Source organism: Schistocerca gregaria, chromosome 5 (genome assembly GCF_023897955.1).
Source record: "Schistocerca gregaria isolate iqSchGreg1 chromosome 5, iqSchGreg1.2, whole genome shotgun sequence".
Lineage (NCBI taxonomy): Eukaryota > Metazoa > Arthropoda > Insecta > Orthoptera > Acrididae > Schistocerca > Schistocerca gregaria.
The window spans coordinates 449,258,764-449,402,942 of NC_064924.1; the positions used below are offsets into that span (position 1 = coordinate 449,258,764).

General features: G+C 41.9%; 1 protein-coding gene and 1 non-coding gene across 2 annotated transcripts; both read left to right on the forward strand.

Annotated features, from left to right (window-relative positions):
* Positions 1-26,090: 26,090 nt before the first annotated feature.
* On the forward strand, positions 26,091-117,712 carry LOC126273378 (glutamate receptor ionotropic, delta-1-like). The gene is made up of 4 exons (XM_049976930.1): positions 26,091-26,129; positions 109,362-109,384; positions 111,361-111,382; positions 116,372-117,712. Exons 1-4 carry the CDS (start codon positions 26,091-26,093, stop codon positions 117,710-117,712), a joined length of 1,425 nt encoding a protein of 474 aa, XP_049832887.1.
* Positions 93,932-94,006, forward strand: Trnas-cga (transfer RNA serine (anticodon CGA)). The gene has a single exon. It is a non-coding gene; the product is annotated as a tRNA-Ser (tRNA).
* Positions 117,713-144,179: the final 26,467 nt, after the last annotated feature.

Sequence of the window (144,179 nt, forward strand, 5' to 3'; positions counted from 1 at the left end):
ACCTCCGTGACGAACGCTCCGCGGACTGTCTTCTCGGAGGCCTCGCTTTGATTACCCGAGCGGTCTTGGTCGCTGACAGTTGCCGTCGTCTGCCGTTGCTGTCACCCCATGGTGGAAGACTAGCACACATCTTCTCCATCACCGGGATCCAGATGTCATTAAATTCCACGCTCTTCTCCATGTTAAACACCCCATGAATTTCAGTAGGAAGAGGAAGGTGCAAAAATGATTCAAATGGCTCTAAGTACTATGGGACTTAACATCTGCGGTCATAAGTCCCCTAGAACTTAGAACTACTTAAACCTAACTAACCTAAGTACATCACACACATCCATGCCGAGGCAGGATTCGAAAAAAATGGTTCAAATGGCTGTGAGCACTATGGGACTTAACAGCTATGGTCATCAGTCCCCTAGAACTTAGAACTACTTAAACCTAACTAAGCTAAGGACATCACACAACACCCAGCCATCACGAGGCAGAGAAAATCCCTGATCCCGGCGGGAATCGAACTCGGGAACCCGGGCGTGGGAAGTGAGAACGCTACCGCACGACCACGAGATTCGGGCGCAGGATTCGAACTTGCGACCAGCACCAGACTGAAGCTCTTAGGACCGCTGGGCCACTTCAAATGGGAAGGGCGTGAAATTAAATGACATCTGGATTTTGGATTCCGGTGCTGAAAAAGAGGCGTACTAGTCTTCCACTGTGATAGCAACAGCGGACGGTGGCAACCGACAACGACCAATAGCGCTCTGGATTCAAACCAAGGCCCACGAGGAAAACCGGACGACGATGGTACGCCACAGCACGTAACACTGCAGGTCTTACGAGTGCCAGCAACCGTCTCCTGCGGGGAGCGAGTAACTATTTCAGACGAGTTTAATAATTCTTGACTGAGCGTTTAAATGCATGCAAGCTCTCGATAGCACACTACAAAGTTAAGGCCTTTAGTATGTACCTTTTCAGTTACGTTTTGATTTCCCGTGGGCCCTGCACAGAGCCGAGCGTTCGTGTAGTGTGGTGAACAAGCCGACCGTGTGACGTCACAAGTCCGTTGCAGGGCCCCTATTTCTCGTGGGGCTTCGATTCAAAGCATGTGACGTAGCGCCACTGCGCAGCGGCACGGGTCAACTAAATTTTGCTGCAGTCAGTACCAAGCCAGGGTGTGAATCAGACACTCACAGACGATCCCCCTAGAAAATGTCCTCCGTGGATGGGGACGAAACGTTGGGTTTTAATGTGAAATCCAAAATATTTTATTATCTGCTACGTTTCCGGCTTTGAAAGTTTAGCTTTTACAAATAAATATCCAGTAATTGTGTTAACACAATTAAACAATTTCACTCTAGTGCTACAGGACGGATGGGAGCTCACACACTTCCTTAAGATGACGACGATTTACAGAATATCGTGATCTGGTATCGTGGTCCATTTGCTTGGTTACGCAAACTACATTCTCTCTCTACAGAACATGTTTTGCAACACTATTAACTTTCTGACCTGCTTCTGTAACAACTATGCTTATATCATTCTAGAAGGATGGAAATAAGGTTAGTGTTTAGTGTCCCATCGACAGCGAGGTCATTAGAGATTGAGCGTAAGTTCGCGTTAAGGAAGGATGAGGAAGAAAATCGGCAGCGCCCTTATCAAACGAACCATCCTGGTATTTGCCTGGAGCGACTTAGAGAAATCAGGGAAAACCTAAATCTGCAAGGCCGGATGCGGATTCGCACCGTAGTCCTCCAGAATGTGAGTCCAGTTCGCCAAACACTGCGCCACCTCACTCACTCACATCATTCGAGAACAAAACAGTTTTTAAATTTTTAAATTTCAATAATAACTATATGAAAGTCTGAAACTCAACATTTTGTTACCACTGGAAGCCTTTACATAGGCAACCTGCAACCGAAACCGATTAACTTTTTTAGCCATTTAATAATATAGATTTCTCTCCTGATATACATTTAATGACTTGCCTTCAACTGTAAAGTTTTTACGGTTACCCGCTACAGTTGAAGGCAAATCATTAAATGTATATCAGGAGAGAAGTCTATACTATTAAATGGCTACAGGTTTCAGTTGCAGGTTGCCTATCTAAAGGCTTCAGTGGCAACAAAATGTTGATTTTCGGACTTTCATATGATTATGACCCAAACTTAAAAAATTAAATAGCTATCGTAATCTACTCATTAAGAGGACACATTAACGGTTTAACACAATAAGTCAAATATCAAAGTTAGAAACTGTGTAAATGTCTTCAGGCAGCGTAACTCTAAATGCGCAAATTATCCAGTATTTAAGAATGAGGGCACGTAGCGACTGCTCCAACAAACTTTACACATAATTTCAAACCATCTTGAAACTTTTGTCGCTGCACGCCCCCCCCCCCCAAAAAAAAATAACAAAATGAAATAAGTTCATCACCTTTTTACATTGTCGGCGTCCATTCAGTAAAACTCCAGCATCAAGATGGCATTTTCGCTTAATACTTCTTTACTACAACCTCTTTTAGCAACACATTTTGCAGACAGTATCGAGATACACTACTGAAAGTACCTACAGACTTTTGTCATTGTACGATACATAGTTCACGAGATATGACGTCCTAAACATTGATATGATAAAGTAACTTTTCTTAAAAAGAAGCGCATATTTTGGTTTCCACTTTTTCATTGGTCTGTAGGTGAATAATCCGCAACTAATAAGCCCAACACGATTATGGTATTTGTGTCTCGGCCATGAAGGTGAAGTACACTGACGGAAAAAAATACTAACACTGAAAAAAAATGAATATAGAGTAATGAAATTTCAGGAATACATTTGTCGAGGTATCATATTTAAGTGATTAACATTGCAAGATCATAGGTTATTGTAAGCGCGGGATAAACCATTGCAAATGTGAAACGCTAGTACATTAATAATCCGTGTAACCGCCAGCATGTTGAATGCAAGCGTGCATGCGTGCATGAATTGTGTTGTACAGCTACCGGATCTTAGTTCGTGGGATGGAGTTGCATGCCTGTTCCCTGCCTGCATAAAGTGGAGGTTAATGCTGGTTGTGGGTAATGCTGGAGTTGTCGAGCGACGATGTCTCACATCACAGATCTGATGACTGAGCAGCCCAAACCAATATGCCGACATTCTGCATACCATCCTGGGTTACAGCAGCGGTATGAGGGCGAGCGTTATCCTGTTGGAAAACTCCCCCTGGAATGCTTTTCATTACTGGCAGCCCAACGTGTCGAATCACCAGACTAATGCACAAATTTGCAGTCAGTGTGCACGGGATAGCCAAGAGAAGACTCCTGCTGTCATACGAAACCGAACCCCAGACCACAACTCTAGGCGTAGGTCCAGTGTGTCCAGGTCGCAGACAGGTCGATGCAGGTCCTCTACTGACCTCCTCCTAACCAACACAGGGCCATCACTGGCACCAAGTCAAAACCAGCTTCCATCAGAAAACACAGCAGACCTGCACCCTGCCCTTCAATGAGCTCTCGCTTGACACCACTGAAGTCGCAAATACACTCCTGGAAATGGAAAAAAGAACACATTGACACCGGTGTGTCAGACCCACCATACTTGCTCCGGACACTGCGAGAGGGCTGTACAAGCAACGATCACACGCACGGCACAGCGGACACACCAGGAACCGCGGTGTTGGCCGTCGAATGGCGCTAGCTGCGCAGCATTTGTGCACCGCCGCCGTCAGTGTCAGCCAGTTTGCCGTGGCATACGGAGCTCCATCGCAGTCTTTAACACTGGTAGCATGCCGCGACAGCGTGGACGTGAACCGTATGTGCAGTTGACGGACTTTGAGCGAGGGCGTATAGTGGGCATGCGGGAGGCCGGGTGGACGTACCGCCGAATTGCTCAACACGTGGGGCGTGAGGTCTCCACAGTACATCGATATGGTCGCCAGTGGTCGGCGGAAGGTGCACGTGCCCGTCGACCTGGGACCGGACAGCAGCGACGCACGGATACACGCCAAGACCGTAGGATCCTACGCAGTGCCGTAGGGGACCGCACCGCCACTTCCCAGCAAATTAGGGACACTGTTGCTCCTGGGGTATCGGCGAGAACCATTCGCAACCGTCTCCATGAAGCTGGGCTACGGTCCCGCACACCGTTAGGCCGTCTTCCGCTCACGCCCCAACATCGTGCAGCCCGCCTCCAGTGGTGTCGCGACAGGCGTGAATGGATGGACGAATGGAGACGTGTCGTCTTCAGCGATGAGAGTCGCTTCTGCCTTGGTGCCAATGATGGTCGTATGCGTGTTTGGCGCCGTGCAGGTGAGCGCCATAATCAGGACTGCATACGACCGAGGCACACAGGGCCAACACCCGGCATCATGGTGTGGGGAGCGATCTCCTACACTGGCCGTACACCTCTGGTGATCGTCGAGGGGACACTGAATAGTGCACGGTACATCCAAACCGTCATCGAACCCATCGTTCTACCATCCCTAGACCGGCAAGGAAACTTGCTGTTCCAACAGGACAATGCACGTCCGCATGTATCCCGTGCCACCCAACGTGCTCTAGAAGGTGTAAGTCAACTACCCTGGCCAGCAAGATCTCCGGATCTGTCCCCCATTGAGCATGTTTGGGACTGGATGAAGCGTCGTCTCACGCGGTCTGCACGTCCAGCACGAACGCTGGTCCACCTGAGGCGCCAGGTGGAAATGGCATGGCAAGCCGTTCCACAGGACTACATCCAGCATCTCTACGATCGTCTCCATGGGAGAATAGCAGCCTGCATTGCTGCGAAATTTGGATATACACTGTACTAGTGGCGACATTGTGCATGCTCTGTTGCCTGTGTCTATGTGCCTGTGGTTCTGTCAGTGTGATCATGTGATGTATCTGACCCCAGGAATGTGTCAATAAAGTTTCCCCTTCCTGGGACAATGAATTCACGGTGTTCTTATTTCAATTTCCAGGAGTGTAGTAGTGGTTTGGGCAGTGGAATGCACGCTACAGGACGTCTGGCTCTGAGCTGTTCTTAAAGTAACGGACTTGTAAGAGTAAGTATGGTCTTCTTACCACTATACATTCCCTTTATCACCGTTGCCAGCATTCAAATACCGTTGGCTACATTCTTACCAAGTCTTTCTGCAATATCGCAGAGTGAACATCGAGCTTGTGGGGTGGACCCATTACATGACCTCGTTCATATTCGGCGAGAGGGAGATAATGCCACGTTTATTGCAACCAAGGCATTCTTGACTAACGTCAACTCACCACGTCCACGTAGCTAACGCTCACAACCGTTGCAGTGTGTAGATAAAGCAAATATGATTTGCACCCTCATGCGACTGGCGCGAAATTTGAATAAACGTGACGTTTCAGATGTAGAAACATGCCTACCAACTTTCCTTTATGACGCACAACTCTTTCGTCGTGTTGCGATTTTTGTCCGTCTGTGTATTTAACACATTACCTCGTTTGTAAAGTAATCAGAGTTTGAAGCTGCTTTATACATAGTAGATCCATTCCTTAAGGAATCGCGGGTATAGATGTTATTGGTTGACACTAGTATCGATCCTGAAGGAAAACTTGCCGTCACAGTATCTATCCCAGTCATATGTTAACTCACTTCCTGGAAAACAACTTTCTACTCCCTCCTGCTTAAACAAGACTGAAAGCAGCCCTCTAATTCTTCCAATTTGTTTGGCAAAATACTGATTTCTAAAAGCACAAAGCGTCTTTTTTAATGTCTCATTAGACACTAATGGTCTTTTTCCTGTGTTCATCGATAGTACAATCAGCAAGCTGTCCATGTCCTCGTTGCGTTGTCCCACTTCAACATGTATACTGACTCCCCAAAAATACGAACTATTTTGCATCAGTTTCTTCAGTTATAAAGAGCACACCGTTATGACTACGGTCAGGCAAACATATACATATTATAATAAAACAAACTGACTGGTTTATTAGTTTCGATCCAAAAAGTGAACAACGGGTTCAAATAAACTCCTGGAAATGGAAAAAAGAACACACTGACACCGGTGTGTCAGACCCACCATACTTACTCCGGACACTGCGAGAGGGCTGTACAAGCAATGATCACACGCACGGCACAGCGGACACACCAGGAACCGCGGTGTTGGCCGTCGAATGGCGTTAGCTGCGCAGCATTTGTGCACCGCCGCCGTCAGTGTCAGCCAGTTTGCCGTGGCATACGGAGCTCCATCGCAGTCTTTAACACTGGTAGCATGCCGCGACAGCGTGGACGTGAACCGTATGTGCAGTTGACGGACTTTGAGCGAGGGCGTATAGTAGGCATGCGGGAAGCCGGGTGGACGTACCGCCGAATTGCTCAACACGTGGGGCGTGAGGTCTCCACAGTACATCGATGTTGTCGCCAGTGGTCGGCGGAAGGTGCACGTGCCCGTCGACCAGGGACCGGACCGCAGCGACGCTCGGATGCACGCCAAGACCGTAGGATCCTACGCAGTGCCGTAGGGGACCGCACCGCCACTTCCCAGCAAATTAGAGACACTATTGCTCCTGGGGTATCGGCGAGGTCCATTCGCAACCGTCTCCATGAAGCTGGGCTACGGTCCCGCACACCGTTAGGCTGTCTTCCGCTCAGGCCCCAACATCGTGCAGCCCGCCTCCAGTGGTGTCGCGACAGGCGTGAATGGACGGACGAATGGAGACGTGTCGTCTTCAGCGATGAGAGTCGCTTCTGCCTTGGTGCCAATGATGGTCGTATGCGTGTTTGGCGTCGTGCAGGTGAGCGCCACAATCAGGACTGCATACGACCGAGGCACACAGGGCCAACACCCGGCATCATGGTGTGGGGAGCGATCTCCTACACTGGCCGTACACCTCTGGTGATCGTCGAGGGGACACTGAATAGTGCACGGTACATCCAAACCGTCATCGAACCCATCGTTCTACCATTCCTAGACCGGCAAGGGAACTTGCTGTTCCAACAAGACAATGCACGTCCGCATGTATCCCGGGCCACCCAACGTGCTCTAGAAGGTGTAAGTCAACTACCCTGGCCACCAAGATCTCCGGATCTGTCCCCCATTGAGCATGTTTGGGACTGGATGAAGCGTCGTCTCACGCGGTCTGCACGTCCAGCACGAACGCTGGTCCAACTGAGGCGCCAGGTGGAAATGGCATGGCAAGCCGTTCCACAGAACTACATCCAGCATCTCTACGAGCGTCTCCATGGGAGAATAGCAGCCTGCATTTCTGCGAAAGGTGGATATACACTGTACTAGTGCCGACATTGTGCATGCTCTGTTGCCTGTGTCTATGTGCCTGTGGTTCTGTCAGTGTGATCATTTGATGTATCTGACCCCAGGAATGTGTCAATAAAGTTTCCCCTTCCTGGAACAATGAATTCACGGTGTTCTTATTTCAATTTCCAGGAGTGTACATTTCTGGTCTGCGATAGCTGACTCTTTTTGCTGTATTCACTTGTTACAAACAACAATCACGAATCTGGTATTATATTACTGAAAAATTACAAGGTCATGGACCTAGGAGTGTAAAAATTTGAAAAGGCTTCGAGCTGTGACGAAAATCATTTTAAAACACTATTATCTCTTTTAAGTCGTATTTTCAGTACCTACCAAACTTCCCTGCACGAAGGCCAAGAGCTTTGCAAGTATATTGATATATCTATATATATACTGCAATAGCCGCGCGGTCTCAGGTGCGTTGCCACGGTTTGCGCGGTTCCCCCCATCGGAGGTTCGAGTCCTCCCGCGGCATGGGTGTGTGTGGTTGTTCTTAGCGTAAGTTAGTTTAAGTTAGATTAATTAGTGAGTAAGTCTAGGGACCGATAACCTCAGCAGTTTGGTCCCATAGGAACTTACGAGCACCAGTCGATTACAGCCATGCAGAATGACAAAGATATGTCTATATTTGCAGCTGACCAGCGAATAAATCTCGAATAAATACCTTGTACATCTCAAATGTGCTTAAATCCTCTCGAATAAGAGCTGTTAGTGATGAACTGTCCATCGATAGGTGGTTCCCTGAGACAATGTCGAGAGGTCTGGAAGCTGACGCAGGACATTTTCGTTAAGTCCTCCACTTCCCAACAAAATACTGACGATGAAAATTTCTTCCCTTACCGGAATTCGGATCGGTTGCCTTGGAGTCGAGAATCACTGCCCAAAAGTGTGTTATAGGATCGGTCCCAAGCCGAATATGAATCTTTAAATAAGTGGTACTCAGTGATAAATAGACGTTCAAAATATTAGACACTGTAGTTTGCAACATACACTTCGTAAAATAAAAAGTGAAGCACCCAGAATATTAATGTAACTTCGTACACGTATACACCATCGATAGGTGTGGAAATGATTAGAGTTTAAACTTCCTGAAACGGAACGAACAGTCACAAGAGTGTATCTGTGTTGTGTCAGATGTTGAATTATCATTGTGAAAGGCACAGAGATGCCACGTACTCGTTCAAATGGTTCAAATGGCTCTGAGCACTTTGGGACTTAACATCTGAGGTCATCAGTCCCCTAGAACTTAGAACTAGTTAAACCTAACTAACCTAAGGACATCACACACATCCATGCCCGAGGCAGTATACGAACCTGCGACCGTAGCAGACGCGCCGTTGCGAACTGAAGCTCCTAGAAGCGCTCGGTCACCGCCGCCGGCCACATACTCGTGAGAGATAGCGTTATTACGTAGTGGAGTTTGTAAATGGCCTCAGTGCGGATCCTCCTGTGGCCGGGCAGTCTCATCGTCCAATATCGAGATTTGTGGGCCATTCGGATGTCATAGTGGCCTCTAAGTTGGACTACATACGAACGCGAGGATAGGCACACTCTTTGTTAAGGCTCCGGTCGTCCACATTTGACCACCACAAGGGAGAATCGCCGTACTGTTCACTAAAACAGTCGTGAACTCTTCAGTTCTGCACCTGACATCCAAGAACAAGTGAGGGACTCCTCGCAACATTCTGTGCAGTCCCACACCTTTGGCCAGAGACTAGCGGCGGCCTGACCAGGCAATTATCATCCCCTACATAGGCTGCCTTTAACACCACAACACAAATGGCCGCTTGTGGAGGGGTGCCGTCAATGGGAAGCATGGACTGCTGACGAATGGCGTCACGCTATGTTCAGCAGTGAATCGAGGTTCTCCACTCTCCTGGCTGACCATAGTTAGCGTGTATGGCGACGACCTGGGCAGAAGTTCCATTCTTCCAATGTTTTGGAGAGACACAACGGTGTTACTCCTAGCATAATGATACGGGGAGACATCGGATGTGATTTCAGATCACATCTGGTATTGATTGAGAGATCTCTGACAGCACAGCTGTACGTCATGGCTATCCTCCGATCCCACCACCTACTTGTCATGCTACAGTACGTTTGTGGCATTTTTCAACAGGACAACGCTCCTCTGCACACGGCACGTGTCTCTGTAAACTGTCTGCGTCGTGAAGAGGTACTCTCGTGGTGAGCAAGATCCACAGATCTATCACTGATGGAAAACATGTCGACCAGCTCACACGTCAACTTTGTTCCAGTGTTAGTGCACAGGATGTCAAGAACCATTTATAACAGTTGTATGACTATATGGTGCCTGTCCGAAAGAACAGACACAGCGTGGAATCCGTAGCTGTAATACATATTCAGTACATTGAAGGTGGACGGGGAAGAAAGGAAAGGAAAGGAATAATATCAGCTGCATCTGGACTTCATGCGAAATCAGCGGCGACGAGTGAAAGTTTGCGCCGGACAGAGAGTCGAACCCGAGTTCACAAGCAGCTGCGTCAGCAGCACGTCATCTTTAGGTTAGTATTGTTGACTCTCTACCAGGGGGTCCCAAGCTCGATTCCGGGACAGGTGCGTGTTGTCCTCAACATCATCGACGTGCAAGTCTCCGAAGTGGCATCAAATACGAAGACTTCCACCAGACGGCCGAACTCACCAGACAGGGACTACCGGCGGAAAATAGCACGGCACATTTCATTTTTGCAACAGTTGTAGGCCAGTTTGCCTCCGGAGTGAATATAACGTCCACGTGGTATCCTTCCTAACCGAATAAGTGCTTCCACCCTGGTTAGACGGGGTGCAACGTGACAGTGATCAATGGCCTCCTACTGCTAAGCGTTTTCGTAAATTTGTCTCGATTGTATAATCACTGAAATAAGATCACATACCTTCTCAACACGTGAAGTTTCAGTTCATTTCACCCCCTATTCAGTGTAGTCCGCTTTTTTTTTTTTTTTTTTTTTTTTTTTTTTTTTTTTTTGTCAGTCAGAGTATTTTGAGAACACTTGTAACAACGCACTGCCTAATACACTGAGGTGACAAAAATCGTGGGGCACCTGCTAATATCGTGTCGGACGTTCTTTTGCCCGGCGTAGTGCAACAACTAAACTTCAAATGGACTCCACAAGCTGTTGAAAGTCCGCTGCAGAAATATTGAGCCATGCTGTCTCTAAAACCGTCCGTAAATTGGAAAGTGTTGCTGGTACAGGAACTGACCTCTCGATTATGCTCCACAAACGTTCGATGCAATTCATGTCGAACGATCTGGATGGTCAAATCATTCGTTCGAATTGTCCAGAATGTTCTGAAGTGGCGCATTGTCATCCATAAAAATTCCATCATTTTTTGTGAACCTGAAATTCATGAATGGGTGTAAAGGGTCTCCAAGTAGCCGAAGATAACCAATTCCAGTTAAAGATCGCTTCAGCTGGACCAGCGGACCTAGTCCATTCCATACAAACGCAGTCCACAGCATTATGGAGCCATCACCAGCTTGTACAGTGCCTTGTTGAAAACTTGGGTCCCTGACTTCTTGGGGTCAGCGCCACACCCGAACCCTTATTACCAACTAAAATTGAAACTTATCTTACGAGACCACGGTTTCCCAGTCGTTTAGGGCCCAATCAGTATGGTCTCGATACCAGGAGAGGCGTTGCAGCCGATGTCGTGATGTTAGAAAAGGCACTTACTTCGATCGTTTGCTGCCATAGCCCATTAACGCCGAATTTCACCGCACTATTCTAACAGATACGTTCAACGTACCTCCCGCATTGATGTCTGCGGCTATTTCAATCACTGTTTCTTATCTATTAGCTCTGACAACAAGCAAACGCCACTGCTCTCGAACGTTAAATATAGGCCGTCGGCCACTGCGCCCTCCATGGTGAGAGGTAATGCCTGAAATTTGGCATTTTCGGCACTGTTGACACTGTGGATATTGGAATATTGAATTCCCTAAAGATTTCCGAAATGGAATGCCCCATGCGTCTGATTCCAACTACCAATCCGCCTTCAAACTATGTTAATCCAATCCTGTGCGACCATAGTCACGTCGGAAACCTTTTCACATAAATTACTTGAGTACAACTCACAGGACGGTCAATGCACTACCTTTATATATAACCTGTGTACGCGATATTACCGCCATCTGTCTATGTGGTTATAGCTATCCCACGACGTTTGTTATGTCAGTGTAATCGTTAATTTCATTTTTCTTTCGGCACTTTTGAATGTGTGAGAACGTTCGGAGGAGGCCATACTCTAGTTTAAAACCAAACCAAAACAATGGCACCACGACGATACCGAGCAAGGTGGCACAGTGGCTAGTACACTGCACTCGCATTCGGGAGGACGACGGTTCAATCCCGCGTCCGGCCATCCTGATTTATCTTTCCCGTGTTTTCCCTAAATCGCTCCAGGCAAATGCCGGGATGGTTCCTTTCAAATGGCACGGCCGACTTCCTTCCCCGTCCTTCGCTAATCCGATGAGACCGATGACCTCGTTGTCTGGTCTCCTTTCCCAAAACAACCCTACCCAACCCAACACCACGACGAAGCCTTGGGGAAAGCGCGATGCCGATCTAGCGCGCAGTGCTTCCTCCTCCTCCGGTTAACTCTCCATTTGTCCCGATGAGACTGAAAGAGAAAGTAGGGAATTCCCTAAGTTCAGTGTTGTTATTTCACGCTTGTTGACAGGTACGGCACTGAAGGATTCTGGGAAGAGAGAGTAGGTGGAGCCATACGTCAGAGGCCAACCGTGGCGGCGGCGAAGAACACTCGACGCGGTGCAGCAGGTGAATCACTCGCGCTGGCCCTGGGCCGCAAACAGAATTATGCAAATGCGGCGGCAGCGCCCCGCCCACTCGGACGTGTCTTATGGAGCACCGGCTGCAACAGGTTTGGCGCGTAGGTGACCCGGCATCCATCTGCGTGCTAGCCGCCAGCTGCCCCTGTGTTTACTCTCCAACAAAGCAGTCCCCAGGTGTGCCGCTCTCCGAAAATATTACTTGTCAGCTTCTCCTACGCTACACCAGGTTACGTGTAAGATTTAGTCAGCCTGTTAAGAAAATCTACACTACCGACCATTAAAATTGCTACACCACGAAGATGATGTGCTACAGACGCGAAATTTAACCGAGAGGAAGAAGATACTGTGATATGCAAATGATTAGCTTTTCATAGCAGTCACACAAGGCTGGCGCCGGTGGCGACTCCTACAACGTGCTGACATGAGGAAAGTTTCCAACCGATTTCTCATGCACAAACAGCAGTTGACCGGCGTTGGCTGGTGAAATGTTGTTGTAATGTCTCGTGTAAGGAGGAGAAATGCATACCATCACGTTTCCGACTTTGATAAAGGCCGGATTGTAGCTCATCGCGATTGCGGTTTATCGTATCACGACACGGCTGCTCGCGTTGGTCGACATCCAATGACTGTTAGCACAATATGGAATCTGTGGGTTCAGGAGGGTAATACGGAACGCCGTGCTGGATCCCAACGGCCTCGTATCACTAGCAGTCGAGATGACAGGCATCTTATCCGCATGGCTGTAACGGATCGTGCAGCCACGTCTCGATCCCTGAGTCAACAGATGGGGACGTTTGCAAGACAACCACCATCTGCATAAAAAGTTCGACGACGTTTGCAGCAGCATGGACTATCAGCTTGGAGAGCATGGCTGGAGTTACACTTGACGCCGCATCACAGACAGGAGCGCCTGCGATGGTTTACTCAACGACGAACCTCGGTGCACGAATGGCAAAACGTAATTTTTTCGGGTGAATCCAGGTTCTGTTTACAGCATCATGATGGTCGCATCCGTGTTTGGCAACAACGGCTTCAATGCACATTGGAAGCGTGTATTCGTCATCGCCATACTGGCGTATCTCCCGGCGTGATAGTATGGAGTGCCACTGGTTACACGTCTCGGTCACCTCTTGTTCGCATATACGGCACTTTGAACAGTGGACGTTACATTTCAGATGTGTTACGACCCGTGGCTCTACCCTTCATTGGGTCCCTGCGAAACCCTACATTTCAGCAGGATAATGCGCGGCCGCATGTTGCAGGTCCTGTACAGGCCTTTCTGGATACAGAAAATGTTCGACTGCTGCCCTGGCCAGCACATTCTCTAGATCTGTCAGCAACAGAAAACGTCTGGTCAATGGTGGCCGAGTAACTGGCTCGTCACAATACGTCAGTCACTACTCCTGATGAACTGTGGTATCGTGTTGAAGCTGCATGGGCAGCTGTACCTGTACACGCCATCCACGCTCTGTTTGACTCAATGCCCAGGCGTATCAAGACCGTTATTACGACCACAGGTGGTTGTTCTGGGTACTGATTTCTCAGGATCTATGCACCCAAATTGCGTGAAAATGGAATCACATGTCAGTTCTAGCATAATATATTTGTCCAATGAGTACCCGCATTTCTTCTTGGTATAGCAATTTCAATGGCCAGTACACACACACACAGTGCTCTTTCAGCACTATTTATCATTATGTGTTAACATTGTAGTCGGTTATTTGTTGTTACCGTTTACGTGATGAATCTTTTAATGCTATCCAGCTTGAGTAGCTAATTTCCATTAAACGGGTGGTCTCCTAAACAGCGCGAGAATTTTCGAGCTCGTTCTGCATAGTCAGTTCTGGCAGAATGCTTCTATACCCCTCCTGCCCTTCTCAAATCACCAACTTTCCGTTGCATCATCGCGCTCTTGATTTGTTGTTGACACGTGTTGGTGTCTCCAACACCGCGCTTCGCGAACTACGTACCTTTTTTCTTCAGAATGGTACAGAATGTGTTCTCAGAAATCTGTCAATTCTTACGGTCGGAAGTTTGATTCGGTTGTTAGTTCGACGGATGGCAGAAGGTGTCAGTGACACGTGCCAAGAAATATGCGAAAAAGGCGACAAATGCGCAATATCAAGTTATCACACTTGTGCTATCCAAAGAGAGGATCATTTAGAGGAAGTACTTCAAGGCAGTGGTGACGGGACCTCGTGTTCCCGTAATAGAATGCTTAAAGTGTTCGTTAAAATCGTGTGTGTTATGAGTGATGGTAAAGAAAAATGTACATCCCATCACGGAATGTCAGTTGTGTGGACTTCCTTTTTGTACAAACCTAGTGCAACTTTGTGCAAAAACCCTGGCTTCAGTTTAATGTGAAAATTTATTTGCTACAGACAATGTACTGTAATTTTTCCACACTGTAAAATTCAGTTCGTTAGTAGGTCGTTTATATGTACTATTTAAAAAACCGAGTAAAGTATGCGATTCTGTGGAATAAAAAGTCAAAAACAGCAAGTTCTATTTAATGCAACAAGCTCAACAAAAGTTATTTAAACAACATTTAAGTAATTGTAAATACAAGAGTTACACAGCTTACATTAAAAATTTTCAAATGATTTACGAGTTAATCGCAGCTTAAACATAGTGGTTCCAGAGACCACACATCGCAGTATACGTTACAGAAAAGTCACCTCGTGAGTTGAGCGTTAACAACATTTATAAACTATATAGAATTCATTTAAGTACATCATTTGCAATGAATAAAATTAATAGATTAGATGTGCCACTTGCAAAACTGTAAATGAAGTTCATTATAACTGCTTTAAAAGTTTTTTTTTCAATGTAGTTAAGTTAGTTAATAACGTATTCTAAAACAGTTAACATCTTTCTAGCATATACTAAGATTACAAGGAAAACGATATACCCAGTTGTTTTTTTGTTCAAAACAGTCTCAAGGTCGTTTTCCAGAGTATTAGTTGTTGATTAGTGTGACAAAAACAGGAGATTCTCAGGTGGTCTTTTACTTGAGTGATGTAATGCATGTCTTTACTTGCCTGCTGCCACTATTGCACATCAGATGACGTCCATCATTCATCCCAAGAAAGATAGCATGTGTGATTGGCAACTCTTGCAAGAAGACACGGCATGTACTAAAATGGACTCTGACAGTCATTATTTACAGATGGCTCTGAGCACTATGGGACCTAACATCTGAGGTCATCAGTCCCCTAACTTAGAACTATTTAAACCTAACTAAACTAAGACATCACACACATCCATGCCCAAGGCAGGATTCGAACCTGCAACCGTAGCGGTCGCGCAGTTCCATACTGAAGCGGCTAGAACCGCTCATCCACCACGGCCGGCCATTATTTACACTCAGAACCATTCTCTTGGGCAGTCTTCCAGTAAAAATCAAAGTTTGTTTTGAACATGCAACTCTTGAAAAAAAAGTGAAGGTACTCAGAGGATATGGATGTCAGAGTAACTTCGTACATGTAACATCAGTGGCGAGTAGTAAATAATTAGAGTTGCAAGTTTCTGTGGCGTGTAGAACGGCCATCACAGTGCATTAGTTGTCAATGTCAATGAAAATCACCAACAGCCGTGTAACTTGAGATGTTATTTTATTTTGTTTTGAAGGCTACCAGTTTCAGCATTTCACTATGCCATCTTCAGGACCCATATGCATCTCTCCAAATAAATGAAAATGTCATAAATCTCTGCATGAGGTTAGTTCAATCGTTACAATAGTGCTTCATTCGAAGACTTGATAGCAACTTCATAAAACATTTGAATATAATATTTACTACCCTGATCGTTTCTCAGGAGATAGTCGAAATATGTTAATACAATGCAGTAAACTGGAACAGCTAATATTTACAGAATCAACACGCTGTCAGAATGAAATATTGCTATGCACTATTAATAAATTTATACAGCTTTACTGTATGGTTAATGATGATGGCGTCCTCTTGGGTAAAATATTCCGGAGCTAAAATAGTCCCCCATTCGGATCTCCGGGCGGGGACTACTCAAGAGGACGTCGTTATCTGGAAAAAGAAAACTGGCGTTCTACGGATCGGAGCGTGGAATGTTAGATTCCTTAATCGGGCAGGTAGGTTAGAAAATTTAAAAAGCGAAATAGATAGGTTAAAGTTAGATATAGTTGGAATTAGTGAAGTTCAGTGGCAGGAGGAACAAGACTTTTGGTCAGGCGAATACAGGGTTATAAACACAAAATCAAATAGGGGTAATGCAGGAGTAGGTTTAATAATGAATAGGAAAATAGGAATGCGGGTAAGCTACTACAAACAGCATAGTGAACGCATTATTGTGGCCAAGATAGATATGAAGCCCACGCCTACTACAGTAGTACAAGTTTGTATGCCTACTAGCTCTGTAGATGAAGAAATTGAAGAAATGTATGATGAAATAAAAGAAATTATTCATATAGTGAAGGGAGACGAAAATTTAATACTCATGGGTGACTGGAATTCGGTAGTACGAAAAGGGAGAGAAGGAATCGTAGTAGGTGAATATGGATTGGTGGTAAGAAATGAAAGAGGAAGCCGCCTGGTAGAACTTTGTGCAGATCATAACTTAATCATAGCCAACACTTGGTTCAAGAATCATAAAAGAAGGTTGTATACATGGAAGAACCATGGAGATACTAACAGGTATCAGATAGATTATATAACGGTAAGACAGAGATTTAGGAACCATATTTTAAATTGTAGGACATTTCCAGGGGCAGATGCGAACTGTGACCACAATCTATTGGTTATGACTGTAGATTAAAACTGAAGAAACTGCAAAAAGGTGGGAATTTAAGGAGATGGGACCTGGATAAACTGACTAAACCAGAGGTTGTACAGAGTTTCAGGGAGAGCGTAAGGGAACAAATGGCAGGAATGGGGGAAATAAATACAGTAGAACAAGAATGGGTAGCTTTGAGGGATGAAGTAGTGAAGGCAGCAGAGGCTCAAGTAGGTAAAAGACGAGGGCTAGTAGAAATCCTTGGGTAACAGAAGAAATATTGAATTTAATTGATGAAAGGAGAAAATATAAATAAGCAGTAAATGAAGCACGCAAAAAGGAATACAAACGTCTCAAAAATTAGATCGACAGGAAGTGCAAAATGGCTAAGCAGGGATGGCTAGAGGATAAATGTAAGGATGTAGAGGCTCATCTCATTAGGGGTGAGTTGCCCCAGAATATGATCCAATATAATATAATAGAATGAAAGTAAGCAAATTATGCAAGTTTTTTATATTTATATATCCTACATCTGACATCATTCTCACGGCAAATACAGACTTGTTTATGCCCTTAAGCAATTCTGTGGTATGCCTTTTCCAAATGAATTTATTATCAAGTTGTAATCCCAGTCATTTAGTGGGTCTTCTCAAAGTTTAATGACAATGAATTAGCTTTAAACCACTTATCAATGTCAGCGACAAATTGATTAGCGGGTATTTCTAAATCTGTAATTGACTTGCTACTTATTGCACTGTTTGTATCATGTGCAAACAAAACAAGCTTGCCATCTGGAAATGTAACAGATGTGAGGTCATTAATGTACAGAAGAAAAAGCAGTGGACCCAAGATGGAACCTTGAGGAACACCACATGTAATTAATTCCCTGTCAGATGAAGACTGACTGATTACTGCACATGTATTTCGCTACGACACCCTTTGTTTCCTGTTAGATAGGTAATACTCAAACCATTTCGCAGCATTGCCAGTAACTTAAGAAAAAGCTGTGGTTCACACAGACAAAGGCTTTTTTCAGGTCACAGAAAATGCCAGTGGCCTCTCATTTATTATCTAATGAATTAAGTACATTCTCACTGTAAATGTAAATAACTTTCTCTACATCAGAACCCTCAAGAAATCCAAACTGTGACTTGTGCAAAAATTATTTGCAGTCAGGTGCTTAAGGAGACGCTTGAACACAACTTTTTTCAAATGTTTTATGTTTTTTGTTCCACACCCACGAGAATCATCTAATTTTTTGGGTCTACAGAACGAAAACTGAATCTAATCTAAACTAATCTAATCATATGGGCCCTGAAGATGGCACAGTGAAATGCTGAAACTGGTAGCCTTCAAAACGAAACAAAATAACGTCTTAAGTTATACCGTTGTTGGTGAGTTTCATTGACATTGATAGTTACTTAACTAGCCGCAGTACCCTGTCCAGGACGGACCAACAGAGACAGTGCATTAAAGTTGTTCGTGTTTAGTGATGTTCGTGTTTAGAGTTGTTATCAGGCCTGGTAGAGGCGTGTCAGATTTGAGTGATCACTGTGAAGGATACGGAGAAAACACGTAATCGTTTGAAATAGCGTTATCAGCACTTAACGGAGTTCCAAAGTGGCCTCATTATGGGCGTCCAGTTGATCGGCTGGCCGAATAGTGTAATATTAGATTTATGGGGCAGTTATAAGTGACAGTGGTCGGATGTTGGACTGCATAGGAATGTGAGGGCAGGTGTGACAGGCGTACTATGTCGTTAAGGTTGCGGTTTGACTGCGTCTGACCACCACAAGACAGGATCGCCGAAATATGCACCAAACACATAGTCTCCCGTTCACATCTTCACCTGCCATCCAAGAACAAGTAATGGACTCACCGCAAGATTCTGTGTCATCCCGCAGCGTTAGTCGGAGACTAGCAGGTCTCGAACTAGGGAATTAACTATCTCACGCATAGGCTGCCGTTAACTTCAATCGGCTGTGTCTGAAGCGTTGCGTGACTGATAAGAGTGGACTGTTGATGAATGGCGAAGCATTTTATTCATCAATAAGTCGAGATTCTGCACTATTCCTGATGACGATCATTGGCGAGTATGGCGACGATTTGGGAAAAGGTCTCATTTTTCAAGTCTTCTAGAGAGGCAGAGAGATGTTACTCCTGACGTCATGGGGTGGGGAGCCATCGGGTATGACTTTCAGGTCACGTCTGATAGTGACTGAGAGAACTCCGACGCCACAACGGTACGTCACTGAAATCATGGGTCCTCATGTATTACCTCTGAAGCGTCCGCCTCCGGTAGCTGAATGGTCAGTGTGACAGATTGTCAATCCTCTGGGCCCGGGTTCGATTCCCGGCTGGGTCGGGGAATTTTCTCCGCCCAGGGACTGGGTGTTGTGCTGTCATCATCATCATCTTATCATCCTCATATACTGCAGGTCGCCGAAGTGGCGTCAGATTGAAAGACCGGCACCCCGCGAACGGTCTGCCTGACGGGGAGCCCTAGCCATACGATGATTTAAAAACTACTCAAGCGGCAGTATCGTGCTGCCATTTTTCAACAAGTCAATTCTCGTTCAAATTTGGCACGTGTCTTTATGAACTGTCTGCGTGATGTTGACGCATTGAGGCAACCTGTGGCCAGCAAGAGCCCCAGGACTAGTCCCGAAGAACCTGTTCAAAAAATGGCTCTGAGCACTATGGGACTTAATTGCTGTGGTCATCAGTCCCCTAGAACTTAGAACTACTTAAACCTAACTAACCTAAGGACATCACACACATCCATGCCCGAGGCAGGATTCGAACCTGCGACCGTAGCGGTCGCGCGGTTCCAGAGTGTAGCGCCTAGAACCGCTTGGCCACTCCGGCCGGCTATGCCGAATGCCCGGTGAACGTCATCTGCCAGCGTATGTAGTGTCAACAGTAAAATTCAGAGGCGGTGGTGTTATAGTATGGTCGTGTTTTTCATGGAGGAGGCTTGCACCCGTTCTTGTTTTCCGTGGCACTATCGCAGCACAGGCCTACATTGATGTTTTAAGCACCTTATTGCTTCCCACAGTTGAAGAACAATTCGGGGATGTCGATAGCATCTCGCAACACGATCGAGCACCTGTTGATAATGCACAGCCTGTGGCGGAGTGGTTACGGGACAAGAACATCCTAGTAATGGACTGTCCAGCACAGAAGTCTATCCTGCATGCTATAGAACGCGTTTGGGATGCTTTGGAACGCTGACTTCGTGCAAGGCCTCACCGATAGACATCGATACCTCTCCTCAATGCAGCACTCCGTGAAGATTGAGATGTCATTCCCCAAGAAACCTTCCAGCACCTGATTGAACGTATGCCTGCGAGAGTGGAAGCTGTCATCAAAGCTAAGGGTGGGCCAAGACCATATTCAATCCCATAATTACCGATGGAGGGCGCCATGAACTTGTTAGCCATTTTCAACCAGGTGTTCGGATACTTTTGACCACATAGTGTATGTTATATGAAGGCTTCCTCCAGTTCCATTATCTCGAAAGAGTGGCGGTTTACTGAGACAGTGCGCCTTTGCAGGATTGGTGTGGAGAGAACTTGAGAGCTTCAAGAGTTCATTATCTTAGTTCAATTTTGGTAAACATTTTTTGGAACAGTGATCAATAAAGTATTATGTTTCAACTAAAGTTAAGTCTTGATCACAACACTTATGTCTCAATAACATAGGTTATTGAAACATAAGTGTTGTGATCATGACTGAACATAGGTTACTGAGACATAAGTGTTGTGATCAACACTGAACTTTAGTTGAAACATAATACTTTATTGATCACTGTTCCAAAAATGTTTACCAAAATTGTACTAAGATAATGAACTCTTGAAGCTCTAAAGTTCAGTCTTGATCACAACACTTATGTCTCAATAACATAAGTTATTGAGACATAAGTGTTGTGATCAAGACTGAACTTTAGTTGAAATATAGTTCATTATCTTGTTTTGTTATTCTTTAAGACACTTGCCTTCAGCTTAGTCTCACGATTAAATCGGATCATTTCCTCATTTGTGAGTTTAGAATAATATAGGTCTTTCCAGTGGCTAACACTTGTACTAGTACAGCGATTACTAGTTATTCATTATTACTTTAAGACTTAAGTTTTATACACAATCAGAAAGTTGTACATTGTGCGCCTCAGTGAAGCTAATACTCACCTTAATATAGAAGATTTATTCTGATCCAGCAATAAAATACGCTGGTCTAGACAGAACAGAGATCGAATACCAACAGTCACAATCAAAAACAGCCAACACTGCTATTACAGAATACTATTGTAAGTGTCACTTATTCTTCCAACTGAGCGGTGCTGCTTAGCCTCAGTTCCTCTTCTTTGCAAACAGGCTTATATATCCAAATAAATAATATTTACAAAATTAGTACTCGTGTGAGAATAAGATGCTCAAAGCACATAACAACCATTCCAGATGACCATAAAAACTAAAGAAAATGTCGTAATGGTTCAATGTGCAAATCGCCCTTCCACTATCATTTTGATACTTCTGCGTCCACTCTGGTCTTTTCAACTTCCTTGGTTCTTCTATCACAATTTGAAAGTTGGTCTAACATTGCACCTTTTAATATTTAGTTTGATATTTTTACAATTCAGTTCTTTTCGCCTACTAGTTACTGCAAGCTTACTGCAAAGATGCAGTTCTGAACCGAGTATCGATAACGAACAATTTAGTTATCTTCGGGGTAGTCTATGAAATATCCAAGTCTTCTTTGAGCTCCAGGTACACTGTCCAGACAGGTCACCAATGCCCGCTTCGCTGAGAATCCTGAGACATGAATTTAAAGTGACCATTCTTGTGTTAGGAAGGTCGTGTTTGCCATCGAATGGCACAACTTGTTCGTTGCCGGAAGGCGATGTGGTGAAATGCAGCTTGGCTGTGTGCATATTTGCAGTACAATTTTGTCAGTGATTCACGATATACGAGTGGTTCATACTTAATTATAGTATAATATATGAAAAGCACCAGTTTGCTTTTGTTCTACAATATTGTAGAACAAAAGCAAACTAGTGCTTTTCATTTATTGTAATGTTTTTCTACCAGGAACCGACGGAAGATTCTGTTAATACTTAATTACATTCTTGATTCGCATCGCGAAGTTGCTCTAAGTTTCACGTGTTGGACACGAGTCTCACGTGTGGGTATCGGGTCTTTGTGTCTTTGTGTGGCTAGTATACTTCAAGGCTCGGTACAGAATCTGTTTGCTATCAATTCATCCGAATAGTGATACAGTCACGACTTGTAAGGTGTATTTTCTCACGTGTTGGACACGAGTCTCACGTGTGGGTATCGGGTCTTTGTGTCTTTGTGTGGCTAGTATACTTCAAGGCTCGGTACAGCATCTGTTTGCTATCAATTCATCCGAATAGTGATACAGTCACGACTTGTAAGGTGTATTTTCTCACATTTTGAACACTGTGTGTCCCATGTTTTCTGGGCACCAGCAATTCATATGTCACTGTGATTGACTCACTTTTGTGAAGTGAGTTTGATGAACTTACGTTCAAATATTCTTTCCAATCTTTTCTCCTTGACACCCATTTACCTATTTAGACGCATCAGACCGACTTGCGCTAAGTAGCTAGAATACGGTAACTTGACCTGAATCATACTATTTGCTTTCCGCAACTGGTAGAATCTCTTCATCCTGTTGAAGTTTACACCAACAACAGTAGCAATCACTACGAATATTTGACTTTACATTTCCTTGGATGCTTTTCAACATAGAAGGTAAGTTTTGATGCTGCGCAGGTAGTAGTGGTGCAGGGCATGATCTACAGAAAACGTTTTTCTCCGATGCCTTGCACGCTTTTTTTTATTTTTTTATTTTTTATTTTTTTTATTTTTTGATGTAGGGTACACATGCTCATTTGCATTGCAGAGGGCTATAAGCCGCATTGCTTCAAGAATTTTATTATCGCTGAGATATTTGGTACGATTGCTCATGTCCATTTTCATTTTGCAACACGCACCGTAAATCGTTGCGCTAACAAAAGTAGGTCTACGTGTTCATTGTCTAGGTAATCTTCTAGAAACTCTTTGCTGTCAGGTCGCGTTACTACAATTGATTCATCGATCAAAACCTTACCTGTCAGAGAGCATTTTTCTTAAGTCGTAACATATCCGGATTTATTTTCAAAGGTAATCCTATTCACAAACGTAGCAGGAACCTTACAAGTTCATCCTTCCAATGATGAGGGGTTAGACATGCACACTGAAAGAACTGTGATAACATTTAATAAACTCTTATTTTCAATAAACGACAAATTTATAATATTCACCGAGAATCTCGCATTCCAGTGTCCCTCACGGGATACAAGAAATACCTATGCCAAACAATACTAACAAGCAGATGTTTACTAAATGCGATGCTTCTGGCCAGCGCAAGGAGTTCTGCCGAGGAGGCGAGTGAGGAGTTCACTCAAAGAGCCAGTGTTGCTATATCGCTGCATTTCCGGAACAAGGGACGACTTCACTGGCTGGAACACTTTCACCGAATGGACCCAGAGAATTTACAACTTGAGGTCATTTTCGGACACTTGCGAATTTAAGGAGAGTCGTAGAATGCCACATACTAGGTTTCAAAGGCATTAGCAAGTATGACTTGATGATCTTCGACATCAACAAGAAACTAGAAGACACACATAAGTATGAACGACATCTCTTTTAGTTGCTGGAATGTCATCTCACGACGAAACTTGCCTGCGCAAGCCAAAGCAAGCGCTACTCCCTATCATCATAGAAGGGCCTTGAGGACCCAATTTCACTTGAAAAAAGAAGTAGATAGTGATATTGGATTGGTTAGCCTTACACAGAGACGTAAAGACGCAAACAATATTGTCAGCAGTTCTAAGAAGTTATACAGTGTGCCTGAATGAGATTCAAACCCATATATGTACCTTTTACTTACAGTGCGTTATCAGTTTCGATAAACGTTCGCAGGAGTTTGCCTTCGTTTGACAATGAGTTGCAAGTTTTTTTTATCGATTTCCACGTAGCCTTTAAAACAGCCCAGTTTCAACTATCCTTTTTAACTCTCTAAACACAACGCCATGTACTTCGTAAGTAAATTCTAAATAAATGCAAAATGCATTGTAGTGTCTTTAGTCTTGCAGTTCTTTGTCTTGCACTGCTAAGGGCTGAAATCATTTTGTGTCAAACATGTAAAATGTAAACTCAAGGTCCAATGAATGCGTGACGTTCAAATTACTCTTGAGTCATTCAGTATAGAGTCACAGACTACCAAGCAAGCAAAACTCTTACAGCTGTGACACCGCGAAGTGGCAAGACATTGACTCGGAACATTCAGCGGTGTCGCATAGATGACTCCAACAACCCCAAACGCAAGTAACGGCTGCGGGCACGGACAGCCACCGGCGAGCACACCAGAACCGAGGGAAATTCGACAACCTAACCTTCGGAGCACCTCTGGCAACTTCACGCAGGAACGCCACATACGAGGGTTGGCCAGAAAGTACTGCACCGCATTTTTTTTCCTTCAACAATTCTTTATTGAACATAATGAGAATTACACACACGAAAGAATCATTTTTTTATGTTCACACACTAATTTTCCATGTAATGTCCATCCCGCTCTATGGCCTTCCTCAACCGCGAAACAAGGGCGTGTAAGCCCTGTCAGTAGTAATCCTTGTCCTGATGGCGGAGTCAGTGCCTCACTGTATGAATCACCTTCTCATTTTCCTCAAAGTGTCTTCCACGAATGGCACCTTTTACTGGCCCAAACAAGTGGAAGTACGATGGGGATAGGTTAGTTGTATCAGATGCGATAGCAGTGGATGGTCTCATGGTACGCTGCAAATCTTGCAGCTCCGCCGAACCGCCTTCTGATGACCCCCGGCCCAGCGACTAACTGTACTTCTGTTGACAGCAGATTCTCTATAGACTTTGCGTAAGCGTTTCTGAACATTCCCCAAGTTTATTTTCCTGCATTGAGAAATTCAATGACGCCACGTTGCTTGTAATGCCTGCATTGAGAAATTCAATGACGCCACGTTGCTTGTAATGTACATTGCCCATTAACGCCACTTTGAAACTGTCCTGCTTCTACGTTATCTGTCGGAAGTGACGGAAACTTGGCACGTTCACTCATGAGGATTCAAATAATACATACATAACGTTTCGCACTCGTAGCGTTGTTTTCGGCTGAGAAAAAATGCGGTGCCTTACTTTCTGCGCAACTCTCGTAAAATTCCCGCCATTCTGGTTGACAAGGCCATAATAGTGGTTTATGCATGTACAAAGCATTCTCGGACAGCGCAGCGTCAGAAAAAGCGTAGAGATATTTCATTGCCTAGTAGCTCACTTAAACGAAACTGAAACTGCGGAGAAGGAAAATTACTGCTATGACGCCTTAAAAGATTCTCTAATCCGACAACTCACACTCCCGCCTGACCTAAATCTGAAAAGTTACTACGTGACGAACAACTAGGGGATAAGTCTCACAAACAGTTTTTGAAAGACCTTCAAATACTGGCAGGAATAGATTTGCTGTCTGAGAATTCCATTCACCTGTTGTGTTTTAAGCAGCTACTGCCTGGTATTTGGACAGTTTTGACGGCAAAAGCAGAGGTGACTTTAAGCGTTCTTGCAGATAAAGGTGAAGCCATTATAAACTACCTGCAAAATAGCGTTTCTGGCTCAGAGGCACGCGACAACATGGCGAATGGACCCGGAACGCGCTTGACGGAGGCGTGGCAGCCAAAGTTAGAATAAGCGAAGATGGCCATTAATTGAAGTCAGGGCAACATCTTGATGAGCCCAGGAAGTGAGTATCTTGATTAAATACTGCATGACACTTGCCATCTTAGCTTTCATTGCCTAATAGCCAATCATTTCTGAGTATGTACTTTGATCAAGTATAAAGTATCACTGCAGTGCAGTACGAATGCTCACTCGACACCGCATGTTATGGGCAGACCGGTGTAGCGGCAGTAGCTTCACGTTTCTGGCAAAACGGCATCTCCCCCTATTCTAGCCTCTTTGATGGCAGCTCATTGGTTCAAATGGCTCAAATGGCTCTGAACACTGTGGGACTTAACAGCTGTGGTCATCAGTCCCCTAGAACTTAGAACTACTTAAACCTAACTAACCTAAGGACATCACACACATCCATGCCCGAGGCAGCATTCGAACCTGCGACCGTAGCAGTCGCGCGGTTCAGCTCATTGGAACTGGACCGCACGTGACCACTACAATGCACATGGCAACACAGGACCAGCCGGCAGTGAGGGGACACAAGGTGAGTACACAGTTAGCAGCGCTAAAACACTCTCAAGAAATATGAGCAAGAGCGCGTCGCAAGTGGCGCAACAAACCTTTCACTCAAGAACAGGACAGCAAGAAACAGGAAGGTGGCAGTAATCTGTACTGTTATCATCAAGTTCGGCTGGCAATCACGCAAATATGCAGCACCCTGTGGTACCCAAAGGCCACACACGGCTACTAAGGGGCGCCAGTGGCCATCACAAACATCGAAATAGACGCCTCCCCTCCTTCCCACAAATCGAGATATCCTATTTGCTCGAATCGTTACAACAGTAGACATGGATGATACAATATCCTTCATTTGGCCTGAATAAACCATCAGCATTTGGTGGCTTTGGAACATCAACAGGCACTACAGTGGATGAGTTGTTTGAAAATTCAAAGTCCCGTCTCATTTCATAGCCTGCATCGATAGGAAACACCCGACTTATGCAGGGTTTGGCAGTTTGACTAAAATTGCTGGAACTGCCTTGATAAAGTTTGCTCCTACTGATACCCAGACTATAAATGCAAGGCACTATTGCATCACTTTTATGAAGGGGTGTGAGAACAAAAGCCCGGAAGAAATGCTTTATGAAGACTTGGCTGCTACATCAGCAACACACAACTTGCAGAGAATGGGTTTCACACACATGGCAGGGGGCGGCTCACATCGACAGTTTGTGACAGACAACGTACCTTCGTAGATATGGGGCGAGACCTCACAGTGATACCTTGCTTCAGTCTCGACGTATAGGATACAACTACTACTACACAGGTATTAACAGCAGCTAATAATCTCCCATTTGTACATGTGGAAGGAAATTCATGGAGCTGGATCTCCATAACCACAAGATTTTCCGATAATGCTTCACAGTAGTAGACATCACAGAGCCAACTAAAGGGGCCGATTCCTACGACTTCCACCTCGGTACTGATTTCAGTGACAGATGGCTTTCTTTATTGGCAGAAGTGGCCAAAATGCAAGTAAACCTTCCTACTCGCAAGATTTTCCAAAAATTCTGGGAGTTCACATTCTCCACGAAGGCAATGATGACATGCAAACACGACACCATACATCATATTAGGACGTCGCCCAGCTCACCGGTAGCAGCAAAGCATCGCTGGCACACGGCCGATCTCTTTTTAGCAGACCAAGAAGACATAATTCGTCAAATACAGGTGGCAATAACTGGACCCTCGAACGCTCAGTGGGTCTCGCCACTCCATATGGTTTTAAAGAAAAACAATACGTGGCACTTGCGCAATACCTATGGATCATTCAATGCAAGGACAGAGCTGGATAGATACCCGATTCGGCACATAACATCTTTCAATAATGCAATTGCAAATGCCTGGATATTTTGCGTCACTGACTGTGAGAAAGCTTACTCACAAACACAAGTCACCCCAGAAGATGTCAAAAAAACACTCATCATTACCCTGTCCAGTTCGATTACTGGTACACGCCTTAAGGTTTGAAGAATGCGGTGCAAACCTGGCGACAGTTCATTCACGAGGTTATTAGAGGCCTGGACTTCGTGTTCTTTTATATGGATGACATCTTTGTAGTCTCCATGTCACTGGAACAACACCAATTATATCTCAGGCATCTCTGCCTGTGACTAAGGCAGTACTGAATAGTCATAAACAGAGGCAAATGCAGGCAGAGAAGCAGTGAACTTTCTTCGTTTCAGAGTGTTGGCAACATACACCTCGCCTCTGTCAGAGAAAGAGTGTCAAGCATTAATAATATACGCCAGTTCCGCAAACCTACAAGGATCTAAGACGTCTTTAGGAATGCTAAACGACTGCCGTTGGCACATACACAATGCCGCAAAACTACAAGCACTACTGACGGAAATGTTAAAAGGTAAATATAGGTCTGGAAGATGAAAAGCGAAATGGACACCAGAGCAGTCAGATGCGTTCCATAAACTGAAGGACTACGCAGCTCACGCTGTGCTTCTTCTGCACCCTCACCGTGACGTACCATTAGCATTTATCGCAGACGCTAGCCAGACTGCCACTAGGATAGCGTTGCAGTATCATGTCAGGCGACCATGGCAACGACTGGCATTTTTTTTTCAGTAATTCCCACTCAGTCACAGCGAAAGTGGAAGATGACAGATAGGAAACTGCACATGTGATACAACACTTCAGACGCTCAGTGGAAGGAAAACATTTCGCAGGCAACACCGATCGCGCACCATTAACAATGGTTTTTCAAAAGTCATTTACAACGGCTCGCCAAGACAATGTCGACAAATGGAATACATCTCGCAGCTCACTCCTGACGTCAGACACACCAGTGGCAAACAAAACATAGTGGCAGACTTCTTCTCGTGCTGCTGCACTCGCGTGCAAGCTCTTCCATGGAAACAAATTGCGTGGTTACAACAGGCAAACAGCAGCCCGCAACAACTCCTCGAGCAGCAAAATTCCACACTCAGTCTAACGCAAGTTTACATGCCCGAACTACAAGGAATGTTGTGGCGTGAAATGGCCCAAAAGCGCAGCGCTCATATGTACCACAACAGTTTCAAAGTCAAGTTTTCGAGGCCTTCCATAACACAGCTCATCCTGTTACCAAGCCGACAGTCAATTTGGTCAGCAGGTTTCAAGAAGGACTGTCGTCAATAGGCGTAATCCCGTGAGAGTTGTCTGCGGAGCAAGGTTGGTAGGCACATTTCGGCGCCGTTAGGTGCTTTCAACACACCAATAGCGCGTTTTATGCATCTGCATGTGGGCGTGTTAGGACTGCTTCTAAGCTCCTTCCAGCACAGCACTGTGACGGGCAGTTTGTTGCTGGCCAGAGGCCATTCCCATCACTGACATGCCAGCGCCTCCCGAAGGTGAGTCCAAAGTCTTAATACCACGCCATCTCACTCGGTAGTATCATTATTTCACACGAATTGTCTCAAATACCTGTACTGCTATTAACAACTCTTTATGCGACAAGTGGTACTGAAAATGTCTTCAGATGGCTCTAAGCACTATGGGACTTAACATCTGAGATCATCAGTCACCTAGACTTAGAACTACTTAAACCTAACTAACCTAAGGACATCACACCCATGCCCGAGGCAGGATTCGAACCTCCGACTGTAGCAGCAGCGCGGTTCCGGACTGAAGCGCCTACAACCGCTCGGCCACAGCGGCCGGCTGGTACTGAAAGCGTGTCCGTGAAGTTGGAGATGAGGCTCGGAACAGTTCAGGAAAATAAATTTTAAAACTAAGTCCTATGCAATCAACCTCGTTTCCGGACATGAACCGTGTCTGTTTCTTTGTTTATTGAGCAAGATACATAAGCCTTTTATTGGTACAAAGAAGCATGCGGAACATTTGAAAAGCTGTTGCTCCGAGACATGTAGGCCACATGAACCGACATAGCAGTAACTGAATTAAACATTAAATCACTAGGTACGATGAAATATTCATTAGACTAACAAGTATCAGTGCACCTCACAGTAGATCTATATTCTGTCACCTGTGTAGCGTGTTTTTCTGGTGCGGTTACTTCCCGGACAGATTAAGTTACTCTTTAGTAAAACACTTCTTGAAAGTGATAGAAAGGTAATATAGACAATTCCAGGAGAATTTCTGTTACTGTTGCCTCTGGAGGTTTTTGAAAAGGCAATGTGTAAGAAAGTATTTAGACATCTCAGTACACATAACTGTTTGTCAGACTACTAGTTTGTTGTCAGAGAAAGACCATCGAGAAAAATGCGATTTATTATTTTCAGTGCGAAGCACTAACACGGACAAGTGAAAAAGTTGAGAATAGTGGGTACTTTCTTTGCTTTATCAAAAGCATTTGATATTGCAGATCAGGCTACACTTCTGCGGAAGTCGGAACACTTCAGAGTAAGGGGGAAATTTGAACAACGCTTCATTTCTAATCTAGAATACAGTAAACAGACGGCTGTCGTCCAGTGTCAAGAACCTCGCAATAGATTTTAATATTCAGTCCTATATGGAGGCGAACGCTACAGCGTTCTGTTCTGTGTATGTTGCTTCCCTTACCATACGCTAAATAATATCTACCGCCCAAAAAGTGGGATTGATTTGAAAATAAATATATACATTCCAAGATAAAGAAAACTGCGTACCACAAAGGAATTAAAAGGAAATCGTTAGATGTGATGTACCTGTACAGACAAACAAATGATGTCCGCAGCTTTTGGTCTAGTGGCTAGCGTTGCTGCCTCTGGATCACAGGATCCCGGGTTCGATTCCCGACTGGGTTGGAGATTTTCTCTGACCAGGGACTGGGTATTTGTGTTGTCGTCATCATTTCATCATCATCAATATCATTCGTGAAAGTGGATAGATTAGACTTAAAAAATTGCACTGTGTAAAAATTGGGACTTTTTAAGGGTAGGTTTTGGCAAGTACGAAGACAACCAGTAGAAATTCTTGCCGTGTGCTTCCGTGACTTATCTTGCTCAAATGTAAGTCCAGGGTAGCTTGCCACGAAGGCAACAAAACGGGGCGTTGAACATCGCCGACCTACCGCTGAGCTGGAAGGGTGCCCCAGATAACAGCCAAAGGGGTCCAACCAAAAGCACCCAAGACCATCACTCCTGGTTGTGACATATGGCGGGCGACAGTCAGGTTGGCATCCCACCGCTGTTAGGGGCGTCTCCAACCACGTCTTCGGCCTGGAATGTCATTGACTGGAGTAGAATTATCTTCAGTGATAAGTCCCACTCCAGATGAGCCCCCATGACTGGCGGAGACGTGTGCGGAGATGCACCGGACAGCAGTGGGATATTAACCTGACTCAACCACACGGCCTGACAGCCAGGAGCGATAACCTGGGATGTCATTTCTTTTCATAGCAGGACTCCCCTAGTTGTCATCCGTGGCATCCTTGCAGCACAGCGGTAGGTCGACGATGTTCTACGTTCCGTTTTGTTGTCCTTCATCTCAAATTATTCTAGGCTTATATTTCAGTAAGATAATGCACGGCCGCACACGGCGAGATTTCTTACCGTTTGTCTTCGTGCTTGCCAACCGCTACCTTGGCCGCAAGGTGGCCGGATGTCTCGCCAATTGAGAACGTTTGAATCACTGTTGGGAGGGTCCTCCAATCAGCACGGGATTTTGAAGATCTGACCCACCAACTGGACACAATTTGGCGTGATATCCCTCAGGAGGACATACAACAAGTCTATCAATCAATGGCAAGCTGAATGACTGCCTGCGTAAGGGATATAGGTGAACCAACGCGTTCTCGACTTTCTCAATTTGTGGAGCTCTTTCTCTTGAATAAATCATAATTTTTTTCCAAAATTGTAATCACTTATTTCTACATGTAAGTCCCATTCCATTTAGATAATTAATTCGTGATGTGCGGTTCTTATTTTTTCTTAGCGAATATTTACCGATGACACAAGGCGTGGAAAGTAATGTTAATGATATGACAAACAGTGCAGTGGTTTACAGGAAAGACACTTCCGCAAAACTGTCACAAAACAGTTCAGATGATGTTCAGATATGTGTGAAATCTTATGGGACTTAACTGCTAAGGTCATCAGTCCCTAAGCTTACACACCACTTAACCTAAATTATCCTAAGGACAAACACACACACCCGTGCCCGAGGGAGGACTCGACCCTCCGCCGGGACCTGCCGCACAATCCGTGACTGCAGCGCGATAGACCGGTCGGCTAATCCCGCGCGGCGTCACAAAACAGTGTGCGCAGAGTATCTGACGTGGAACTCTTGTAGAAACGAAAACACAAGATGATCAAATTACCAATAAAGTGGCAGATTTTGAATGTTTAGAGCTAAAGATACATGAAAAGCTCACTTGGAGGTATCATATACAAAAAATTGTGAAGAAACTAAATGCTGCTATTTTTACTACAAGAATAATCTCCACTCCGTGCGTTATCGAAATGTGAAAGCTTGTTTACGTTTTACCTGTTAACCCTATTATGTCCTATGGTATATTTTGGGTCAACTCTTTGCTTTCACAGAGAGTATTTTTAACCCAGAAATGGCAGTCAGAACGACCAGACGCTTCAGTCGTTAACTTCAAAAATTTGACCCCAACATTATCATAAACAATCCTAGTAGATGTACTAGTATTACTGTTAGTATTAGTAACAATTTTCAACACTAGTGGTTGCTCCAGCTTACTCCATCCTTCTGTTTTTTCCTTTCTCCATCCTCCGCCCTCAGTAACTTAGTTGCTTCTTGCGGTTCCACAGAGCCCCCTTTTCGTACTCATTATCCCACCTCCACAATGAATGTGATCGCTTTCATGTACGACCAACATCACCATTATGTCATAGCAGCATCAGTATCCTTATCCTTGATTACATTTTGACTTATGTGTAAAACTGTCTATTTTTTAGTCACAAAAAAGAATTATCACCATTGCACTCTTTAAAACAGAACTAATTAAATCTACTTACGTGACAAAATAATGGCTCTGAGCACTATGGGACTTAACAGCTGTGGTCATCAGTCCCCTAGAACTTAGAACTACTTAAACCTAACTGACCTATGGACATCACACACATCCATGCCCGAGGCAGGATTCGAACCTGCGACCGTAGCAGTCGCACGGTTCCGGACTGCGCGAGACCACCGCGGCTGGCACTTACGTGACAAAAGACACAAAATCTTCGGCTGTATAGCACTACCAGCCCACCCCTCCTAGCGTACGATTCAAATAACAATGAAAAAGGAATTGCTGAGCCTATGACCTACTGAAAGGGTGAATACATCTCGCTCGTTGTTCTGGCGTGTTGCAGATTGACCTGGCTGGGAGCTAGAGAGCTCTCCCAGGTTCGCTTCCAAAGCTCCACTTCAATAAAGGCCTCTCTCACTTCCCGTTAATTTGAAAGATCGACTGCACACAGCCGGCAATTTGTCTGTCCAGCACAACGTACGTAGGTTGGCACCTCTGCCCACAATCGCCCAACTCCCGCTACAGTGACGCCACTGAACAGAAATTAGAACAGTGGGGTCTCAGCAGGTTGCCATATGCGCCGTGTGCGCGGCTGCCTACATTGGCGGCCGCTATGGACGCGCTAATGGGATAACAGGTTGAACCACTGTCTGTCGTAAATGCTCTTCATCCGTCACGTGAGGCAGTGTAAAGAACGCCCCGATCGCCCATAAGATTACGACAGCTAACGACCGTTCTATAGCGACGTCGTGAACAATATGTCATAATATTACGATTTCAGTGTAGCTAAACAACATGAAAGAGTTGCTCTCGTTATTTTATCTGCATAATGCAATTAATTTCATCTGTTCGCTGAGAAACAAAGGCAGAAGTTGCTGTAGGCGTATCAAGAGGTTTTCGCTTCTCCCCGTTTCTCCTTGTTAGTGATTCCCACATCGAATTGCTCACTCGATTTTCCTCAAAGTAATGACCGGTAGTAACTTATTAAAGATGGAGGAAAAGAAGAACGTAAGATTTTCACGTCCGTCGGCGGCATAGTGATTGGTGACAGATGAGTGAGACAGAAGATAGCAAGAAAATCGGGCATATTTTATCTGAGGGAATCGTTATCATGTACATTAGGTGAACTACGGAAAACCTTAATCCAAAGAGTTGGACGAGAGTTCAGAGGCCACGTAAGTGAGGTAGCTGTACTGGCAATCACCGTGACAGGGTATAGGTTTAGAAAGAAGGGCGATATCTAAACATTTCATGTTGAACAAACCGTGTGTGTCTGTAGAAGGGACACTCCCATCTCAGAGGTCGTGCAGGCGCTGAGCATTTCATTTGCCACCTTAGTAATGATGTATCTTGAGTACCTCCACCGCAACTGTTAGAATCAACCGCTGTTGGAATCAGCGTGTTTATGAGAGGGATCACTGCAGAAGCAACTTCAGCTATATCCCAGGGAAGTGTTTCTGCGAACCTTAGCTTCATGTTGTATATTGATGATCCAGCAGACAACGAGGCGGTATTTCGCTGAAACTAGTTTGGGGAAGTACATAAAAAACAAAGTTTTGCGTATAGGCGGACCCCAATCCCATACTGAATTACTAAATATCCCAGAATCATCCAGGAGAAATCAAGAACGAAAATGATATGCCACACCTAAGCATTATATTCATAATTAACAAATCATTTTTCATACCCTTTCTCCTCACAATACAATGTGGAAATAAAGTAATTCACATGCACCAGTAAATCACGTCAACAAAATTAACCCGGAGAAAGCAGAGCAACTTTGGGAAGAAATTGACGATGAGTTAGGCAAAGCGCCTGAGAAAATGTAAAAAATTTATGAGGATATGTTAACACTCAGATTTGTAACGAAAAAATATTCAGAAAAATTGGTGACAACTATCCTGCACACACATGAACGAACACAAACGGGAAAAGTTCATTATCTATGGAGAAATTGTCTAACGAACATAATGCAAAAATGGTTCAAATGACTCTGAGCACTATGGGACTTAACTTTTGAGGTCATCAGTCCCTAGAACTTAGAACTACTTCAACCTAACTAACCTAAGGACATCACACACGTCCATGCCGGAGGCAGGATTCGAATCTGCTACCGTAGTGGTCGCGCGGTTCCAGACTGTAGTGCCTAGAACCGCTCGGCCGCTCCGGTCGGCAACATAATGTCAAATAAATTCAATAAATTAACTACAAAAATACAAAATGTGGATCATACAATAATGATTTGAGAATATAAGATAGATGGTGTGGCAATAACAGTAGAATTATAAACTGCTAATAAAAGTAAAAGGTAAAAACGGATGGATGTAGAAACAGATCATTTAACCCTGCAGCAGTGGAAGTAGGTGTTCTGCCTTAAAATATGAGAAAATCAAACTCCCAAAAGAAAAAAATTAATACATTAAAACTTAACGAAGATAAAATAGAATTGGTCAGGCCCTGTGAAAATTGGTTTAATGAGACTTGGAAGAAACAAGACAGCAATTTCCAATTGAACTTTGCAGCAGAATAAACACTCCTAGTGAAATGAGTAAGAAAACGCAATGACAATGGAGTGTGAAAGAGCAGTAAAAAGGAAGTTAAAGGACGGGGAAAATGGCATACTAATAATCAACAAGAATTTTAAGAATAATGCAACATCAAAAACGAAACATATCATATTATGACAAAAGAAAACAGCAAGAACGAGAAAGAGCAATTAGTTGTGATTGATTAGAACTTCAGGGATAACTGCAGTGTAAACTTCTGTCAGTTATACATGAGGAAACTAAGGAATTTCAACCAAAGAGTCTGTGTTTTAGGAATGAAAAAAGTAACATTAACAAAAGAGACAACTGAAATATTTTAGGTAAATATTTTGATAACTTTTTAAATTGTTAGGAACCAAAAGTATGATTGTAATTTAGCTAACCTATAATAATCCAAGAGATAACCCAAGCACCAAATGAAAAAGAATGAAGAAATCCATGAGCAGATATTCTAAAATACAGTGGAGGATAAATACTGCTGTCACTCGTTACTCTGATGAAAAAAAATCATGGAAAAAAGGAAAGGCACGCAATGATTGGAAGGCAGCTCTAATGTACCTACCACACAAAAGAGGCAACAAAACATATATCAACAACTACAGGGGTATATTCTTATTCTCTGCAGCACACATATTACATAAATATTCAGTCAGACCTTCATAAGATTTCGCAGTGATGCAAAGATTGGCAACTAATTTTAAGTGTTGAAGTTGGCACTGGTATCATTCAGCTCTGGATGTAGCATTGTTTGTGGATAACTTCGGTTCACTGGTAGGATACTGGGAAAACGCAGTCAGTCGAAGGGGAAGCACAAATCGCTCGTGCGACCCGTCCTGGGTGCGAGTGTTAATCAGAGACAAAGGTATCGTCAGGAGTGTCCCATGAATATGTGCAGGATCACACTTGTTCGCTAGTCCGCAGCTCGTGGTCTCGCGGTCGCGTTCTCGCTTCCCGAACACGGAGTCCTGGGTTCGATTCCCAGCGGGGTCATCTGCCTCGAGATGACTAGGCGTTTGTGTTGTCCTCTTCATTTCATCATCATTCATGAAAGTGGCGAGTTTGGAATGAGAAAAGGTTGGGGATTTGTACGGACGCTGACAACCGCGCAGTTGAGCGCCGTACAAACCATACATCATCTTTTTCTCTATATATATAAATAATCTGACCGCTAGGGAGTGCAGCAATCTGTGACTGATTGCTGAAGACGGTGCGCTGTGGGACTGTGGGATTATACAAGATGACTTGAATAGAATTCCTATTCGATGTGATGAGTGGCAGCTTGCTCTAAATGCAGGTTAGGAGGAATGTTCGAGTACAGTATTGATGGTGTGCTGCTTGAGGTTAAATACCTAGGCATAACGTTGCAAAGAGATATGAAATGGAAGTAGTAGTACGGAGGAGTAGGAGAGTAGGAGAGTAGTACGGTGGGCCAGCGGTTGACTTCAGTTTATTCGGAGAATTCTAGGAAAGTGTTGCTCATCTATAAAGGCGACCAGTTACTAAACGCTAGTGGGACCCAGTTTTGAGTGCCGCTCAAGTGTTTGGGACCCCCATCAGGTCGTATGAAACGAAGATACCAAAGTAATTCAGAGGCGTGAGGGCAGATTTATTACTACTAGGTTCTACACTCCTGGAAATGGAAAAAAGAACACATTGACACCGGTGTATCAGACCCACCATACTTGCTCCGGACACTGCGAGAGGGCTGTACAAGCAGTGATCACACGCACGGCACAGCGGACAAACCAGGAACCGCGGTGTTGGCCGTCGAATGGCGCTAGCTGCGCAGCATTTGTGCACCGCCGCCGTCAGTGTCAGCCAGTTTGCCGTGGCATACGGAGCTCCATAGCAGTCTTTAACACTGGTAGCATGCCGCGGCAGCGTGGACGTGAACCGTATGTGCAGCTGACGGACTTTGAGCGAGGGCGTATAGTGGGCATGCGGGAGGCCGGGTGGACGTACCGCCGAATTGCTCAACACGTGGGGCGTGAGGTCTCCACAGTACATCGATGTTGTCGCCAGTGGTCGGCGGAAAGTGCACGTGCCCGTCGACCTGGGACCGGACCGCAGCGACGCACGGATGCACGCCAAGACCATAGGATCCTACGCAGTGCCGTAGGGGACCGCACCGCCACTTCCCAGCAAATTAGGGACACTATTGCTCCTGGGGTATCGGCGAGGTCCATTCGCAACCGTCTCCATGAAGCTGGGCTACGGTCCCGCACACCGTTAGGCCGTCCTCCGCTCACTCCCCAACATCGTGCAGCCCGCCTCCAGTGGTGTCGCGACGGGTGTGAATGGAGGGACGAATGGAGACATGTCGTCTTCAGCGATGAGAGTGGCTTCTGCCTTGGTGCCAATGATGGTCGTATGCGTGTTTGGCGCCGTGCAGGTGAGCGCCACAATCAGGACTGCATACGACCGAGGCACACAGGGCCAACACCCGGCATCATGGTGTGGGGAGCGATCTCCTACACTGGCCGTACACCTCTGGTGATCGTCTAGGGGACACTGAATAGTGCACGGTACATCCAAACCGTCATCGAACCCATCGTTCTACCATTCCTAGACCGGCAAGGGAACTTGCTGTTCCAACAGGACAATGCACGTCCGCATGTATCCTGAGCCACCCAACGTGCTCTAGAAGGTGTAAGTCAACTACCCTGGCCAGCAAGATCTCCGGATCTGTCCCCCATTGAGCATGCTTGGGTCTGGATGAAGCGTCGTCTCACGCGGTCTGCACGTCCAGCACGAACGCTGGTCCAACTGAGGCACCAGGTGGAAATGGCATGGCAAGCCGTTCCACAGGCCTACATCCAGCATCTCTACGATCGTCTCCATGGGAGAATAGCAGCCTGCATTGCTGCGAAAGGTGGATATACACTGTACTAGTGCCGACATTGTGCATGCTCTGTTGCCTGTGTCTATGTGCCTGTGGTTCTGTCAGTGTGATCATGTGATGTATCTGACCCCAGGAATGTGTCAATAAAGTTTCCCCTTCCTGGCACAATGAATTCACGGTGTTCTTATTTCAATTTCCAGGAGTGTATCAGCACGCCAGTATCACGGAGATGCTTCCAGAACTCAAATGGGAGTCGTGGAAGGAAATAATGTTCTTTTCGCGAAAGACTATTGAGGAAAATTTAGAGGCCGGACGTTTGCGGCTGACTGAAGAATGATTTCAATACTGCCAACGTATATTTCGCGTAAGGACTGCGAAGACAAGATATGAGAGGCCAGGACTCATGCGGAGGCATATAAACTGCCGTTTCTCCCTGGTTCCATTTGCGAGTGAAACAAGGAAAGGAATTACTAGTAGTGGTACATTGTGGACTCTCTCATGCAACGAATTGTGAGTTGCATAGTACGTATAAGGGTGAGTCAACTGAAAACGGAGCGGTTGGAGAATAAGTAAGTATACGGTTAATTATTTCAAAAGTAATCGCCTTAACTATTAATACATTTATGCCATTGTGTGACAAGATGATCTATGCCTTCATGGAAATATATTTTCGGTTGCCTACGGAACCACGATTGTATACAGGCGTGGTCCTCTTCAGAAGCAAATCGACGGTCACGAATGTCTTTTTTCAGGATCGATAAAACTGGAAATTGCATGGGGAGTGATCGGGAAAGTGTGGAGGATGTGTAAGGGCTTCCCAGTGTAACTTCTGAGGCGTAATCGAAACAACCTTGGCAACTTGTGGCTCCATAATAAACAGTTTACTTACTTTTTTCTATCGCCTCGTTTTCATTTAACTGCCCCTTATATGTAAATGTAGACACATACGTAACAGGTCTAGCAGGGGGTCACTGAACGTAAACAAAGAACAGCACGAATGGCGATAGGTTTGTTTGACGCACGGGGCGGTGTTGCAGAAATGTTGAATAATCTGATCTGGCAGACGCCTGAAGCTAGACGCAACTATCCTGTGAAAGCCTACAAACCAAGAACCATCATTAAGTGAGAAATCTAGGGGTATACTAAAGACTCCTGCAAATCGCCCCTGTAGAGACTGCGAAGATAGGATTGGACTAGATGTCGCCTTTAGGTGGTCATTCTTCCCGCGCTCCATACGTGAATGGAACGGGAAGAAATGCTACTACGTGGTACAATGGAAAGTATCATCTAGCATGAACGTCATAGTCGTTTGCAGAGTATAGAAGTAAATGTCGAATATCATGGATGGTAAATGTGGACGCACCGACCATTGTCTGATTGCATCCCCCACACGCTTGTGAAAAATGCAGTTGAAATACGCATTTAAGCAGTATTTGTGAGAGTGCTCCATCTGTGAATCGAACGGGAAGAAGTCTTAACAAAGGGTGAAATAAAGTCTTCACTCTGTTATGCAGTTTACAGCGATTCGCATGGCGTAAATACTGATGTAAACATTGTGCACTATCCGAAGATTTTGTGCAGCAATACTGTGAAGTCTGGGAAACCATAATAATAATACAAAAACATCAAAAAGTGAAATACCGACTCTTAATATTAATAGTAGGAGGGGGCCAATGAAGCTTATGTAATTCGAAAGGTACTTTGCCATAGATGTGCACAAGAACAAGGTCAAGGTCATGTGTGAATGTAGCCGTTAAGGGATATAAAAGGAAATACACACACACACACACACACACACACACACACACACACACACATATGAATAAAGTTTTCCTGTCTCATACACTGCTATCGATTTCTAGCCCATGTGCCGATCAGGTCCTATTGTAAAAATGACACATGAAAGTAACACCGCTTCCTGAAATCGTTCGTGTTTAAATGTTGCATATGGTTCATTTGCACGAACACACACATACCGGCAGATACAGTGCCACAGCTGCTAGGTCGTTGATGTTGTCGGCAGTAGACAAAGAAATACCATGGTAACGAAGCCTTCAGGGGCAACACAGATTTTACGTACGTAACTTTCGTTATTATCGTCTTTTTTTTTCTTTTTGCTTACTTTTGCCTAAGAGTAAACAGAACTAACTTGGTGTTCATTTACCACCGTTTCCACAAAATTTAAAGTAAATTCCTAATTTTCAGTTTCTTCATTCTGAATCTCTACAACTTGTTACACGGAAACTGTATTTGGCGGGTGTTATAACAAAACTTTCCCTCCGCTGCAGAGTGAAAATCTCATTCTGAAAAGTTTCCTTTTTTAATACGTTATAACTAATTACTGCCGGTCGCTGTGGCCGAGCCGAGCGGTTCTAGGCGCTTCAGCCCGGAACCGCGCTGCTGTTACGGTCGCAGGATCGAATCCTGCCTCGGGCATCGATGTGTGCCATGTCCTTAGGTTAGTTAGGTTTAACTAGTTCTAAGTCTAGGGGACTGATGACCTCAGATGTTAAGTCCCATAGTGTTTAGAGCCATTTGAACAAATTACTGCACTATACGAGGACCAAACTTGGTAACATTAATGTCAAGAACATGGGGAACAGAAAAAATGTAGAATCAGTTTGATTGATACACTTTTAATGTGCTGCTAAGGCATTTAATACCAGTACATACTGGTACCATTGTTGCTACAAAATGAGCTCAATATGGCTCCCATCAGTGTCTGAAAGAGCCTGATAGCACAGGATTGCATTCTGTGCAGCAGAACGAAACATATCCATGGATATGCTGGCTACCTCTGTTGATATGCTGGGCCTCAGATCAGCACATGTGTGAATGTTCCCATGATAAACCCTGTCGTTCAGGCAGCCCAACAACCAGAAATCACAGGGAGTGAGGTCAGATGATCGCGCCCCCAAGCATCTGGAAACGATAAGCTGATAATTCAATCGTTTCCAAATGTGTTTCAGAGAAGCAAGTGAACTCAACGAGTGATGTGCGGAGCCCCCCTATTGCGTGAAAACTGTTGAGTTCAACACGTCTCTCTCCTCTAGGGCGGGTATGACATGCTGGCGAAGCATATCGCAGTAACGCTGGCTGGTCACAATGCACATCTTTCGTCTATGAGCCACTAACCTGTTCAAAAAAGAATGGATCAATGACGAACGTAGCCGTGAAGCCACACCATACGGTGACACGTTCACCATACAGAGAAACTTCATGCACAGTGACTGGAGGTGAAGATCCCCACACTCGGCAGTTGTGTGTGTTCACTTCACCCCTCAGAGAAAAATGAGCTTCTTCTATCCATATGATAGTCTAGGGCCAGCCCACGTCAACTTCAAACTTTGCGAGGAAGTGGAGAGCGAAGTCAACACGTCATTGTGCGTCTTGTGGTGCAAGCTGCTGTACAATATGCATCTTGTACGGATACCATTTGAGAATGGTTCGAAGCACCTCCCGTAGGGGACCACGGGACGTTCAACTGTCGTGGCACAGCACGAGCACTGCCTGACAATCGGGAATTGCGCGCATCGATGTCTGCCGTAGCAGCAGTGATTTCGCCGGCCGCGGTGGCCTCGCGCTTCTAGGCGCGCAGTCCGGAACCGTGAGACTGCTACGGTCGCAGGTTCGAATCCTGCCTCGGGCATGGCTGTGTGTGATGTCCTTAGGTTAGTTAGGTTTAAGTAGTTCTAAGTTCTAGGGGACTGATGACCACAGCAGTTGAGTCCCATAGTGCTGAGAGCCATTTGAGCCAGCAGTGATTTCATCAACCACCTGTGGTGCTACCAGTTGTCGGTCTCTTCCCGGACCGACGCCCAGTTCTACGATTTATACAAACTTCAGTAATCCTTTCAGACGGCAATATTCTCGAAGTGCAGCTGCACCAATAGTGGCCTGCTCCTTTTGTCCAAGCTCATGCTGATACGTCAATAAGTGCACTGCAACCGGTCAAGTGTGTGAGACTATGATTCACGACGACTGATCATGGCACCTGTGGCCATAGCTGGAACTAGACAGTGGCGCTGTGACGCTTGGAAATCATGCACCCCATACTCTTTTCATTAATGTTCCAAGTTTGGTACTCGTACGGTAATTAGTTTCCGCGTTATAACGTGTTAAATAGGGAAAGTTTAATTTTAAGCTCCCGGTATTTTCGGCCATGCCTCGAAGAGCAACACTAATGGCGCGAACTGAAAGACCAACAGCTAGAGAGACACAATTTTTCCGTAGACAAAGTAATAGAACAGTGTTGACATTGATAGGACTCACCTCAAATGAACTGACCCCTAACATAGACAAATGTAATGTATTGCGAAAACATACAAAGAAGGACCCTTTATTGTATGATCATATGATAGCGGAACAAACCCTGGTAGCAGTTACTTTTGTAAAATATCTGGGAGTATGCGTGCGGAACGATTTGAAGTGTAATGATCATATAAATTTAATTGTTGGTAAGGTGGGTGCCAGGTTGAGATTCATTGGGAGAATCCTTAGAAAATGTAGTCCATCAACAATGGAGGTGGCTTACAAAACACTCATTCGACCTATACTTGAGTATTGCTCATCAATGTGGGATCCGTACCAGGTCGGGTTGACGGAGGAGATAGAGAAGATCCAAAGAAGAGCGGCGCGTTTCGTCACAGGGTTATTTGGTAAGCGTGATAGCGTTACGGAGAGGTTTAGCAAACTCAAGTGGCAGACTCTGCAAGAGAGGCGCTCTGCATCGCGGTGTAGCTTGCTCGCCAGGTTTCGAGAGGGTGCGCTTCTGGATGAGGTGTAGAATATATTGCTTCCCCCTACTTATACCACCCGAAGAAATAACGAATGTAAAATTAGAGAGATTCGAGCGCGCAAGGAGGCTTTCCGGCAGTCGTTTACCCCGCGAACCATACGCGACTGGAACAGGAAAGGGAGGTAATGACAGTGGCACGTAAAGTGCCCTCCACTACACACCGTTGGGTGGCTTGAGGAGTATAGATGTACATGTAGAAGTAGAACTAACAAGTAAAGATGAATCAAAAAATTATTGCCATAATATTCGTAGCTACAATGCAGGATATACTGTGGTCAGGTCTGGACTAAACTTTCAGACACAGTTTTCCGTGGAGTGCGTTACTTTAAGTTAACAAGACATTATCATAGATCAGGTCCAATGAGTTGTACGTATGTCGTGCAACATGTTATGTGCAGTTATATTTTTTATGATATCTAAATAATGTGTCAGATTTCGACCACAGGCGATACTAGTGAACATAAATACGGCGCGTTGTGAACGTAAGTTAGGCAATTGGCTCCAGCCGCTTGCATTTTATATACAGTGCGATTCCCTTATGATGTTCCAAACTTTCAGGGACGATGGAGAAAGGTAAATGCATTAGTATGAAGCAGTGGACACTGGTCCAGAAAAGACCTAGTGGAAAGTTGTAAGCGAAAATCGTTCTGATATCTCTGACAGTGGAGCTCTTCTACTGCAAGCTCTTTGCTTTCCATATTTTTGGAGGAGTAGCATGGGCCAAAACAAGAAAAAAATGTCTAATAAGCAAGGGCTCTGAAATGCATACCTTAAGAGCAATGAGCACTTGTTCAATAGAAGAGATGTGTTTCACAATCCGGAATGATGAACAAATCTGCATATCTCTTATGGTATGGACTTATGGGACCATGTCTACTGGACAATTTTTTCTTGTTTTGACCCATACTGCCTCCTCCTAAAATATGGAATGCAAACAGCTTGTAGTGGAAGAGCTCCACTGTCAGAGGTATCAGAAAGATATTCGTTTACAGCTTTCGATTCGGTCGTTTACGGACCAGTGTCCCTTACCTCAAATTGATGCTTGTATCCTTCTCCACCATCCTCGAAAATTTGTAACAACTTCACGGAATCACCCCGTATAGTGCATTCGTGATGAGATACATTGTATCACATGGATTACGTCAATGTGTTATGATATGCACCGCTATATTTTTATATTCTATATATTTTGTATCTAAGAGTCCAAAGGTAAATTTTGTTTCATTTTTAAGAGATCTGGCGACCAATCTGTCTGTGCGCTAGTCGACTCACGGCCGTCCTTTCCTGTAATGTCAGATGCTTATTTTCGTCAGCTAAAGACGACTGTGTTACCTGATACAAAAGCGAGTGTGCTGAAACTCGCAAGTGCAAAATTCGACTGGCCGACAGGAATTGCTCTGGGCAGTCGGTTGCCGTTGCACACGTTGTTATCCAGCCATCATCAATAATACGCGTTCCAGTCGTCAGTCGAAATGCTCAGCTAACTGTGAAGCTTTTGTTGGTTGCAAAATATATTTAGGTTTACAAAAGAAATATACAATTGTCAGCAATGGTCATAATCATTGTAGGTGGTCAACGAGAGCTTTGGAGTAACAGTTGTCACCAGCATCCCTAAAGGTATATGCATAGGGACAGCCAAACCAGTTCACAAAGGGCAGCTGAGCGTCATCAACAGAGAATCGTGCTCTGCTACCACTGCAGACAATGCAGGGAGGAAACTACCAACCAGCGTTCAACAGTGTCTCACCCAACTGAGAAACAACCTCACATAGTGATTGCTGTTCTGCATCAATTTTCGGATGCTCTCAAATCGAGAATGGAGAAAAGACAGACCAAGCAGCCCATGGTAAAACTTCGTATCAACATTATGGATCATCCACCAATTACTAAGAGCTTGTATAGAACGTCGCCGGCTGAACGACAGATAATCCAGAAGAAAGTAGAGAAGATGTAGCAAGATGACATCACTGAACCTCCAGAAAGTCCTTGGACCTACCCTGCTGTCCTTGCGGAGAAGAAATATGGCACATTAGTTTCTGTATCGACTACCGACGACTGAACAAAATCACAATCATTTATGATGCCCCTAGACTGCTTGGAAGGAGCAAAGTATTTCTCAGCTATGGACATGCAACAGGGTACTGGCAAATCGAGGTTGATGAGGTTGACTTGGGAAAGACAGCCTTATAGTGGGCTTTGTGAGTTTAAAGTTACGCTGTTTGGATGGTGTACCACTCTGGCCACCTTTGAACTTATGATGGACAATCTGCATCAGATCTTAAATGGGCAACATGTCTTTCCTATCTGGATGACATTGTCATTTTTCAAAGACATTTGAAGAACATCTAAACTACATGACAACCGTGTTGCAATGTGTTCAGATTGCAGGTCATTGGCTGAATCCGAAAAAGTGGTTCTTCATCGCTAAAGAAATAAAGATCTTGGGTCATCCAGTGAATGGCGATGGAGTCATTTCAGATGCAGAGAAAATAAGAGCAGCCACAGATTTTCTGACTCCTCAGCACATTCGTCATGTTAGAAGTTTCCTCGAAATGATTCATAAAGCACTTCGGTACCAAGGCATGTCTCTTGCAAGAACTGCCCTAGGGAGACATCAAATGCTCCTTGAACGAGCACAAGAAAGATCTTTTCTCGTCCTTAAATAGATGCTAACATCTTCTCCAGTTCAAGGACTGTATGACGAGAATACCGAGATAGAACTTCACACGATGTTACCGGTCTTGGAATAGGGGCAGTTCTGGAGAAAATTCAGGAATGTGCTGACAGCTTACGCTTCCAGATTGCTCTCCAAGTTCGAGATGAACTACTCTACAACCACGAAAGAATGCTTTGTATTTGTTTGGACCATCAACAAATTCTGTCTGTATTTATTTGACCATTCATTTGCGACAGTGATGGACCACATTCTCTCTGTTGGCTGACTAGACTGAAGGACCTGTTGGGCTGACTGGCGAGATGGGCACTGGGGCTTTAGAAATATGATGTTACAGTGGTACACAAAAGCCAAAGCACACACATCGATGCCAGCTACCTTTCAAGGAACCCTTTTGCGGAACACAGTAACGTGTGTGGCATCCCAGTCATTGCTGAATAAAGAGAAAAATCCAACACAGCTGAAAACCATAAAATCCTTGATAGAGGGGGAACCAAGCAAAGAAGAATTGCAATTGATAAATGGAATATAGTATAAGAGGCACCATGATGTAATGGGACAGAAATGTTGGCTCATCGTCGCGCGGAGTAGTCGCGCAGTTAGAGGAGCCACGTCACTGACTGCGCAGCCCCTCCCGCCGGAGGTTCGAGTTCTCCCTCGGGCATGGGTGTGTGTCTGTTGTTTTTAGCATAGCTTAGTTTAAGTTCGTTTAAGTAGTGTGTAAGCCTAGGAACCGATGACCTCTGCAGTTTGGTCCCTTAAGAACTCACACACATTTGAACATTTGTTGGCTCATCATTCCAGTTCATCTACAGCTAGCTATCCTGAAGTTTTTCCACGTTTGGTAACCTGGGATTCGTGAAGACTCAAGACAGAATCAGATGCAGTTATCACTAGCCATGTCTCTACCGATCCCTTAGACGCTATGTGAGCCACAGTGTAGGGAATGCCAACGACGGAAGAAAGTGTCACAATTACCCCTGGGGCACCTGGTACCAATTCCACTTGCAGCTGCATCGTTACACTGAATTGGAATCGACTTGTTGAGGAGGTTTCTGAAGCCGACAAATAGGAAACGATGGAGGATGGAACCACCCTACACGCCTCTAGGCGCCAACATTAACGTCGTATGTGCAACTGTGCTCATCTCAACTTTTATTGTCATTTATTAAGAGTGGTTGGTCGTGCCTGCAAAACTGTATGACTTTGCTACAACCTAGAGTAGCTTTCATAGTCTCTGACTACAGAATCGCAAATAATAATAAAATTTATAGTTTGAGAACTGGTTATGAGAGGTGGCAGAAGCCCCCTCTCATATTTCTATCTTAGTCTGAGTAATTCTATTTTCCTCTCTAATTGCATGCGGTGAAATGTTGCTATTCCTTCACACGCGGACTTCCCACGCGGACTTCTCTCGTCACCCGGGTGGTCCTGTGACAGGAGGGCTCTGCTGATCTTGAAAGGATTAAGCTGACGGGTGTGAGGGAATCGAGTGAATGCTTTCCAGACGCCGACATTGTCATAATAGCGACGGAGACACGCCCGTAGAGGCCTGAAGGAGCGGCTGGGCCAGAGATTCCGTTACTTCGCAGGGACTTAGCGAAAACACTTTCTGGCGGGCTAACAGCGAGGCGTGGGAATGACTTGTGTTCCCGGGCAGTCTTGGCGGGCAAATTCCCGCGTTTTCTGCAAAATCGTAACTGTGATTGGCTTGCTCAGGGCATAGCTCCGTGACGTAGCAAAATCGGCGCAGAAATTGGCGCCAAGAATCTCCATTGGTGGAATGGTAGTGCTTCGGCAATAGAGTGGAATTTTCCGCCGGTTTGCGAGTTGCTGATTGGAACATTTAACCACGGTCACTGTCGTGGGGGCGGGAATTTTCTGTGTTCGGTTTGTACGGGTGTTCTTGTGAGGGTCGGCTCTCGCCTTTCGGTCGGTGTAGGTTACAAGACTGCGCTCTCACTGCTCAGGACAGCCTGCCTTCCGTTGGCTGTCAAATATACTTTTATTTGATTGTAATTGTTTAACGAAGTTGCTGAAGTTTCGACTTCAACGTAACTTTCCGAGTACAGTTAGCAATTGAGCGTTCTGCGTGCAAGCGGGCTATGTTGTCTGTCTTGGGCAGTTTTGGCTAAAGTTGACTGTATCGGAGTTACTGTGTGGCTTCGCCTGTTAAAATCAATCAGTGATTGTGTGACGAGCCTTCTTCGTCTCCCTCAGAAGCGCATTTCTATTGACAGGAAATCTTTAGTCTGGATCAACCAGACCAGGACAATTTGTTTCGGGCTATATTCGCGACATTATCATCACCACAACGGGACGTCGAAGCAACCAGCCATCGCTTCCGGTGCTCCAGATCGTGTCCTTGCAGTTAAGAAGACAGCTTGGTAATGTATGTCCGCAGCACCGGCAGGTTAGGGAATTTGCACTGTGAGAATTAGAGCTCAACAGAGCGCGCCTATCTGTCTTTTTCTAACTTTGTTCTGTCTTGGCTGTTCATTGTCTGAGTTCTCACTACTGTAGCAGCAATTAATGTTGGGTTGGTTGTGTTTTTCTCTTAAGATTTGAGTTGCAAGGGATTGGCTCCACATACCACTTCGTCATAAATGTCACAATCTAGTTTATGGACAACTTCACCTTCACAGCATTTATTGGGGAATCCAATTTGATCCATTTTGATGTATTGTAAATGTTTCATGTGTTTTGATCATGATTTTGAGTTTAGTCATAATAAATCAAATGGTTATTTTGGACAGAACTTTCATTCTGTTAATCAGTAGAGCAACCCTTTCATTTCTCACTACGTTACTGAAAGTTTCCTTTATTTAATTAATGTCTATCAAATTAAATTATTGCAGGTGCCAAACTCTTTTCTACTCCACTTGCAGGGTCGATTACAGTCAGTTCGCGTTTCTTCTTAATCCGTGTGCAACAGCAAAAGTAGGAGTTAGAAAAGGAGGGGGGCCTTAGAGCATCATTTCCATATGAAGATTCGAGAACAATTTAGTGTTAAATACACTGCTAGCCCCGGCACCTTGCATTTAGACTTAGCCTGAACTCACTTGAAATTCTTAACCGGGGGTAAACCTGTCTGAATATTACTTGGGCTATAGTACTTATTCTGGAGATTTTATTTGAAAAATATGGAGTTTTTCTATCCAGAAATGAAGTTTCCCATTTAACTCTTTACCTTCGATTATTGTTTTGATAGTTTGCCACTGAACCTCAGTGCCAGTATTTACTACTGAACCAGGAACCAATACAAACTTACCTTGAAAACTTTTCTTCTAAAAATAAATGGTCCTGCCTTCTACTACCGGTCGCCTGCAATATCCAAAAAATGGTTCAAATGGCTCTGAGCACTATGGGAGTTAACATCTGCAACATCCAATACTCCACGACGCCGAGTTGATGTATTTATCAATTTCCACTGAGGACATATTGAACGTCTGTGAGAAAGAGTTGCATTTGGTTTACTGGAGCGTTCTGTTCGTGTCTGTTTCCCATGAGTAATGAGTTGGAGAAAATAAGCTGTAACATGGAAACAAGGCGTTTCCAGACCCATGTTCTTGAGATGACTTATAACTGCAAATGTACAAATATCAACTTATCACCATCCTTCATAAATTGCACCTACGTTAACACAAAATATTAAAATCCTTAGATGGTCTTACTCAACCACTGCTAGCTGTCTATTTCTCCCACTTCATTGTGTTTACCATTCTCCTTGGTCAAAGGAAAGACGTTCCACAAACGAAAACGATCAGACCACCTGCTAACGCTGTACTGACACTGTCCTGTGGGTCAGTTGTGGTGCATTTCTCCCATGAAAAAGACATTTCCGAAATAGAAACGACCATGGAAAAAGCTTGTCAGTTCACAGACCTAACAGATTCCTGCTTTTCTTTTCACTATAACAAATTATTGATTCTTCAAGAAGAGACCAGATTTAGCAAAGTTGACTGTTGTAAATACATAAGTATATAACAGTGAAAAAATGTGTTTATTTGCTAACCGCAATACACTTTTACTGTCATCTCATAACGTGTCACCCCCCCCCCCCCCCTCCCTTCCCCATATTCACACTGATGTAATCATTAATAAACTATTTCCGTTATTGAAAATACGCTACTGAAATGTAAATGTATTGCTGTTTCGTTACACATTGTCTACCTCACCCTCTGTGCGATTACTAAAACTGTACTGACTGCCTTAATTCTGTAATTGCGAAGTTCCTTGTAGAAGACATCAGATTCACGCACAGAGTACCCCGTATTATGATCTCTGATCATGGAAAAGTTTTCCAATCGAGGCTTCCATCAGACGTCACCTTACGATATCACCCACGGGATGACAACTACCTGTTATCCACAAATGGCCTCACAGAAGACTTTACGACTACAGTGGCAGATATGCTCTCAATATATGTTGATGTCAAACAGAGAGACTGAGATACAATACCACCTGTCGTGACATTCACATGCCACACACTGGGCAAGACACTACAGGCTTCAAATCGCTCTTTCTGCGCCATGTTCACGAGGCCGAAACGACTATTGGTACATTGTTCCCATTTCAGCCGGATGATACTCAGGATGGCTATATGAAACACTAGATTACTAGGACGGAAGAAGCGAGACAGCTGGCTCACAACTGACCCTGGACTTCCAGGAGAAAGACCGGAAGTGCTATAATGCCGAGCACTGACCAGTATGATACAGCCCACGAGAACGTGGTTGGAATATTTACACCTTTGCGGAAAGTAGTGCCATCAGGAAAGTTACTAACGTACTACTTTCGCCAGAAATGTATCCCTGATCGCTTGTCGGATGTCTCATAAGAAGTTGAGGATTATGACCCTTGATCAAGAAGGTAAGAGTGCAGAGACGTCGTCCATGTCCTCCGTATGAAGTACTATAGCCCAGAGGTGGTGATCGACGATGAAAAGTTTGAGCAAACTGAAGATCCGCTCGACGATCGCTAAGCTTCCGTGAGTGGGCTTACCTTCGAAGTGAAGAGGATGTAACAACACGACCAGAATGGAAGAATCCACCAGTACCGCCATACACAGGACCACTGATAAGATTTAGATCTATTATTCTGTAGCCGGTTCCAGTCAGAGTGTCTGAAACAGCGGGTCGCTGTTGCTGCGGGAGAGGCAACAATGCAACGAGCTCTGGCACACGCAGTGTGACGTACTGATCAGCGTTGCTGGTTGGCACACTGTGGGTCACCAGCTCAAATCTAACCGTCAGTAATTATTGGATATTCAGTATTTGTCGTTTGTGGAATGTTCTTGAATTAGCTACGGTTTTTCCTATTTTTATACTCTGGAATGTTCGATGTCCGCATAAAAACCAGCTTTTGGAGTATTTGAACTTCGCATAAGTAGCTCTACTCTCCGTCCAGTAATTCAGCTATGTTCTGGCTATACGCTGGTGTTCGCAGTAAAAGTTCTTCCAATTCTAAGCGTTGCACCTCACTGACGAACCTGAATTTGGATTTGGACTTGAGTGTGGTTACGACGCGATAATATAAATGTACAGTTTCGAGTCAAATAGTAAATATTCCCTTGTGAATTTTCCCAGTACAAAGTTGACATTATTAAAATTCCTATAGAAAGACTGAGTCACAATGCACCGCGTTTGTGTCGGATTTGGAACTCTGCAAGTGGACCATGATATTAGCTCACGGTGCCACTCGATAGCCAAGCATTCCTCATATGTCGGGTTAGAAAGTTTGCAAGTGGACCAAGATATTAGTTTATGGTATGACCCTATACGCAAGAATTCCTCGTATATTAGGTACGAGATATGACCCCAGAGAATATTGCTGCAGCGAATGAGGGTGAAGAAGATTTAAACGTTATTGATGACTCAGCGCAGCACATGATATATTATCTGTATTACTAAATGGCCAACCAGGGCCACCGAGTCAGTTGCATGCTGCCTATCTACACTCCTGGAAACTGAAATAAGAACACCGTGAAATCAGTGTCCCAGGAAGGGGAAACTTTATTGACACATTCCTGGGGTCAGATATATCACATGATCACACTGACAGAACGACAGGCACATAGACACAGGCAACAGAGCATGCACAATGTCGGCACTAGTACAGTCTATATCCACCTTTCGCAGCAATGCAGGCTGCTGTTCTCCCATGGAGACGATCGTAGAGATGCTGGATGTAGTCCTGTGGAACGGCTTGCCATGCCATTTCCACCTGGCGCCTCAGTTGGACCAGCGTTCGTGCTGGACGTGCAGACCGCGTGAGACGACGCTTCATCCAGTCCCAAACATGCTCAATGGGGGCAGATCCGGAGATCTTGCTGGCCAGTGTAGTTGACTTACACCTTCTAGAGCACGTTGGGTGGCACGGGATACATGCGGACGTGCATTGTCTGTTGGAATAGCAAGTTCCCTTGCCGGTCTAGGAATGGTAGAACGATGGGTTCGATGACGGTTTGGATGTACTGTGCACTATTCAGTGTCCCCTCGACGATCACCAGAGGTGTACGGCCAGTGTAGGAGATCGCTCCCCACACCATGATGCCGGGTGTTGGCCCTGTGTGCCTCGGTCGTATGCAGTCCTGATTGTGGCGCTCACCTGCACGGCGCCAAACACGCATACGACCATCATTGGCACCAAGGCAGAAGCGACTCTCATCGCTGAAGACGACACGTCTCCATTCGTCCCTCCATTCACGCCTGTCGCGACACCACTGGAGGCGGGCTGCACGATGTTGGGGCGTGAGCGGAAGACGGCCTAACGGTGTGCGGGGTCGTAGCCCAGCTTCATGGAGACGGTTGCGAATGGTCCTCGCCGATACCCCAGGAGCAACAGTGTCCCTAATTTGCTGGGAAGTGGCGGTGCGGTCCCCTACGGCACTGCGTAGGATCCTACGGTCTTGGCGTGCATCCGTTCGTCGCTGTGGTCCGGTCCCAGGTCGACGGGCACGTGCACCTTCCGCCGACCACTGGCGACAACATCGATGTACTGTGGAGACCTCACGCCCCACGTGTTGAGCAATTCGGCGGTACGTCCACCCGGCCTCCCACATGCCCACTATACGCCCTCGCTCAAAGTCCGTCAACTGCACATACGGTTCACGTCCACGCTGTCGCGGCATGCTACCAGTGTTAAAGACTGCGATGGAGCTCCGTATGCCACGGAAAACTGGCTGACACTGACGGCGGCGGTGCACAAATGCTGCGCAGCTAGCGCCATTCGACGGCCATCACCGCGGTTCCTGGTGTGTCCGCTGTGCCGTGCGTGTGATCACTGCTTGAACAGCCCTCTCGCAGTGTCCGGAGCAAGTATGGTGGGTCTGACACACCGGTGTCAATGTGTTCTTTTTTCCATTTCCAGGAGTGTAATTGCCTCCAAGGGCAACAAAAATTTGATTTTCAGTGTTTTGGATAGCCCTTAGTCTAATGAACATTTCTATACCTATCGAAAGAATGGGCATAATAAAGGTATCCAACAGTACAGGGAGGAAATTTAAACATTACACATTTCTACCAGCCAAGGTAAAGTGAGCTAATGGGTTGCTTCTTTAGGATTAAATACGAGTGGGCCTTAGGCGGCTTATAAAAGCACTAATTTATGAGCGGTTCCTGAAAAGCTTTACAACTCACTGTCTATGTAAATGGGGCACTGCAGGCTCATGTAGGTTTTGGCCTAGCTAGTTTTCGATGATTATACTTGGCGGCGTACGCAACTTACAAAATATCATTTTGTCGTCCTCAATTCTTTGTTCTTGCAAATCAAACACCTCATTTTTTGGTATATTGTAGGTGTAGGATAAAAATGTTGTGCGTTTCTATATGAAGTAGTGTGAAGTGAATTTGCTTTGGCTGGGAGACGATATTGTGTTCTACTATATTACTTATATTATGTGTACTTATTTGTTGTTTTATGTGTGAAAGTGTATAGATATGTCGAACTATGTAGGTAAACTGTCGAACTTCACTGACTTACAGAAGTCGTTTTATGCAGGGTGGTCAGGGCGTGTGAAAAGCTTGTAACGGTGTTGCAGGGGAAGTTGTGCTGAGTAATAATAGTTAAGAATAAATTCGATACGTTGCGCCGTTTCCGAGTCATTTGGCATTGAGAGTAGCCAATCAGGTTGTTGCACGCACAAATACAAGCGTATGGAAGCGCTAAAACGTGGCAATGCACAGACATCTGTTGGTCAGTGAGTTACCACTTGTTGAAATGCTTATTAGCAGTTAAAATGTGCCTTTTACCGGAGGTGATAATTTATGCTAGGCGAGCAAAAGCTTTTTTTTTTTTTTGTTCAGTTTGAGAAAACCAAACGAAGAACAAGTTTGGTGGCACCATTTCTGGCAGGCTGCTTGGATTTGCGCAAGTGACGACCAGATAGTTAAGTTCAGTGCTAAGTAACTCGGAAACGGTGCAACGTATCGAAATTTTTCTTGACAATTATTTCTCAACACAACCTCCCACACAACACCCTCACAAGCTTTTCAGACTGTCTCTGACCACTCTGTATAAGCAGCACAGTCTGCTAAACAGGTAAAAAAAGGGAACCAGCTGAAAAATATTCCTGTCAGAGCACGATAAATGCTAATTATGATTCTCTTTAAAGGACTCTAACAGAAATGCAGCTAAAAAGCTGCCTCCATCTTCCTTCCGAATTCCTCACCAAAAATTTAGCATGAGAACATAATCGCGCAGCTCTGTGCTGAAAGAGAATAGCAGAGAGGCAGTGACAGTGTAAGAGAGAGGAAATTGTGCTAGTGGGAGAGAAAGAGAGAGGAGACAGTAATGTTGGAAGATAAAAAGTGACAGTGAAAGAGAAAGAGAGACAGATGAAGGCAATAGCAGTGGGAGCCTAAGAGAGAAGAGATAATGATGGTCAGTGGGAGACACTAGTAGTAACAGAGAAAGAGAGGTGGATGGAGAAAGCAGCAGTGGGAGCAAAACACAGGATACAGTGGAAATGAAAAGGAGAGATTGAGTGGAGACCCTACATATGCTTCGCAGCTCTGGGCTCTCTTCCTCCCCCCCCCCCCCCCCCCCTCTCGTCACTCCCCTCCCCTCCCAAGCCAGATAACTTTAACATGAAAAAATTTGTCCAGTTTTCCTATTCCCTTGACTCATGTATTAATGTTTCCCAGGCCAGCCGTCAAAACCACGAGCAAACTATCCCCGACATGTGTCGAGGGGAGGCAACGAAGGTTGAAGAGAAAGACAGGAGACTAAGCGAGAAAGACAGAGACAGTGGCTAAGGAAGGGGAAAGAATGAGACAAAGACAATGGCACTGGGGCAGAGAGGCAGTGAAATGGCAAATAAGGAGGCAGTGGTAAGGAAGAGCGAGAGAAAGAGATGAAGACGTTGGCAGTGGTAGAGATAGGCAGGAGAAAGCGCCAAAGCGAGAAAAAGTGGGAGGAGACATATAGACAGAGACAGTGAGAGGGAGATGTTGAATATGAACAGATGGAGACTCGGTGAAAGGATTCTTTTAGAGAGCAGAATATTCGACTTATTGTGCTCTGACAGGAGCGTTTTGAGCTAGTATAATTACTGACCGAATTCAAAATTTGAAAATGCCGTGATAAACCGCTCATTAAGTGATATAATCTTATGTTAAAGGCTTAGCATAGTAAGACAAACATAACAGTTAGAAACTGTGATTATATCTTGAGGCAGCATGGCTAGCAACATATCCTCACTTCATTCACCTGGTGTTTGAGCATGGCAGTTAACATATAATTTCAAACCTTTTCGAAAAATTTTTCTTACTGACATTCCTCACAAATTAACGAAAGGGAAAGTTTATCGCCTACTCCAGTTTCACTGTTCATGAGGTAAAACAGCATCATGCATGACGTTTTAATTTATTACTTCTTATTACTAATTCTATTCACAAGACATTTTGTAGACGCTATCTATAGCACCCCTGCATGGACCTGAAAAATTGTTTCATTGTGTGATACATATTTCAGGAGATAAAATGTCATAAATACTTAGTGGCTGGAAAAACTATACTCATCCAGTATTTGACAAGGAGAACACTTAGCGAATGAAAACGAACTTTAAACATAATTTCAACAGTTTCCAAAAAATTTTATTGCTCACATGCTTAAAGTCAAATTTTAATATATTATCTCATTTGCAATCTGACGTTTAAAGCTCTCCTATACACAGGCAAATTCGATTCTTTAAAGAATCTGGGTGGAAGTTTTACTGATATTCACCTAGTTCATTCGCTATCGACGATTCCTGAATTGAAAAAGGTGTTGCTTGTTTAAAAACTGCGACACCTGAAACGCAACAGATCAACAGCCAGAACGAATAAATTTTCTAGAAAGTACTCAGTGCACAAAGGAGACGACGCAGGAAGGGCACTGGTTCGGGCGTTGGTATCAGAAGTGTTACACAGACTCACGAGTTATCACATGAGGTCACATAGAGAGCTGCGAGACATGGCAGTGCGTTGCAGTGAACATATATGGTCACATCAGAACACGCAGAACAGAGGCCACAGGCGCCAATGTGGAAGGGGTGGCGAGGCCCACCGCGTAGTGTAAAGACGGAACCAGTGGCGTCCAACGAGAGAGCTCAATACAGGTAGTGCTCAAGGAGGGATAACTGTGCATCTGAGGCAAGGTGAGTAAACTTGTATCATTTGCTATGACTCTGCGCGCGCTGACACGTAGACAAGGGTTCAGTACAGACAGAAGTCCAGGAAGGACGTCAGTGTCGGTGAGGTACAGAGCACTGGCTCTGCTCAGGCTCACAAGTAGCCGGGAGTTAAGTACAGACAGCGGTCCAGGAGGGACTTCCATGGAGGAGAGGCATGGGGACTGGACCTGTAGTATCTGCTCTGGCTCTACTAGTGTTCACAGGTAGTCGTGATCTCAGTACAGACAGCGGTCCAGGAGGGATGTCTTTGTAGGTGAGGAACAGGGCCTCGACCTGTAGCAGTTGCTTTGGCTCCGGTCATGCTCACACGTAGTCAAGAGTTCAGTACGGAGGTCCAGGAGGGCTTTCTGTGGAGGTGAGGCATGGGGCCTCCACCTGCAGTATTTTCTCTGGCTTTGCTCGTACTCTCACATAGACGAGAGTTCAGGGATGTATGTGTAGATGAGACACCGAGCCTTTAATTGTAGTATTTGCTCTGGCTTTGATCTCGATCACATATAGCCGAGAGTTCAGTACAGCCAGCTATCTTGGAGGGATGTATGTGTAGATGTGGCACAGGGCCTTTACTTGTAGTATTAACTCTGGCTCTGCTCATGCTCACACGTAGCCCAGAGTACAGTACAGATAAGGTTCCAGGAGGGATGTCTGTGGAGGTGAGGTGCGGGACCTGCACCTGTAGTATTTGCTCTGGCTCTGCTCGTGCTCTTACGTAGCCAAGACTTCAGTACAGGCAGCATTCCAGGAGGCATGTCTGGAAGTGAAGCATGGTAACTGCAGCTGTAGTATTTGGTCTGCCTGCTCCTGATCACACATAGATGAGAGTTCAGTACAGCCAGCTGTCCTGGAGGGATGTATGTGCTGATGAGGTTCAGAGCCTTTACTTGAAGTATTTGCTCTTGCTCTGTTCATGCTTACACGTAGCTGAGAGTTCAGCACAGACAGCGTTCCAGGGGGGAAGTCTGTGGAGGTGAGGCATGGGACCTGCACCTGTAGTATTTGCTCTGGCTCTGTTCCTGATCACACATAGACAAGAGTAGAGGGAGGGAGGAGATTAGTGTTTAACGTCCCGTCGACAACTAGGTCATTAGAGACGGAGCGCAAGCTCGGGTGAGGGAAAGATGGGGAAGGAAATCGGCCGTGCTCTTTCAAAGGAACCATCCCGGCATTTGCCTGAAGCGATTTAGGGAAATCACGGAAAACCTAAATCAAGATGGCCGGAGACGGGATTGAACCGTCGTCCTCCTGAATGCGAGTCCAGTGTGCTAACCACTGCGCCACCTCGCTCGGTCCGACAAGAGTAGAATACACCATCTGTCCTAGAGGGTCGTATGTGTAGATGAGGCACAGGGCCTTTACTTATAGTATTTTCTCTGGTTCTGCTCGTGCTCACACGTAGCCGAGAGTTCAGTACAGACAGTGTTCCAGGGTGGACGTCTGTAGAGGTGAGACAAGGGACCTGCACCCGTAGTATTTGCTCTGATTCTGCTTGTTCTCACACGTAGCTGAGAGTTCAGTACAGACAGAGTTCCAGAAGGGAAGTCTGTGGAGGTGAGGCATGGGACCTGCCTGCACCTGTAGTATTTGCTCTGGTTCTGTTCCTGATCACACATAGACAAGAGTGGAGTACAGCAGCTGTTCTGGAGGGTCGTATGTGTAGATGAGGCACAGAGCCTTTACTTATAGTATTTTCTCTGGCTCTGCTTGTGCTCACACGTAGTCCAGAGTTCAGTACAGACAGCGTTCCAGGAGGGATGTCTGTGGAGGTGAGGCATGGGAACTGCATCTCTAGTATTTGGTCTGGCTCTGATCCTGATCATACATACGAGACTGGAATAGAAGGGAGAACCGATAGAGGTACTCAGGGTACCCTCCGCCACACACCGTCAGGTAGCTTGCGGAGTATGGATGTAGATGTAGATGTAGATACATAGACGAGAGTTCAGTACAGCCAGCTGTCGTGGAGGGATGTATGTGTAGATGAAGCAGAGGGCCTTTACACAGAGTCTTTACTTGTAGTATTTGTTATGGCTCTATTCGTGCTTACACGTAGTCGAGAGTTCAGTACAGGCAGCGTTCCAGAAGGGATGTCTGTGGTGGTGAGGCATAGGACCTGCACCTGTAGAAATTTCTCTGGCTCTGCTCGTGCACACACGAGTTCCGAGCAGGCAGCAATTCAGGAGGGACGTCTATTATGGTCTGGCATAGGGCCTGAACTTGTAATATTGGGTCTGGCCCTGCTCATGGTCATACGTAGCCACTTAAATCCCTCAGTGAGATTTTGTAATCAGGAGTAGTATACTTTCATTAGAGCCAACAGAAAAGTCTTGTTCAGTAAAGCAGATAAAGACTGTAGTTATTCAAGTCTTGTCTTTGTTCGATTATCCCGATCGATCTTCATAACTCTTACAATCTTACAGTTAGCAATATCCACGTTAGCTGATAGGATGGACTTTCTTCAGTCTCTAGTGTCATTTAGCGTCCTGACCGCTTGCTTGTCGCGACACATGGACATGCGAATGATTTCGAAGCTTAGCTGCGGTTTTAACGGGGAGATTTTAACTTCCTTGTTAGTGTCGTATCTGGTGTTTAAATCAGGCACCCTTCGCCGATATCAAAAACAGACAATACCACATGTCTCTTGAAAAGTACAGAAAATAGTTAGGACATCAATTTTTGGTGGAAACTCCGTAAAGACTTCCGGCCTTGCATCTGTCCTACAGAATTTCCAGCCCAGCAATCAAGACATAGCATCCCTTCCTAACTTCCACTAAAAGAGTGGTGTAGGATACAAAAAGACACTATCAGGCGACACATGGAGAAATTCTGAGAAGAAAAGAAAACATTTCTCAACTCCAGTTTTTTTCCTTTTTTCACTAGTTTTCTAAGTGGTTAGATGCGGTCCGTCGCGAATACCTCCCTGTATGAACCTCTTCATCTCATAGTATCACTTGCACCTAACGTCCTCAGTTATTTATTGCATTTATTTGAACCTTTGTCTACCCCTAGAGTTATAATCCTCTACAGTCCCCTCTAAAGTAGAAGTTATTCCGTAATGTCTTAACACTCGTCCGATCATCCTGTTTCTTTTTCATGTCAGCGATTTCCGCCTATTCTTTGCCACGCCATTTCTGTGGAAAACATTATTTCTTATCACACCACCTAATTTTCAAATCTATCTGTAGCACCACATCGCAAGCACATCGATTCCCACACTCAACGTTTCACTTCTGTACGTTGCTGGGCTCATCAGCTCATCAATAGGGCTTCAGACAACGAGAGACACGCAACTAACTGTAGACATAATTGCAGACCATTGTCGACATGCGACATACAGCTAAGTTATTTACAGTACTGGAGGGTGCACGATGTCCAGCATGCAATGTGATGAAGCAGCACGAAATATGTAATCATTCTGCGCATCTGTAAAGCCGCAGAGCGAGATCGCATCGCTGAACATAAACGAGGAGCTAGCGCGCATTTAAGCGGAATCGTCTCGCAACTGTTAATTAGTTCTCCTCCAAACGTTGCCTCGAAAATTACGTTTTTTAAATTTTTTTATTCTACTTCGCTGAAATGAGAGGTAGCTAGAAATACACGATGACGCAAAATAGCAATTATTTTGCCTTCTAGAGTAGTATAGGCACATCTGTGACTGCCAAATTCTGGGTGCATTCGAGAGTGTTGTGGGAAAGCTCCATGTGACTGCAGCTAGCTTCACATTTAGAAGCTGTTGACGACATGGCAAGCATATCCGTAAGTACTTTAATTTTCTGAGCACACAAGCAGAAAATGCATGGTAACAAACACATGACTGACTTTTGAACAAATTGTGTACTTTTCCTGTCCTGGTTTATTCTTCTCCAAAACTATGTTCACCACGTAATAACGCGGGGATACTCATCTTTCACAATTTGAGAGTAGTAAGATGACTCATGACCAAAACTAGTTCTTCTATTTCTTCTATTGTTCCTTTACCTCCGTTACACAGAGTTTGTAGTGATTTCGTGTGGGCAAGAATACTGAGAACGAGGTTGCCGATTGAAAAGACAAACTACATAGCTCAAGAGTGTGGTACAAAACTTTTTCAGAGAAGTGTATTTTTTGCCAACTGATAGTCTTGCTCACAGTTCGTGGACGTCTTAAACCATTTCCTGAATATTGACATCCTTTTCAAAAAAAAAAAAAAAAAAAAAAAAAAAAAAAAAAAAAAAAAAAAAAACCGGTTCAAATGGCTCTGAGCACTATGGGACTTAACATCTGTGGTCATCAGTCCCCTAGAACTTAGAACTACTTAAACCTAACTAACCTAAGGACATCACACACATCCATGCCCGAGGCAGGATTCGAACCTGCGACCGTAGCAGTCGCGCGGTTCCGGACTGAGCGCCTAGAACCGCGAGACCACCGCGGCCGGCGATATCCTTTTCCCTCCATCGTTTGTTCGTTGATGGAGCGCGGTGTTTTCCAATTGCACAGCCATGTCTGCACTCTGGCCCGCCAGTATGAGAATACGTTAAGCATTAATACTTGGCCCAGTTTTGCACGTCTTGCATAGAATAAGTACAACCAACTGTACATATGGTGAAACGGTGGCTAGATTATAACACTGGGAAGATCGAAGCGCGGCACTTCAGAACTCAAAACGATTCCGGTGGACTATGGACGTGCAATGTTGGCAAATCATCGGTATTGATTTAGAGTTCGTCATAGACGTCCATACGTCGATAGCTGATAATAATCGACCCCAAACATTGATTTTCGTAACATCGATGTTAACTGATGAGTGAAGGCCTAAAAATCAAAACACAAATCCATCTAATATCACTTATATTAATCAATAAATATAGGAATAATTAACTTTAAATATACCTCAGATTTTTTCTGCAGACTATAAAAATAAGATATTTTAAGAGAAATTTTCTTTTCAGTCTACTGAGTTGTTGACAGAGATCACATCCTGCTTTTAACAACTTTATTTCTGAAGTTGACGATATGACTACACAACTACTCAAATATTTAAGTACTTGTAGCTATGGATGTGTAGTACTGATGGTGTGTTTTCACACCTGATCTACAAGGCGATCTTTCACTTACTAACTGAACTATGATTGTAAGTCCATTCCAATTATTCAAAGTATTCTCTTCTTGTACTGTTTTGTAATGTTCACTCGATAAATGAAATTTGGTTTCTATATTTCGTTATAATGTGCCAACGTTAAGCTGATCCTCACTGACAGTCGTTTAAACAGCTGCTAGCACACTCTTGACGGTTTGTACTGCCTTAGAACATGCTATAGCATCTTCAAAGTGTTTGTTATTGAATCTAAAATCGAGGAACGTCTGTGTGCTAATATGTTAAGATGTTCAGTTTTCAGCAGTTTCTGTTATGGTGTTATTCTTAATATTCTCTCCAGTACTATGTTTTGGTTAGATACTAGATAATTTGATATTCAATTCACTAATTATTGGGCTTACTCTACTACAGGCAACGTACTTTTCTACACGAATTACACAGGTAGCCACTACTAAAGGCTGCAGAACGTCACAACCTGCCAAGACTACATCTGCATAGGTGGTGCATTAGGATGGCAATTAATTGTACTATCACAGGATGCAACAATAAAAAATCTTTCAATCCCATAAAACTTCAAATTCTATAAGCTAGTTTGAAGTCTGACTCTTTTGTTAGTTCATCAGTTATCAATATACTTTATTTAAACTACATTACATTTCTTTTTGCAACTGTAATCAAATCAGGAAGTTTCTAAGTTTTTTCAATAGTTTTTCTTCCCTGCCACATTCAGCATGAGGAAAAACATTATTTCTTCTACTCTCTTAACCACTACAATGATGGTGTTATCTGATACGTTCAAAAAAGATTCGTTTACATGAAGAAAAAATTACTCCCAATCACAGATTTCAGAATCGATATTGAAACCTCGATGTTTAAATTCCTAAAATCGACATTTTGTAAATGTCGATGATAACACACGTCCCTAGGTGGAGCTTCTCATCTGAGCAGCTGCCACATGAGTTTAAATTAGATTAGATTCAATTTTCGTTCCATAGACCCAAAAATGAGATGATTCTCGTGAGAGTGGAACATATCAGAAAGTACGACATTAAAAAAAAACACAGAACATTTGAGTATAATACTCACTTCCTCGTCATTTGCCAGGCGATTTTCACGATATGTGAAGAAAATTCAGTAAACTGGAACTGCTAATACTTCACAACTAATACGTTGTCAGGTGGAACATAGTTATGCACTTGTAATAAATTTATCATACGCTGAATAACTAATCTTGGCTGTTGGGAATGCAGGTAATGAAGAGCGTGGTAATTACGGCGATAAATAATCACTTGCACTCCCGTCACTTACTATGAATAATTTTACCCTCAAAGTGTGTACACAGTGCGTGTTGCATAGAGCGCATACTACAGAGAACCAATCTGGCAAAGACACAGTTGTTCTTGCTGCGGTAGGGCAGCGATATTATTGGGAATAGTGGTTCTACGCCCCACAGAGGCCCCTCCCCCCACCCCCACAAGTGGTGTACCTCGTGATGCAGTGTCCCGCTGACTATGGCAAGGACCGACTTATCGTAGTCCACCAGGTGCCTCGGCGGCCGTAAAGCGCGGCCGGCCCGTGACATCAGAAACGGTACCGATGGGGCGCTGGTGGTTTCCGTTGGGCTATTGGTAGCTGGTGGTGCGCCGTCCACTGTTGGCGACGCTGTCGGTGCACTGGCGGCGGTATCCAGGGTATCTGTCGTCGTTATGAAGTGATCTGAGGCCAATGCGAGCAAGTAGCCATCCGCAGAAAGAGTGGATTTCAAAGCTGATGTATCGACCATAGGCGGAAGGGGCATGGAGTGCTCTAATGACCTCGAGATCTTGCTGTAGCCTGACTGTCTATTGTCGAATTTGGCCGTAACCACGAGTAGCGAGTCCTGCAGTGTTAAGGAAATATCTTCTGGGAGCTAGTCTCGCAGGTCTAGGCCAACTGTAAATTGGCTTGAGGGGCCTGGAGATGGTGCTGGTGGAAGATAAACATAGGGTGTGTCCACTAAACTCCACGCCGGTTTTAGGCGGTTCAGTGACACATAGATCGTGCCTCACGAGATTTTTTGAGAATAAAAGAAAACATCTGAAGTCACGATCATGAATCTGTGATACTCTGAAAGTCTCACGACAACAACGCGATATTCACAACAAATAGTACACGTGCAATCTGGTAAGCTTGTAACGTCGAGCAACATAAAAGGAAAATACGTTCATTTCAGCTGAATTATATCATTCATTTGGCTTGATTAGAAAAGAGCTGTACTGGAAATAATACACGTAGCGCTTATCGATGTAAAAATGAGGATATCCTAGGCCAGGAAGTACATTCTAAGGCAAAAAATAACACAATACACCACGAAGGAACTATACAAGTGGGACCGAAACTGTTGTATGTGATGTACATGGGCAAACAAACAAATGATTAGAATTTCAGAAAAAATGTATTATTTATTCAAAAGAAAGAGCTTCAGCAATTAAGCAAGTCAATAACACGTTGGTCCACCTCTGGCACTTACGCAAGCAGTTATTCTGCTTGGCATTGATTGACAGAGTTCTGGATGTCTTTCTGAAGGATACCGTTCCAAATTCCGTCCAACTGGAGACTTACATCGTTAAAAATCCGAGATGGTTGGAGGTGCCTGCCCAGAATGCTCCAAACATTCTCGACTAGGGAGAGATCCAGGCCCCTCGCTGGCCAAGGTATGATTGGCAAGCACGGAAACAAGCGGTAGAAATTATCACCATGTGCGGGCAGCCATTATCTTGTTAAAATGTAAGCTCAGGGTGGCTTTCCATGAAGGAAAACAAAACGGGGTGTAGAATAACATCGACGTATCACTTTATTGTGAAGGTGCCATGAATGACAACTGAAAGCGTCCTGCTATGGAAAGAAATGGCATCCCAGACCATGACGCCTAGTTGAGAGCTGTATGACAGTTTGCACTCAGGCTGATATCCCATCCCTGTTGGGGGCTTCTCCAGATATGTCGTCTCTGGACATCAGGACTCAATTCGAAGCAGAACTCATCACAGAAAACAATGGGATTCTGGCTGAAGACGTGTATGGAGATGATGCGAGCAGTGGTGGGATACGAACCTGATTGTCGGCCATCATATGGCACGACAACCAGCATTGATGATTAGGGGCGAAATTTCTTTTCCGAGCAGGACCCCTTCGGTCAACATACGCGGCACCCTTACAGCACAGCAATATGTCGAAGATATTCAGCCCCCGTTTTGTTGCTCTTCCTGCCAAGTCATCCTGTCCTTACACTGCAGCAAGAAAATACCTGCCTGCACACGTAGAAAGTTTCTACTGCCTGTCTTCGTACTAGCCGATCCTACCTTGGCAGCAATATCGCAGTATCTCTCCCCTACTGAGAACATTTGGAGTTTTACGGATGGGGCACCACTACCATCTAGATATTTGACGATCTAACGCCCCAAATGAACAGAAATTGGCGCGATTTCCCTCAGAACGACATCCAACCACTCTATTAATTACTGCGAAGGAGAATAACTGTTTGCATAATGGCCAAAGATGGACCAACGTGTTACTGACTTGTTCAGTTTGTGAAGCTTTTCCTGTTCAGTAAATCAACCAACTTTTCTGAAATTGTAATCATTTGTTTGTCTGTACATGTACATTACATTCTACCGATTTCCATTCATTTCGGATAACTCTTCGGTGGGTCGTAATTTTTTGTCTTAGAGTGCATTTCACGGATGTCTCAAAAAATAAAGTGGAGTCTAATATTCGTTTTGGGTATTTGATGTCGAAAGCCGAAATGCAATGGTATGATTCTGAGTCTTTTTGACCAAGTGACCCATTATCTCTCGTTCCTAGCTGTAGAGTAAGTGCATTTCGTTTGACTTCTTACACTCATTTATCTTTGTGTCTGTAAATCTACAAAACATTGCATATGAGGACGGTACTGAATGCACTGTGTTATTTTGGAAACAAAAATGATCCGTTCACTCAGGTTACTCGCACTTGTGGTCGCTTACACTAATGCCCACTCTATTCCACGTCCTCAAATTCGCACCTATCAGCGTTCCATTCTATTCTTGCTGCGTCAGCAACCACACCACAGTAGTTTTGCATCTGTAAATACGCATCTACGTGAAACTAGATTCTTGTTGATTGAATATTATTTCACAGAAATAAAGCTAAGTCGGGTAACAAACCGAATGAAACATAAATACTTTATTACTCCACAACAGGGACGACCAAGAATTCGGCTTACAAGCAGGGCCCTGTCTTGCATGCCGTAGCTCTCTCGTCTGGCTGCACACCAGACCCTCTACCATGGCACGCTGTCTGAGTGCGGCGAGGGGGGAAGGGGGGAATACTGTGAATGCGTCACATTTAAATAACAATGCAGCCGCATTGTATACGACTTGTAATTTCGTATTTCTCAACAACAAAGATCACAAAAGAATTCAGTGTCCTTTAATTATTTTTGGTGCGCTGAATACATAATCTTTATCTGATACAAACTGTCGGCATATGGAGGGACACAGTCAGTTTCATAGTTTTTCGCACTCAAGTTACACATAATCGTGCCTCATTTAGTTTCTTAATCGAAAAAAGTCTTTCACACACATATCTTGATCGAAATATTTTATCACCTTTTCATCCTCTTTACGGAGGGGTGGAAACTCTTCCAGAGAAAAAAATGCAGTGTTCCTGGACAGTTTAAAGGTAAAATAATTCGTATTTTAAACGGCAATTACAATGCAAATCAGCCAATTCCATTTGCACATGCGCAGGGGCGCATTCAACTGCAATGGCATACGGTCTCGAAATCAGATCTGGAATAGGTGTAAGACTGGCAGTGTCCTCAAAACATTTAGAAAGCTATGCTTGTAATTCTTTCAAGGGCACAATCAATTCTACGGAAAAGTGTTTCTACTGAAGTAGAAAAAGCGTGGGATTTCGGAAAATTTATTATTCGTACCATCAATTTCATCACGTGCTCTATGTCTGCATGTTTAACACAAAGTGCTTTTCCTGTACAGAACATTGAATCCCGTCGGTCATTGTACATTTTTGGTCTTTCATCGTCAACTAAATCCTTATATACTTTGTGCACGGTGTTGTAATGCGTTTCTAAAGCAAATATGACGTACACGTCGACCACGTAACTACATACGAGGAGGTACCCAAAAAGAACGGAATTATTTTTAAAAGCTATATATTTTCAAATTGTTTACAAAGCAACCTTATCTCCTTCAAAATACTCTCCATTACAACTAATACATTTGTCCCATGGAGCTTCCACTGTTCGCAATATTTTTATAGCTATCTTTAGACATGGGTGACAGCTCCTCCCTCGTCTTTTATCTTGACTTCCTCGATGTCGTCAAATTGGTGTTTTTTCATGCCCGTTTCCAAGAGTGGAAATCAGAAAAAGTTGCTCGGAGGCAGGCCAAGCGAGTAAGGTGCGTGGGGCAGCGAACCCATGCCACTTTTAGCCAAAAACTGTCTAACAGAAATGGCTGTGTGTGAAGGTGGGTTGTCACGGTGGAAGAACTAGTCTCCTGTCTGCCACAAATCGGGTCTTTTTTGACGATCACTGTTGCGCAATCTTCTTAAAACTTAGAAATAAAAGGTTTGATTAGCAATCTGACCTGGGGGGACAAACCCTGAATGAACTATTATGCCCTTGGCATCAAAAAAGCAAATCAGCATTGTTTTGATGTTTGATTTGACATGACGATATTTTCTGGACGTGGTGACGGTGACGTCTTCCATTGACTTGACTGTTGCTTTGTTTCTGGGTCGTAACCATAGCATCATGACCCATGCCAGTAATGACCTTTCACAGAAAATCTGGATCAGTTTCGACCTGTTGCTTCAAAGCACGCGTTTAATCTCGACGCTCCTTTTGATTGTCAGTCACAACCCGAGGAACAAACTTTGCTTCAACCCTTTTCAATCTCAAATCTTCCGTTAAAATTCGCTGATGCGAGCTCCACGATAATCCACTAATCTCGCAGTTGACCAGTTGTCTATCGACAGTCTGTGAGCACAAGCCCTCGAATTATTTCAATGCTTTCGTCTATTCGGACATTTGCTGGATGTACAGACTGAGGTTTGTCATCAATCGCCATGTCGCCATTTTTAAATCGAGCAAACCACTCGTACACTTAAGTTTTTACCCATAGCCTCATCTTGGTAAGCTGTTTTCAACATTAAAACAGTTTCAGCAGCATTTTTACTGAATAGGAAACAAAATTTCAAAGATGCACGTTGTTCACTTAAACCTGCCATCATACAACACGAAATGAGAACAAAAAAGCTCTAGCAAATACAGTCCTGTGGACTACTTCTTACGGGATCGTATGTAAAATTTCAATTACGAGACCGCTGTAGAGATAGAGGAAGATGTTTCACTACCATACAATGCTGTACTCCAGACGTACATCCTAAGAAATTTCTTCTTCAAATTGAGGCCGGTATTTGATATTAGTAGACTTCTCTTGGCCAGAAATGCCTTTTTTGCCATAGCGAGTCTGCTTTTGATGTCCTCCTTGCTCCGTCCGTCATTGGTTATTTTACTGCCTAGGTAGCAGAATTCCTTAACTTCATTGACTTCGTGACCTTCAATCCTGATGTTAAGTTTCTCGCTGTTCTCATTTCTACTACTTCTCATTACCTTCGTCTTTCTCGATTTATTCTTAAACCATACTGTGTAATCATTAGACTGTTCATTCCGTTCAGCAGATCATTTAATTCTTCTTAACCTTCACTCAGGATAGCAATGTCATCAGCAAATCGTATCATTGATATCCTTTCACCTTGTATTTTAATTCCACTCCTGAACCTTTCTTTTATTTCCATCATTGCTTCCTCGATGTACAGATTGAAGAGTAGAGGCGAAAGGCTACAGCCTTGTCTTACACCCTTCTTAATACGAGCACTTCGTTCTTGATCGTCCACTCTTATTATTCCCTTTTCGTTGTTGTACATATTGTATATGACCCGTCTCTCCCTATAGCTTACCCCTACTTTTTTCAGAATCTCGAACAGCTTGCACCAATTTATATTGTCGAACGCTTTTTCCAGGTCGACAAATCCTATGAACGTGTCTTGATTTTTCTTTAGCCTTGCTTCCATTATTAGGCGTAACGTCAGAATTGCCTCTCTCGTGCCTTTACTTTTCCTAAAGCCAAACTGATCGTCACCTAGCACATTCTCAATTTTCTTTTCCATTCTTCTGTATATTATTCTTGTAAGCAGCTTCGATGCCTGAGCTGTTAAGCTGATTGTGAGATAATTCTCGCACTTGTCAGCTCTTGCCGTCTTCGGAATTGTGTGGATGATGCTTTTCCGAAAGTCAGATGGTATGTCGCCAGACTCATATATTCTACACACCAACGTGAATAGTCGTTTTGTTGCCACTTCCCCTCCACTTCCCCTAATGATTTTAGAAATTCTGATGGAATGTCATCTATCCCTTCTGCCTTATTTGACCGTAAGTCCTCCAAAGCTCTTTTAAATTCCGATTCTAATACTGGGTCCCCTACATCTTCTAAATCGACTCCTGTTTCTTTTTCTATCACATCAGACAAATCTTCACCCTCATAGAGGCTTTCGATGTATTCTTTCCACCTATCTGCTCTCTCCTCTGCATTTAACAGTGGAATTCCCGTTGCACTCTTAATGTTACCACCGTTGCTTTTAATGTCACCAAAGGTTGTTTTGACTTTCCTGTATGCTGGGTCTGTCCTTCCGACAATCATATCTTTTTCAATGTCTTCACATTTTTCCTGCAGCCATTTCGTCTTAGCTTCCCTGCACTTCCTATTTATTTCATTCCTCAGCGACTTGTATTTCTGTATTCCTGATTTTCCCCGGAACATGTTTGTACTTCCTCCTTTCATCAATCAGCTGAAGTATTTCTTGTGTTACCCATGGTTTCTTCGCAGCTACCTTCTTTGTACCTATGTTTTCCTTCCCAACTTCTGTGATGGCCCTTTTTAGAGATGTCCATTCCTCTTCAACTGTGCTGCCTAATGCGCTATTCCTTATTGCTGTATCTATAGCGTTAGAGAACTTCAAACGTATCTCGTCATTCCTTAGAACTTCCATATCCCACTTCTTAGCGTGTTGATTCCTCCTGACTAATGTCTTGAACTTCAGCCTACTCTTCATCACTACTATATTGTGATCTGAGTCTATATCTGCTCCTGGGTACGCCTTACAATCCAGTATCTGATTTCGGAATCTCTGTCTGACCATGATGTAATCTAATTGAAATCTTCCCGTATCTCCCGGCCTTTTCCAAGTATACCTCCTCCTCTTGTGATTCTTGAACAGGGTATTCGGTATTACTAGCTGAAACTTGTTACAGAGCTCAATTAGTCTTTCTTCTCTTCCATTCCTTGTCCGTAGCCCATATTCTCCTGTAACCTTTTCTTCTACTCCTTCCCCTACAACTGCATTCCAGTCGCCCATGACTATTAGATTTTCGTCCCCCTTGACATACTGTATTACCCTTTCAATATCTTCGTACACTTTCTCTATCTCTTCATCTTCAGCTTGCGACGTCGGCATGTATACCTGAACTATCGTTGTTGGTGTTGGTCTGCTGTCGATTCTGATTAGAGCAACCCAGTCACTGAACTGTTCACAGTAACACACCCTCTGCCCTACCTTCCTATTCATAACGAATCCTACACCTGTTATACCATTTTCTGTTGCTGTTGATATTACCAGATACTCATCTGACCAGAAATCCTTGTCTTCCTTCCACTTCACTTCACTGACCCCTACTATATCTAGAGTGAGCCTTTCCATTTCCCTTTTCAGATTTTCTAGTTTCCCTACCACGTTCAAGCTTCTGACATTCTACGCCCCGACTCGTAGAACATTATCCTTTCGCTGATTATTCAATCTTTTTCTCATGGTAACCTCCCCCTTGGCAGTCCCCTCCCGGAGATCCGAATGGGGGACTATTCCGGAATCTTTTGCCAATGGAGTGATCATCATGACACTTCTTCAACTACAGGTCACATGTCCTGTGGATACACGTTACGTGTCTTTAATGCAGTGATCCTCATGTCGTTGATCATTGCTGATTCTTCCGCCTTTATGGGGAATTTCCCACACCTAGGACAAGAGAGTGTCCTGAACCTCTATCCGCTCCTCCGCCCTCTTTGACAAGGCCGTTGGGAGAATGTGGCTGACTACTTATGCCGGAAGTCTTCGGCCGCCAATGCTGATTATTTATCAAAATTTAGGCAGTGGCGGGGATCGAACCCGGGACCAAAAACCTTTTGATTTGATTATGAATCAAAGACGATACCCCAAGACCACAGTATGTACGTACAGTATGCTGTCTAAATGTGTAATGTTTTAGAGTTAATACAAACAAATGTAGTTAAGTGATAAATGGATGTTCCATTATGTTTCCTTTTGAATTGTTACATAATAACTGTGCTGCGTCACGTGTAACTCAATTCTTCATGGAGAAGTGGGTGAGTTAAACAAGTGAACTGAAGCTGCCATACAAAGGAAACAGTACGTTCCTGCATGTGGGACCTATTCAAAATATTGTGCACTCACTCCCCTCCACAAGGCCTAGACGTTTGTTAGGGGAATTTCTGAACACCCTGTGTAGAAGACACGCGAAGTGTGGCACTATTTTGCCCGAGTTTCCTAGATGAGGACTACTTCCTGTGGTTTGGGGCTGGCGAGAATGGCGTGGCTCTCTGGCGGAGGAAATGTTTACCTGTGTGTGTGCTGTCGCCTGCGTTAATGGTAGTTGTTATGGGACTGCTGAGCTCAGCAGACTTGAGGTGCTGGCACCTGTGTCTTGTTGATACTGGTTGTAGTGTGTCGTCGTTCCTTGCATGTGAGACAGACGTGTAGGCCTACGAGGTGCGACAATAAAGTAATGAGACTGATTTTCTTTGCAAGATGTGACAACCCTGCAGGCTTGCGTAGGCACAATATCTTTGACCTTGGTCTATAAGCTGCTTCTAGTCCAAGCGGCATATTGATACACATTGCTCAGTTGTCAGTTGTCCTGTAATAAGTTAACACGTGTGTGTGTGTCTCTCGTCACGGAAATGGAACCACATAATATTGCGCAACAGTATGCCATTTCTTTTTGCGTTAAATTGGGTGAAAACGTGACAACATCTTATGGTAAGCTTCAGAAGGCTTTTGGAGAGGAGGTTATGCCAAGAGCTCAAGTTTTTCGTTGGCATAAAATGTTTAGTGAAGGCAGAACGAACGTTGAAAACCACAGAGGACGACCATCAACCTCACAGACAGATGTCAACTTGGCCAGGGTGCGTGAACTCGTACGATCTGATCGAAGATTATCCGTGAAAATAATTGCAGAAGAACTGAACATCAATCGAGAAACGGTACGTCTAGTAATAACTGAAGAATTTGGTATGAGAAAGATTTGTGCAAAAATGGTCCCCTAAAAATCTCACACCACAACAGCAAGAAACACGGAAAAATGTGGCAGCCGATCTGTTAAAGCAAACGGAAATCAATCCAGAATGGTTGAGGCGTGTTATCACTGGTGATGAAAGTTGTTTTTTTTTCAGTACGATCCAGAGACAAAACGCCAAAGTTCGCAAAAGTGCTCAAAGGGATCACCCAGACCAAAAATACTCGCATGTCAAAGTCAAAAGTGAAATGCATGCTTGTGTGCTTCTATGATGCCAATGGAATTGTTCACAAAGAGTGGGTGCTTCCTGGACAAACAGTTAACCAATATCACTACAAAGAAATTTTAGAAAGACTTCGTAAAACAGTTCTTCGTGTCCGTGCCAACACTTCTGATAATTGGATTCTGCATCACGATAATGCACCATCTCATACAGCTCCGTCGGTACAGAAATTTTTAAGCTCAAAACAATTCACCAGATATCGCTCCATGTGACTTTTTTCTATTTCCAAGAGTCAAAATAGCTGTCAAGGGACACCATTTTCAAACAACACAAGATGTCCAAAAAGCTATGACGAGGGTCTTAGAAGATATTACAGAAGATGAGTTCCAGAAATGTTACCAACAGTGGCAGAAGCGCTGGAAAACGTGTGTGCAATCATAGGGAACTACTTTGAAACTTGAGTAAAACGGTAAGCAAGATATTTTTTTCACAGCAGTCTCATTACTTTATTGTCACACCTTGTATATAGCTAGCTATACTTATGATGTTTCCTAAAACCAGCTTTAACAGCTATCTACAGACAGTTTGTCACTAGACTGTGTTAATAACAAATGATGTGAGGTGACTGTTCACCATGTATTATGTTTGCTGCTGTATAGGATATAGATTTGGTACCGGTTGTATGTTATCAATTGCAACTGTCTATTTGGTAGATAGTTTTATATGTAATGCTTAACAATGCTGTTTACTGGTCGTGTGCTCCATGAGTAGCTTATATCATTGATAGAATAAGACATGGCTGATTTCTGTTTCTAACACTGAACTGTTTCAGAGTTAATCTCTGTGGTACTTTCTTGTGCCTTCTGTGTGCGAATGTAGACTGTGGTTTGTGTGCCTAAGTGCACCTTTATGGCAGTTTTCATAAGACAAATTCCCATTGTCCATCAAAAGAGAACCTAATGCTCTCAATTGTTGCAGTGTTTACGATGAAAATTTGATCTTTTAGACTCAATGTATTTTTGAAGATTTACATCAACATTTACCTAACTACTTGAATGGACCATTTTCTGCATCGCATCCTTTTTATAAGTTGTGTAAATACATTCTTATTGTGTCCTAGTACATACTTATGATTTCACAGTTAAACACTGTAGAAGTGTGCTACATGGGAACGCAGGCTTTCTTGTCAAATTTTGATGACGAAAGAATCTTGAGCATCTTAACAGCAGACACTTCAATGTAAAGTTCACCAAGGACGTAGAAAAAAAATGGACTCCTGCCTTTCCTCGATGTCCTGATAAGCTAGAAAACTGATGGCACGCTGGAGCATTCTGTCTATAGAAAACAGACACACACTGACCTGTACCTAAACGCCAATAGCTTCCACCATCCAGCACAACGCAAGTCTGTGCCCACCAACCTGGTGCACAGAGAACCAGACATACACGACAAGGAAAATCTACCCACCGAGTCGCAGCATCTGAGGGAACTTTCGCAAGAACGGCTACCCGGTCCAGCCGAGCGAGAAGTAGAAACAAGATGTTCCAGAAGTAGACAAACAGCGTCTGGCGTTCCTTCCATACGTTGGACTGCCCACGGCCAACATTCCCAGGATACTGAAGAAAAACAACATCAGGCCTAAAACCATTTTCCGCTCACCAGATAAAAGCAAAAATATGTTCAGCTAAATCGAAGTAAAACTATGACTACAGAGAACGGGAATCTACAGCATCAGTTGCAAATGTGGCAAGCAATACATCGGCCAGACACAGCGGTGTATTTCGAAGCACCGCTCAGAGCACGCGAGAAGCGTTCACCTCGGCCAAATGGACAAATCTGAAGTGGCAGAGCACAGCCTCAACGTAGGTCATATGTTCGATTTTGAACAGACGGAGATGTTGTACCGGACGAAAAACATTAAATGTAATTGCATAAGTAGAACTAGAAAATAATAATATACTCATTAATGTTAACACTAGTCATGACTACATATCCAGTAAACTGCCCCATTCCACATCATTTCGATAAAAGAGTTGTTAAAATGATCTATGGAACATGTAACTGACTCGGTCATCATAGAGGTAGTGACCATACGAGCCCATGATGATCTTGTCAACCAGGAAAAGCGGTTTCCATCTGAACACAGCATGGAATGTAGCGCTAGCAAGAACACATCAGCAGCGCTCTGACGTGAAAGTGGCGAAGTCAGAGGATGGAACAGACAGGCAGAACCAGGACGCGACGCCAGGACCCTCCATCATTCCGGGAGTCCCACCCACAACTATCTGCGATTCCCCACCGACACGGTCAGCAACACCCCTTCCAGATTCGACACTTCACCTGAAGTTGACAAGTAGAAAACTTGTCAAAACGTTGCCGCAGAATGCAGCCTTCACTCGGTTGGTAACTCAAGGAGACTTCACCATTAAAAAATAACTTTAGATTGAGAAATTATATTAATTTAAGATGTTTTGATTAGTAACAAAGAAGTAATGATAGAAATTGTAAGATTCGACCACCGGTGCCAGTACAAAGTACCTTGGTAGCACACTTCGAGCCACTCACATCTGCATGCTATGCTGACTTCTAAGCCTAGTGATTGACTGTGACTCTAGGGAAGCATCCCCAAATGAACGTAGAGTCGCTGCTTTAATTCTGTCTTCTATGCTTTTCTGTTCTATTTACTATTATATTCCACTATAATCCAAGTCCTTGTGCCGTTATATGTATGGGGATAGTTTATTTCATTTATATACAATCTAGTGATCTAGCGTCACTACTTCTGCACTATAGTTATTACAGGTTTAACGTGCCTTTTTAGGGCATATCCTAAGAGGAGCCAATCAACAACTCAAAATCTCTCTTGTCTGAAGAAAGAATCTGGTCTAGGGTGGCGTCATTATCACAGTAAGCATGGCCATGTTTAGGCAAAAAAGTATACCTATATATATACAGTCCCTCATTCATGGAGAACTCTAGTCTTTCCAGCCAACCATTTCCAGTTTCTGAAAGAAGGCTGTTAAGCTTCCAGTCCATCATGCCATGAAATATATGTTTTTGAGGCTCGAAGAAAGAACCTGGCGATTTCCTGGCGTCAGGAGAATTACAGACTTGCCTCCACCAAACATGAGACCAGCTACTCTGTCAGTATCGTCCCAGCTTCTAACATGAGAATGCTTGGAGTTTCATGGCCATCCCACTGTTTGCACAAAAACTCAGATTACAGCAGTCTCTCTCAAATAGCTTCCTCCACCCACTTACCACCAACTGTCCTTCTCAGCGGTCTGTTGCCTGGCCCAAGTAAAATGTTTTGCCCTCCTACTCTGACCCTAAGTGGGAAGAGGAGAGTGCCATGGCTCAAAGTCCCTCTGCAGGTGCAACCCACACACCGCTGCTTCTCAGAATCACTCACACAGCCAGCATTTATGGCCCGCAATCCATCTTCCTCCCAGTTCTCCATCGCCTTCACTATGGCCCCTTGGGTACAAATTTCCTTCAGGCTACATGTGCGCTTATATGAACATTCTGCCCACAATTTCCCCATGTAAAAAGCCATAAATCATACATACCAAATGTAGTACAAGGAACACCGAGGTCATGACCTAAAATATAAATATTAATCTGACTGACAGTGTTGTTTATGTGTGAGATGTGGCATGGCACCTCCCAGTTTGCACACAAGTTTTTTTGCTTTATCAATTGTCTGCTACATGTGATGGTAAAACGTCAGTCAATCTGAACCCCTAAGTATCTGGTTATGTGTTTTCTGTGTATATTTACATTGTGCAGTTTTATAACTGGGTCTCAGTTTTCCTTTCAGTCACATATAGACAGCTTTGTCCACAGTCAAAGTGAACTTGTTTTTAAGGCACCATCTGACCATACTGTATAGAAAGCCACTGGTTTTGGTTTTAGATTCTCTACTTGAATTATCTGGTGTCAGAACCAACAAATCATCAACATATGAGAGCGCACGGGGGTGGGAGAGGATGGGAGATTCAATCGAGTGAGGGGGATCAAGTTTGCGGGAGGTGTAGAGGATCCGTATCTGTTCGAGGAAAAGAAGGAGGTGCAGGAATGGAATAAGGTCATAGAGGATCCGTGTGAGGGAGGGGAGACAGATGCGATAGGCGAGGCGCAGCGCATGGCGTTTGAGGATTTGAAAAAAAAGTCTTTGTCAGTCTCTGTATCTTATAGTCAGTGTTTCCTTCAATCTGTGAAAAGCCGTGCATCGTTAGAAAGCTCCGTAATTTCTGCCACTCGGCTTTACTAAACACAAACTGCTTGTTCTATGTTTCTAGACTTGTACGTGTGCCAATGTTTGTGATTATGATATTATGCTCGCTTTGAGTAGCCCTGTCACGTATCTCCCATGATGTGATGAGCTCGATGGATTTTGTACGAGGGTTTGAAAAGTTCTCGGAATCACCACGAGAGGTCAGCACTAGCGCAACGAGTTGTAAACGTTGTATTCATTGGACTGTTGCCTATAAACGCGTGCCACGTCAGTGCTCTTGGAAGAGAGTTATAGCAGTGATGTGGCATTCCAGTTGCTCCCACGAAGTGATTTGCAAAGATCGAAAAAAATCGAGTTTCGAGCAGTGATTAAGGTATGAAAGCAAAGGACATTCATGCCAATTTCAAGAATAAACTGGGGGACTCTGCTCCTTCATATTCAACTGTTGCCAAGTGGACAAATGAATTTAAATTTGGTCGAGAGAGCTTTGATGACGATCCGCGTAGTAGTCGGCCAAGTTGTGCCGTTACTCCAGAAATCATAGCAAAAGTGCACAAAATGGTTATGGAGGATCGCTGATTGAAAGTGCATGAAATTGCTCACGGTTGCCAGATGTCATCTGAAAGATGATTTAACTGAAGAGAAGATTTTTTTGCGCCAGCTTGTGACCACAGATAAAATTTGGGCGCATTACAATAACCCGGTGATAAAACTAGTCAAAAGCAGTGGAAATATGCTGATTCTCCGCCACCAAAGAAAGCAAAGACAATTTTTCAGCGGGAATGGTCATGGAATTAGTGTTCTGGGATGCAAAGAGTATTCTGTTTGTAGGTTATCTCCTCACTGGACAAACAATTACTGGAGAATACTATGCTAACCTCCTGGACAAATTGCAACAAAAGATATACGAAAAAAGGCCAGGTTTAGCAAGGAAGAAAGTCATCTTCTATCAAGACAATGCGCGCCCGCACACATGGGCCGTCGCCATGGCAAAATTACACGAACTAAGGTGTGAATTGTTGCCACAACCACCTTCTCATCCCAAAACTGAAAATTTTTCTTGGTGGACGAAGATTCACTTCAAATGAAGACTTGATAGCTGGAGTTAACAACTGTTTTGCAGGCCTGGAGGAAACTCATTTTCGAGATACGATCAAGGCACTGGAATATCGTTGGACCAAGTGCATTAATGTACAAGGAGACTATATTGAAAAATAAAAAAATGTGTCAGTGATGTAAATACTTTTTTCTATTCCATTCTGAGAACTTTTCAAACCACCCTCGTATTTGCTACTATAATGGCAATGTCTGTTTTTTGCTTCCACCTGTTGCTATATGTTTGGGCTTGACCTTCCCTATTAACTATGTTAGGCTGTTCATGTGTACCTTGTCATTAATGCAGCGTCTTCTTGTATCTGTTTGTGATGAGTTCCACAGTGTTAAATATGCGTAGATATATGCAGTGCTGATAGCTTATTATGTCACGCGTATTATGTAATTCTCTCCATCCATTCTCCGATGGAACTACCCTTGCAGCAACCCCTTTAAATACTTCCACCGTAACTATGTGATCAGGGTACAGTTGTGACATCTATGCCACAGTCCACCACCTGTTGGCTAATGTTTTTGCAACTTTTGGCCCAGTGTCCCTTGTGATAAGCTCCACAACAATTCCCAGCTCCACTTTCAGGTGGTCCCTCACATAGCATTTACAAGTAGTTGGAACAGCTTCACGGGTGCCTGGTGAAAACAAAGTATTTCATGTCTGTCCTGGCCGGGTCGAAGACTATTTGGTAGTACAACCTCACAAGGTATCTGTCACTTGGTCCTGAAAAACCCTTCCTATCTCTGCATACATGTTCTCCCTATGGGTTCAAGCAGTAGACTCATCTGATCTGATATTTCGTTAGTGGGAAAGTATATTGCGCTCCCCTTTGGGTGCATATTGCATCTTATGAAACACTGGTGGATTATAAGATATCTATACACATTTAATGAATTTGCTATTGCGAATAAGAACAACCATCAGCTGTAGAATGGAAAACAATGAAAAATTGTGTCAGACTGGGACACGAACCCTGATTTCCTGCTTATTGTGAGTGGTCACCTTACCATTTGGCCATCCATGCATGACTCATGGCCAGAGCCAAACATCCATATGCCACCAACCATACATTTATGACCTGTACTCATACATCCACTATGTATATTCCCATACAGGTCAGACATTGTACTTGAAAGTAGCCCATCCAGTATCAGCAGACAAATACAGTATTGCAGCATCTGTATTATTCTGATTATAATGCAAAGTTCCTTTGGACATGCATGCATAATTACACAGGCACTGCAGTATCTTATAAACATCGCATGAAAGATATCTTGTTGTTCCAATCTGTTAATGTCTGTGGTCTCTTCTAGGAATTTGTGAGTGCCTCCTTGTTCTGTTTCCCCCTTTTGTGGTTTTTGATTTGATTTTTCTTTGTTTGTGTTTGGTAGATGTTTCTTTTTGTGTGTTGCGTCGTTTGTGGTCTGCTGCTTCTGTCTCGGTAAGTCTGTATCATCTTTGTCAGGCGGTCACTTAAACCGTACATTCTTGGTTGCCATTTCTGTCTACGGAAATGCAATCATTGTTCTGTTATGGAAATTGATGTCCTGTGTTTGTTTTTTGCTGTGGGTATCTGTGTACCCCCTGATACCAAGTGTATTGACTTGATGTGTCAAATACTTTTTGTCCCATGATATTCCTTTTTTCTAGTGTTCTGTCATACTTTTTACAGCCTGTCTGCTTTATTTCGTCCCCCATCTTATGCTATATGGTGTGTTGGTTGTTTGGATGTTCGTCTGTGTGTCTGATATTAGAACATGTCGCCAACAGATGTGGCTGTTTTGCGTCAGTCTGTTGGTACTCTTCTGGATCCAATATTGTAGTGTAGGATATGTTTGACTGTGGATTTTGTGTTTTTTATTTCCTGAGGTACATCTGCACACTTCCTTTTCAGTTACATAATCCCTATCAATGATCTTATTCTCAAACTCCTCAGTGTGTAAGGCTAACCCTATTTGGGTACATGTACATTGGTATAGTGTATTAAGCCCTGCATTATAATGTCATCTATGTTGTCTATCGTAGTAATGTACCTGTCATGGATTTCATTTAACAGTGTGGGAGACAGAGAGTATGTATGTGTGTTGAGTTCGTAGCCATGCTATACCAGGCACCTATTCTGGTAGAGGGCAATTTGTACTTCTTCTTCACTGTGCTGGAATAAGAGTTTGCGAGTTGGAGTTACATGAAGTTACCTTGTAACAGCTCATTTTCCTATGCTGATTTGCTTTTATGTATGATGCTAAATAAATTAAAATTTTACTTCATCTGAGTTTTATTAACCATTTATTGCTTTATTAATATTTGGGCATGGAAACATTCTGCTCCTGAATCCAGTGATTGTAGCCGCTTGATGTGATCAAGTGAAATCTGTCTCTGTTTGATGCTGTTTATTTATGTTATCATTAAATGTATAAATGTTGTGCCGGTAACTCGGACTCAGTCAGTTGATACAGCCATTTAATGCAAGAAATTGTTTTTTTTTTTGGGGGGGGGGGGGGGGGGGGAGGAGGAGGAAGAGACCAGACAGCGAGGTCATTGGTCTCATTGGATTAGGGAAGGATGGGGAAGGAAGTTGCTTGTGCCCTTTCAAAGGAACCATCCCGGCATTTGCCTGGAGCCATTTAGGGAAATCACGGAAACCTAAATCAGGACAGCCAGATGCAGGATTGAACCATTGTGCTCCCGAATGCAAGTCCAGTGTGCAAGCCACTGCGCTACCTCGCTCGGTTAATGCATGTATCAAAGGGCCCAAATGCATATATCAAAGGGCTAAACAAGCAGAATTAAAATGAAGACAATATTGTAGAAAGGCAAAAAGATTAAGATGAAATGGAAGATACATCATTGCAAAAAGGATTTGATAGAATACCGAAACAAGGTCCCTGGAGGAGATGATGCTCCAGAATTGTTGATGTCCTTTGGATAACCAGCCGTGACAGAACTATTCCACTAGTATACGAGATGTTGAAACAGATGAAATACCCTTAGACTTCAAGAATAATGCAATAATTCCAATTCCAAAACAGGCATGTGCTGACAAATGTAAATATTACCAAACCATCAGTTCAGTAAGTCAAAGTTTCAAAATACAAATATGAATTATCTACAGAAAAATGGTTGTACGTAAAGAGTGTTAGTGGTGACAAAGTTAGTGTACAGTCAATCATGAATGGGACAATAACTGAAACTGTAGGTAGCAAACCAAAAGTAAAAATGCTTAACTCTGTTTTCAAATGGCACTTTACATCTATATCTACACAACTAGCCTGCAAATCACATTTAATAGTTTGGTATCTTCAGCCAAACTGTTCAATTTCCTCTTATAATAGTGTACTGTCCACTGTGCATTTATAGAATTACCAATGATGTGCTAAAGGAAAACGTAAATGTTCTCAGTGCTTTTTTTAAATAAAATTTATTATCCGGTTCAAATGTTGTTTTTAGGAACCTGTCACCTTATCACTCCCAGCTCCTCAATAGCTTCAATCACTCAATACTGAAAGCCATGAATCAATGCAGCCAGACATAGTATTTCTTCATTTTCAAAAAGAATTTGACTAAGTATCACATCTTTGCTTAGTATAAAAGTATGATCATATGGGGTATCAAGCCATGTTTGTGACTGGGGTGATAGTAGAGAGGATGCAGCCAGTTACCTTGGATGCAAAGAAATTGATGGATATAGAAGTAACTTCCTGTGTGTCCAAGGGAAGTATGTTGAGACACTTGGTGTCCTTGTAGTACATTAATGACCTTGAGGACAATATTAATACTAACTTCAGACTTTTTGGAAATAATGCTGTTATCTATAATTAAGTACCCTCTGAAAGAAGATGCACATATATTCAGTCAGATCTTGATAAGATTTTGGAGTGATAGAAAGGTCTCAATTTCCTTCAAATGGCCATAAATATAAAATTTTTCACTTCACAAAACGAAAACAGGTAGTGCGAGTATAACTGCAATGAGTCACAGCTAGAATCAGTTAACTTATACAAGGACCTGTGTGTAACAATTTGTAAGGATATGAAGTAGAATGATCAATAGACTTAAATTCAGGAACAGAATTTTAGGAAAATGCAATCAGCCTACACAAGAAACTGCACACAAAACCCTCGTGTAGTCCGCCATGGAATACTGCTCAAGTTGCAAAGTGTGACCAATCATCATAGGACTCCAGCCAAGTGAATTCTGGCAGGGTCGACCATTTTATGGAAGGTGTCAGTCGTGAGCTCCGGTGTCTGGTGTGATGGATGTAGTAACTTTTTTCATTGGGGCGATTGTAGTGGCATGGGTATTGGGAAAATGAGCGAGACTCATCAGTGGTTCTGTAGGCTATGCAGTAGAGATAGAAAGATTGTGGAACAGGAGGGGAAAATTGCTGCCCTTCAGGCTGAGTTAGATGAGGCTAGGCGAGAACTGGGAAGGTTAAGGGGGGAGAAGGGTAAACAGGGGTGGAATAAGGAACAGGCCAAGAAATTCTTCTGACAGTTTTGTTATTAATGTACAAAATAGGTTTGACCTGTTGCCTCAGTCAGAAACTGATGAGCCTCTCACAGAAGTAGATGTAGACAGGGCTCAACAAGCTTTCAGCAGCAAATTGAATAAGAATGTAGGGAAGTCTGCAAAGAGAAAGAAAGTCTTGCTGCTTGGTAGTGTGTATGCTAGCGGTGTGGGCCAACTTCTGCAGGATGAATTAGGGTCAGAATACCAGGTAACAAGTTTTTTCAAGCCTAGTGCTGGACTGGGGCAGGTTACAGAGGATTTAGGATTCACTATGTAGAGACTTTACTAAGGAAGATACCATGGTTATTGTGGGTGGGCCGGGCAACAGTATTGACAGAGATCCGGGGAACAGCATAGAGTGTGACCTGGCAAAGATTGCATCAACATTGAGTCATGCCAGTGTTGGGTTTGTGTCGGTTCTGGAGCACCAACTGACCTAATTTGAGCTGTTCTGTCAGGAGAGTTAATTTGGAGTTGGAACGGCTACTAGGATCTGGTGCAGGGTCACACATTGGTGTGGTTCCTGTTGATTCACTCTGTAAGCCTACACCTCAACAAGAAAGGTAAGGGTAAACTGGCTGGGCTGAGAGCAGGAAATTTAAAGTGGGGAGGAACTACATCTCATGGTGGAAACTCTTTTTTTGTGTAAGATCAATGTCCAGTGGGAAACTCAGCCAGGCAAGTACTAAAGATGTTAAAAAAAGTTCAAGATACTCACAAAAGTAAAGTGAAAAATAATGTTAGTATATTTCATCGAAGTATTGGGGGATTGAAGAATAAAATTGATGAGCTTCCACTTTCTTTAGAAGATACAGAAACTGAGAATGTAATAGATGTACTATGCCAGTCTGAGCATCACATTGACACTGATATGCAAAAGGTTAGCATCAATGGATACAAATTAGCTGCACATGTAAGTAGAGATAATATGATGAGAGGAGGTGTTGCCATATATGTCAAAAGCTTCCACAGTATAAAACATTTAGAAACTAAAAAAATTTGTGTAGAGCAACATATGGAAGCATGTGCCACTGAACTTAAACTAAATGATGGCACTTTCATAATTGTAACAGTGTATAGGTCCCCCCTCAGGGAATTTCCTGCTATTTCTAGAAAACTTGGATGCTTTGTTGTGCTATCTGTCAGACAGCGAGAAGCAAATTATCATTTGTGGGGATTTCAATGTTGATTCCCTAAAAGAGTGTAATAGGAAAGAATGACCTTGTAGTATTACTCAGTTCTTTCAATTTGAGCTCCTTCATTGATTTTCCTACTCGGATAACAAAGAACAGCAGTACATTGATAGATAACTTTTTTATAGACCAAGATAAGTTTAAGGACATAAATGCTTATCCTGTTGAGAATAGTCTTTCAGATCATGGTGCACAGCTAGTTACAGTACATGACATAGCTCCATGCAGTAATCAAATCAGACTTTCAAAGCACTGCGTTCAATTAACAAAATAAATATTGCAAACTTTAGGGAAAGCCTACAGCAGCTAGACTGGGATGAAGTGTATAAGGAACCTGATGCAAGCTTGAAATATAACTTATTTCACGAAACATTTTTAAGGGTATTTGAAAATTGTTTTCCCAAGAAAATAGTTTAACATAATTCTAAGAAAACGTATAAAAAACCATGGGTAACTAAAGCAATAAGAATATCTTGCAACCATAAAAGAGAACTGTATCTAACAGCAAGAGGGAGTACTGCCCCCGAAATTGTTCATTATTATAAAAACTATTGTGTGATACTTAGAAAAGTTATTAAAAAGAACAGAAGCATGTGTATCATGTCTGAGATCAGTAACTCTGATAATAAAATTAGAGCAATTTGGAATATTATTGAAAGGGAAGCAGGGCAACCAAGAGCACAGGAAAACTTTAGTGCCATAAAACTGATTGACAAGTGTACTAACAAACAATCAGAAATTTAAAATATTTTCAATAATCATTTTTTAAATGTTGTGGAGAAAATAGGATCTAGATCTTCACTAGAAGAGGCAAGGCTATTAATAGAAGTGACCATACCTGTGCAGTTTGAAACAACTGTAATTCCACCAACCTCTCCCTCTGAAATCAGTAAAATAATAAACTCACTGAAAAGTAAAAGCTCTTACGGAATTGATGACATTTCCAGCAAGGTACTTAAAGCTTGTTCCCCACAGATAAGTAGGATTCTCAGCCACGTTTGTAATAGCTCTTTGGAGCAGGGTGTTTTTCCCCAATAGACTGAAATATGCCATTGTAAAACCGCCCAATCTCTCTTCTGACAGCTCTATCAAAAATGTTTGAGAAAGTGATGTATTCAAGAGTAGCCTCCCACATTTGTAGAAATAAAGTACTAACAAAATGTCAGTTTGGTTTTCAAAAAGGCTTTTCAACAGAAAATGCTATATATGCTTTCACTGATCAAATATTAAATGCTCTGAATAACCGGACATCACCCTTTTTTGTGATCTCTCAAAGGCCTTTGATTGTGTAAATCATGGAATTCTTTTAGATAAGCTAAATCATGATGGTTTGAGTGGGGTTGTGCACAAATGGTTTAATTCGTACTTAACTGGAAGAATACAGAAAGTTGAAATAAGTGGTTCATGTAATGTTAAAACAACAGCTGATTCCTCAAACTGGGGGCTAATCAAGTACGGGGTCCCACAGGGTTCAGTCTTGGGTCCTTTACTGTTCTTGATATACATTAATGACTTACCATTCCACATTGATGAAGATGCAAAGTTAGTTCTTTTTGCTGATGATACAAAGTAATAACATCCAAAAACCAAGAACTAAGTGATGTAATTGTAAATGATGTTTTTCACAAAATTATTAAGTGGTTCTCAGCAAACAGACTATCTCTAAATTTTGATAAAACACAGTTCCATACAGTAAATGGCACAACTCCAGTAATAAATATAGACTTTGAACACAAGTCTGTAGCTAAGGTAGAATTTTCAAAATTTTTAGCTGTGTCCATTCACAAGAGATTAAACTGGAAGCAACACATTGATGGTGTGCTGAAACATCTGAGTTCAGCTACATGTGCTATTAGGGTTATTGCAAATTTTGATGATAAGAATCTCAGTAAATTAGCTTACTATGCCTACTTTCATTCACTGCTTTCATATGGCATCATATTCTGGGGTAATTCATCATTGAGTAGAAAAGTATTCATTGCTCAAAAATGTGTAGTCAGAATAATTGCTGGAGCCCACCCACGGTCATCCTGCAGACATCTATTTAAGGATCTAGGGATCCTCTCAGTAACCTCACGGTATATATATTCACTTATGAAATTTGTTGTTAATAATCCAACCCAGCTCAAAAGTAATAGCAGTGTGGATAGCTATAACCCAGGAGAAAGGATGATCTTCACTATGTAGGGTTAAATCTGACTTTGGCACAGAAAGGGGTAAATTATGCTGCCACAAAAGTCTTTGGTCACCTACCAAACAGCATTGAAAGCCTGACAGATAGCCAACTAACATTTAAAAATAAATTAAAAGAATTTCTAGATGACAACTCCTTCTACTCATTGGCTGAATTTTTAGATATAAATTAAGGGAAAAAACACAACAACAACTTAAACATTAGTGTCATGCAATATTTTGTGTAATGTCATATCTAGAACAGACATCTTTTATTAACCTGACACATTCCACATCATTATGAAGTGTCGTATTCATGATCTATGGAACAAGTATTAATCTAATCTAATCTCTAATCTGAGCCTCAACTTACATTGTCGATTTCATGTCTAATCCCATAAGGACGTTTTGAAAATCAAAATGCTTCCCATGTGTTCAAATACATGATGTAAAGCATTTGCGCAATTAATAATAAAGAAATACCCTTTTAAATGAAGCATGGGTGCTAGTGTTGCTCAAATAATTAAATTATAGGGGGATAGGGATTGTACAGAATAGATACAACAGGTCCAGATTTTCCCTGTTTGTTTGGTCTTATAACCATACAAATGATAAAGTAATATAAGGGAATTTACGTATTAAAAACATAATAAAACCATAAATAAATGTAGAGAAGAATTACTTGATTGTGCCTTAAGTACTTTTGAGTGGACTTCAGAGAACTGGTAAAACAAAATGAAAATCATCTTCTTTAAGGATTTCACTCAAATTAACATTCACAGGTGGAACAGTATCCATTGCATTGGTCATGTACAGGGGGCTGTTAATCAGTCATGCAAGGAGTTAACACTACACACTTGGCACTGTATGAGCAATCTTACGAGAATGTGTGGATGATGCCTAGCAAGCAAGAAGACCTGAGTTATAGTCCCAGCCACAGCACAAATTTTAATTCGTTTAATTCGCTTCGATCATTCAAACATGTTCTCACTGCCCAGGATGACTGGCAAAGCTGTAGAAATGATGCTTTGGTTCTTTGGATCACCTGCCTGGAGACTGCTGACAGTCACATAGGCTGGGACTTGACAATTGAAGACAGCTTGCTTGCTCTCCACCCTAAGCTGAAGCGGCATGATGTAGAAGTCATCTGGCTTCATGGAGGCTGAAAGTCCTCCCATGTCACATCCCATTGTTGCATGAATACAGAAGGCGACAGTGTCAATGGGAAGTGTTGTTTGCCGCAGCCCACTGTGGCACTCTTAAGACCCCCGTATATAGGCCGACCAGTGGGCTGACCAACTCCCCACCCCCCCTCCCCATCAAGTGAATCTATCCTGGCCTGTTCGCCTTTTGTGTTGTCAGTTTTTAAGCAGTTGGGTCCATGGTTCAGATGCATCAATTTCCTGGCAGAGCTCTACCTGCTTGCTCTGGCTCCTACCTGCACCTGCCACCTCTCACTCTGCCACGCAGTCACAGAGTGTGAAGTCAAATGGGTTGGTGACCTGCTCAGTGGAGAGAGTGTGTGTGTGTGTGGGTGTGTATGGGGGGGGGGGGGGGGGGAGGGAGGCCAACCAGTAGGGCTGTGGATGGGTGGCTTTACAGCTACTCTAGTGGCAGATGGCTGTGTCCTTCTCCACAGGTCAGTGTCATTCAGGGTGCCCCACACATAGGAGCCCCTGGAATGGAACAGAGTGCCATTTACGTCTGGCATGGTCCCATAGCACTCCCTTGGCCCATACCCAGCTGTCTCCATGAGATTCCCCCTTGTTGTGACAGCCCGTACACGCATCACACATCACTCATGTGTCTCTATGCTTAATGTACATAGGTTGAATATTTTGTGCATCATATATGAACATTTAAAACAAATCTTAATACATGCAGTTAAAAAAAACTTAATTTACATAAATCACAAATACTTATGATAACAACAATGGCTGATGTCTTTCACGAATTTACATTACTTTAAATAAAGCATACAGAATAAGAAACATGGGCTGATTGTCTTCAAAATTTACCTATTTTTTTAAACCTTGTTAATCATATAGTCATAAGACACTATACATTTGAAATTCTTACCATCCCTTGACTGATAACAAAAATATTAGTTCTCCATCCACTTCATAACTCTCTTGGCTATGCTACTTCTTCTTATACTACATACTTTATACAAAAGTGACTACATACCAGGGCGCATACTCAAAGAAAAGAAGGCTACATCACTGAAACCCTCCCACCATAACATATTGGGATATTCATTAAAATCATGCACTGTTCCTTTATTCTACTCCCTGTGTCCATTGTACGCCTTCATTCTTTCATTGACCATCCATCATTCTCCTCTTGATCTCATTTTTGGCAGTGTGTCCAGCACTGGTCACCTCTGTATTGTCTGATACCTGATACCAAGAAAAAAACAACGTAGAACTCAGGACCACCAAAGCCATTCATTTGGCGAAATTTGTGTTAAAAGTCATACGTACATTGGAAATTATGGACACACATTAAATTATAAGAAGAGAGAAAACCCTTACAAACCTAAATGTTAATACATTGTTCCTAGAGTAATGTTGTACATATGAAACAGATTTAGTAATTATGCTTCGTACTCACATGGTCTTACCCGAATGCTACACATTTTACTTGCCATCATTTTCTTGTCATTTCTACGCTGTATATTTTATGTTTTTTCCATATATACTTTCAGTTGATGTGGTTTCCAGACTTCTCTTTCCTGCTTATTATTGTTCCTTCTCTTGTTCCCCAATTTCAAGGACGAGATGGTTACTTAAAGAAGACTGCTTGAGGGGCAAGATTAATTTATCACCTGATCATTACTACAGTTACATTTAATCTTAGTCTATTCTGCTTTGGTTCCAAAACTTTTATTGGTACATGTTTCATTGTCTTTACTCTGGTAGGAACTCAGCTTCCATCATTAACATCCCTGCTCATCCCAAACTATGAAAAAAAATCCAACTCTCAGATTATAAAGTCCAACCATGCCTCAGATATCAACATCCATTTCATCCTAATACTCTCCTTTCACCTCAAAATCTACTGAATTACAATGACAACAATACCAAGCATATCTTTGAAACTGGCTTTACACACACACACACACACACACACACACACACACACACACACACACACTCTTCAAAATCCATTAACCACAGCAAAAATGCACAAAAACCCACTTAAAACTTCATCACTCTTGCCCAAGAACGTCACAGCAATAAGCCTCTGTACCACAACACAAAAAGTCGAAAAAGAAACTAAAAGTTCCTTAATACTCAAACTGAGTGAAACCGACATCTTCATATTGCTGCTACAATGAACAACAATATGTCATGGATCATCACATTCCTAGTGAAATGCTCAGATTAATGCTTACCTAGAACCAATTTCAACATAAATTAAAACATCTCAATGTCAGCTGAGGACCAATTTCCAACACCTGACAGCCACATCCATCATACACTCTACCCTATTCAAATTGTCAATGACTCATCTACGTATTTTACTTGCCAACAGGAACAACTATACTTTGTCAGAGAAATGCAGTGGATAACAAGAAAACTCAATTGGGAGAAACACCACAAAAGAAAACATAAAACACTAAATACGTCACTGCTACCGTCTTAAGGCAACCTAATGAAAACACACAGCTTACTTTATCTCACACCACAAAGAAATGAATTACAATGATCACAATTATCAAGAAACAGTTTAATATCCTCATAGGTAAGAAAAGACAAACAATCTGTGTCAGATCATGGTGTCCAAATCTACCGAAAACTACTCAACAAATGGCTTTTCGATCAGCACTTTACGAGTGTGACTGGTAGGTGCCACAAAGGGGATAAGTCGAACATAAATATCACCAATTGGATAAAAAAATAGTTAGCTGGCCTGGCACAAAAACAAAAATGACACTCATTTCTCATGTCTACTACAACCAAATTACTAATACACAATCATAACTGAAATAAACGCTTATTATTACACTATTTAGACATTCTTGGGTTTGGCATTGATTACACTTCTTCAGTATACAGATTGTACTGCTGTGGCAGAGGGCTGTCATTTTGCACATTGCTCTGGAGGTTTGGTAACTGTAGTTCACCTATTTCAATAGGTGGACCACGTCTTTCCTGGTTGCTTCATCCCTGACCAAACTGATACTCACCATTGCTATAGTTGCAATTATAATGGTTTTTGTGGTATGGCCTAAACTGACAGCTGCCCTGCAGATAGAATCTATTATCCTGATGATCATTCCAATACCGGTTGGGACCAAAATTTCCCAATTCTGCCCTCTCCCACCCCCACCCCTTTACTTCTACTACTTATCATACCCTCCTCTTCTCTGGAAAATTCCAATTCCTGACATAGCCCTTTGAATGCCTCTGTTTCATCTTTGCAGTGCCCTGAAAGGACCTGTTTATATGGCACTAATAACTTCATGTAACAGAGGTGTATAATTTCTTTTGGTCTGTGGTGTGTGTGTGTAAAGCTTATGGTTATAGATAGGCACCCTTACACATATTAAAAGAAATGTATTTGGGTGAAATGTCTAAAATTGTTGTTGCACACTGAGAAGAAAACCTATAAAATGACACTCTTTCACTCACCTCAACCCCACTTGCATTGACCAACACATCTCACAGGCCTTAATACAACAAAGAAGGGCGAAAGATGCTATTCCAGGGATGAAAACACAGAACAGCTAAAAGAAAAGCACAGGGTAATGTGACTGGCTGACCACTCACAAAAAATATGGGTGAGTCAATCTCCCTGTTAACACATTACGAACATCTCCCTAAAAGTTTTGGAAACAAGTTGGACACATCACAAAATCTTAAAACTCTAACCACTTTAGTTTCAATGTTACTTAGAGAGAGCAAATCAGCTTCTGCCCTCTAGTCTGAAAATAAAATCCTCATCTCATCTTCGTGGGCAAAAATGGTACGCTATGACCGTGTAGTGGGCTTTACTAGACACAGTTTATTATCAGTCACTTCCAGCCACTTTTCTTCTTATCAATGCATGACTCTGTACAACAATGGTGACACAAGAGCATGCAAGGGGATGGCACACTGAACTAACAGAGCAACCAGAGTCCGTCTGTTTAGACCTATCCATGAAGGCAGGTGCAGAGTTGTGGTGGTCATTGAACGTATCGACAAATATCACATTAAAAACAGAAGAAGGAGTACAGTCTCTTCTGTAAAGCGCTAAATCCAAAATTACTCCATGATTCTGCAGTAACCAGGGACACAGTCAGTTAAAACCCCACATTTGAACCTGTACGTACCAAACATCAAGGGTCTCAAGCACACATTTCGCACAGATTCCAAATGGTCTCATTGCCCGTGGGCGATTCATAAGAGATGTTCCATAACTGGACAGATAATGGTATGGTATGCTGGGTAAATGGAAGTAGTGAGGAGGTGACACACCTGATGCACCATGAGAAGCTGCTGCTGGATGTTAAGTGTCAGTTCAACAACGTCTGCACAAACACTGGGAATGGGACAGCTGGTCCTGTAAGCACCTATAGATAGCCTGATCGCCTCATAGTGGACACCATCAATGAGTTTCAGGTACAAAGGCCTTGCTGAATCTTAACACTGTGCACCCATAATCCAACTGGTATCAAATGTAGCTTCATGTCCTACAGGTGTGGTAACCATGACAGCTTGGAGTCAGAAATGAGGCCCAAAACCCGCTCCGAGACTTTAAAAGGGAAAAAGGTTTTCCATGTACACAGTTCAGGTCAATTTAAATTATGATAAGAACGATTAAAATGAACAAACACACACTTATCTACAGAAAATGTAAAATCAGTCTTTCAGCCCACGCCTCCATTCTCACATAAGTTGCAACTGACAAGTTGCTGTTGCAGTACTGGAGAAGGCACAGAAACCTGCAAAGTCATCCACAAATAAGGAGCATTGTTCAGGATTCCTTATCATAGACATAATACTATTGATGACTATGGCAAAGAGGTAGCACTTAAAACACTGCCCTGAGGGACATTCTTCTCCTGTTCGATACTATTCGATAGTACATCACCATCTCAGTACAGAAAAAATCATTTTGATAAAAAGGACCAAATAAGGGTAGGTAGATGGCCACAGAACCCCATTGGTGGAGCTGTACTTGAATAAGGTGTCTCCAAGTAGTATCATACATCTTATTGATATTGAAAAGTATGCCTACAGAATGTTGTATACATAGCAAAGCCTGCTGAATAGCTGCCCCTAACAAGGTCAAGCTGTTAACAGTGGGTTGAAATCTTCTGAATCCACACTGAGAGCGACTTAGGAGCTGCCTGGTTCCCACAATCCAGACCAGACAATGGTTCACCATTCGCTCCAAAGTCTTTCCTACACAGATCATTAAGATGGCGACTACTGGGACACATTTGGTCCTTTCCCAGTTTGAGAAGAGAGATTAAAATAACCTCCCTTCACGAATTGGGAAAGTTGCCTGTCTCCTATATCAAATTAAAACATTGTAAGAGGATTTCCTTGGGCATTAGTTTCATGTTCTGCAGCATGCTCTATCAGATTTGGTCGTCACTGGGAGCAGTATCATGAGCTGCAGACAGTGCTGAATCCAGCTCCAACATGGGGAATGGGCAGACTAACTCACTCCTTTCTATGGTGGCACAGTAATGAAGTAATGCTAAATCCTGGCTGGTAGTGGCACTAGACATTGCAAAATGTTCTGACATCATCCGTGCAATGTCTCCAAGTGTTGTTTCGGGACACCCCTGATTCATCATCTCTGCTATAGGTAACTGGCTGCCTTTGCCGGAAATCTTCCTGATGCCTTCCCATACTGTGGCAGAATAAGTGGAAGGTTGATAGGATCCAAGAATGCTTGCCCTGACTTTTTCTTGCTCCCTTTGATGATGCTTCATGCCTTTGGCCCCGCTAATTGACAGACTTTGAGGCCGCAGAGCTGCACGCCTGACCTGAATGACTGAATGGCACTCATCAGTCCACCAAGGCACAGGTGGCCTTTTAGGATGATGAGAGAGCTTTGAGTTGGAAATTTCATGGTAGATTACTCATGTGATGCAGTTCACAAACTACTGGATGCTGTCACAGCACTCAAACATAGCCATCTGGCTGAACAACATCCAGTTAGCTCTGCTGATCATCCATCATGGCTGTGCCCTTTCAATGAGAGCTCCATTCAATAGATGAATCAAGAGTGGGAAGTGGTCACTGGAATGAAGGTTATCAATGACTTCCCTCTGAACAGAATCTGAGAGGGCTGGAGAGTGGAAAGAGAGGTCATGCCAGAGAATGATCCAGTAGCAGTACATAAATGAATGGAAGTGACTGTGTTGAGGCTGCACAACTTCTAAGACATCATGAGGTTCTTCAAACCCTGAGCCTGAGGGCAAAAAGACGTCGAAACCAACAATGTATGATGGTCACTGTAGTCTCCCAGTAGGAGAAACAGCCAGGAAAGTTGTTCTAAAGGACTTTTAGAGACGCAGAGTCGGTTGCATCATGTGAAGGTAGATATAGCGAACAAACAGTGATCCTCTGGCATATGTGAACTACAACTGCAACTGCTTGCAGGTCAGTAACCAGGGGGAGAGGAGAGGAGTGGTGCGTGCTATTTGCAAACATAGTAATCCCTCCCTTGGCTCTTTCCCCAGTCATGTCGTCCCTGTGATATAGTATATAGCCCCTTAGGAACGAGGCATCAGACACTTTAAAATGTGTTTCCTGCAAACAGAAGCACAGGGTATGTTCCTCTGCTAGCAGTTTCAGTTCCTTCACATGTGTTCTGAATCTGTTAACATTCCATGCAGTATGGAAGCCATTTTAATGTTCTGCTATGGTGGTGTGATGGCAACGGAGAGGGAGGGAAGGGGAGGGGGAGGATGTCACTTAAGGGACTCGCTGATTCCCTCAGCCAAACATCGATGTCCATACTGGCGATGGTGTGAACACTTGATCATTCTCAAATCCTTCAGACAGCAACAAGGTAACATGATCCAATGGCTTCGGAGCAGCTTGGGCCACTGAAGCCCACCAATAGAGAAATCTCCTTGCCTTTACTATGAGAACTGTATTTTATCACTGTGCTGGCAGGTTTTGCAGAACCAAGTCTGCCCCTCTCACAATGAATAAACAACACTATTGTTGTAATTGGAATGCCAACAATTCACACTTGCCAGCTACCAGCAGCTGCTTCAGTGGTTTACCACTACACCACCTCAGATCCACCCATAAAACAGTAGTGGTGCTACTACCATCTTCTACAGGAAGACACGGCCTTGGGTCCCCACTTAGAAACAGTCTTTACTGGAAATTTTCAAATGTATTGAACATTGTATCAACTTTATGGAATCAGTTTCCACTACAAGTGTTTCTGGTCCTTAAACCACACAATTCAGAGACCACATTTCACCTACTAAGTGTACTCACTAGACTTCCTCTTATGCTTATATGCAAGTTATTTACTACTCCCCTTAATAATTCATTAGTTATCTCAGAACACACTTCATATCATGTTATGATTTTTGTCCTGCTAGTCATGTGTCCTTGGAAACCCTTGCTCCATGCTCTCTCACCCTTTTCTGAGGCCTAGCATTCTTGTAAACTCTAGGGAATACATTTCTCATCAACTAGAATGAAATTTTCACTCTACAGTGGGGTTTGTGCTGATGTGAAACTTTCTGGCAGATTAAAACTGTGTGCCAGACCAAGACTCGAACTCGGGACCCTTGCCTTTCGCGGGCAAGTGCTCTGCCACCTGAGCTACCCAAGCGCAACTCACGCCCCATCCTCACAGCTTTACTTCTGCCAGTACCTCATCTCCTACCTTCCAAACTTTACAGAAGCTCTCCTGTGAGCCTGCAGGAGAGCTTCTGAGTTGTGCCTGGGTAGCTCAGTTGGTAGAGCACTTGCCTGCGAAAGGCAAAGGTCCCGAGTTCGAGTCTCGGTCCAGCACACAGTTTTAATCTGCCAGGAAGTTTCATTTCTCATCAACACTCACACTTCATCTTTCACTCACTCCCATGCTCTAGGGCTCCAGTCTACCAGAATCTGTACTACTCATGGATTGGGTTGATGGGCATCTTTTCATTTTAAGTAGATGTGGGCTGCACAGAGCAGGTATAGAACCACCATGCCACTAAGTATTATAACAAGCAGGGTCACAGTCGCTAGCCATTGCAGGGTCACAGTCGCTCGCCATTGCCCATCCCTATACTGTTGAACATGCTGCAACAATTGCTCCGCTGAAATCTGTCCCTCTTCCGCGGCTAAGGATTGATTCAGAGACTGTATCAGGTCCGATTTCAATATATTATTGAGAAAGATTAAATTCTTCATCAAAAGTCCAGCCAGCTGAGCTGTGGCTTTGTTACATTCATCTTGGTAGTCCTCATGATCATGGCTGCTAGGTGGAATGTTGGCCCTGTTACATCACATACTGCCCTGTTAATCAACAACTTGGCATGTCTCAGTTTAATTCTCCCTGTCCATTTAATTCTCCCTGTCCATATGAGCTTATACCACCTGTAGCAGTTTGCCACCATTGTCACAGTGTCGTACACAAAATAAATCCACTGCAATCTCACTTGCTGGAAATAAGGTTTAGGTTCCATAATGTCCCTCAGATAACCCCAGCTGTCTGTTTTGCCTAAGAGTAGTTGTTTTCATGTACAACTGGGCCAGTTTATATCAACTGGGCTGGGCACATTGTAAGTTTCTCCCTCTAGCAGTGTGCAGTTCTTCCTTTGTTATCATTACAAGTCATCCCCTTCCTCTGACATTAACAGCACGTCACCTGTTTCTACTTGTACAAATTTTTCCAAGGCCCACTATTACACCAGGTAGGTGTATATGGAATAACATTTAATCTGTGCAAGCCTATTCACTGCTGGGAACTGAACCAGTATATACAGTCATACCTGGTGAGTCCTCAACTTTATCGGTGCATCATGGTAATAGAGAAGTAAGCTCTGCCTGCTGAAATCTATAATGAGCCTCAACTCTGGTGGCAGTTTGCCTTGCATCTTTCATAGCTCCAAAAAGTGTTAGGCTGGTGATAACAGGACTGGACTCAGCTGCCGGTGCAGTGTGTTTCTGGACCACAGAATGGAATTCTAAGTGAATGCACAATTTTTAAATTTTTTCCTATCAAGCTCAGAGCTAATCTAAAACAGGCTCAAATGCAGTGTCTCAAGAAGGAAAGGCTGTGCTGCAAACAGCAAGGCACACTGCTGGGGTACTGGCACACAGCACTCAAGAAGAGAATGCACAATGTGACCACAGCAGAATTACCACACTATAATGTCATTCTGATACCATTGCATGGTTAAATAAGACTGCATAACACACACATAGGGGTGTCTCCAGAATATCCAAACATTGCACAAAGTCCCAAGCTGATGATTTGAAAGCAACAGTTAGGACAATGCTTGGTAACTGTATGTCCATCTTTTCAGAGATGGTTGCGGGACTTGGTTGTTCAATACAGGATGTCAAATGTCTAGTTTCCAAACCGGTAACCAAATAAAACATGTTTGGGAACTAGATGGCTGAAAGGTGTTTTATTTGAATTCCAATGCTTGGTATGAGATAACTAGTATAAATACAAGTGTAACTCAAAAGTTATTTGCAGTGTAGCTATACCTTTTACTGCAATGCAAAGCAAGGGGACTATATTGTAAAATGATGTAACTGTGTATTATTCTGAGGTGAATCAATGGCCCCTTAATGCCTCTTTGAGTGGACCAAACAAGTGGTAGTCGGAAGGGGCAAATTAGGATTAACAGAGGACGAGTCATTATCTCAAACTTGAGGTGACAGAGCATTCCAGCAGTGTGGGCAGCGATACGTGGATCAGACAGGAATTTTTGTGCAACAACACAACACCTTTTGACAGTAGTCCTCAGTGTTTGCTTCAAATATCAGGCTTTAGCCTGTCAGTAAGCATCTCACTGTAGAGTTCACTGTTTATTGTTGTGTAACTATCCTGACTTGTGCATCCCAAACAGCGGTAAGCATAGTTTTGCTGCAGATGGTTGGGTTTCAAACTTTTTACTGCTGGGTGATTATGGATGTTTCCATTCCACACTTTGCCGTTTACTCTCTGACTCATAATGGTGGCTCCATGTTTTGACAACAGTGATGATTCTGTCTAAGAAGGTATCACGTTCATTATCATAGTGATCCAAATGTTTTTGGCAGAAGTCCAATTGATTTTGTGTGCACCACTGCAAGTTGTTCTGTGAGTTGTTTCAGGACTCATCTTGCAGAGACTCTCTGAAACCCAAGACTCTTGTAGATGATTTTGTAGACCAAACCATGATTAATTTGCAGACAATGTCAGGCCATGTCATGTGCACACTCAATGTTGTCCTCATTTGTGGCTTTGGATGATCATCTGGCTCATTCCTCATGCATAACACTTACATGACCATTTTGGAATTTTTCAAACCATTCATCAATATTCCATTGCGCCAAGAGACTGTTCCCATATTGTGCCAGAAGTCTTTGATGGGCTGCTGTCCCCGATACATCTTCCAACTGCAAAAACCAGCTCACCACTCATTGTTCCTCTTTAGTGCAATCTTCTAATGGAGCAGCCATTGTCTATCTGCAGCAAAAGAAAGAGAAATGGTGGAATTAGGACCAAACTTTCAAAGCAGGACCACGACACCATAACAATAAGACAAACAAGGACAGAGTCCAGTATGAACAACGTAAAAAGAGTTATGTCAACATTGCAGATAATTATAATTTTTTACTTTCCCTCATACTTCTAAACACAGGATCAGTCAATATGAAAGTCTTTCAAGTTACAGTTAATCCATGTTGATGCTATTCTGTGATGTGCCACTTTATGTTCATCTGATGCCTACAACTGCAAGACAGCAGCCAACTATCTTGATGCACTGCACTACCAAGGTTCACTGTTGCTGCCATCTTTGCTGCCACTGACGTGAAGACTTGAATACCTTCGACCAACAACACCTGGGCTTCTGGAAAGATTCATTCATGCTGCCTCCTGGCTGTACCCATGAGCAGCTCTCTTGCCAATATGCCAGGCCATATTTCTGCATGGCTACCATCGTCCCATGAAGATCTGTTGGCTGCCGACCAGGGTGCCAACTATGATGACCAAAAGAGTGCAGTGATGGAACAATTCACCAAGCTATTAGGTCCCAGCTGGACCGACAATGGCCACAGACCATGTTAGCATCCCATATGTTGATGCCTCCATGAAGTGAGAGATCCCTGACCATGTCAAGAAGCCATAAACTTCATTTTGGACATTGTGTCATTCTATCAGTAAGAGTCTTTCTGATAATACCTCTTATTTTATTACATAAGCCTAATTGCTATAGGATTTTAAGAAGAGTTATTCGGTCAGTTATAGCATAAGCCTTCTTGAAATCTACAAAGGCCACTATTAATTTCTTACTTCTACATTTCATGTGAGACAGAACCCTTTTAATATTCATGATCTGTCCTGTCCTTTTCTGAATTGTCCTTGGTATTCTGCCAACTGCAAGTCCAACTGTTTTTCTATCTTAATCTGATGCACTATCGAAAGACTCTTGTAATTATTAAGAGAAGAGGGATGCTATGATAATAGTTTACATCACTCTCTCACCTTTCTTATGAAATGGGAATGAGTGAATCAATGCATGGAAGTTCATTGGTGTCCCAGACATCATGGATTATTACAGGTAACCTTGTTTCCTGCACTTTTCCACATTTCAACAATTACTGATTTATCCCCTGGTGCCTTGTTGTTCTTTAGTGAATGTATGATCTGTTTAATTTCTTCTCTTGAAGGATGTAATAAATATGGATACATGGGTGTGCAATTTTGGAGCTTGAAACTTGATTTTGGAGACTCAGATTCACAATGGAGGAGTATATCAAAATAATTTCCCGTATATGATAGCTGCCCTTGTTATTGTAGGTGACTTTACCATTGAGGCCTTAGAAGTGTACACTTTGATTGTAATTGCCGAGACTTTGCTTAGCAATCATTTACAAGTCACTGGTGTTGTTCTTGGAATCTTCCTCCACCAGCGGAGGTAGTTCTTGTCGAAAGCATGTTTTTCACTGCATGCAATTTTAGCAGTCATTTTGTCATGTGCAGGGATTTAGTCCAGCTTTCTTCTATATCCTCTGACAGTTCTATTTTCTACTATGCAAGCTGCCTCTCTCATAAAACTTCATTACACAAGTAGGTCCACCATGTGTGTTCTTCAGTTTTGTTAGTGGGGCTGTGTTGTTAGCTGCTTTCACTAATGCTTCTTGCACTTTCTCCCAATTATCAGGCTCCTGGGACTTCATCTTCTGAGTAAACTTGTAAAATTATTTCTCCCCCCTGATTTATAATGGACAGGTGGAAGAAAAACCACATAGCATTTTTCTGTGTAGAATGTAGTAATAGCTGCCAAGAGCGGCGTATTAAGAGATTTGCATGATTTAGTGATATCTGAGACTTAGCTGCTGGTTTAAGTCAATCGTTTCTGATCAGCACTACTTTTATGTTCTAAAACCTCTCTCCCTTTACCTGCTCTGGAATGCATTCATCCTGATGCTGTGCTCCAACTAGAGTAGCATACATGGTCTTTAAATCACAAATCCTGTTCTAAGATAGAAACAGTTTTCACTACAGATTTGCCAAGCTGATACCCAAGGATCCTGCAATCCTGAGAAATCAAAGGCACGTTCATCAGTAAACATTGTTCCCTGAAATGCTGCAGTTAGGGTTTGATGCTGTGCAAGTATGCTGGTGAGGTGCTTCAGTTTGCCAGGTTTTATGAGAAGTTCTGCTGTTTGTGGTTGGGCTTGCAGATTGGAGCCTCTGACACCTCCAAACATGTTGGTGCTGCCTCCACAGACTCCAAAAGCCTGTTTGCATCACTCAAGATGATGATAGACTGGTTACACTGAGGGTAGCATTATTTGCTAAACTTTCCTGTATGCTTTTAACAGTTGAAAGGTGAAAAACTGTCAACTTGAGTCAGTGATGCATCATGCTGAAGAAAATTTTATCAAAGTTGTGAATTTTGGAGCCCCAATACTGATCATCTCACTGACTCAACTTCCCACTTGGACTGCTACCCAACCTTCCACTGGTTTGTTTGGCATAACAGGGGCATCTTTTGCAGGCCGGTATTATTTATAATAATACTGTATGTCAATTTCATTTTCTCAGAAATCAGCAACTGATATTTGTAACATCACCAGACAAAAAATTAGTCATTTTTGTTCGAGCTTTACTCTTTAAATGCATATATTATGATTTACTTACATATTTATGCACAATTTACCCAATTTATAATGGAATAGACTTCATATCTTGTAGGTAATTAAAGACATACCAATATACTCAATTACATAGGCCTACATAATTATAGCTATTTAATCATATTTTGAAATTTAATATATGTTCACAATTTGTACATCAAATATTGTGTCATATTGTAAAATGGATTTTCAGTCAACCGGCTATACAATTTTCTTTGAAATAACTTCCAAGTCATGCACCTCACTGACGGTGGTAATTTATTACATATTTTTAGAAAACTGTCTATGGGCAACTGGGCTGCTTTTACCAGTCTGTGACTTGGAAGATCCATTTTAATTTTTTTCACCCTTGTGCTGGTGAATGTTTCCTCTTACTTGAAATTCTTTTATATTCAGGTTAATGTATGATATTGTGACATATATGTAGAGCTTTACACTCGTGAGTGTCTCAAATTTTATATACAGAGGTTGACAGTGACCTCTTTGTTCACACCTACACATTTCTCGTATGATTACTTTTTATCTTCAATATTTAACTGATATGTGAAGAGTACCCCAATATCAGCAGTCCAAAGAAATGTGAGACTGGACTAGCCCAAAATACATCAGTTTTAAGTATTCAGATGTAACTACTTCTCTCAATTTCCACATTAGATTTGGTAACTATATATACAGACACACAAACAAACACAAACATACACACAAAATTCAAGCTTTCGCAACCAACGGTTGCTTCATCAGGAAAGAGGGAAGAAGAGGGAAAGACGAAAGGATGTGGGTTTTAATGGAGAGGGTAAGGAGTCATTCCAATCCCGGGAGCGGAAAGACTTACATTAGGGGGAAAAAAGGACAGGTATACACTCGCACACACACACATATCCATCCGCACATACACAGACACAAGCAAGGGCAAGAGAATGAATTTATATGTTTTTTTTATTTTGAGGACAGTAAAGCATTTAATAATTAATAACTGCCCGAAGTTAAAATCAATTAAATGTGCAATAATGGTTTACAAATGTCTGCTTGTGTCTCTGTGTGTGTGTGTGTGTGTGTGTGTGTGTGTGTGTGTGTGTGTGTGTGTGTGTGTGTGTGTGTGTGTGTGTGCATGTGTGTGTGTGTGCATGTGCGTGTGTGCGTGTGTGTGTGTGTGTGTGCGCGAGTGTATGCCTGTCCTTTTTCCCCCCTAAGGTAAGTCTTTCCGCTCCCGGTATTGGAATGACTCCTTACCCTCTCCCTTAAAACCCACATCCTTTCGTCTATCCCTCTCCTTCCCTCTTTCCCTCTCCTTCCCTCTTTCCTGATGAAGCAACCGTTGATTGCGAAAGCTTGAATTTTGTGTGTATGTTTGTGTGTCTATCGACCTGCCAGCACTTTTGTTTGGTAAGTCCCATCATCTTACGTATCTATTTCATGCATAATGCTGAATGCTGGCTTGCAAAATTATGAGCGCCTTTCTTCTGTTAGTATCCATTTGTCTGCTTCCATTGTATTGGCCAGATGCTGGATGCTGGCAAAGTTCCACTATCATAGTATAAATGCATACATGTTGTGTAAAAGTGTGCGATGTGGTGTACCAACAGACCATCACAACGGAAACAGACAGATGCACACTGGCAGAAAAAAGCCACCCATACTGCCACAAGCCAGCATCCAGCATTATGCTAGAAATAGATATGTAACTTATGAAAAACCATCTGAAGATGAACCTGAAAAGGTTCAAAAACCAGTTCATGGAATAATAAATAACTATTCAAAAAAATGACTGGTTGCAGTTTTATGTATTTACAGCCAGTGACATTTGTTGTAATACTCATGTGTATTGATGGATAGAATTATTGTTGTGTCATCTGCATAGAACATCCCAGAGTAAGAAACGTGATATGGCAAATATGGCAATTACAAATAAAATCATCCAAGAAATAATCCCTGTGGAACACCTGTCCCTACAATTTTTATCAGAGAATGACTTTTTCCAACTGTTACATATTGTTTTCTGTTATTCAAGTATGAAGCAATTACTTTCAGTTATGTACTATGTACTCCATAAAATTTAAGCTTCTCAAGAATTATTTCATAAGAAATGCAATCAAAGGCTTTGCTTAGGTCACATAAAACAAGTAAGACATTATTATTTATTTTCAAGAACTTTTGAAGTGGTATTTTCCACCAAATGTAACCAAAATGATTCTTTGCAATGAGTATATTTTCTTAAAAACAACCACGAGTTGGTTTTATATAAGTGTTTCAAATGTTTTGGAAATTATTAGAACTATTGATACTGGTCAATAATTTAAAAATTAGGTATAATTTTTGAAATCTTTAGTGAGTCAGAGAAAATATGCAGATGAGATGAATACTTTTCCCAACAATTGGTTCTTGATTTCAGTTTGTAGTAGCAGCTTTGTTGGCAGCAGAAGTCACATTTCAGGCTGAAGGGCTGGAAACTGACGTCCCAATAATTTCCTCAAGGTTTTTCCATATGTTTCATCAACACCAGCAGCTTTATGGTGAGTATCTGTTTCCCTCAGTCTGTAACATTTTAAGTCTGTACTGCTTCTAATTCTGGTATGCTGGGAGATCATATTTATTTCACGTAATGTTTAATTCTGTGTAGTAACATTGGCTTTCACAGTAACTTAGTGTTACCTAATACGACATCAGCAGTATTGGTGAAGTGAATCAAACTGTATTTGTATAAATTTTCTCTGCCCATAGAAATCAACAGCAACTGATATTTGTTGGCTTATTATGAAAAAATAGTCGTCTTTATCCTAGCATAATGTAACATCTCTGAGAGCATGTATAAACAGTGCAATTCACTAACCATGGACTGGAAAAAAGTTTTGAATGTGGGAGAGGTCTATGTTCATCCATTGCTGTTATACTAACTTGCAGAAGTGGTCAGACTGTAGGACTATCACTGATGGTGTTTGACCTTTAAGTGGCTTCAAAGATTACTAGCTATGGTCTAATCTTTATACTCTGCTTCCAGGCCAGATGCCTGTCTTTGAATGTTCCTTGTGTCAGACAGACCTAATTTTAGCCTGATGGACGTAAAAATTATCATTTTGGCTGGTGATGTTACAATCTTTCATAATGGCATGCAAATGGCAAAAGCTGGATATCAAGAAGTTTCATGTTCTGATTCAAAATATCTATTACATCAAGGAAAGAAATCATTTCTGTGGAATTCAAACATCTACAGGCAATTAATGACTCCCATCAAGCTTGCACCTTCTCTTACAGACCCTTCTCCTGTAACAATTTCAGAAATATAAGATGAACATGATGCCAAGAACCGTTCATGTACAGGATTTGTCTGTGGTTCATGTAGCTAGGTAACAAATTTCTGTTCTTGCAAGTTCACTGTTGATGTCTGTTCACCAGCTGTCCTCAGCCGGCTTTCTAAGTATGAACAAAGATTTCTTCCAAACAACCTGACTCTAAATGTTGATCTAATGTTATTCCATCCAGGAGGAACTGTGGAAGACCTGTATTAACTTTCTACAGGAGTACTGTCTTGTAGTTAATCCAATGTTTAGTGGTGCTTTAGTTACAATGATTCCTGTGGCATGAAGTTTCTCTCTTTCCTGTGACTTTGGATTTCCCTCTTCAAGTAAACCACAAGACTTGACTCCAAACTACGAAATGCTTCTTGACTAATACTGGGTATTGAATATTCTGCCACTGCTGACAAACCTGTAATATAGTAAAAGGTATACACCTGGGCAACATATCCATCCTTCAAAGGAGGGGCATGTTCACTGTGCCCGTAGCATCTGATAAAATACATGCATATCAGTGTATGCTTTTGGCTTTCAGTATGGCAATGAAACTCATACGATCTTTATTGACTTTTCTTTTTTGCAACATCACCTTACAAAACTTTTAAAAGATAAGTCTGTTGACTGTTTCAAGTCTGATGAGCAGAATAGTTTTCAAATTTCATCCCTTCAGGACTGCGACTGATATTAGTAGGCAGAATTATTTATTTTCACAAAGAATGTTCTCAGGGTGCATTGGTGTTGGTTTCTGGCTGAGTGGTAAATGCTGGCACTGTGTTTTTATATAATATAATATTTATATAATATAATAATTAAAAGTAAGGAGTGAAGTGATGTGTTAAAGTCTGTTTCTGGATAGAACAATACCTAGGTTTTTGGTAAACGCTCCAGAATATGTAAAAGAGCCTAAATAGCCTTAAACATGGCTGTTTCTCAGTGACTGTATACTAGTTTCAACATAGGAGTTACACAGCCAACTGGTTGCAAATAACTATTTGGCACATTGATCTTGGTTTCGAAATTTCTAAGGATGTCTTCATTGGAATGAAATTTTGAGAAACCCTATAAGATAATACATAGAAAATTAAATATGACAAAAAGCATTTACCAAGATGACAACTGTCATGGCATAAGGTTGCTTATGCAAAATGGAATGAACTATGGACCTTGCCGTTGCTGAGGAGGCTTGCGAGCCTCAACGATACAGATAGCCATACCGTAGGTGCAACCAGAACGGAGGGGTATCTGTTGAGGGGCCAGACAAACATGTGGTTCCTGAAGAGGGGTAGCAGCCTTTTCAGTGGTTGCAGGGCCAACAGTATGGATGATTGACTCATCTGGCCTTGTAACATTATGGCCTTGCTGTTGTGGTACTGCGAACAGCTGAAAGCAAGGGGAAACTACAGCTGTAATTTTTCCCGAGGGCATGTTGCTTTACTGTATGGTTAAATGATGATGGCGTCCTCTTGGGTAAAATATTCTGGAGGTAAAATAGTCCCCCATTTGGATCTCCGGGCGGGGACTACTCAGGAGGACGTCGTTATCAGGAGAAAGAAAACTGGCATTCTACGGAACGGAGCGTGGAATGTCAGATCGCTAAATTGGGCAGGTAGGTTAGAAAATTTAAAAAGGGAAATGGATAGGTTAAAGTTAGATATAGTGGGAATTAGTGAAGTTCGGTGGCAGGAGGAACAAGACTTCTGGTCAGGTGGATACAGGGTTATAAATACAAAATCAAATAGGGGTAATGCAGGGGTGGGTATAATAATGAATAAAAAAATGGGAGTGCGGGTAAGCTACTACAAATAGCATAGTGAATGTATTATAGTGGCCAAGATAGACACGAAGCCCATGCCTACTACAGTAGTACAAGTTTATGTGCCAACTAGCTCTGCAGATGACGAAGAAATTGAAGAAATGTATGATGAGATAAAATAAATTATTCAGGTAGTAAAGGGAGACAAAAATTTAATAGTAATGGGTGACTGGAATTCAGGATTAGGAAAAGGGAGAGAAGGAAACATAGTAGGTGAATATGGATTGGGTCTAAGAAATGAAAGAGGAAGCCGTCTGGTAGAATTTTGCACAGAGCATAACTTAATCATAGCTAACACTTGGTTCAAGAATCATAAAAGAAGGTTGTATACATGGAAGAATCCTGGAGATACTAAAAAGTATCAGATAGATTATATAATGGTAAGACAGAGATTTAGGAACCATATTTTAAATTGTAGGACATTTCCAGGGGCAGAATCGGACTGTGACCACAATCTATTGGTTATGAACTGTAGATTAAAACTGAAGAAATTGCAAAAAGGTGGGAATTTAAGGATATGGGACCTGGATAAACTGACTAAACCAGAGGTTGTAAAGAGTTTCAGGGAGAGCATATGGCAACAATTGACAGGAATGGGGGAAAGAAATACAGTAGAAGAGGAATGGGTAGCTCTGAGGGATGACGTAGTGAAGGCAACAGAGGATAAAGTAGGTAAAAAGACAAGGGCTAGTAGAAATCCTTGGGTAACAGAAGAAATATTGAATTTAACTGATGAAAGGAGAAAATATAAAAATGCAGTAAATGAAGCAGTCAAAAAAGAATACAAACGTCTCAAAAATGAGATCAACAGGAAGTACAAAATGGCTAAGCAGGCATGGCTACAGGACAAATGTAAGGATGTGGAGGTTTATCTCACTAGGGGTAAGACAGATACAGCCTACAGGAAAATTAAAAAGACCTTTGGGGAAAAGAGGGCCACTTCTATGAATATCAAGAGCTCAGATGGGAACCCAGTTCTAAGCAAAGAGGGGAAAGCAGAAAGGTGGAAGGAGTATATAGAGGGTCTATACAAGGGCGATGTACTTAAGGACAATATTATGGAAATGGAAGAGGATGTAGATGAAGATGAAATGGGAGATATGATACTGTGTGAAGAGTTTGACAGAGCACTGAAAGACCTGAGTCGAAACAAGGCCGCAGGAGTAGACAACATTCCATTAGAACTACTGACGGCCTTGGGAGAGCCAGTCCTGACAAAACTCTCCCATCTGGTGAGCAAGACTTATGAGACAGGTGAAATACCCTCAGACTTCAAGAAGAATATAATAATTCCAATCCCAAAGAAAGCAGGTGCTGACAGATGTGAAAGTTACCGAACTATCAGTTTAATAAGTCACAGCTGCAAAATACTAACGCGAATTCTTTACAGACGAATGGAAAAACTGGTAGATGCGGACCTCGGGGAGGATCAGTTTGGATTCCGTAGAAATGTTGGAACACGTGAGGCAATACTGACCTTACGACTTATCTTAGAAGAAAGATTAAGGAAAGGCAAACCTACGTTTCTAACATTTGTAGACTTAGAGAAAGCTTTTGACAATGTTGACTGGAATACTCTCTTTCAAATTCTAAAGGTGGCAGGGTTAAAATATAGGGAGTGAAAGGCTATTTACAATTTGTACGGAAACCAGATGGCAGTTATAAGAGTCGAGGGGCATGAAAGGGAAGCAGTGGTTGGGAATGGAGTGAGACAGGGTTGTAGCCTCTCCCTGATGTTATTCAATCTGTATGTTGAGCAAGCAGTAAAGGAAACAAAAGAAAAATTTGGAGTAGGTATTAAAATCCAGGGAGAAGAAATAAAAACTTTGAGGTTCGCTGATGACATTGTAATTCTGTCAGAGACAGGAAAGGACTTGGAAGAGCAGTTGAATAGAATGGACAGTGTCTTGAAAGGAGGATATAAGATGAACATCAACAAAAGCAAAACAAGGATAATGGAATGTAGTCGATTTAAGTCGGGTGATGCTGAGGGAATTAGATTAGGAAATGAGACACTTAAAGTAGTAAAGGAGTTTTGCTATTTAGGGAGTAAAATAACTGATGATGGTTGAAGTAGAGAGGATATAAAATGTAGACTGGCAATGGCAAGGAAAGCGTCTCTGAAGAAGAGAAATTTGTTAACATTGAGTATAGATTTAAGTGTCAGGAAGTCATTTCTGAAAGTATTTGTATGAAGTGTAGCCATGTATGGAAGTGAAACATGGACAATAAATAGTTTGGACAAGAAGAGAATAGAAGCTTTCGAAATGTGGTGCTACAGAAGAATGTTGAAGATTAGGTGGGTAGATCACATAACTAATGAGGAGGTATTGAATAGGATTGGGGAGAAGAGGAGTTTGTGGCACAACTTGACTAGAAGAAGGGACCGGTTGGTAGGACATGTTCTGAGGCATCAAGGGATCACAAATTTAGCAATGGACGGCAGCGTGGAGGGTAAAAATTGTAGAGGGAGACCAAGAGATGAATACACTAAGCAGATTCAGAAGGATGTAGGTTGCAGTAGGTACTGGGAGATGAAGAAGCTTGCACAGGATAGATTAGCATGGAGAGCTGCATCAAACCAGTCTCAGGACTGAAGGACACAACAACAACATGCAAAATTACATTGTGAGAAAGAAATAGTCAGAATTAAGAGAAGATGCGCTCAAGTTAAAAAAAAAAATACATTCCAGCCTTTGGCATGAGTGCCTAGCTAGGAACATCAGACTGCTTGGCCCAGTCACTTACATCGCTGCCATAAATACAATACAAGTTGCACACCTATAGTGTGCGGGCAGTGACAAGTGCCCACCTGAAACATTATAACAGAAATAACTGAAAAAAACGACAGTAATTTTAAAAACAAAATATAAACAAACAGAGCTTAATTTATTTTTTAAAATACACAGTAGTCAAGCAGATTAAGTATAGCTAAGAGCCCTCTATTAGACTTTATAGAAATTACTATTACATAAAGTACTGAGTAATAAAGAAATATCACACCAATAGCTGTACAGTCCAGAAAATATCTGCATGAAGGTAACTTTAATAGTACACATCTATGAGATTCGAAGAAAACCTTTTGGAACCAGAGGCAGGAAAATATAGTAAAAAATAGAGGAATCAATATTCCACAAGCAGTGGATTAAAACCACTGAAAAAATTTTGTTACATAGTTGTAACTGTTCACTGAGGATGAAGCCATCGTTCTCAGAAATATGCTTGAAAATCTCTTTCATATTTCAGAATGGCACATGTCACTTGTATTGTTTTTGTGACAGTAGTGTAAGCGACTGGACTGATCAGCCTGATGTTGTTCCTAGCTAGGCACGTGTGCCAAAGGCTGGAACATGTTTTGTTTTATTTTTTGACTTGAGAATATCTGCTCTTAATTCTGACTATTGCTTTCTCACAATGTGTCTTCATGTAAAGTAACCTTGTACATCATGACAACTGTCACGTTAATGCTTTTTGTGATACTTTTTTTCTATGTATTATTTTATAGGGTTTCTCAATATTTCTTTCTGATGAAGACATCCTCAGGAAGAAGGAGAAGAAGAAGAGAGAGATAATATAGCATAAATAATATTCAAACAGGTCAGCATACAATTAATAATTGTAAAACAATGCATTCCAAGTCTTAACAGTTCTCAAAGCATACATTTTATTATTCTCTGTGACTCAGTAGCAGACACTAGAGAAGTCTCCCAAGGTTGAACAAGGTCTCACAGTTTTTCGAGCATGACATGTAGTGATACATCCCAATTCTTGAATGAAAGGTATCACATCCTTAAACACATATGTCAGAGAAAATATGTTTGCGATAGAGTAGTTGATGAGTTGTGAGCACCCCACTGTTGTGAGGTGTTTTAAATCATAGTTACTAATAACATAGCTAATGATCCAGTGAATGTACAGAAGGGGATAGCAGTCAGACAACCCAACCTGCTGAGGTGACTATAGAAATTCCATGGAGTGGCCAGTGCAGAAGAAAGGGCTCCATGAAATCTAAGAACGTGAAATGTCAAAGATAATAAATGTATTGTAATTGTTACCTATCAAGTTGAATATCAGATATGTTACATAGGTAGTACAGAAAGGCAGTATACATCTTGGCAGCTGTCCTCATTTATCATGTATTGAGTTGTAATTTTGTAGCTAATATAAGAATGTGAATTGCATCTCACTTCTTATTTATGTGGTGGAGAGAATCAGAACAAGTAGTTAAATTTCAGCAGTTTTGTCTGCATCCTGTATGGAGGTAGAGTCTGAGCCAGGTTGTAGGAAGAAGACACACGGATTCAGGGCACAGGCTAGCTGGACCCTGATTAATAGTTCTTCATGGTAACAGAATATTCTGTAAACCATTATTATGTCTTTGATGGCTGAAACGGGGTTTGGCAAAGCTGATATTCTTGATCATGAGGCTAGTCACTGGCCCCAGTCCACTATTATGGGATACTCTGGGTATACTTCTGCCGCCATACATCAGTGTGTACTTTTGGCTTTCCGTATGACAATGTTGGGTGTAATGGAAGAATGAGAATCTTGGCCTAATCACAAAGACTATGAGGATGGTACAAGCCTAAATAAAAAATAATACTCATGTTTAAGGTGTGCTACACACCAGTGGGGAGATGGTTGTTGAGGCATAAATGGCAATCTGCACCACCTGCTGCACCTTAGTTACATTAGGATTGCTGAGGTACGCATCATTCAGCCTGGTTTGGCAAATATTTCTCTAGCATCTCATATGATTACAATTTGATCAGAAAACATAAAGAAAATTCTTAACTCTTTGAGTATACTGACTGAGAGGAGTAGCACGCATGACTTAAAGAGGGCTTTACGGGCAGACCCCTAGAGAATGCCTCAAGAAGAATGTAATTCCATGACAATAACAGGACACAAAAATGCTAGAATGGATACATGCTATATGATAAAAGATTATCTGGCCACCCCTGCATGAGGACGTACCAAAACAACAGAATAACATTTCCATGGGTGGAGCTTGTGTAGTATGCATTTCTGCCTCTAGGCGTATATAGCAAACTCATTGTCAGTCAACTGCCACCTGTGTTGTCAATGTGGCTTGTTCTGTTCATCTGCAGTGATTGCTTTTGCTAGCACTATTTTGTTCTTGTTTCATTTTTTATGATGGCAAGTTTAAGTGAACAATGTGCAGCTGTGAAACTTTGTTTTCTATTTGGTTAAAATGTTTCTGAAATTGTTTTAATGTTGAAAAGAGCTTACTAAGATAATGCTATGGGGAAAACTCAAGTGTACGAGAGGTTTGCTTGATTTAAAAATGGTGACACATCAATTGATGGAAAACCTCATTCTGGGCATCCATCAACTGCCCGAATCAAAGAAAATATTGAAGAAATTCAAGAGCTTGTGCTCACAGACTGTTGACAGACGACTGATCATCTGTCAGAGATTAGTGGGTTATCTTGGAGCTTGGTCCAGTGAATTTGTGGCAGACAGAAGACTGGTTCTTCCATCAAGGCAACACACCTGCACACACAGCCATTTTTGTTTGACAGTTTTTGGCTGAAAATGTCATGATTCCACTGCCCCACACACCTTAGTCACCTAACCTGATTCCATACAACTTTTTCTTATTTCCACACATGAAAAGGGACATGAAAGGACACAGATTTGACAACATTTAAGAAGTCAAGAAAAAAACAAGGGAGGAGCTGTCAGCCATTTCTAAAGATGACCACAAATAATGGAAGCACCAGTGAGACAAATGTATTAATTGTAATGGAGAGTATTTTAAAGGCAATAAGGTTGTTTTGTAAACAATTTGAAAATGTATAGCCTTTAAAAAATAATTCCCATTTTTTTAACCCCCTTGTATAATGAGGAACTGACCACTAGATGTCATGAGAAGTGTGAAAGGAGAGTATCATATTGTGTTGTCAGTAGAGAAGCAGTAATAGCAGACTTGATCATGACAGCTCAGTAACTTTGAACATGGACTAGTCATTAGATTTAACCTGATTAATAGAGCCATCAGGAATATTTCAATCATTCAAAAGCTGACCTAACCAGGTTTTTATGATGCAACTATGAAGTGGAAACTCAAAGGAAGCTAATCCAAGACCAGACAGACCTCATGTAATGACAGACCATCAGGCATTGGAGAGAGTGGTTGTAAAAAATCACAGAGGAAGGAATCACTTGTGAGTTCCAAAGGGAAACCAGCAATCCAGCTGGCACAATTACTGTGTGTAGGGAGTCAAAAAGTATGGGGGTACAATCATTCAAGCAGTGCCTCATAAGCCACATGTTTCTGTAGTCACACTTAAGGTGGTTTAAAGATAGACACCACTTGATGATGGATGATAGGAAATGGGTGATTTGGAGTTGTGAATCATGCTACAGCCTGTGCCAATCCAGTGGAAGAGTTTGGGTTTGAAAAATGTCTGGAGAATGTTACCTGCCAACATGTATAGTGCCAGAGGATGTGGTGTCCTGAATGCAGGTATTTTTTGTGTTTAGGTGTGACCCCCTTATTTCACTTAAAAATGCTAAATGCAGAAAGATTTGAACATCTTGTACAGCATTATGCTGCAGACAGTAGAGGAACAGTTCCGAGATGATGACTGTACTAGGATGACAATGCACCTTGCCATTAGACAGCAACCATGGGGCAATAATTCATGGACAATAACATTTCTGAAATGGATCAGCCTGTCCAGAAGCCCAACCCGAATGCAATGAAACACTTATGGGATGAGTTGAAACATCGACTTCCCTCCAAACACCAGCATTCAACTTTACTACCTTATCTGGTTCAACCCTCTATGATGGCCATTGAGACACCTAAGTGAAAGTGTTCCCAGTAGAGTCCAGTTCATCATAAATTCAAATGGTGGACTCATCCATTATTAATGTCTGCATGTATATGTCTAAATACTTTTGATAAGATAGTGAATTGTAATACAGAGAGGTGAGGGATTTTTTAAAAAAGTGTTCTTTTTCTAAACCCATAGATCCTCAGCAAACAGTTTTGGTAATTATAAATCCATCAAAAGGTCAAGAGCTGGCCCACTCATGGTAGAAAGTACTATACTATGAAAAGAGATCATACTTGCGCAGGAGAAGAATCCAGTCCATTATAGTCTAGTGAGTAGAATGCAATAGTGGAGAAGTGCAATGGCCCCCTTAATTCCAGCAGATGTGTTATGAGCTGCAGAGATATAATGTTATAGGCACATCTGAATGTTAAAGAAGTAAGAAGTTGATAACCACAGAAGGAAAGAACATGACAAAGGAAGGTAGCGGCAAACTACCTTAAACGTGCAGCTTTCCTTTCACCCCCTGAAGTATGTGTAAACTGCTCAGACACACACCTTGTTCAGAGTAGGAACTGCCTAATGTACATGGAGGAAGGAGAAATCAACAAATAAAAGTACTGCATTGAATGTGCCAAAGCAATAATGAATATAAAAGTGACTTTTTGATGTATGTGCAAATGTAACCTGCAGAAAGCACAGACTACTTGCATAAAAAATTACTTTTCAGTTTTTTTGTTTGGTGAGCAGTTAGTCAATAACCAACAAAAAAGTTTTTTGTCTTTAGCGAGGACTTTTAGAAATCATTGATGGAAGGAACAGAGAGCCACACCAGGTGTTGAATAAGCAGCTACACAGGACTCTTCCTGTCTGGGCCATGATCATAAGATGTGGTGGTACATATGAGGAGAACTATGGAACACAAAACTCGCTAGATGACTTCACCAAGTAGCGCTGTTATGGCTGACAGAAGTACAGTGTATGCAGAGTTAGTGACAGACCTCTTCTACTTGGTTCGCTACTGAAGCCTGTCACGCATTTTGGGACCGATGGCTCCTCTGGAGAATCAGTTCCACGAAATCGTTATAACATTTGAGTTACACAAAAGTAATGACATTTCTGTAGAATGGTACATAACTCTTCAATTCTTTTCACCATTATCTATACATCGTTTGATAATTTGTATGCATTGAAAAGTCACCCTGTATATAAAATCCTGTAGTCTCCTGTTTTTGCAAGCATTTCATTCAACTTAAAAAAAAATTTTTAGATTGACACCTGGTTCCACAGGTATAATAACCTAAAAAAAGAAATTAACCAGTGTATTCACAGTGGTTCTAAAACTTATTTCAGTCTGAAGCAGTTAATGTCATCAAAAATCTCGCAGTTAAGACCAAACTTAGAATGTATAATGCAATGATAGTACCAGCGTTGTTATATGGGGCAGAAATGTTATGTATCACAAAAAGGCCAATGGAATGGAAAATAATGAGGAAGATCTTTGGACAAATCTGTAAAGAGTACACATGGAGATGCAGAAAGAACCAGGAATGGCGTGACCTAATGAAACAATCTAACATCATGCAGAAAATGGAAGCACAGAGAATAAGCCTGTCGGGCCACATTGCCAGAAAGCCAGAAATGTGCTGGGCTAATGTTGTGCTTATGGCAAAGTCTGATGCAATTCCACCAATTGGAAGACCAAGAAAGTGATGGGAGGATGAACTGCAGAAGGACCTTCAGCAGATGAGTGTCCATGAGAATTGGATCCAAAGTACACAAGATCACCATCTGTGGAGGAAAATCATAAGGTCAGCACATGATCTTCAGGGCCTGTGGTTGCCAATATGTATTTAAGTATGCGTATGTTGAAAGTAAATACTTCCACAGAAATACAGCTACTATTAGGTTGTAGTACAAGTCCTTTTCATGTAATCATTAGAGGCCGTCCCAAATGAGGACCTCCAAAAGTTAAGACTGCAACAGAAAAAAAATTGTAACCCAAAATACTGAAGCCATTCATCCATGGCTAACATGTCGACAAGGAGAGCAGAAAAGCTCAGGACAGAACAAAATTCACTAGTATCAACTGGCACTATACAACTGACTCTCTGTATTTCAACATGATGTAATCCAAAACATGGTTGATCATCTTGCTTGGGTCTTTTAGCAGGCTGCCAGAGAATATGGTATGCATGCTTTGGGTATAGTCTCCAGGCACCATATCTGTGGTGGAATCAAGATTGCCTTTCATTGATCAACGATAGGCACATAGCTCTGTAAAGATTGCAGTTAAGTTTGTCAGTCAAATGCCTTGCAGCCATGTGGATAGCAACAGTGACAGCCAAACACATAATTACATAGAATAAAAGAAGATCATGGGAAAAGTTCATGAACTCTGTCACCACCTGCACAAGTGAGGAGGATTAACGGTAAAAGTAGAACAGAGATGAGACATTTTTGTTATCCAGACAAAGGAGCACCTCATGTATCACTTGTGACAGATAGAAATTTTCTAACTAAGGCCTTGCAAAAATATCCATGGTTGCTATTAGAGAGGCACAAAATGTTTTAAACTTCACACAGTATACAACAAATCTTATATTTCAGATTATGGTTTTAAAGAAATACTGTATTTAATGAATTTTTTTGAAAAATGTCAAAATCTTAAAGTCATTTACACTGATGAGTCCCACAAAGCAGAAACAATCAACTGTTTGACTGTTTTTCCTGGCAGTGTCACTAGCATCTGCCATCAAAAGGAACTTTTCATATTCAGTGCACAGTTCTATGTGATCATGAAGGGTGAGATGTGAGCAATACAAAAATCTGCACAGCTTCCATGAATGCCCTGCAGAGTATTCAACAAATGTACACAGTTGACAAAATGGTCCAGGACGTCCTGGATAATCTCCTCTTGTTACAGCATCAAGGGAAGGAGGTGTCATTTTGCTCAGTATCAGTGCCTTTGAGAATGCTCATTAATTACAAGGGGCATTCAATGAGCAATGCAAAACATTTTTTTTTTTCTAAAAGCAGGTTGGTTTTATTATTTATCATTATTTTTGCTACAAAACCCTATTTTTCAATGCAACAGCATTATGCCACCTTACCGGAAGGACCCGTATGACCACATAGTACCACTTTATTGATCAACATTGGAGCCAACATCTTGCTGCATCAATAACTTCCCCATCATCCACATATTGCTTCCCATCGAGTGCAAGCTTCATTGGGCCAAACATGATGGAAGCCCTTTATGGTCTTCTGTTAGGCACCAAGGAACCCAGCAGGCACACAACTTTGAGTACTCCAACTGGTGGTCGAGTGTGTCAGCACTACCGACAAAGGGGTCTAGTTCTGCAGTGAGGTGTTTGATTGTGATCTTTCGATCACCTCCAGTCACAATCTTTGCCCATTCCAACGCTGCAGGAGTCACTGCTGTGTGCGGTCAGCTGGCAAGCGAGTGATAAGACAGGTTTGTCGATAACTCTGACAGGGCTAGGAAGTGCTGAAAAGACTGTTAATGGGACACTGTCCCATGACTCATATCACATCCTTCAGGGGAAGGATCCACAAGTTTGTGGTGTAGCAGTTGTGGTGTGCCATATTTTTATTTGATTACATTTTATGTTCTGGAAAGAGGGCAGATATCACCTGTGATAAGAATTTGCCCTCTATTTTGGATAACAATGAGCAAATACAGTATGCAGAAGGTTTCAACTTTATGTGTGTTGTACAAACTCATGCTTCAACTATGAACATAATATTTTAGTGAGAGTCAGAGTGGCTGGGCTATCCTTTAAGTCAGAAAACAACAAAAAACGTTAAAATGTCAGCTCAATCACTTTTCCACATTATAAAAACACTGAAATTGATGCATTTCAAAGGTCAAGCCTTGTTCATCAGAAATATTATTACATACAAGGATCTCTAAAAGTGATCAAGATAAAAATATAAATAATAAAATTTCCTAGTTGAGCACTAGTATTTCTATTTTTATCTTCATTGTTTTCATAGATTCTTGTATAATAATTCTGATGATGACACCATCAAAATCATTAATTTTGGTGGTTTTACACTGTAAGAAGCTGGTTGAGCCAACATTTTAACAAGGATTGCATCATGTCCATTACAGATCAGATCAAACTGGATATTTTTATTTATACCATTATTTTAAAGTTTGGTTGACCCTTTAACGTTTCTCAAAAATTCAGGTTTCCATTAGCAGTCTTTTGTGATTTTTCATATATATTGGCATGTGTTTGAAACTAGACTAGCTTTTACAGTTTTATCAAAAACTTTACTCACTTTGATCATACTTTTTTCTCCATACTTTGATCATACTTTTTTCTCCATGAAAACAGCACCAGCATTATCAACCATTCTGCCATGGCCCTTAGCACAAGCTTATTATCACCATCCTTCAAAGAGTGACTCTTTCTATGTCCTTTGTCAACAACATTGCTGCTCACCCAAGCTTTGTGCCCCGTGTTGACACAAAGTGACTGAGGTGGCAGTATCATCCCACTCAACATTTACCAAGCAGTTAACTCCCTTCCACACAGTTCCACATAATTTACATGCCCCTGAAATTACTATTACTTTCAATATGCAGGATAACTAATTTTTGGTCCATGAGCTTACTAATCTCAGGTGACATTTCATGGTCACACTTCCCATCTCATACCTTTTCTTGCCACAGGTGCAAGCAGATACGGTGGATTGGTTGAGACTGTCTTGGCATCTGCGTACAAGAAAATTACTGACCTCATCCTATGGCAGCAGAGGTGGGTCGTCGTCTCATTGCCAGTGGTTCGTAATAGCGGCTATTTTGCAGACACATTACTACGGACACTGCAGTTAGATGCTTGTTCAACTATAGAAATTTCCTCTCCCATGGATGGAAAGCACAAACATTCTTCAGAACAGCAACACACTGACAATGCCTACATCATCTTAACAGTAGAAGATAGCCCCAAACAGGAGTTGATCCAAAGGATGGTGACACTGCATACAAGAATATCATGGAATGCCAGAGCCTATTTTTTCATTCTTTGGTGGTTTCATGCAAAAAATTGTACTGCTGTAAACAGACTGCTCATTTTACATTCTTTATTACAGGAACTAAGGATGCTATTTGTTTATCGTGTGTTGGTCTTTGTACCTGTGACACAGGGCAAAATCATAGCTGCTGATGTGTGTATATACTCGTGGCCACCATTTGACATTAACAGCCACTGTCCTGATACAAGTGCAGCAGCTCTCCAGATACACAGATGGTCAAACATAAGCTTTACCCAGTGGAAGTACGATAGTCAACCACTCGGCCATGACTTGTTCAACAACCTCGGAGGCTGCCCTGTCAGAGTTATTGCAGTGCCCTTTCCTCCTTTCATTTTGAAAGAAAGTTTTCATACAAATGGGTATCGTCAGTTTGCAGGAATGGAAATAAATTTGCTAAATGAAATTTCAAAGGCAATGAACTTCAGTATTCATTATGTCAAAACAACTTTAAATAACAAAGATAGAGGTGTGTTGTTACCAAATGGATCATGGACTGGAGTCCTGGGGCAGATAAAACGGCGAGAGGCAGATATTGCAGCTTTCACATTCGCAATAAATATTGAAAGATATAAATACTTTGATTTTTCGGCCTACCACCTTATAGATGAGTTTCACTGGGTAGTTCCAAGAGCAATCCAGAAAGCAGAATGGAAGAATTTAGTAATCGTATTTTCTCCTGCACTGTGGGTGCTTGTAGTGATATCTCTTGTTGCCTTCTCATTATTGGCACGACTCTCATTGGCAAACAGTCTTATGCTACTCAGGGAAACATTTCCAACATTCCTCTGTGTGCTGAAAATGCTGGCAATTCTGCTGGGATCCAGCAATGGAGATAACCACCGCCTTTCCATAAGGAAGTATATTATCATTCCATGGATACTGGCATGCATCATACTGAATGCTTCTTACCAGACAACACTCATAAGTGCCCTCACAAAACCAGGTTACGAATATCAGGTATCAACAGAAGAAGATATTCTGCACTCAGGAATGAGAATAGAACTGCTCCCAGTTTTTAATTATTACTTCAGCAACCTCAATGACCCTACAGAGAGTGAGATCTCACAACGGAAGATCAACATAGCTGACCTGCCAGCTTCATACAATCGCACTGCCTCCTCCAAGAACATTGCTACCGTCAGCAGCAGGCAGTTTTGGTTGTACCACGGTGCATCTTACCTGGATGAGCAGCAACAGCCACTTCTGTATGCCTTTAAGTCAGCAATCAGCTTCAGTCTACATGGGTTGTTGATGCCTCGAGGCAGTCCCCTCAAGCCAAATATTGACGCTGTTATCAAAAGTATTAGAGGCAGTGGACTCTTGAACAAGTGGCTTCATGATGTCAACCAGCGAAATTTATTGCAACAGTTCAGTCATTCTGGTGAAACACAGGTATAGTACAAAGAAAAGCCTACATGCACTATGTTATGATATTCCACTGAAAATAAATCATACATTCACTCTTTATTTGAAACACCAAGGGCCTCTTTGTTTTGTTAATGAAGTTGAGTTAATAACTGAAAGGGGCAAATTAAAGTGTATCCTAGACTAGTATTTTAACACAGATCTCTGCCTTACAAATTCAGTGTGCTACCAATTATACTACCTGAGCAAGCCTCATGAACTTACTTGAAACTTCAGTTTGTCAAGGATTCCTCTTTTCCATCCAAACCCTGCACAGGATCTCCCACAATGCTGAAAGACAAGTACCTCTGAGAGAAAGGACATACTGAAGAGTCTGGCTCATTCACAGACTCAATATTGTTGCTGAGAAAATACTACTTTTATTCTCAGCTGAGTATATGCTGCATTCAAATCATGAAACAAGTTAAAACTGTGTGCCAGGCTGAGATGTGAACTTGGATTCCTGCCTTTTGCAGGAAATGTATTACCAATTTTGAGGAGGTAGATAAACCAAAACTTCCAGTTACATCCTTTCCCTTGTCTAGTCTCACATCATTGTGGGACAGTCACTTCAGGGTAGGCAATTGCCCGATCATAAAATTTGGAAGATTTGTGTTTGTCTATATGTCATGCTCAGGTGGTGTCATTAGTAGCACACTGACTGTTAAGGCAAGAATCTGGATGTGAATATGTCTGACACAGTTTTAAGTTGCCATGAACAGTTATTACAGAAAATTCTCAGCATATAGTAAAAGAATTGTTTATAAGTTAAGCGTATGTATTGAAATCATAGAAACCAATAAGCATAAGCATTTACATAGTCATATTTCATTACAACACCTGTAATATGAAGTCAAGTTTTACTATGAAAAGGAAAGCAAGTAATATTTTTCTCAGACATTTGTTAATGAATTGCAAGGAACTGTAATTAATACAAAAGTGCATCTCAGTGAGTGCATAAAACCCAATTTATTTTCATTAGAATAATGTTTCTTTTTATGGTAGATAGAGGCCATGTTATACTTCATGCTGTAAATAAAGATTTCCTAATCTGGAATATAATGGCCAATGAAATTTGTCTGCAATTCTATTAGGAATTAGTAGAGATGCAGATTCTTGCTTTAAATACAGGGTGTTTCAGCACAGGAGTTGCAAATTATCAGCAGAGAGAGTGTACACTGAGATGAAGGAAAATCACATAGCAGTGCATGGTTGAAACATCTTTCTGATGCAGTAGTGATGATACAAAACAAAATAAAGGAAGAACACAAATAGGGTGAGAAAACATGTTTATTATGCTTCATATAGCAGCAACCAAAGAAGTAGGAATTCATGACCACAGACCTAGGTGCAGGCCTCACGTCTCTAGTGCATAAATCTGATATTCTAGGAAAAACCAGACATGTCCCAGACGTCCTCAGAAGTTGCGACAATGCATGCAAAAAGTTCCTAAAGACTGTTAATGGGGTCTTGTACACCTATGTCTTGACATATCCCCAGAGGAAGTAGTCAATGCAAATGAGTTATGGTGCTCTCACTGGCCAATGCACCAAACCACCCCTGCTGACTTGATGTTGATGATATATTACATTCAGGTTGGGAGGCACATCTACGCTATAATGTGAGAGGGCCCTTTCATACTGAAATCTACACCAGAACACATCACAGTAGGAATGTGTACACCATCCAGTAGCTGCACCAATACTAGCTGAAGAAAGATGAGATATGATGCACCTGTCAAATAGTGCGGCAACAAGAACAGCGTGACGAGGTGGTCCACAGTGATGTCGACCCATACGTTAACTGGAAATTGTTTGTGATCAGCATGGGTCTTGTTGCGTGTGCGTTCTCCTCCAACCACATGTGGGTGTTATGTGGTTTGAACATTCCCTCCTGTGTGAAGATCGCCTCATCAGTAAACAACATGGTGGATGGGAAATGGGGATCTGCTATGTGCATCTATAAATATTACCATCCAAAGGCCACCGTCGGATCATAATTGTGTTTATTCGGTAACTGTACATGCTGGGTGTGATAAAGGTGCATGGAGTTGTCATGCAGGATCCACCAGCTGCTGCTGTGGGAAATCTCGACATGACTGGTGAGAGCCTGTGTACTGGCATTGTGGTTGTTCTATACCAGCCCCAGTACAGTCTCCTCATTGGCTACCATTGTTACTGTTTGCTCATGTTGTTGTTTCTCCTCATTGAAGGATCCCCTTTCAGAAAATCTCCTGTGCAAGCTTGCAAAGAAGGTGCGGCAGGGAGTTTGCCTTGTGAAATAATGACGGGCATACAACAACTGTGCACCTCATTCACTGCAATCATCGGTCCCAGTTGCCAAACACTTAACAGTGCCATCCTATTTCCACTCTGTCAGCAGGCAACATGAGCTTCACGTTGAGCATAGTGGCAACAACCACACATATGGAGCATTATCTGTATGTAGTACCATCTGGCATATACACCTGCCAAAACTGTCCCACCATTTTAGCTGCTGAAGCCAAAAACACACCTCTTTAAGAATGAAATTTAACCAGAAAGCTCTTACACAACTACTCAGTCAACAGAGGTTTGCTGAATCTTAAATGTCACACATGATTTCACTCATTCTACCTCAAAAAGTCCTGGTCATCTACTACAAAAATAGATTTTCCACATCATTTCTTCCTATGATACTAAAAATCACTCATGAATGTGATTCAGGCAATGACTAACCAGCCAATCTCACCTGCCTACCTATTGCCAATTGTCTATTACTTGACCAACCAGTTGCTGAACATACTACACACAACAACACCAATAACTTTCACCACTGCAATACCAAAATTCGAATTCACCTTCCATCCCCATGCTCACCACTCTTATCTCTCCTGGTTCTAGCTCATTTCAGCTGCATGGTTGAGAACACTTGCTCCCATTAAACCTCCTATCTCCATTCTACATTCTCACAATTCCCTTGGGCCAAACCACCTCTACTCTCAAAAGTGGCATAGCCCTTCCCAGTCCCATTCCATTACCTGTTGCTCTCTGGCTCATTCCCTTCCTGTGTCCAAAACTTTCTCACTTGCCCTCTCTCTCTCTCATCTCTCTCTCTCTCTCTCTCTCTCTCTCTCTCTCTCTCTCATACACACACACACACACACACACACACACACACACACACACACACACACACACACACACACACACACACACAGGAAAAAAAACTGTTTATGAGTAGCTGTCTAGGTTAACAAGGTGAGACCACCTGCTACAGAAAGAAGATTGGCTATTGAGAGAAGATGAAGACCCAGTTGCAGAAAGATGAGTGGCTATTGGGAGAAGATGAAGATATGTATCATGAATAAGTGATAGGAAGGTAAAGGGATGCAGGAGGGGAACAGAGAAGTGACCATTACTGGCAGTAACAAAATGCAGATTGAATATGATAAAAATCATAACACTGGGGATGGATCACATGGGAGGTAAACAGAGAGAGATAATTTAAATTGTAAAAAGAGTGATATCAGTAGCTCAAGAGCTGGTGAAATTTTTGTGTGATTACTTTTGCTTATGTACCACTCACCAGTCATATGCTGGTATGCAGTTGTATTTCCTCATTTTTTGTTTATTGTTTTGCACTACCCAATTATTTACAGAAGTGTTATTGTGATGCAATTGCTAGTGACAGGAAAATCTTGCATAAATGTTGACACAAAAATAACATGAAATTAGCAGTTTTTGCTGAAATAACATAAACTGGTGATTTTTTACAAGATGATATGAAATTTGTAATAATGCCACGTAAGAGAGCTATAAATCTAAGGTTGATAGTTTATTAATATTTGTAACTGATAATTATTAAATGTTGCAATTTCACTGTGACTTAAAACCTCCTTAAGGTTGATGTTAATGTGTAATCTTAAAATTACAGTTCATGTTCCACCTAATGTACTTTGAGGTGACAATGAAAAAAAACTGAATTTGGCAAAAGGCAACACCAAATTTGGCAAAAAAAGCTTACTATGAATTTGACAAAAAAAACACCTAATTGCCAAAAAACACCAAAAAATTAACATTCAATTTGGTGAAAAAACTACCAAATTTAGGGAGAAAAAAAAATTAGCAAAAAAACTGAATTCAGCAAAATAAGAACGAATTCGTTGAAAACCAGCACTGACTTTGTCAAAAAATGAAATGTTTTCTACCTGTCGCTGGCAGTTATGCATTCCCAGTAACTAAGTATATTCTATAAAAACATAAATTTCAGCAACTTTCAGGGAAAACTTTATATGTGTTTACAGGAGGCAACCCATGTGCTGACACTGTCCCACCTTGAAGGAGCCTTTGCATTGCTGCTTGTGGGTATTGCAGCTGCTGGAATAACTTTCTGCTATGAATTGTTTCGACAGCCACCAGACTTTCAGAAGACATTCTCAAGGACTTGTCGACATCAACACACTCTTAGTTCTACTCTGCCAACTCAAAATTTTGATGTACATAGAAAAATGGAAGAGCATCTCTGTAATTACTCTCATTTGTAGAGAAGCTCAAGAAGCAATATAGACCCACATGTATCCCACTTTCTGAAAGCTTAGTTGCTAACTGTAGCTATAAAATGTGTAGTGGAACAGTAGCTTCCACAAAAAGAAGAAACTGAAACACTGTGTAACATTTCACTTATCCCACCTTAAACTACACAATTTATAGTATATTTTGATTTGAAACAATGAACTTTTTGTGCAATGCCTTTTAAGTTACTTGAAGCAAAATATAGCAGTTCCTTGATTCATATTATAATGTAAAACTTAAAAGATGTTTCAAAGATTTATAATAATGTCATGCAAATGATTTTTCTACAGACAAACTGCTTATATGTAACACTACACCTTTCACAATACTTTTCAACTTTTATCTTTGACAAGTGCGTCATCATTCTCTTCCCAGCCTTTGTTCTGTTGTTGAAACATTCTTCTTCTCATAATTTATCTTTTTTTGTGAATTAAGCAAATCAGTATCATCACAAAGAATTAATTACTTGGGTAGGTCTTACAGATTTCTGTTAACTTTTCTAATGTTTCCAAACATCTGAAATATTTCATAAAAACGAACATGTAAGAATCTCTTATTGATGTCAAGGACTCCAGCTCAGTGAGATGAGGACAAACAATAAAATCAACTATTGTATTCTTGAAGGAATCAGTGTAACTTTGCTAAGAATGATTTAGAGAAATTTTGTTTAATCAGAATCAGGATATATAGAGAGAGTTTTTAAACCTGTCTCTCATGAACAAGAGTCAGTTATTTCAATCACTTCATCACCGCACTCAGTTTCCAGAAACAAGAGTAGCACTCTTCATCTCAGAATGGCACTTGCAACCTACAACCTCACTTATTTTCTGGACGTGTTCCAATCTCTGTCCTTCTCTACAATTTTTGCCCTCTACAGCTTCTGCTGGTACCATGAAAGTCATTTCCTGATATCTTAACAGATGTCCTATCACCCTGTCCCTTCTCCTTGTCAGTGTTTTACACTTATTCCTTTCCTCTCTGATTCTACACAGAACCTCCTCATTGCTTATCTTATCAGTTCGCCCAATTTTCAACATTCATCTGTAGCACCACATGCCAAATGCTTTGCCTCTCTTCTACTCCAGTTTTCCCACAGTCCATGTTTCACTACCATACAATGCTGTGCTCCAGATGTACATTCTCAGAAATTTCTTCCTCAAATTGAGATCTATGTTTGCTACTAGTAGACTTCTCTTGGCCAGGAATGCCCTTTTTGCCCATGCTAGTATGTGTTTGGTGTCCTCCTTGCTCCATCCATCATTGGTTATTTTGCTGCCTAGGTAGCAGAATTCCTTAACGTCATCTACTTTGTGACCATCAAACCTTATGTTAAGTTTCTCACTGTTCTCATATCTGCTACTTCTCATTACTTTCATCTTTCTTCAGTTTACTCTCAGTCCATATTCTGTACTATTAGACCGTTCATTCCATTCTGCAGATCATGTAATTCTTCTTCACTTACACTAAGGATAGCATTTTCATCACTGAATTGTATCATTAGTATCCTTTCACCTTGTATTTTAATTCCACTCCTGAACGTGTCTTTTATTTCAATCATTTTTCTTCCAATTTACCTATTTAACAGTTGGGCTAAAGACTAGATACCTGTCTTACACACTTTTTAATCTGAATACTTCGTTCTCAATCATCCACTCTTATTATTCCTTTTGGCTCTTGTACATATTGTATACTACCTGTCTCTCCCTATAGTTTACCCCATATTTTTCTCAGAATCTTGAATGTCTTGCATCATTTTACATAGTTCAATGCAGTTTAAGTCTTCCGAATTGTGTGGATATTATTTTTTCTATGGCATGTCACCAGACTCATACACTCTACACACCAACATGAATAGTTGTTTTGTTGCCACTTTCCCCAATAATTTTAGAAGTTTGATGGAATGTTATCTATCCCTTCTGCCTTATTTGATCTTAAGCTCTCCAAAGCTCTCTTAAATTCTGATTCTAATACTGGATATTCTATCTCTGCTAAATCGACTCCTGTTTCTTCTTCTATCACATCAGACAAATCTTCCCCCTCATAAAGGCCTTCAGTGTACTCTTTCCACCTATCTGTTCTATCCCCTGCATTTAACAGTGGAATCACAGTTGCACTCTTAATGTCACCACCCTTGCTTTTAATTTCAACAATGGTTGTTTTGGGTTTCCTATATGCTGAGTCAGTCATTCTGACAATCATTCCCTCACATTTTTCATGCTGTCATTTTGTCTTAGCTTCCCTGCACTTCCTATTTATTTCATTCCTTAAGGGCTTGTATTTCTGTATACATGAATTTCCCTTAACATAGAAGGCAGGAGACGGATACTGGCAGAAGTAAAGCTGTGAGTACCGGGCGTGAGTCGTGCTTCGGTAGCTCAGTTGGTAGAGCACTTGCCCGCGAAAGGCAAAGGTCCCGAGTTCGAGTCTCGGTTGGGCACACAGTTTTAATCTGCCAGGAAGTTTCCCTTAACATTTTTGTTCTTCCTTCTTTCATCGATCAAATGCAGTATTTCTTCTGTTATCCATGGTTTCTTTGCAGTTACCTTCTTTTTACCTATGTTTTTCATTCCTACTTCTGTGACTGCCCTTTCCAGAGATGTCCATTCCTCTCCAACTGTACTGCCTACTGATCTATTACTTATTGCTGTACCTATAGTCTCAGAGAATTTCAAGCATATCTCATCATTCTTTAGTATTTCCATATTCCAGTTCCTTGCACACTGATTCTTACTGAGTAATCTCTTAAACTTCAGCCTACTCTTCATCACTATTACATTGTAACCTGAGTCTATATCTGCTCCTGGGTATGCCTTACAATCCAGTATCCAATTTCAGAATCTCTGTCTGACCATAATGTAATCTAACTGAAATATTCCTGTCTCACCTGGCCTTTTCCAAGTATACCTCCTCCTCTTGTGATTCTTGAACAGAGTATTCACAGTAACTAGCTGAAATTTATAACAGAACTCAATTAGTCTATCTCCTCTCTCATTCCTTGTCCCAAGCCCATATTCTCCTGTAGCAATTTCTTCTACTCCTTCCCCTGCAATTGCATTCCAGTCCCCCATGACTATTAGTTTCCATTTGCCTCTATGTGCTGTATTATTCTTTCACTATTCTCACATACTTTCTTTATCTCTTCATCTTCAGCATGTAAAATCAGCATGTATACCAGAACTATCATTATCAGCATAGGTTTGCTGTCGATTCTGATAAGAAGAGCTTTATCACTGAACTGTTCACAGTAACACCCTCTCTACCCCACATACCTGTTCATAATGAATTCTACTCCCATTACATCATTTTCTGCTGCAGTCGATATTACCTTCTACTCAGCTGATCAGAAATCCTTTACATCTTACCATTTCACTTCACTGATCCCTACCACATCTAGATTGAGCCTTTGCATTTTCATTTCAAATTTTCTAGCTTCCTTACCACATTCTAGCTTGTGGAATCCCACACCCTGACTCATAGAATGTTATCCTTTCATTGGATATTCAATCTTTTCCTCATGGTCACCTCCCTTAGCAATGCCCTCATGGAGGTCCAAATAGGGGCATATTCTGGAATCTTTTGCCAATGGAGAGATCATCGTGACACTTTTTCATTTGCAGGCTACATGTTCTGTGGATACATGTTATGTGTCTTTAATGCAGTGGTTGCCATTGCCTTCTGCATCCTCATGCTGTTGATCATTGCTGATTCTTCCACCTTTAGGGGCAGTTTCACACCCCCAAGGGCAATAGAGTGCCCAGGTGCCCAGAACTTCTGTTCCTTTCTCCACCCTCTTTGACAAAGCCATTTGGAGAAGGATGCGATTTCTTATGTCAGAAGTCTTCAGCTGCCAATGCTGATTATTAATCAAATTCTAAACAGTGGTGGGTTTTGAACTTGTGACTGAGGACATTTTGATTACTAATCAAAGACAGTACCCCTAGACCATAGGTAACAAACAGTACAAGTGATAACTTTTTGATTGTTCAGCAAATGACATTTTGACTGTTCGGCAAATGAATGTGATGAAATACTATGACCTTCATAAAGTATGGATACAGAATGAAACTTGAGTTGAATAAATCATTAAGAAACAAAATGTGCTACTCACTGCCATTTCTTATTTGCTTGTTAGCAATGTATTGATTAGTATGCAGTTACCTCAACTATAAAAACATCCTGAAAAGTCAAATACATTACAAGGAAAATTTCATTTTCTTTGCAATTTTAGACCAAATCAATTTGATAAGAACCATTAGGGGACATTATGGAACAACCTAAAAACAAATACCACAGAATGTTTAAATACAAGACAGCCAATTTGCCTTCTGTTATTTGTTTATAATAGCAGACTCACAGCTGACAGCTAAGCATTGTGGAACATTCGCCAAATGAAATTTCATGTTGTCATATTGTTAGGAAATAGTACCCCTATTATAGTGAACATATATGGGATAACTTCTCTAGTAAATTTGGGAACCAAATTCACTCCAAAGTTTTAGGGAGGAGGTCCAGGAGTTAGAAGGGAGGAGAGGAAAACACAACATAGGATCCCCAATGGATCAGCCAATGGGATCCTGTTCTGCCTATAACTGAAATATTATTAAATAACTGACATAACAAAAGTACAGTTATAATCCTGTCAGTGGTTATCAGACATAGCATTAATTAATATCATTTACAAGGCATGAGTCCAAGAACTAATTTGTTACCACTGCTCGATGTGAAATGTCGGTAGCTTAAAGTATACTCATCTTTCTGTTCATCACTGTAGTAGTAGTAATTGTTGTTGTTGTTGTTGTTGCTGTTCTTGTTGCAGTTCATTGTCCTGAAAATAAATGGGACATGATTTTGCAGAGCTTCCTCTTTGTCTCAGTATTGTGGCATAATTCCTTCACTCAGCAAGCCATCAATAATGGATTTCTGTCTTGTACTCACATGAATGTAAACAGGTATTGACTGTAACTTCTTTACAATGAAACACCAGATAAAGTTTTTTTGTATGTATTCATCATATTTGAACAACCACAGAGCAGTTTTTTTACACTTCATGAAACATTGACAATACAACCCACAAGGTACATCAGGGACAAGTAACATTTCGACTTTTCTCCATAATAGCTCACATCCAATGCTTCACTATTACTACAAGCCAGTAAAAACATAAAATAAAGATACAAAAGGTTTCCATTGATATCACACAGAGTGTGATATATGTCAATATTTGTTTGCAAATGATACTAGTAGAATATTTTACACCATACATTGATTGTGTTTAGTGAGGTTTTAAGTAGTATTCAATAATAAAAGGGCATAAGCAACATGATGTAAAAAGTATTGGTTCACAAATATCAAAACAAACCACTAATTTCATTTTAAAGAATACACATTACCAATGTTGCAAAATGCTATAAAAGCAAAAAATTCTATCGTGTTGTATGATTAAGCACAGCTGTAACATTGTCTACTATACTCCATTTGGGAGTACAATGATTCAAACTTGCATCTGGCCATCCTGATTTAGGTTTATTGTGATTTCCCTAAATCACTTCAGGCAAATGGCAGGATGATTCCTTTGAATGAGCATGGACAAATTCCTTCTCCATCCTTCCCTAATCTGATGGGGCCAATGACCTCGCTGTTTGAGCCCTTCCCCCAAACCAGCCAACCAACAAACCTATTGTGTATTCCCAAATCACATCATTATAGTGGATGTTCATATGTTCATACTTCAAGGGAAAATTCAACCAAGAAATCTAATAAATTATGGGACAGGATTCTTGGGCAGAATGTACCTTCAGAAGGTGAAATGCATAGTACTTCTGGTATGCACATGTCATTTTAATTTATCATTTATACATATAAATGATAAATTTTAATTTATCCTTACTATGTATAAACACTCTTCTTTCTGATAATATTGTCTAAGCCATTCAACACTGACTCAGTAGTGTCTGTGTAAGAAGAAGTTACACTTCTTTAACAAAGAGTAGTCAGCAATATGTGGTAGCTGCTGCCCCTGTGCCTCAACAAACAATGTAATTGACCATATAACTTGATAGTTAAAAAAATCTACTCATCAAGTGGTGGCATGAGAAGACACATTGTTTTATGTATGAAAGTTTATGGAGCCAGAAGCTCCTTCTTCTGGCAGAAATGTTGAAGAGGAAGGAAGAGTGGTGAAGGGAAAGGATTGGAGAGGTTTAGGAAAAGGGGTAGAATTTGGAAAAGTCACCCAGAACTCCAGATCATGAGAGACTTCCCGTACAGGATAAGAAGGTAAGCCACTGGCTCCAAAAGCCTGCATACGGAAAACCTTTTTTTATATGTGTGTCCTCCTGCTGCTGCTTCGTGAGCAGATTCTTTATCCATCCAATCACATCATATTGTCAAAAACTGATTATTTTCTGTGTGCATGAGCACTTTGATATACCCACCAATTTTGAAAATTTAAGACATTCTGACCAATAAGTGATTTACTTTCTTAAGGGTGGATAAAGTGTCCATGAATGTTTTGGCAAAATTACATGGTAAATCATAGATCCACTACCAGTTAAGCCAACTACATTGTGAATCTCACACACATAAATATTGTGTACTAGACCAGTATAATTCAAATACTCTGTGATGCTGGTGTTTTAGAGTGTTTAGAAGCAGCCAACTAGTTTTACAAGTGTTAGATAGGGGGGGGGGGGGGGGGCTACAGTATTGTCTCCAGGAGGAAGAAAGAGATGTACTGGGATGTTCAATCAATGGCACCCGGACTGGAGGACAACAAAAAAACAACTTATTGTCCTCTCTAAGAGTACATTTCATGAAGTCAGGCATAAGTGGACTGATGTCATGGGCATAGCAGCCACACACCATTGCTACAATGAGTTCACTGTGTGAATAGAATAGTGCATGTGGCAGTGTTGTAATAAGGGACTACTAACCAGATACTGGAAACAAGTGTATAAACAATGAATCTGAATGGAAGTACTCATCTTCTTCAAATGTTGGCTTTTGAAAGAAAGCATTAACATTTTCATAAGGGGCAGATACACCTGGCAGGGCACACACCACTTCACAACTGTAAGCCATATCATCTACATTTTAAAAAGTGGGGTCAAAGAGAGATAGTGGCAAGTGAAGTCTAAAGATGATCATGCAATTCAAGCCAAAGAAAAATATGTGAAACAATGGCAGTTATGTGACCTTTTCATCAAAGTGAGGTACCTAGAGGAAAAGGCAACTAATTCAGAAAGCACTGCAAAAGTGTACAACTGTGGAAGTGCTACTGTGAGAATTTGTCAAAAGGTAGTCCAGCACAAGACCATAGAAATCAATACAATCCAATGACTGACAAGCGATATGAGATCCCAACATTGGATGTGGAGAGAGCAGTGAGTTATATGCAACAATGGATGTCATGATGTTCAGAAATATTATTAGGAAGTGTATATCTGTCATTGACCTGCGTATATATGTTTTGTGGATATGCAAGTGACTGAAGTAGTAAGAGTCTGTCTTCGTTAGAGTCTGTCTTAGTTATATGCAGGGCCAATTCAAGAGCATTTTTCTACACAGCTGAAAATCATTCCGCCTCTGAGGGCACATAATCAAAAGCCTGTGGTACATATACATTTTTTTTATCTGGGTACCCAGCTTTGCATTTATTCCAATCTTTAATGAATGTGATTCATATGAAAACCTTAAAAGCTCCATAAAATGTTAAAATGCTGTATGATGAAGTTAGTAGGTGACAGTAGCATTCCTTGAGGTTCATAAAGTGTCTGACAGGTGGCAGAATGATGCTATAATGGGGGAGAAGGCAGCAGCATCCACAACAAGGTGGCCACCCTCCTGTCAACATGAACCATGTAGCAATCTGTGATGAGTTAATTGTATAGTGAAGGTGTCACACCAGTCAAAATTCATTGCAGAATGACAGCACACTGCAGTTATTCATGTTTGTTGTTGCACCAAGTGTATGAGTGGTATAGGAAACTTAAAAGTGGTGTTAACTTCTGTGGAGGATGCCCCAAAACCATGGTAGGCTCACCGTGTAGTGACAGACAAGAACACTGTGTTAGTGCAGGAGCTTATAAAGGAGAACAGACTCTGAAAAAAATACCCACAAGTTTGAAGTTTAGTACTGGTTCATCACAGAATATTGTCCACACTTCAATAAGGTGTCTGTAAGATGAGTGCCACATCAGTTGACTGCCGAATTGAAAAACCATCACGTCAATGCCTGTGATGAACTTTTGTGTTGTTTCCACATTGAAGGTGATGCATTTCTGGGAAAAATTGGTTACAGGTGATGAGACTTAAGTCCACTATCACTTACCAGAAACAAAAAGGTGAAGCAAGTAATGATGCCACAGCTCATTGCTGAAACCAAGAAAATCCCACATGCAACCATCTGCAGGCGAAGTCATGCTTGTTCACTTTTTGAATGCATATGAAGTAATTTTGGAGCATTACATGGATAGGGGAGTGATGGTAAACAGTATTTCTTATTCAGACATTCTGAAAAAACAACTTCATGCTGCAATCATAAACAAACGATGAGGACCTCTGACTTCAGGAATACTCCTACAGCATGACAATGCCCAACCCCATAAAGCCTGTAAAACAGTTGAGACTATTCAGGAAATTAAATCTGAATATCTTGTACATCCTGCTCATTCACCAGACTTTGCTCCTAGTGACCTTCATCCGTTCAGCACACTCAAAGAAGCAATGGGAAGTAGGCATTTCAGGTGTGACAAAGGGATGGAAACAGTAGTGTATGACTAGTATACACATGGCCAAAAGAAATCTTTCATTGTGGATCTATGCCCTTTTAAAAAAGTTGAATATGAGCTTTCAACATCAGCGAGACTACAATGAAAAATGACATATAAGTTTTTGTTCATTGTTACAATTAAAAATATTATACCACTTTTATTAAAGTTTTTATTTGAACCACCCTCATATTAGTCCATCTCCTCCTTCCACCTCTCTTTATCCATATCCATCATCAGTTCTCTCCATTCACATCCTTCTCCCTCTCTTTCTCAATCTCCTTCTCCTGTGGGATTGATGTCCCTTGTAGTCTGGTCCCTTCAATTCCCCAAACCAACCAACCATCTTCTCCTCTCTCTGTCAAACTCCATCTCCTCATCTTTCTCTTCATCTTCTCCTCCCTTGACTCTTTGTCCATCTCCTCCTCCTCCCCCTTTACCTGTTCATCTTCTCCACTTTCCTTTCTGTGTCCATTTTCTCCTCTCCCCTCTCTATGTGTGCCCCCTCCTTCCTCAACTCTCTGCCATCTCTTTCTGCCCTCTGTCCATCTCCTCCTCTGCCCTCTCCCTGTTTACTTCCCTGTCCCCTATCTCTGTTCATCTCCTCCTCTTCCTGTCTGTGATTATCTCCTCCTTCTCCCTAACTGTCTGTTCATCTCCTAATCCTCTCTTCTCTCTCCACATTATCACACTCACCCCAACAGTGATTCTTACACCTGCAGTATTTTTTTCCAGATTGTACCTAATATGCCTACAGAATTTGATTGAAATCATTCCAGGGATTTAGGATAAGCTTTTAAACCATGGATTTCCCCATATATGCACATGTCAAATATATTTCACACATGTTTAACATGTTCATGAATACTGTAAACATATTTCATCAGTAGGTCCAGCGAATTTAGCCCTGCAGTTTCATTTTCACTGGGCTCAATGTTTATGACAATGTATCATCTGAACTAAGTACTATACAATAATATAATTTTGCATGTACATTCAGTGCTATATGTGCCTACTGTCTGAAAACTGTGTTGTGAATAGAATTAGTGGTGAAGAAGTAATAAATTAAAACATTATGCAAGATGCAGCATTCTCTCATGCATCTCATTGTTTATAACATCATATCTCCTAAACTACATGTTGTACTATGATGTAATTTTTCTGGCATATTCAGTGCTCTGCATGAATACTATCTATATAATGTGTAACACAAATACGGGTAGCAGTAAAGAAATAATAAATTAAAATATCATGCTACATGTGGAAGTTTTACTGTATGAATAGTGTCAAAAATATTTGCTTTCATCATTTTGTGGAGATTGTCAGCAAGAGACAGTTTCATGAAGTTTTGAAATTATGTGTAAAGTTTGTTGCAAGTCTCTAAGTGATCTCATTCTCAAATACTGGGCGATTAAGTGTGGGTATCTCATGTTGTAGGCTACACTGCTTTTTCACTCCCATCCCTTTGATAGGTGGGTGTTTCTTGCCCCCCACAGTGATTCTTTCCAGATAGTAAATGATATGTATACCAAATTTGGTTGATATTGGTCAAGTGGTTTAGGAGGAGATGTGGAACATACATACATACACTTTCATGATTTATATGGTTTACTTTTGGTTATTTCATTACAAACCTGTCCACTGATTGTAATAACTATAAATAATTAAATCAGAGGAATAATGATATTAGCTGCTGGTGGAAATTGAATTAAATCAATGGGGGAAGTCGAAAATTTGTGCAGAATTGGGACTCAAACCCAGATTTTTATGTTTATTCCAAATGATGACCTGGACTGACTCAGTTAGCCGGATGCAGTCCCTGGCTGACTAAAATTCCCAACTTATCCACAGGCTACTGACGTAGTGCCATTGACCACTACCTCCACTACTCGCAGTGACTGCAGATTCCCATCTGCATTGAAGGACGATTGCCCATGTCACCCTGGTGATACCTATGAGGTGTCCATTCTTTCAGACCTGTCCATAAGAACAGAAAAAAAACAATGCACCATGAAGACATTATCTGAATAACAATGCACCACAAAAGAGTTATCCAAAGGGGGTGGAAATCAGTAGATGTGACGTACATATACAGACAAACAAATGATTACAATTCCAGAAATACTGTTGATTTATTTGAGAGAAAGAGCTCCATAAACTGAGCAAGTCATTAATATGTTGATTCAACTCTTGCCCTAATGCAAGCAGTTATTCATCTTGGCGATGATTAATAGATTTATTGGATGTCCTTCTGAGAAATACAGCACCAAATTTTGTCCAATTGGCATGTTTAATCATCAAAATTTCAAACTGGTTGGAGAGCCCTGCCCATTTTGTCCCAAAGCATACTAAGTTGGGGAGAGATCCGGCAACCCTGCTGGCCAAAGTATGGCTAGGAAAGCAGGAAGACAAGCAGTAGGAACTCTCACTGTGTGCGGGTAGGCATTATCTTGCTGAAATGTAAGCCCACTAAGCCCAGGATGGCTTTCCATGAAGGGTAAGAAAAAGGGGCATAGAATATTGTCAATGTACCACTGCACTGTAAGGGTACCATGGATGACAACCAAACAAGTGCTGCTTTTGAGTCCTCAGACTTCTGAATGGTTTGATGCGAACCACCATAAAAATTCCTCTCCTGTGCCAGTCTCTTCGGCTCAGAGTACCACTTCCAACCTACATCCTCAATCATTTTCTGGATGTATTCCAATGTTTGTCTTCCTCTACATATTTTGCCTACTACTGCTCCCTCTAGTACCAAAGAAGTCATTCCCTGGTGTCTTAACAGATATCCTATCACCCTGACCCTTCTCGTTGTCAGGGTTGTCCACATATTCCTTTCCTTTCCAATTCTGCACAGAACCTCCTCATTCCTTATCTAATCAATCCACCTGATTATCAACATTCATCTGTAGGACCATATGTCATATGCTTTGATTCTCTTCTGTTCTGGTTTTGCCACAGTCCATGTTTCACTACCATACATTGCTATGCCCCAAACATACATTCTCAGAAATTTCTTCCTCAAATTAAGATTTATGTTTGATATTAGTAGCTCCTCTTGGCCAGGAATGCCCTTTTTGCCCATGCTAGTCTGTGTTTGGTGTTCTCCCTGCTCCATCTGTCATTGGTTATTTTGCTGCCTAGGTAGCAGAATTCCTTAACTTCACCTACTTCATGACCATCAACCCTTATGTTAAGTTTCTCACTGTTCTCATTTCTGCTGATTCTCATTACTTTTGTCTTTCTTCAGTTACTCTCAGTCCATATTCTGTGCTATTAGACTGTTCACTCAATTCTGCAGATCGTGTAATTCTTCTTCACATTCACTGAGGATAGCAATGTCATCAGTGAATTGTATCATTGGTGTCCATTCACCTTGAATTTTAATTCCACTCCCAAACCTTTCTTTGATTTCCACCATTGCTTCTTCGATGTAGAGGTTGAACAGTAGGGGCGAAAGACTACATCCTTGTTTTACACTTTACACTCTTTTTAATCTGAGCACTTTGTTCATGGTCACCCATACTTATTATGCCCTCTTAGCTCTTGTAAACATTCTATATTACCCATACCTCCCTATAGCTTACCTCTATTTTTCTCAAAATTTTGAACATCTTACACCATTTTACATAGCTGAATGCTTTTTCTAGGTCAACAAATAATGTAAACATGTCTTGAGTTTTCTTTAGTCTTGCTTCCATTATCAATCACAACATCAGACATGCCTTTACCTTTCCTAAAGCCAAACTGATTGTAATCTAACACATCCTCAATTTCCTTTTCTATTCTTCTATATATTATTCTTGAAAGTAATTTCGATGCATGGACTGTTAAGCTGATTGTTCAATAATTCCCGCACTTGTCAGCTCTTACAGTCTTCATAATTGCATTGATGATATTTTTCTGAAAGTCAGATGGTATGTCATCAGACCACCATCACACCAACATGAGTAGTTTTTTTGTTGGCCCTTTCTCCCAATGATTTTAGAAATTTGATGGAATGTTATCTATCCCTTCTGCCTTATTTGATCTTAAGCCCTCCAAAGCTCTCTTAAATTATGACTCTAATACTGGATATCCTCTCTTCTGAGTCAACTCCTGTTTCTCCTTCTATCACACCAGAAAAATCTCCACTTTCGTAAAGCCTTCACTGTACCCTTTCCACCTATCTGCACTCTCCTCTGCATTTAATAGTGGAATCCCAGCTGCACTCTTAATGTTACAATCCTTACTTTTTGGCTTTCCTATATACTGAGTCTGTACTTCTGACAATCATTTCTGCACTTCCTATTTATTTCATTCCTTAAGGACTTGTATTTCTGTATTCCTGAATTTCTCTGAACATTTTTGTTCTGCCTTCTTCCATCGACCAGCTGCAGTATTTCTTCCATTATCCATGGTTTCTTTGCAGTTACCTTCTTTGTACCTATGTTCTTCTTTCCTACTTTTGTGATTACCTTTGCCAGAGATGCCCATTCCTCTTCAACTGTACAGCCTACTGAGCTATTCCTTACTGCTGTATCTATAGCCTCAGACAACTTCGACCATATCTATCTCACCATTCCCAGTACTTCTGTACCCCAGTTCTTTCCATATCAATTCTTCCTGACTAATCTCTTAAACTTCAGCCTACTCTTCATCACTACTACATTGTGGTCTGAGTCTACATCTGTTCCTGGATATGTCTCACAATCCAGTATCTGATTTAAGAATCTCTCTGACCATGATGTAATCTACGTCTCACCTGGCCTTTTCCAAGTATACCTCCTCCTCTTGTGATTCTTGAGCAGAGTATTTGCAGTAAGTGGCTGAAATTTATAAAAGAACTCAATTAACCTATCTCCTCTCTTATTACTTGTCCCAAGCTCATATTCTCCTGTAACCCTTTCTTCTACTCCTTTCCCTACAACTGCATTCCAGTGCCTCATGACTATTGGATTTTCATCTCCCTTTACGTATTGTATTACCTTTTCAATCGTCATATACTTTCTCCATGTCTTAATCTTCAGCTTGCAATGTCTGCACATATACCTGAACTATCATTGTTGGTGTAGGTTTGCTGTCATTTCTGATAAGAACAACCCTCTCACTGAACTGTCTACAGTAACACACTCTCTACCCTACCTTCCTATTCATAATAAATCCTACTCCCATTGTATCATTTTCTGCTGCTTTTGATGTTATCATATATTCATCTGACCAGAAATCCTTGACTTCTTACCCATTTCACTTCACTGACCCCTGCCACAGCCTTAGCATTTCCCTTTCAGATTTTCTAGCTTCCGTACCACATTCTAGCTTCTGATTTTCCACCCCCTCAACTCATAGAATGTTATCCGTTCATTGGTTATTCAATCTTTTCCTCTTGATCACCTACCGTTTGGCAGTCCCCTCTCAGAGATCTGAATGTGGGCTATTCCAGAATCTTTTGCCAATGGAGAAATCATCATGACACTTTTTCAGTTACAGCTACTATGAAATGAAATTGTGCCCCAGATTATCACTCCTGATTGTTGGGCTACTTCTGGGCAACAGTCAGGTTGGTATCCCACTGCTGTGGACATCACCAGACACATTTTCCAAATGGAATCTTATTTCCTGTAGTAGAACTGTGTTCATTGATAAGTCCTGCTTTGAACAGAGCCCCAATGACCAGCAAAAATGCGTCTGGAGACACCCTGGACAATGGTGGAGCATCAGACTGATTGTTGTCCACCATACAGCTCAACAGCCAAGAGTGATGGTCTGGGGTTCCATTTCTTTTCATAGCAGCACCCCTTTGGCTGTCATCCACATATCCTTACAGTGCAGTACTATGTCAACATCATTTTAAATCCCTTTTTGTCGCCCTTCATAGCTACCATCTTGGGCATACATTTTAGCAAGATATATTCTGCCTGTACACAGTGAGAGATTCTACTGCTTGTGTTCCTACTTGAGTGCTTGCAGTCAGGCATTATCTTGCTGAAATGTAAGTCCTGGATGGCTTGCCATGAAGAGCAACAAAGAAGTGCATAGAATATCATCAATATATTGGTGTGATGTAAGGGCGACAAGTATGAAAACCAAAGGGGTCCTACTATGAAAAGAAATGGTGCTCCAAACCTTCAGTTCTGGTTGTCAGGGTGTATGGAAGACAACAGTCAGATTGGTATATCATTGCTGACCAGTGTGTCTCCAGACATGTCTTCGGCCTGGAATCTCATTGATTGTAGTAGAATGGTCTTCAATGATGAGACCCACTTTGAAATAGGCCCTGATAATCAGTGGAAACAGCTCTGGAGATGACCTAAGCAGTGGTGTGATACCAATCTGACTGTCACCCACCATACCATCTGGCAACCATGAGTGACGGATTGTGGTGTAACATCTTTTCATAGCAGTACCCCTATGGTTGCATCTGTGGGTTCCTTACACCACAGCTGTAGGTTCACTCATTCTATATCCCATTTTGTTACTCTTCATGGCAAGCCATCCTAGGCTTACAGTTTAGCTACATAATTCTGCATGCACGCAGTGAGAGTTTCTACTGATTGTCTTCATCCTTCCCAGACCATAACTTGGCCAGCAAGGTCGCCAGATCTCTCCCCAGCTGAGAACATTTGGGGCATAATTGGCAGGACATCCAACTAGTTTGTAATTTTGAAAATAAAATGTGACAATTGGGCAAACTTAGCATGATATCCATCAGCAGGACATCCAACAACTGCATCAGTCAGTGCCAAGCCGAAAACTGCTTTAATGAAACCCATAGGTGAACCAACATATTATTGACTTGCTCAGTTGTCTGTACATGTACTTCACATCTGATGAATTCTGTCCCATTGTGATAATTCATTTGTGATGCATCCTTTTTTTCTCTTTTGTCTTAGAGTATTTGAAACCAGGGCAAGACAGCCAATAATCCTTTCAGTGTAGATGCAAGAACAAGCCTGAATTCCTACAGGAATCCGTGATCACTGTGAGTAGTGAAGGTAATGGGCAGGGGCACTATATAAGTAGTGTGTGGATAAGTTGAGAATTTTGGTTAGTTAGGGACTGTTAACCAAGGCATTCAAGACAACTATGCATTGGATGATAAATGGAAAAACCTGGGTTCAAGTCACACGTCAGCACAAATTTTCAACTTTTCACACTAATTTAATTCAATGCCTACTAGCAGATAATGTCTTTATTTCTTAGATTAATTGTCATATAATGCTGCATGATCAAAGATGGTAACTTATTTTGGATATATCTGAACAAACAGACATAACATATAAATAACAAATTACATTACTAAAATTCAATTTTTCATATTAAATTAGTTAGTCTACAATACAAAAAACTGTGCTTGCGAACAAGGAATGGTTCAGCTCTTGAAGATAAAGTTTTAGCTGCAGACAGGTCACCACCAGAGCTCACAGTATTTCTATTTGGTGAAACAATGCCTGTACAAGGCTTTCATGTTGCTTCTTGAAGGCAACATAAAAAAAAGCTTTCAGAGCCTTAATTTTTTTTTTAATTTTCCTTTCTTTCATCTGCTTTTATTTTTTGATAATGTACACCAGGTAGATGCTTTCCTTGGACGTTTTCATCAGTTGGTTTGTCATTATCAAGGCAGTAAATGTACAGAGTAACTGCACAGAAATGCTGGACACAGGACACAGAACAAGACCACTTTATTAGACCTATTGAATACCGTCATCTGAAATCAAGTGCTGGTACCACATTGTACGGATGTCATTGTTGGCAATTCAGTGGTGATTGAGAGGAGAGCATCACAGCTGGCTAGGGTGCACATTGTGTCCATAAACAAGAGTTTATACCATATCACCAAACATTGCTGAAGCACTTGGTATTTTCTTATGAAGAGCAGTTGCAGTGTTTAGTTATAATGCCCTGAGGTTGACGATATCCAATGTCATAAATGTAAAAGCTTCCTCAGCCATTGAATGGCAGCATTCACACAGAGAAGCATGGTTCGATTACTGGTGATAGCCCCAACTTAAATTGACACGCTTGCCATTGAAACAGCACCATTTGAAAATATTTACACCAAGCTGTGAGCAACAACAGATTTATTACTTATGTATCTGTAAACATTACAACACAAATTTTGATATTATATATACAGGGAGGATCACAACTAACAGCAAAAACTGGTAAGTGGGAAAGTATACAATAAAAGAAGCCACAATATTCCAGTAAACATGGATCGATGAACATACACCATATTTGAAATAATTACAAATGTGTGGTTACCAGCCAACACTAACTTCAGTATGACATATTGTCCTAGTTAGTACATAAATACTGGAAATGTAAACATTTTTGATTAAATCACCATCCAATTCCAGTCAAATTACATACATGATATTATCTTGGCAATGGTAGGAAACAAGGTGCTTGTGTGATAGGCCAGCAGAACATGTTGCTGCTGATGTAAGACAATGTCTACAGTGCCAATACAGTACAAGATGGATAGGTCAATTACAGGATGTACCTTGGCTTCCTCAGTCACCTGGCCTCAGTCTTCTGTCTACGAGTCTCAAAAGTGAAGTGTACAGTAGCCTACTCCTGTTGGAAGAACTGAAGAAGTGAACTGTATGGTCTTTTCAAGCTTTATGAGATGAACCAGGACTTTTGAAAGACTTCAGAGCTTACTGCAGAGACCAGTGTAATATTGCCTCCAAATGCAGAATGACACTTCGAACACCTCTTTTAGTGGATGTGAGTGAATAGTACATTGTAACATGTAATATGCTGTGGTGTTGTTTTTCTTCTTAAGGTTGGCCTTGGGAGAAACTTGAGCTCAGGTGAGTGGGAACCTAGTAGAAAAGTTTCCATTCAGATACATTTACAGCAGTGCTGGCTGTTATGTAAGAGCACAAGAGCTTGTGAACACCCCCAACTTTTGACACCTTGCAGATTTATTGGTTATTTTTGTTTGATTGCTGTTAAACACAACATATATGTGGTAATCTGAAATACACAGCATATGTGCAACTGGCATGACATAATTACCTTTCAGGCCAAATACATACAATTTTTAATAAAGAACATGCACAGTTCACAACATGCACAGTTAGCCCTAATCACTGAGCTTCAAACGTACATCAATGCCACAAGGTGGCAGCACACTGCAGCAGATTTTATCCCCTTTCACTTGAGATAAATCCTGCTAGACAGTAACACACTCCTCAGATATGCTAATTCACTCACTGTACAGTAAAATTAGATCCGACATCAGTATTTGCTATAGTTATACAGATAGAAAAACCTATTTTGTGGGATTCTGAATGAGATAAAATATATAAAGTTATGGATTTTATCATACAGTAATCCATTTGAGGTGGTGAGGAACATAAAGCACATCATCGTCAGTCGTGAGACTGTAGTATTTATTCATACATCTAACATCTGTTGATCTTCAGGTGGGTCGGGTTTTTCTATGATGTAGGCCCACAAACAAAGATTCCTAGACTTACCAAGCGGGAAAGCGCCGGTAGACAGGCACAATAAAATAACACACAAACAAACACACAAAATTTCTAGCTTTTGCAACCAGCGGTTGCTTCTTCAGGAAGGGAAAGACGAAAGGATGTGGGTTTTAAGGGAGAGGGTAAGGAGTCATTCCAGTCCCGGGAGTGGAAAGACTTACCTTAGGGGGGGAAAAGGATAGGTATATACTCGTGCACACACACACACACACACACACACACACATACACACACACACATCCATCCATACATATACAGACACAAGCAGACAGAAAGAAACTTCCACATGGGAAAAATATATTAAAAACAAAGATTCCAAGACTTACCAAGCGGGAAAGCGCCGGTAGATAGGCACAATAAATAAAACACACACACAGAATTTCGAGCTTTCGCAACCGGTGGCTGCTTCGTCAGGAAAGAGTGAAGGAAAAGGAAAGATGAAAGGATGTGGGTTTTAAGGGAGAGGGTAAGGAGTCATTCCAATCCCGGGAGCGGAAAGACTTACCTTAGGGGGAAAAAGGATAGGTATATACTCGCGCACACACACACACACACACACACACACACACACACACACACACACACACACACATATCCATCCATACATACACAGACACAAGCAGACATATGCAGAAATATGTTTGTGTGTTTTATTCATTGTGTCTATCTACCGGCGCTTTCCCACTTGGTAAGTGATTACATCTGTGGATTCTGAATAATAATAGAATGGAGACAATTATGTTACATTTTGTATTTGTAAAGGATTAAGTAGTGGATTTGTGAAGTAATTTCTGTGTCAGCGAGTTATGAAACCGCCACAGAAAAGAATTAATAAAGAAAGACTCAAAGATTTCATAACAATCAGCCATTTTATAAATAGCAGTGTAAGAATAACAATGTTGTTGTCGTCTTCTTGGAGTCACGTAGAGAGGAGGAACCTGTGACACTATGTTTAATACATAAGTAGCTTTCATTTGTTTAATAATGATAGTCTCATGCTCTAGAGTTAGCCATGGCACTGATTAATAATTAATGTTGACAAAATATCCACTGCAAGGTTTGAGGTTCTTTAAGCATTGCATATGGTAACTTCATTATTTTTGATAACAGAAATAATTTCAGAACATTTTTACAATAGTTGTAGCAGAAATGGATATGTTGTACATTCTATTGAGTTTCAGTAACTAAACTGTTCATTTAATAAGAATCCAGCTCCAGTATAATAATAATGAATCTCATTTGTTCACAACATACAATTAACCAAAGTAAACCAGTGTAACAGAAAAATATTGGAGTGCGAAACTGTCAGCCAAAAGCATGGGGCGAGAACGTGCAGTGGCCACGAGTGATAATAACTACCTAAAGTATTTTCTTTAACTGTACATTGTTGTATAGATATATTTGATGATAAATGTATGTACGTGTTGTATAATATATGCCATGTATTAAAGTCAAATCAGTTCAAGATAAGACCACAGTGTAGTTGTCCTGTTTGTAGAAGCCCAACTCTAGTGAAGTGATCTCATACCGCTAGTGGTGTGCACATGATTTGTTAATAGTGTATATAACAGGACAAGATTGAATGTAGTTAATCATTTTCATTGTGTAGTGCATTGTAGATAAACTATCATATTTTGCGTGCAAATTTCAATTTTCAAAACTGATAGGCATAGTATATTAGTTATTGGTTTCAGAATATGGTGAAATTGTGTAGCCAGAGCACTATCAATATGGATTCTGAAGAACAATAATTAGTTAGTGATGATGATGTAGGAGCAGGAGCTTTAAGTAGCACCAGTAGTCTCTTTGAGGATATACAGTGTGAAAATACGGGGGCAGGGGCACAAGAAGTAGTGCCACCGTCTACCAATGTTCAGGTAGAAGTATCTAAAGAAAGTGTACCACCACCAAAAGGGCATGAACCAGAGAGTGGTCACTTGCCTGCTGGGTATTCACTGCAAGCAATATTAGAGTGCATGCTTGACTACCAGGCAAAATTTGCGCAACAACAAAAGGAAAGAGATGAGGAAATTAAAACTTCCTTGCCCAACAAGCTGAACGTGAACGTCAGAAAATGGAACGTGACCAGCAACTTATGCAATCACTAGAAATTATGCAGAAAGAAATTGCCTGTATTAAGCAAAATTACTAATCACGACCTAAGGCCGTGCAGGAACTGAGCATACAGGTCAACAGCCTGCAAGTGGCGAATACCAATGTAGTAGATGAAATAGGTGTTCTAGCAAACTGACTAGAAAAGCTCGAAATATATGCTACAAAACTGGTAGAACAGAGGTTAAATGAACTCTCTACCAAGATCGAAACTGAATTCAACTCCTGGTTAGAGTCGAAAGATAGTGAGATAGACAAAAAGATCGATTCCAGTGTTCAAACAGCTATGACAGAGAGAGACTCTGTATCACACAATGCCGCAATAAGTAGCCAAGTACAAAATGAAATGCAAACTATCAGACAGATACTCAATGATGATATTCTGTGGTGAAAAAGTATATATCAACAAGCGAATATCCAATTTAGAGAAAGGATTAGCACTGAGCGGCAGGCACGCTGAACATGAAGTGATGTCGCCAACAGCTAATGTTTTTGGCAATGCACAGGCTTTTGCACGATGCAACAATAGTGAATCTTTAAGCGATAATGCAAAGAGCTTTAGCATTGGATTGGAGCACACAGCCTATATGCAAGGAGCAAACAAGTACAGTCCGAAAATATTGGTTGAAGATAGCTGAATTAAAAACAGGCAGTTTCAAACACTTACTACTGAGCAAAAATCAGTACACGCTGTAGTATTTATAAAAGGCTTCAAAAATATCCTACCTATTGTGTGGAACGAGGCACAAAATATCCAATACGTAATGTCGTACATTCAGAGTGATCCAGCACTGTGGGCTACGGAAGTAACTGACAGCTGCATTACCTATGACCAGTTTGAAAAGGCATTCTTGTCTAAGTACTGGTCGCTGTCCATACAAGAATGACTAAGAAAGGAGGTGTATAATCCGAAACCATACTCTGCCCATCTTGGGAACCTGAGGTGGTATTTTGAGAAATATATAAATAAGACACATTACTGGGATGAACCAATCTCATCCAGAGACATGATAACGCTATTAAAATCTCGCCTGCCCACCCATATCAAAGAAAAACTGATACACATACCAGAGAACGATATGGAACACTTTCTGTCTGTGCTCAATTCCACAGACTTGATACAGGAAGAAGCTAAGGCAGCATTTGATCATGCCGGTAATAACAGGTCAGGATATAAGAATGATAGAAACAATAGTACGCCAAACCACAACCATGGTAGTGGCAGGGGCAATAACGAATGACAACGGTATGTACATAATGGCAATTGAGTCAGAATGGCTATGGTCAGCCGTCTAACAATAAAAAGCATAGGTTCGATGACAGGTATGATTCCGGACCGGCAGGGACCAATCGATGGAAAAATCCAAGAGGCCAATGGCATAATAATTACAACAATTGAAATTGCAACTGGAATCAAAATCGTAGACTGAGCCTGGAGAGGCAAGACAGTGACCGTTACGACAACAACAGGCCGCCACCGCAAAACACACCAATCGCTCAGCCGTGGTGACCAATGAAGCAGAACATGCATATTGTTGAGGCCCAC

Coding starts and splice junctions, on each gene's coding strand:
- LOC126273378 (XM_049976930.1), top strand. CDS start 26,091: ATGGCAACACAGGACCAGCCGGCAGTGAGGGGACACAAG. Junction 26,130..109,361: donor CGGCAGTGAGGGGACACAAG/GTGAGTACACAG, acceptor CAAAAATGCTAG/AATGGATACATGCTATATGA. Junction 111,383..116,371: donor TAAATACTTTTGATAAGATA/GTGAATTGTAAT, acceptor TCTTTATTACAG/GAACTAAGGATGCTATTTGT.